Source organism: Scyliorhinus torazame, chromosome 10 (genome assembly GCF_047496885.1).
Source record: "Scyliorhinus torazame isolate Kashiwa2021f chromosome 10, sScyTor2.1, whole genome shotgun sequence".
Classification (NCBI taxonomy): Eukaryota; Metazoa; Chordata; class Chondrichthyes; order Carcharhiniformes; family Scyliorhinidae; genus Scyliorhinus; species Scyliorhinus torazame.
Genome location: NC_092716.1, coordinates 39,508,373 through 39,652,551, shown reverse-complemented (window position 1 = coordinate 39,652,551; position 144,179 = coordinate 39,508,373). Strand labels below are relative to the sequence as shown.

At 47.4% G+C, this 144,179-nt stretch overlaps 1 protein-coding gene across 1 annotated transcript; it reads right to left on the bottom strand.

Moving 5' to 3' along the window:
* Positions 1–56,566: 56,566 nt before the first annotated feature.
* On the bottom strand, positions 56,567–133,175 carry cyb5b (cytochrome b5 type B). The gene is made up of 5 exons (XM_072517957.1): positions 132,932–133,175; positions 73,095–73,223; positions 70,436–70,462; positions 59,238–59,272; positions 56,567–57,267 (listed from the first exon to the last, which is right to left on the bottom strand). Exons 1-5 carry the CDS (start codon positions 133,073–133,075, stop codon positions 57,174–57,176), a joined length of 429 nt encoding a protein of 142 aa, XP_072374058.1. The 5' UTR covers positions 133,076–133,175; the 3' UTR covers positions 56,567–57,173.
* Positions 133,176–144,179: the final 11,004 nt, after the last annotated feature.

Below are 144,179 nucleotides of genomic sequence, written 5' to 3'. Positions count from 1 at the left end.
TTCACTTCTATCTCTTTCACAAAATCCATAAATAGAATGTGAACTTACCTTTCAACCCGTTCTTCCCTCCCCCCTGCACAGTGGTTAGCACTGCTGCCTCAGCGCCAGGGGCCCAGGTTCAATTCCGGCCTTGGGTGACTGGAGTTTGCACGTTCTCGCCATACCTGCTGGGGTTTCTTCAGGGTGATCAGGCTTCCTCCCACAGTCCAAAATATGCAGGTTAGGTAGATTGGCCATGCCAAAAATTGCCCCTTAGTGTCCAACGATGGTCAGGTTGGGTGGGGATGAGGGGATTGGATGGGATGAGTGGGTCTAGGTAGAGTGCTCTTTCAGATGGTTGGTGCAAACTCGATGGGCCAAAAGGCCTTTCTTCTGCACTGTCGGGAATAGAATAGAATAGGCGCCAGTGTACTAATTTCTTCTGACCATGACTCATTTTTTTCTCCCCTTGTTCAGTCTCTCCCTATCGACATCTGGGACTCTTCTGATTCCTTCTATCACTTAAATGTTTGCAATTTCCTGATCTTAACCATCTTTTTTGCACAGATGTTCAATTTATCTACACCTTTATCCCCCACCAGTTCTTCCTTAAAAAGATCCTAAGCAGATCCTGACCAGCATCCTCCTCTGCCTAGCTGAACACGTTTTCTCCAAATGAACAATTTCTCCTTTAACTCATCTCACTTCCTCCAAATCAGAGGTTTTGCTAAGGGCACTTGCATGGACCTAAGCTATGTCTGCCTTTTCATAGGATAAGTTAAATATTTCTCGTTCCAGCCATTATTGCCACCTCCAGCGTGATGACACTGCCAAACGCATGTTCCCCTCACCTCTTCCAACATTCCAAAAGGACTGTCCATGTGGTACTCGGGTCCATTCCTCAGTGACTTCCAACATCCCATCCCTTTCCCATGGCATAGCTCCATGCAAAAACAGATGCTGTAAACCTACACTTTTATCTCCTCCCTCCTTGCCATCCAAGCCACCAGACATTCCATACATTATGAGTGCACGGTAACACAGTGGTTAGCACTGTTGCTTCACAGCACCAGGGTCCCAAGTTCGATCCCTAGCTTGGGTCACTGCGGAGTCTGCACGCTCTCCCCGTGACTGCGTAGGTTTCTTCCGGTTTCCTCCCACAAGTCCCGAAAGACGTGCTGTTAGGTGAATTGGACATTCTGAATTCTCCCTCTGTGTATCCGAACCGGCACCGGAATGTGGCGACTAGGGGCTTTTCACACTGGTAATGTAAGCCTACTTGTGACAATAACGATTATTTTACATGTAAAGCAGTGTTCTTTCAATCTTTCATTCATGGCTAAAAATGTGGTCTCTACATTGCGGAGACCAAACCGGATTTCACCTCCATTCATTGCGCACGCATAACTCAGAACTTTCAGTGACCTGTCATTTTAATTCTCCACCTCAAGTTGAGATTTCTATCCTCAGCCTACTGCACTGTTCCAGTAAAGCTCAGCGCAGTCCTGAGGAACAGTGCCTCTCATCTTTCAATGAGGCACGTAGCCTTCTGGATTCAAAATTTGAGTTCAACAATTTCAGACCATAATCACTGCTGCAATTTGTTTCTGCCTATCTGCTTGTTCCAGTTTTTTTCTTTCAATCAACAGCACATTTGTTTTAACACATCTTGTGTTTCTTCTCTAGCTGCATCACCACTCCCTTTGACCCTGGAAAACTATCACTTCTCTCATTTAATCTCCTGACTTTCACCTTATCAAAGATTTTCCTTTTGCCCTTACCCCACCCACCCTTTGCTCAAAATCTATTACATCTCTAACTTTTCCCAGTTCTGATGAAAGGCCATGAAACTAATACATTAACTCTGCTTCTCTTTACACATTCTGTCATAACCTGAGAATTTTCAGCATTTTCTGTTTTCGGGATTTGGCTATTCCCTATGGCTCCGAGCCTGTCTTCTTTCTTTGTTAACTCAATTTCTAACCCCTGCATTTTTACCCTACCCTTTCCACTTCCTTTTCTGAAGGTGGTGACTCAGCCTTAAAATAGCTTCCCTTAATTGACCTTTTTTATGTCTAATGAGTGTCAAAAGGCACCAAGGTCAATCTGTCTTAACTCAATGTCGACAAATAATTTTTCGTCAGTTCTCAATGGACAATCATCAAGAATCACAGCTGATTTTACCTCTGATGCCTCAGAACTTCTGGACCAGATTAAATCAGTTCACTCAAAGAGCAGAAATTCAAAAATAGATTCCAAATAATCCCCATAGTTGAACTAAACAAAGATCGGGAAATAATATTTTATTAGACACACAAAATATTTGCAGTAAAATTAGTATCTTTATTGCAACAGTGCTTTAAATCCCTACCGTATGCCTTTCCAATCTTCCTATGCCATCCTTCTCATGCCATACTCATTCCTTTGAACCCCAGCCAACCCCTTTACACTATCCCATCCCAGCTCAACCCAATCCCGACCTCCCATTACACTGTTCCTCCTTCCCTCCCTCTCATGCCTTCACCCTCACCCCCCACCCTCATATGCCATTATCCCTGTTCCTGCACACTGCTCTGTGATTCCCCTATCACCCCGCTTTTGGATGCCATTTCCCCTCAGCTTCCCACGCCATATCTCCTCCTTCCCATGCTGTTCCCCAGCCCCATCCTCCCATGACGCCCCAGATCCTCGCATGCCATCCCCTTCCCCACACGTTCCATCCCTGCATCTTAACCCTTCCTCCCATTATATCCTGCCTTTCCATGTCATGCCCCTCTCATGCCAATCCCCTCCCTCCCATGCCATATCCCCCCCCCCCCCCCCCCCCACACACACACTCATTGTCATCAAGATCTATCAATGGGAGACTGGAACCCAGTGGCTGAGGCCGGGGAACAGCAAGAGCCAATGACAGAAGGTGGGAAACAGCGTGAACAGGAGCCCAGAAACAAAGACTGAGGAGCAGTGACACCCAGAGCTTGGGAAGCAAATCCATGGAGGCAAGGAATTAAGGCTGCAGGAAATAAGGGGGGGCGGCAGAACCCAGGGACTGAAAATGATCACGCTTAGAATCTCTAGCATCAGTGTCCCCTCCTAATCCTGCATCATTAACTCCCCAAGGACTTATCTTGACACGCCTACCAGTCGTTATCCAAATGTTTCCCCTTGGCAACATAACACATAGATGTATAGTCAACTTCCACGTGCATGCTAATGGAACACAGCCTCATTTTCCAACACTTCTCTCAATTTTCCACTGCCTTTGAGTTATTGGTCTGTTCATCAGACATCTAATTTCCTCTCGTTAAATAAGGAATCAACCAAAGTCATCATTCTCAGCCCCACGCCAAACTACTCTTTTGACCAATTTCATACACCTCCCTAACCATTGTCTCAGATTGAAGCAAACTAAAACTTTAGTGACTTATCGACTACAAACGAACTTCCTAATTCAGGAAAACCCAAGAAATTGTAAATTTTTTGTTGGTAATGTTTTTGTAATTTTTTAAAAAACTGTTAGGAATGTGTGAATGTTAATTGAAGCAGAGACAGATTGACAATGACAATCTAAACTGTGGGTTTGATATGGTAATGAGCCTAGCAGTTCTTCAAACAGATGTTTACATCAGGTAATTTACTATGGATGTTTACAAAACAGGACTAGATTTGAATTGGTTCTTGTAGTTCAAAGGAGAAGATAAAATGTGTCAAAGAAAGGTGTCATAGGTAAATAAAATTATAAGTTAAAGTAAAGAAATTAAGTTAATTTCTGGGAGCAAACATTTTTTAAAGTATATTTACTGAGGTTTTATATTTTAGAGAATAATGCAACAAAATTACAAAATAATACATCACCATAAACAAGGATTTAGAAACGGCTCAGCATACGAGTCCAGAGAGAGGCAGAACAATATCACAAGTGGCTCGATAAAATCAGGCCCATCAGCACCCATAGATTCTTCATAACCACTCTTAGTGAAGCAAATATGTGAAAACACCAGTTCTAAGAGGAATTGTACAAATACCACACAGCACAACTTAATCCCCAACTAAGGTCCAGTGTAGAACCAACATCATTCCATACGATTATGCAGAGAGAATGGGCAACATGTTCAGATTATGATCAAGCTTCCGTAAGGCAGGGACTCACTTTAGATACCTGGGGGTGCAGGTTGCTCGAGATGGGTTGGGGGGGGGGGGGGGGCCGTAGGTACAACATTTCTAATTTGGTGTGGAGGGTAAAAGCTGATCTGGCAAGGTGGGATGGTCTCACTCTGTCACTGGCGGGTCGGGTACTGGCGGTTAAAATGAATGTGCTGCCGTGATTCCTGTTTATTTTTCAATGCCTGCTGATTTTCCTGTCAAAGGCATTTTTTCGATAGATTGAAGGGATGATTACCTCATTCATATGGGGAGGGGAGGTGGCCAGAATTGAAAAGATGCTACTACAGAGAGGAAGGCAGGCGGGGGTTTGGGTCTTTCAAACCTGATGTATTTTTACTGGGCGGCGAATGTGGAGAAGGTACGGAGCTGGGTCAGAAGGGTTGACTCCCAATGGGTCAGAATGGAAGAGAGTTTGGGTAGGGGGTCGGGATTGAAGGCATTAGCAACAGCGCCGCTCCCGACAGCCCTGGGAAGATACTCAGGGAGTCTGGTAGTAATAGCTTCGTTGAGAATTTGGAGGCAGTTTCGACAGCACTTCGGGTTGGGGGCAGTGTCAAGGGAAATGTTCGGGGGAACCATAGATTTGAGCCAGGGAATGGAATGGAAATTTTCAGAGATGGGAGGAGAAAGGAATTAGGACACCATAAGATGTGTTACTTGGGGGTCCTTTTGCGGGATTGGAGGAGCTGGAGGCGAAGTATGGGCTGGAGCAGGGGGAAATATTTCGATACATGCAGGTTCGAGACTTTGCCAGAAAGGAGATACAGAACTTCCCAGTAGAGCCGGCTTCCACATTGCTGGAAGAGGTGCTGACGACAGGGGTACTGAAGAAGGGGGTAGTATCGGTGGTCTACGGGGCTATTTTGGAGGAGGAAAAGGCACCGCTAGAAGGGCTCAAGGCAAAGTGTGAGGAAGAGTTGGGAGAGGGGATGGAGGAAGGGTTCTGGTGTGAGGTGCTCCGGAGGGTGAACACCTCCACCTCATGTGCGAGGTTGGGGCTAATGCAGCAGAAGGTGGTGTATAGAGCGCACCTTACAAGGGCGAGAATGAGCCGGCTCTTTGAGGGAGTAGAAGTTGTGTGTGAACATTGCGGGGTGTTCCCGCAAACCACGTTCATATGTTTTGGTCCGGTCCAAAGCTGGAGGATTACTGGAAGGAGGTGTTTAGGGTAATCTCTAAAGTGGTGCACGTGAAACTGGACCCGGGACCTCGGGAGGCCATATTCGGGGTGTCGGATCAGCCGGGGTTGGAAACGGGCATGGAGGCCTCGTTGATCGCCCAAAGGCGGATCCTGTTAGGGTGGAGATCAACCTCTCCACCCTGTGCCCTGGCGTGGCCGGGGGTCCTGCTGGAATTCTTGACGCTTGAGAAGGTCAAATTTGAACTGAGGGGAAGGTTCTACAATTCATGGGCATTATTCATTATGCACTTTCGAGAATTGGATCACATCGAACATTTGCGGGGTGGGGGGGGGGGGGGGGGGGGGTGGGGGGGGGGGGGGGGGTTGGTGGAGGCTGGGAGGGTTGAGGGGAGAGGGACTGTATGTGTTAATGGTGACGATGGGTGATTCCTGATTCCTTTTTGTCATTTGTTTGTTAACATACAGGCTAATGTCTGGGATTTGGTGGGAGGATGGGACCTTTGTTATAGATATGGGGATTGACATTACATTCATTACTGTTTATTGTTTATTGTTGGGTGTAAATTTGGGAGAAAATGTGAAAAAGGAGGAGAATAAAAAATATTTTTTAAAAATAAGCTTCCAGAACCTCCCAAGGAAAAGGAAAGAAAATCTAAAACTACCAGAACTAACCCACAGGATGACAAGGAATCAGGATCCAACCCAGGCTCCGTATTTCCCTGGCGCACACAGCACCCGCTAATGAAGGAGAGAAGAGAACAAGTCGCTCATTGAACCAAAAAAAGGTGTCCCACCACCCAGGGGGAACAACAGAATATCCACCAAGCATACAACCGGGCTCATCCCCAGCTTCCTGTGCGCTGAAGAAGCAAAACTTAACCTCCAGGATGCTTCTAACAAGCATCCTCGAAAAGAGATATCCCAAGCCCCCAGGCACAACAGGATGCTAGCTATGGCCCTGGACCTTGCCTAGCCCAGCACATCCTGACACACAGGAAACTGTATCCCCAAGATCTCCAACACAACCCAAAACGTGCACTGCACTTGCAGTATACCTCTCCCACCCCATCCGGGGGAGAACGCTGTCCATACGAATACTGAAAAGAAAAGAAGAATCACTCCAGCCCTAGCCGGGTGGGACCCGATTCCCAGGAAGGACAATCATCCAATACCCCTGACAATTGGGCACCCTGGGATGGAGCATCGATTCCCTCCTCCCCGATACAACCGTGGGGTCCTCCCCCAAACCACCAGACCAGACCAGGATTTGAAACAACACTTTGCTCACACGGATGTAGAGAAAGAAAAAGAAACCCTAAGGAGAGCAATCACTGTCCTCAACAACCCAACCACAATTAGCCAATCTCACCTCAGCATGCACCATTATTAAATCTTCTTGTTCTAATAGCCCAAAAGAGGACTGGAGAGAGTGACCCAAACAAAAGACAGCTCATCCTCATGAGTCTGAAAGAACCCAGTCCTCCCCAGGTCTTCAAAGAATAATGGCACAGATTCTTAAATTCCAGTACCCTAAAATTAAAAAATATTAATCCCAAAAAAATCCCAAATCAGATTGTTGCGTTTTCTTCTTTTACTCTTTTACTCTGTCCTTTCTGTGGCTCTGTTTCAATTATGGCAATCAGTGAGTTTGCCCTTCTTTCTATGTTATCGATATTATATTGCTCAGAGTCAGCAGGTATCAAATGATACCACCACAAGGTTCAACCGGCTATCGATCAAAGAGCCAAACACCAGTTAGTTAGTTCAAGGTCAAGGGTACGTTATTTACACACAATTAGTCATGCAACCTAAACACTACTAGTTAACTACACCTATCGATTAAGCCAACCTGTACTAAACTTCGGGCACACGGCTTAGGTCAGAGAAACTGGCCGCTGTTCGATTCTGGATCTATCGAGTCCGAAGGAGTAACTGCTGCTCAGCTAGGCTCATCCGTCTGGTAGTGGGCGTTGAACTTGGACTTGCTTCTGGTGTTGCTGTAATTGGAGATGGCAGTGACCGGGGTACCAGGTCCAAGAGAGAACAAACATTTGGGTGGTCCTAAAATTTGGGCCCCACTAATTGGGTGATCCCTGATCACGCTGTTCGATTCCTAACCAATAAGTGGGTAGGGATCTGGATGGCTGGTGTCCCCCAAGCGGTCACTGACCCCGTTGTTTACACTTCCCTTGAACAGGGAGTGGCGCTGAAATGTCTGGGACTGTACCGGTCGCTTGAGTACCAGTCCTTTGTTTTGGTGAAGATGGTCCATCAAATTATAATCGGCCCCATTAAAATGCTAATTGGTCGGAGTTTCAATACCGTCTGGACTTCTTGCTTGCAAATATGCATTTCAGGCTCTGAGCCTGCCTGAGTCTTGGCTTGTCCATTTTACCCGCTAGGCTTTGCGAGTTTCTCTGTACCTAGTTGTAAGTGGCCGTCCCAGATGGCTACACTCCGTCCTCTTGATCCTCAACACGAAGCGTGAAGGATCACAATACTGGGTCTTCTTTGTTCTCTGAAATGCCGGGTACCCTCAACCAAGGACAGATTCCACCCTACTCTGTCCTATGGGTCAAAAACATTTACCTAAATTTCCCTAACACAACACATATCTACAAATTCCTAAGGGGCCATTTAATATTCAATAAAAGGGGAACCTCAAAATGTCTCTAACTAGACTACACTCATGCTGCTATTTAACAATCAAAGAACTTATCTTACAATACAAAAAGTTTAGGACACGCCCAGAACATGTGTACATGGTTCGCTGGTCCTCCGGCACATCTAGCACATTTGTCCTCCGGCCCAAAGAATTTGCTCATCCGGCCCACCGTCATGTGGGCCCGATGTACGACCTTGAAATGGATCAGACTGAGCCTGGCGCATGTTGCGGTCGTGTTTACTCTACTCAAAGCGTCTGCCCATATACCGTCCTCTATCTCCCCCCCGATCTCCTCCTCCCACTTAAGCTTCAGTTCTTCGGTCTGTGCCTCCTCTGCTCCCATTAGTTCGTTATAAATGTCAGAGACTATCCCCTCTCCCACCTCTCCTCTGGAAACTACCCTGCCCTGGATCCCCCTTGGTGGGAGGCATGGAAGGATGGTACCAATCTGCGTACAAAATCCCGCACCTGCAAGTACCTGAAATCATTCCCTCTCGTCAGCCCGAATTTCTCCTTCAACACCTTCATGCTCGGGAAGCTCCCTTCCAGGAACAGATCACCCATCCTCGCAATCCCCGCTCTCCGCCATAATTGGAACCCACCGTCCATATTCCCCGGGGCAAATCGGTGGTTACCGCAGATTGGGGAACAAACCGATGCTCTCACCTCCCCTATATGCCTCCTCTACTGGCCCCAGATCCGTAGAGCCATCACCACTATAGGGCTGGTGGAGTATCATGCCGGCGGGAGCGGCAGAGGCGCCGTAACCAAGGCTGCCAAACTGGTGCCCCTGCACGAAGCAGCCTCCTTCCGCTCCCACACCAACCCCGTGCTCACCATCCATTTCCTTACCATGGCTATTTTAGCTGCCCAGTAGTAGTTGCTAAAGTTCGGCAACGCCAGCCCCCCATCCCCTCGGTTCCTCTCGAGCATCGCCTTCCTCAATTTCTTCCTCTTGTTGATTCCCACACCACCTGCTGTAATCCCAGTCTAGTAGCTATGTTCTTTAGGACCTGGCAAGTCCCACCAGACTGTATACCACTGTCCCACCACCTCTGACGTTGGGACAGGACATTCCAACGAATGGTGACAGTGGCAGTGGCAGCTGCCACGGCAATGTGGGCGGCAGAACCTGCGGGGCTGGGACGTCCTGGGCCAGATTCGGTGCCACAGGGGCACAGCTGCTGAGGTGATCCACGTGCGGTTGGATTCCCAGTCCCGTCCGCGTACCGTAAAAGAAACTGGCGCAGACTGTTTTAACACGACGCCCAGGATCCATGTGGCTTCTCTGAACGTACACCAAATCGCCTGGATCAAAACAACGTAATGACACGCGTCAGCGAGCAGCAGCCTCAAACCGATCCTGCCTGTGGCGGACCTTTCCGGCAAGGTCTGGGATGACCAAACTCAGCCGGGTGCGGAGGCGGTGACCCATCAACAGTTCGGCCGGCGTATCCCCATCATTGCATGCGGTTTGATCCACTAACTGAACAAGAACCGTGACAAGAAGTCTCCCACATCCCGGAAGTCTGTTTCCTCATCCCTTGCTTAAATGTCTGGAGCACCCGCTTGGCCACACCATTGGAAGCCGGGTGGTAAGGGGCGGTGTGCACGTGGAGGATTCCTCTTTGCGGCCACGAAAGAGCCAAAATCAGCGCTTGGAAATGCCATCCCGTTATCCGAAATCACTTCCGGAATGCTATGTGTACTAAAAGTATTGCACAACGGTCGATGGTGGCCCTCGGGGTGGTCACCTGCATCCTATGGACCTCGAGCCATTTGGGGTGAGCATCACAATGATAAGGAACATCGCCCACCCCCTCCCAGAAAGGGCCTGCAAAGTCTATGTAAGTTGAGGCCAAGGGCAACCTGGCAACTCCCATGGGTGGAATGACCCCACAGGGGGCAACCTTTGGTGCTCCTGGCACGAAACCAGTGGCGGACCTACATTTTTGGAGCCCTGAAGCTTTAACTGTTATGGGGGCCCCTTCGCAACCAGCAACGAGGTCCGGGTAGCCATTGTTATCTTCTTCAATGGGGTTGTTCCATGACAGATCACTTTATAACAGCTACAACTCTTTTCAGTACTTCAAAATAGTACTGTATGGTTTTTCTCATCTGTTCTTCAAGTTGCTGATCCATAGTACTTTTATTTGACTTTCTTGTTATCCAACACAACATCGCCCTCTTATGTTCCATGCTGTCTTCATGATTCTACAGAGTTCTGAGTACATTCATCCAGTCAGAAAACCCACCTGATGTAAGTGATGTTTGGCATTTAGAAAAGAGTTTGCAAACAAAACAGTATACACTATTTCAGTGTTCTTCAAACCTTTTTTTCCGGGGACCCATTTTTACCAACCAAGCAACCTTCGGGACCTAACCCGGCTGACCTTCGTGACCCACGCTGGCCGACCTTCGCGACCCACGCCGGCAAAGCTGCGCGACCCACCATTTTCTCTTACCTTGTTTGCTGCTGACAAAAATGGAGGAAATGGTTTTGGATCCCTTTGGCCCTCGTACACGCTGCTCCAATGGAACCTGTTGGATGAACAAAGAACAAAGAAATGTACAGCACAGGAACAGGCCCTTCGGCCCTCCAAGCCCGTGCCGACCATGCTGCCCGACTAAACTACAATCTTCTACACTTCCTGGGTCCGTATCCCTCTATTCCCATCCTATTCATGTATTTGTCAAGATGCCCCTTAAATGTCACTATCGTCCCTGCTTCCACCACCTCCTCCGGTAGCGAGTTCCAGACACCCACTACCCTCTGTGTAAAAAACTACTCTAAACCTTGCCCCTCTCACCTTAAACCTATGCCCCCTAGTAATTGACCCCTCTACCCTGGGAAAAAGCCTCTGACTATCCACTCTGTCTACGCCCCTCATAATTTTGTAGACCTCTATCAGGTCGCCCCTCAACCTCCTTCGTTCCAGTGAGAACAAACCGAGTTTATTCAACCGCTCCTCATAGCTAATGCCCTCCATACCAGGCAACATTCTGGTAAATCTCTTCTGCACCGTCTCTAAAGCCTCCACATCCTTCTGGTAGTGTGGCGACCAGAATTGAACACTATACTCCAAGTGTGGCCTAACTAAGGTTCTATACAGCTGCAACATGACTTGCCAATTCTTATACTCAATGCCCCGGCCAATGAAGGCAAGCATGCCGTATGCCTTCTTGATGAAGGTGAAGCCTTCCGGTGTCGGAAAGTATGGAGTCTCCCTGTCCAAAGTTCTGAATGTTTTTCCTGTAAAAGTTGATCAAATAAACCCCCCCCCCCCCGGCCGAACTTGTAAAAAAAAATAGAACTAGTAAAATAAATGGAAAAAATTAATAAAACCCCCCCCGAACTTGTAAAAAAAATAAAATGAAGAAAATAAATGAATAAAAACCACTACAGAACTTGTAAAACAAAAAGCTGCAACTGTTTAAAAAAATAGCGGCCGCACCTACGCCAGCGTGCCCGATTATCGGTGCGCATGCGCATTCACGCATGTCACCTGAACATCGTACGCCCATGCGCATGCGGCTGAATTTTTGTTTTAACATGTTCGCGGCCGCTTGCAGCCGGCATTATGAAAAGCCGGCTGCTGCGCGGGGATTTGCGCGATTGGGAGCGCCGCGGACAACGGCTCCACGACCCTCCCGACACACGCCCGCAACCCACCCGGGGGTCGCGCCCCGATTTTGAAGAACACTGCACTATTTCACCTTTATTACTTACCTTACTTTTCTAAATATAACATTTATTTTGGATTAGGGGTAATTAAAATATTGTATCCTTATGAACACTTTATTGAAAAAAATTCTTGTCTAGATCACTATCACGAGTGCTATCATGTTGAAAATTCACGTTAGCATTGTGATTGCCTTTTCAACGGCTCCCCTTTTTTGTTACGGCACGTCATCTACTGTTTGTATTTCTGTCATAAATGTTAAGTGTTTTAAATTATTTATAATTATTTTATATTAAATAATTTAGAATGAAACATCCTTAATTTGAAAGTTTTTTTGTTTACGGCTAGCCTACATGAAACTTTAATAACCTTTTAATTTTTATTTTAACTATTATTTTGTGTTAAAAACCCCTTCTCATACAGTAGACCCAACATTTTTAAGCAATGTGGACTAAAGTCGCTTCTGGGGACCCTCCGGGATTAGGGGCCCTGAAGCTTAAGCTTCATTAGTTTCATAGTAGATTCGCCCCTGTGCAGAACACAACATTTGGCCAACCGTTCAATGTCATCGTCGATCCAGGCCACCAGTTGTAGCTGTGGGTCCTGGGTCACTGTCCGTGTGAAGTTTGCACATTCTCCCCGTGTCTGCGTGGGTCTCACCCCCACAATCCAAAAAGATGTGCAGGGTAGGTGGATTGGCCACGCTAAATTGCCATTAATTGGGGGGGAAAAAAAATTGGTAATCTAAATTTTTTTCTGGGTCCACAGAGCATTGCCCTGAGACTTTGATTTACAATACACTGCGCCACCACCTCCTCATGCATGGGGTTTAACTCTGCTGGAAGGTCTTTTATGTTGTCCTTTATCTTATCAAATGCCTTTTGGGATGTCCATATCCACTGCACCAACCATAAAATCATCCAGAAGCTCTGTTATGTTAGTAAAACACAATTTGTCTTGAACAAATCTATTCTGGCTTTCCTGAATTAATCCACATTCATCCAGGTGACTATTAATTTTATCCCCAATTATTACTGTTTTGCCCACCACTGAGGTTAAACTGACTTGACCGTCATTACTGGGCTTATCCTTACACTTTTTTTGAACAAGGGTGTAACATTTGCAATTCCTCAGTCCTAGTATGTAATTAGTTTAGGTACATACAGCCTTTCCAATACCTCTTTTATCAATTTTTAGCCTGCTCTGTATCTTAACTACCTCCTCTTTCACGATGACCGTGGCATCTTCTTCCTTGGTAAAGATAGACGCAAGTACACATTTTGCACCTCAAACCTTGCCCTCCACATTTGTGCACAAATCCCTTTTTGGTCCCAAATCAACCCCACTCCTCATTTTTACTACCCTTTTATTGTTCATAAGACTTTTTGATTCCCTTTTATGTTAGCTGCGAGTCACTTCTTTTTTTTTTTTGTAAACATTTTATTGAGGTGATTTTGGGTTTACAACAACAACAAAATAACCAATGTATATGAAACTATAAATACAGTGCAAAAGCCACCTCCCTCCCTTACAGGTCCCATCTTTATTGACCCCCTACTCTAAGCTAAACTAACCCCTCCCCCCTTTGCTGACAATTAATTTTCTGCAAAGAAGTCGACGAACGGCTGCCACCTCCGGATGAACCCTAACATTGACCCTCTCATGGCGAACTTAATTTTCTCCAAACAGAGAAAGCTAGCCATGTCAGATCACCAGGTCTCCGACTTTGGGGGCTTTGTGTCCCTCCAAGCTAGTAGTATACGTCTCCAGGCTACCAGGGAAGCAAAGGCCAGAACGTCTGCCTCTTTCTCCTCCAGGGGTAAGCCATGGGGTACAGGTCTCTGGCACAGAGTCTGACCCTGTTGCTCAGAAGAGAAGGGGGAGAGGAGTAGAGCATTAGTCATTGGAGACTCCATAGTTAGGGGGATAGATAGGAAATTCTGTGGGAACGAGAGAGACTCACGGTTGGTGTGTTGCCTCCCAGGTGCCAGGGTCCGTGATGTCTCGGATCGTGTTTTCGGGATCCTTAAGGGGGAGGGGGAGCAGCCCCAAGTCGTGGTCCACATAGGTACCAACGACATAGGTAGTAAAAGGGATAGGGATGTAAGGCAGGAATTCAGGGAGCTAGGGTGTAAACTTAGATTTAGGACAAACAGAGTTATTATCTCTGGGTTGTTACCCGTGCCACGTGCTAGCGAGACGAGGAATAGGGAGAGAGAGGAGTTGAACACGTGGCTACAGGGATGGTTTCAGGAGGGAGGGTTTCAGATTTCTGGATAATTGGGGCTCATTCTGGGTCGGTGGGACCTCTACAAACTGGATGGTCTACATCTGGACCAGAGGGGTACCAATACCCTGGGGGGGGGAAATTTGCTAATGCTCTTCGGGAGGGTTTAAACTAGTTCAGCAGGGAATTCGGAACCTGAATTGTAGCTCCAGTATACAGGAGGTTGAGAGTAGTGAGGTCATGAGTAAGGTTTCAAAGTAGGAGTGTACCGGCATGCAGGAAGGTGGTTTAAAGTGTGTCTTCTTCAATGCCAGGAGCATCCAGAATAAGCTGGGTGACCTTGCGGCATGGGTTGGTACCTGGGACTTCGATGTTGTGGCCATTTCGGAGACATGGATAGAGCAGGGACAGGAATGGTTGTTGCAGGTGCTGGGGTTTAGATATTTCAGTAAGCTCAGGGAAGGTGGTAAAAGAGGGGAGGGGTGGCATTGTTAGTCAAGGACAGTATTACGGTGGCGGAAAGGACGTTTGATGAGGACTCGTCTACTGAAGTAGTATGGGCTGAGGTTAGAAACAGGAAAGGAGAGGTCACCCTGTTAAGAGTTTTCTATAGGGCTCCGAAAAGTTCCAGAGATGTAGAGGAAAGGATTGCAAAGATGATTCTGGATAGGAGCGAAAGCAACAGGGTAGTTGTTATGGGGGACTTTCACTTTCCAAATATTGACTGGAAACGCTATCGTTTAAGTACGTTTTTGGGTCCGTTTTTGTCCAATGTGTGCAGGAGGGTTTCCTGACAGTATGTAGATAGGCCAACGAGAGGCGAGGCCAGATTGGATTTGGTACTGTGTAATGAACCAGGACAGGTGTTAGATTTAGAGGTAGGTGAGCACTTTGGTGATAGTGACCACAATTCGTTTACGTTTACTTTAGTGATGGAAAGGGATAAGTATATATCGCAGGGCAAGAGCTATATCTGGGGGAAAGGCAATTATGATGCGATGATGCAAAATTTAGGATGCATCGGATGGAGAGGAAAACTGCAGGGGATGGGCACAATAGAAATGTGGAGCTTGTTCAAGGAACAGCTACTGCGTGTCTTTGATAAGTATGTACCTGTCAGGCAGGGAGGAAGTGGTCGAGCGAGGGAACCGTGGTTTACTAAAGCAGTCAAAACACTTGTCAAGAGGAAGCAGGAGGCTTATGTAAAGATGAGACATGAAGGTTCAGTTAGGGCACTCGAGAGTTACAAGTTAGCTGGGAAGGACCTAAAGAGAGAGCTAAGAAGAGCCAGGAGGGGACATGATAAGTCTTTGGCAGGTCGGATCAAGGATAACCCTAAAGCTTTCTATAGATATGTCAGGAATAAAAGAATGACTAGGGTAAGAGTAGGGCCAGTCAAGGACAGTAGTGGGAAGTTGTGCTTGGAGTCCGAGGAGATAGGAGAGGTGCTAAATGAATATTTTTCGTCAGTATTCACACAGGAAAAAGACAATGTTGTCAAGGAGAATACTGAGATTCAGGCTACTAGACTAGAAGGGCTTGAGGTTCATAAGGAGGAGGTGTTAGCAATTCTGGAAAGTGTGAAAATAGATAAGTTCCCCTCGCCAATCCAAACTTCTCCTCCAGTGCCCTCAAACTTGGAAAGCTCCCCTCTATAAACATATCCCCCATCCTCTGAATCCCTACTCTCCGCCATCTTCGGAACCCCCAATCCATACTTCCCGGGACAAACCGGTGATTATTAAAGATTGGAAACAAAACCGATGCTCCATCTGCTCCCACATGCCTCCTCCATTGCCCCCAGATTCTCAGGGCCGCCACCACCATGGGGCTGGTGGAGTACCATGCCGGCGGTGCCCTTGCATGAAACTGCCTCCATACGCTCCCACACCGACCCTCCCCCAACCAGCCACTTCCTGATCATGGCTGTTTAGCACACTGGGCTAAGTCGCTGGCTTTTAAAGCAGACCAAGGCAGGCCAGCAGCACGGTTCAATTCCCGTAACAGCCTCCCCGAACAGGCGCCGGAATGTGGCGACTAGGGGCTTTTCATAGTAACTTCATTGGAGCCTACTTGTGACAATAAGCAATTTTCGTTTCATTTCATTTTCATTTGCCGCCCAGTAATAGTTACTAAAATTTGGCAGCGCCAGCCCGCCCTCTCCCCGACTCCGCTCAAGCATTACCTTCCTTACTCGCGGGTTCTTGCCCACCCAAAGCCAGTGATCACTTTGTTGACCCATTTAAAAAAGGACCACAGAATAAAGATGAAGAGACACTGAAATACAAACCGGAATCTCAGGAGGACCGTCATCTTCACCGTTTGCACCCTTCCAGCCAATGACAACGGAAGCGCGTCCCATCAACAAAAATCATCCTTCATTTGGTCTACTAGTCGGGCCAGATTTAATTTATGCAGCCTGTCCCATTCCCGCGCCACTTGGATGGCTAGAAACCTAAAACTTCCCCCTACTAATCTAAACAACAACTCCCCTAACAGCCTCTCCTGTCCCCTCGCGTGGACCGCAAACATCTCACTTTTTCTCTGCGTCCATTGCGACCACTTCCTCCACCTGCCTACCTTCCGGGGCATCATGATCATGTTTAATAGCCTTCTTATATTGGCCACCAACTGCCTACCCTTAACAAACCAAATCTGGTCCTCCCCAATAAGGTCCGGAACACAATCCTCAATCCTGGAGGACAAAACTTTGGGCAGCAGTTTGGCGTCCACATTCAACAAGGATATTGGCCTCTGGGACTCACACAACTCCGGGTTCTTGTCCCGCTTCAGGATCAGCGGAATCATAGCCTGTGACATCATCAGGGGCAGCACCCCTCTCTCCCTTGCCTCATTGAACGTCCTCATCAACAACGGTCCCAATATCCCAGAGAACTTTTTATAGAACTCCACTGGGTACACGTCTGGCCCCGGGGCTTTACCCAACTGCATGGCCTTCAGACCCTCCACTATCCCTTCCAACCTGATCGGGGCCCCCAGCCCTTCGACCAGCTCCCCGTCCACCTTTGGGAAATTCAGGTCCCCGAAGAAGTGCCTCATCCCCTCTGGCCCAATTGGGGGTTCTGACCCATACAGCCTACTGTAAAAATCCTTAAACGCCTTTTTGCGCAGTGCGTCCTCAGGTGACTCAAAATAAAAGTGCTGTTCCTCGTACGTGACCAGAGACGGGCTCGGATACAACAGTCCGAATTTCACCTTTTTCTTAAAAAGGGTCGACCTGATCTGGTTAAAGCCCGCTCTTCTCCTGGCCACCTCCGCACTCAGGTCTTGGTAGATCCGCAGGATACTATTCCATTTGCAGCTCTGTGTCTGCTTGGCCCACTGCAGAATGCGCTTCTTATCCAAGTACCTATGGAATCTCAGCACCATTTCCCTCGAGGGGTGTCCCATTCACGGCTTCCTCGCGAGTGCTCTGTGAGTTCTGTCCACCTCCAAGGGTCGGGAGAATGCCCCATCCCCCAGCAGCTTCTCAAATATGTCCGCAATTTATGTCCCAGCGTCCACTCCTTCGGGCCCCTCCGGGTGCTCAACGATTCTCAAGTTTTGCCGGCAGGACCTATTCTCTAGGTCATCCACGTTCCCCAGGAGCATTTTCTGCTGGTCTCTCAACATCCCCATCTCCAACTCCACCGCAGTTTGATGTTCCTCCTGCTCAGCCAGTGCCTTCTCTACTTTCCGGATCGCCCGATCTTGGGCATCCAACCTAAGCTCCATCCGCTCAATTGACTCTTATATCGGGTCCAAGCAGTCCTGTTTCTGCTTAGCAAAGCCTTCCTGAATAACTTGCATCAGCTGCTCCGTTGACCGCCGGGTCGACAAACCAGAGGTCCGGTCCTCCGCCATGCTGTCTCCTGCTGCAGCTTCAGCCCAAGCCTTCTCTGGCTTTCTGTTTCTGCCTTTGCAAGCACTTCTAGTCCCTCTCTCGATGCACCGATGTGGGAATTCAGTACACAATTGCCTCTGTCATCAATTTTTCAATTCAAGTCCGGTAGAAAATTGGGGTTAAATGTCCAAAAGTCCGACCCGAGCGGGAGCCACCAAATGTGCGACTTACTCAGTCATAACCGCCACCGGAAGCCAGCTGTGAGTCTCTTCAACTCTCTTTTCTGCTCTTACTTATTTTTATGCTTCCCCTCTGATTTCTAAATTGGACCTAGTCCTCACTTGTATTTTCAATTTGACATTGTCATAATAATAATAATGATAATAATAATAATCGCTTCTTGTCACAAGTAAGCTTCAATGAAGTTACTATGAAAAGCCCCTCGTCGCCACATTCCGCCGCCTGTTCGGGGAGGCCGGTACTGGAATTGAACCCGCGCTGTTAGCCTTGTTCTGCATTACAAGCCAGCTGTTTAGCCCACTGTGCTAAACCAGCCCCAAATGCACCCTTTTCCTGCTTCAACTTACTCTCCAGCTCTTTTGTCATCCAGGCACACTATCTTTATTTGTCCTACCTTTCCTCCTCATGGGAATATAACTAATGTGGACAGAAGCCATCTCCTCTTTAAATTCAGTCCAGCAATACCTCATCTACATGTAATGCCTCATTCATATAGATGCACTAAAACTAACTTTAGAACTTACTTAATTTCCTTACTCTGACCCAGCCTTACTATAGGGCTATAGACCTCAGACTACTGTCTCCCTCGGATAGTCCTGCCTCTACCTGATGAGCATCAGCAACTGTGTGGTGCTCAGCAGATTGTGCCCCAGAAGGATATCCACTAATGTCGCCCACTGAGATGTGTGTCTCTGTGCTGGTGGAAGGTGAGGGTGATAGCTGTGACACCTCGCCAGTGGTCTCCTCGGAGCTCTCCTCCGAGGTATTCACTTGGGTGGCGGAGCGGAGTATGACTACAGATGGCCTGGCTTCATCAGACGGAGATACTGCGAGACAATGGAAATGTGTTCAGTGAGCGGGATGGATCATTTTGTCCGACATGAACAACGCATTTCAGACAGGTCATCTGAGTGAAGGGCAGTGGATCATCAGCTCGAAGGAGGGTGAAAGAGAGTGAAACGAGACGAAGGAGTGTGAAAGAGTGTGAAACGACCACCCACCTGCAACGACGACCCTGACTCCGTTCCGACAGAATTAGATACAACTTTCTGGCACCGAGATAACGCATACAGACTCGTCCGGAATGACGAGAGGGATCCCAAAATCACACCATGCAGCCCTATCCGCCCTGATACACTAGAGAGTTTGGCATCCGGGAGAAGATGACGACTTTGAGTCTGACTCCCAAAAGGAGAACCCCATTGCGACCCTGTTCGCAACCGATAACTGAGGTGTCCAGATGATGTTTTAAAAAGGAACCGCTTGGGAGAAAACGGTGTCCTTCCTGATGGAACCTGCAGCATGTTTTATGTTGTTTGTCGTGGTATTGTTAAATGTGGTTTGTCAGATCGGGAAAAAAAAAAAAATTTCCACGGCCTCGCGCCTTATTTGTCTGCCGAAACCTCAAGAGCTTGCCAGACCCCCGTTCGTAACTGCCCTTCTGGTTCGAAGGTAGACCAATATGGCAACCCTCCACGAAGACTACATTTCTTGCCCGTTCTTGTCGGTTGCTCAGGCAGTGGAGAAACGGCATTGGGACCCGCCCTGCCTGGGAACCCCCCCTCTGGTCAGCTGCGCTCGGGTAGAGCACACACGGCATTGGTCGCCGTCCTACCCGGGGATTTGATCCAAATCTTACCCGTCGCGGCCCATACGCACCTCATTCCGGCAATTGTCGTTCAAAAAGTTTTGTTTTGTTTCAGGTGACCCTTAGGTTGCCATCCCTCTGCTATTTACATCCTCAAACATGTGGATGGTAAATCGCACAGCCTGCGAGACGGCTCGCACTGGTTCAATATTTGTTACGTGTGTCTTGTCCAGAAATTCGGTTTTTGGAAGAAAAAAAAATGAGGGAGTCACACATGGTGACACATTGCAAAGGGAGAATTGGCACTGAAGGACAGACATATGAACAGACGAGATATTAAACCAAGATAGTAACAGACACTATGCTTGATCCCACAGAACTCCAGAAGCTCCAGCGAAGAGAAAAGAGAAAAAGAACCATGAGGACTTCCTTCGTGTTGCTCATCACCCTAATGAACATCTGGTTGCGCGCAAACGCGAACCCCCTACCCCCCCTCCCCCCCCAGCCATTAATGATTCACTTCCCCATAGTATCCAGAGCCCAGTCACAAGCGACACCACACCATCTTGGTGTGACAGGTTTATAACCTGGTACTCCGTTCTACTTAATAGAACCCCTACTAGTATTGCGATACTCTGCTGCATCATGCAGACTATTCGCCTGAGGAAATGGAGGAGAGCCTACCGCGCTCGCACCCGGTATATAGGATAAGAACCCCTATTGTCGGTTATGACCAGACCCCGACCCCCGCGATCTATAATAAAGAACATTCGTTTGCGTTCTTTTTGTGAATAAAGAAATGTGCTTCATGAGAGATTGTACAATCCTGAGCTTGACTGCCAAGCCAGGAAAAATGTGAATACTGCTGCTATGATTTTTGGTTGTATCATTAAGGAAGTTAGTATGATTGAATGTTTGAGTGAGCGTAGTTTATTAAGGACAGTTAGAGGTACCGTTTTTCTTATTTTGTAATGCATGTCCCTGTTTTGACATAGCGCCACTTAGAATGTCAGTTAAAATTTTCTTGCATTGCAGACAACGACTGTGACACAGACAATAGCCACAGCACGCCTCCCTACTATCCTCATGCAACAGGACCCACACCCAGCGAATCTGACCACGATTCGAGTGATCCCTTTCCTGATCACATTCCTCAACAAACCCCACCAAAGACCACCGCCCTACGATTACGACCCCGACTCTGTCCCCACAGAATTAGACACAACTTTTTGGCACCGCGACCATTCATACAGGCTCGTCCGGAACGACGAGATGGACCCCAAATCGCACCATGCAGCCCCATCAGCCCTTATACATTCGAGAGTATGGCATCCGGGAGAAGAGGACGACTTTGAGTCTGACTCCCAAAATGAGAACCCCTTTGCGACCCTGTTCGCAACTGATAACTGAGGTGTCCAGATGATGTTTTAAAAGGAACCGCTTGGAAAGAAAACGGTATCCTTTCTGATGGAACCTGCAGCATGTTGTTCAATGTTTGTTTGTTACTGTTATTGTTATGTGTTGTAAGTAAGATCAGAAATTTTGTTTTTCCACGGCCCCACGCATTATTTGTCGGCAGAAACCTATGAAAACTTGCCAGCATGCTCATCGGCAGAAACCGCTGAGAGCTTGCCAGCCCCCGTTCATAACTGCTCTTCTGGTTCCAAGGTGGAACCTTTACGGCAACCCCCTGTAGCCACCTGAGTTGGCCACTTCCCGACTTAAAATGGAGAACAGCAAAGGCTGAAGGGAAATTCAGCCAACACAGGCAAAAACTAGCAGGTGCAAGTTGACTGTGTATTAGACTCTGCAAAAACCCAGACAGCATCGATACAAGCAGCCACCTGCATAGTAATGTAGCAGCCATCTACATAGTAATGAGCGATCCCCGGGAACAATCGAAACATTTGAGGTAAACAAGGCCAAGCCAGACTCCTCGGCGCCAGCAGGAGCCAAGACACAAGAGGTTAACGGGCACTTAAAGACCGCCCAACGATCAGGGAACAGCTCCAGTATTGGAGAAATCGAACCAAGCGATTGGAACAAAGTCCAATCACTTGAAACCAGGTACGGGGTCCGCCCCGAAAGGAGGGAAGCCCCTGGGGACTATAAAGTTAAGCCCTCAAGTTCAAATCGTCCTTCTTGACAGGGTCACTCAGCAACGCAAAGCAACCCCTGAGAGTGACCTGAAATGAAATGAAAATTGCTTATTGTCACAAGTAGGCTTCAAATGAAGTTACTGTGAAAAGCCCCTAGTCGCCACATTCCTGTCCAGCTGCCGCTCCAAGATCATAAGTCTCAAGTCAACGCTCGCTACGAGATAGGCGCTCCTAGCTACCAGTCCATACTAGATTTGAATCCCGCAGTTTCAGAACCTGAATGAAAGGCCATTTGTTCCCCTGACGTGGTGGGCCAGTCCGAAGCTAAGTATAGGCCTGTTAGTTGTAGAAATAGCCTAGAAAGTAGAGTTTATGCATGAGTAGCTATTTACTATGTATAATAAATGTGTATTGATTTGAATCTTACTAATTGGTGTGTTGAGTTATTGATCATTACTTGAACTTGAACCTCATGGCGGTATCATAAAGATACCTGGCGACTCTAGAGCAAAGGTTATAAAACAGAGCCAATTGAACCAACCAAAAGTTAGCAACACCCCCCACGATGACTACATTTTTGCCCGTTCTTGCCGGTTGCTCAAGCAGTGGAGACACGGCATTGGTCTCTGCCCTGCCTGAGGACCCCCCTCTGATCAGCTACGCTCGGGTAGAGCACACACGGCATTGGTCACCGTCCTACCTGTGGATTCCATCCAATTCTTACCCGTCACGGCCCATACGCACCTCATTTTGGCACTCTTGGTTCAAAAAGTTTTGTTGTGTTTTCCGGCAACCCTTATGTTGCCATCCCCATGCTATTTACATCCTCAAACATTTGGAAAGTAAATCACACAGCCTGCGAGACGGCTCGCACTGTTTCAGTATTTGTTAAGAGTGTCTTGTCCGTAATATTCATTTTTTTTAAAAATGAAGGAGTCACACATGGTGACAAATTGTAACAGGGAATTGGCACTAAAGGACAGACATACTAACATACGAGATATTAACCATGATAGTAACAGAAACTATGCTTGAACCCACAGAACTCCAGAAGCCTCAAGGAAAGAAAAGAACAGAAGAGAAAGAAGAAGAACAATGAGGACATCCTCCATGTTGATCACCACCATTATAATGTGTATTCGGTTTTGCGCTAATGCGAAACCCCTGACCCCAACCCCCCCGGCCGTTAATGATTCACTTCCCCATAGCACCCAGAGCCCAGTAACAGGCAACACCACACCATCATGGTGTGATAAGCTCATAACATGGTACTCCCTTTCCTATGTAGTCGAATCCCTATTAACATTGGCGATACTCTGCAGCATCATGCAGACTACCCGCATGAGGAAATGGCGAAGGAGAGCCTACCGCGCTCGCACCCCGGTATACAGGATAAGATCCCCTACGTTCGGTTATCACCAGGACCCCGAACCCCTCGATCTATAATAAAGGACATTAGTTTGCGTTCTTTTGTAAAAAAAAAAAAAAAATGTGTTTCGTTTACAACGGAAATATTGTACACCTCTGTGCTTGACTGCCAAGCCAGAGGAAAAATGTAAATGCTGCTTTTATTTTTGTATTGTTAGGAAGATTAGTATGATTGAATGTTTGAGTGAGTGTAGTTTAGGTACCGTTTTTTCTAATGTTGTAATGTATGTCCCTGTTTTGACATAGCGCCACTTAGAATGTTAGTTAAAAAATTTTATTGCATAGTTACGGTCAGTGTAGAGGCCACGGAAGAGTGCTTGCTGGGTCAGGAAGAGAAGACAATGCAGTTATGTGATCCTTCACGCTTCGCGTTAGGGATCACAAGGAGGGCGTGCAACCACCTGGGTTGGCCACTTCCCGACTTAAAATGGAGATCCACAAAGGCTGTAGAGAAATTCAGCCACAACAGGCAAAAACCAGCAAGTGCAGAAATCCTGTGTATTAGAACTTGCAAAAGCCCAGACAGCACCGAAACCAGCAGCCATCTGCATATTAATGAGCGATCCCCGGGCACAATTTAAACACTTCAGGTGAATAAGGCCAAGCCAAACTCCTCGGCGCTGACAGGAGCCAAGGCAAAGAAAGGCCAACGGACATTCAGGGACCGCCCAGCGATCAGGGAACAACTCCAATATTGGAGAAATCGATCCAAGTGATCGGAACGCAGTCCAATCACTTGGAACCAGATATGGGGTCCGCCCCGAACGACATGAAACCCCTGGGGACTATAAAGTAAAGCCCCCAAGTTCAAATCGGTCTTCTTGGCAGTCACTCAGCAGCGAATCAACCCTCGAGAGTGAACTGCCCAAGCTGCCGCACCAACCAAGTAAGTCTCCAGTCACCGCTCGCTACGAGATAGGCTCTCCTAGGTATCAGTCCATACCAGCTTTTGAATCCTGCAGTTTCAGAACCCGAACAAAAGGCCATTTGTTCCCCATACCTGGTGGGCTAGTCCAAAGCTACGTATAGGCCTGTTAGTGATAGAGATGGTTTATTAAGTAGAATTTATGCATGAGTAGCGATTGACTATGTATAATAAATGTGTTTTGATTTGAATCTTACTAACTGGTGTGTGGAGTTATTGATCAGTACTTGAACTTGAACCTCGTGGCGGTATCATAAAGATACCTGGCGACTCTAGAGCAAACGTTATAAAACAGAGCAAATTGAACCAACCAAAAGTTAGCAACACTTCTTGTATACTTTGTCCTACATCGCAATTACTACTCACTTTGGAAGGAGCAGTTCTGATGCACACTGTGCTGAGTAAATGATCTCTGCTGGGACAATATTTGGGGCACTAGGGTTGGCCACACATGAAGGGGAAATTACCCACAATGCCACTCCATCCACTGTTTCTGTTCACAATGCATACATGTTGCAATGGGCTGAGGGCATAATTGAGCAAAGCCATAATAATATGGTGGTTGGTAATTGCCAGCATTCATTACAAATCTTGGTTGAGAGACTAGAGGATGTCTAGCTTGGGAGCATAATAGGAGAAAGAAGACAGCTTGTCCTGAAGCGATTGTCTCTGTGCAGATGGTAACTGTTCAGCTTAATCCGAGAATATTGTTTTGCTGAGCGAGAGTGAGAGAGGATTGTTAGGTCGGATGGAACAGGTGGGGATGGGGCGGGGGGGGGGGGGGGGGGGGGGGGAGAGATTTGTTACTCTGAAGTTTTATTTTCTCTAACCCTTTCAGAGTGACTATCGGGGTAAAACTGGCAGGACCATTCGAAGCAATAATCGCTTCTGTTGTATGGTTCCCAGCCCAGTGCAATTTACAGAGAAAGTTAGCACTTCTGGACAATTGCCGGGTAAATCGTTATATGGCAACTTCCTGGACGGATTCCCCAGGGCAATAATGTGAGGTCCTCCCTAAATACAACACTGGGGAACCAGGAAGTTATGGACTGTGGTCTTTAATTGTAGAATATTTTAGCCTTACACATTGAATTAGGGCTCCCTCAGCTGTCTATATAGTTACACTACAGATGCCAAGCCTTCAGCCAATTTGATTCACTCCACATGATATTAAGAAACAGCTGAAAGCATTGAATACAACATGTATACTCTCCTTAGATTATACACATTGTTACATACCCTTTTTTTTTTTTCAGACGTTTGTACAGTACAAACAGGAAAATATAAGTAACGATATTACATGATACATTGATATGTATGCCAAAAGTTAACAAATGAGTCACAATTTGTTAAAAAGGTTGTCTGTTTTTCTTTACAAATTCAGTCTTTCAGGTTTCTTTCTGATTCCGGGTGATCTCCCTAATCCAGTCAATTGAGTTGTAGATTTGTCCAACGGCTTCTAGATGTCATTGTGTTGCTTATCAGATCCTGTTGCAGTATGTAATAAATTATCAAACTGAAGACATGGAAGTAAAGTATGAGACATAGAACATAGAACACAGAAAATACAGCACAGAACAGGCCCTTCGGCCCACGATGTTGTGCCGAACCTTTGTCCTAGATTAATCATAGATTATCATTGAATTTACAGTGCAGAAGGAGGCCATTCGGCCCCCTGAGTTTGCACCGGCTCTTGGAAAGAGCACCCTACCCAAACTCAACACCTCCACCCAACACCAAGGGCAATTTTGGACACTAAGGGCAATTTATCATGGCCAATCCACCTACCCTGCACATCTTTGGACTGTGGGAGGAAACCGGAGCACCCGGAGGAAACCCACGCAGACGCGGGGAGGACGTGCAGACTCCGCACAGACAGTGACCCAAGCTGGAATCGAACCTGGGACTCTGGAGCTGTGAAGCAATTGTGCTAGCCACAATGCTACCGTGCTGCCCTTAAGAACAAATAAATCTACACTATATCATTTTACCGTAATCCATGTACCGATCCAATAGCTGCTTGAAGGTCCCTAATGTGCTTCCGGGTGCGGCGATGACCAGCTAAGTCGCACGTTTCTGCAGCTCCCGGTGGAACGGACTTTTGGGCTCTTGATAGGAGCCCCAACGGCAATTTTAACGGCCAGAAGCACTGTGCGGTAAACCAGAAGGGAATCCCCCTGGAAACGGATGGAAAAAGGAGAGGGAAGTGGCCAGATTGCAGTGGATCCTTTGGAGCAGCGGCAAGGAAGGCAAGCAAGAACCAAGATGGCGACGGAAGGTGGCAGTTTAACATGGGGCCCTGAACAACAAGAGTTTTTGAAATGTTGCGTGGAAGAACTTAAAATGGAAATGAAGAAGGAGCTGTTGGCCCCGATATTACAGGCGATCGAAGGGCTAAAGGATGAGCAAAAGACCCAGGAGCGGGAGCTTCGGGTCGTGAAGGCAAAGGCTGCTGAGAATGAGGACGACATACAGGGCCTGGTGGTGAAGACGGAAATGCATGAGGCACACCATAAACGATGTGTGGAAAGACTGGAGGTGCTGGAGAATAACGCGAGGAGGAATAATTTAAGGATTCTTGGTCTTCCTGAAGGTGCAGAAGGAGCGGACGTCGGGGCATATGTGAGCACGATGCTGCACTCGTTAATGGGAGCGGAGGCCCCGGCGGGTCCGCTGGAGGTGGAGGGAGCATACCGTGTGATGGCGCGAGGACCGAGAGCAGGAGAAATTCCTCGAGCCATAGTGGTGAGATTCCTCCATTTTAAGGACAGAGAGATGGTCCTTAGATGGGCAAAGAAAACTCGGAGCAGTAGGTGGGAGAACGCGGTGATCCGCGTATATCAAGACTGGAGTGCGGAGGTGGCGAGAAGGAAGGCGAGCTTTAATCGGGCCAAAGCGGTGCTTCACAAAAAGAAGATAAAATTTGGAATGCTGCAACCGGCAAGACTGTGGGTCACATATCAAGGGAGGCACCACTACTTTGAGACGGCGGATGAGGCGTGGACTTTTATTGTGGAAGAAAAACTGGAATAAGAAAAACTGAAAAGAACGTTTGAAACAAAGTGGTGGGGCGAGTATGGGGGGGAAAAAGGGGGGGGAAAGATGAGTTTTATGTTATTAATCCTGCGATGCGGTAACTTTTCTCTCTTCCACAGGTGGTGGTGGAGGGAGGAAGGGAGGTGGAGGAGATGGGGCGTTGGCCATGGGGGGGCGGGGCCAAAAGGGAAGCGCGGGCCTTGTTCCCGCGCTATGATAATCATGGCGGGAATAGGGAAGCAGGAAGGAGGGGGCGTCGCATGGTGCGAGCCGAGGTCACGGGGGGAAGCCGAGGTCGGCCAGAGTTTGCTGACTTCCGGGAGCAACATGGGGGGTGTAACTACGCTAGTGGGGGATCTAGTGGGGGGGGGGGGGGGGGGGGGGGGGAGTTACTGGGTTGCTGCTGCTGGGGAGAGGGGGGAGCCGGAATGGGGTGGGGTGGGCGGGGGGGGGGCACCGCCTGGGGGGGACACAGCTGCGTGGGAACCGGGTGAGGAGCTGGAAAAAGAGGATGGCTAATCGACAAAGGGGGGGGGGGGGGTAAAAAGCCCCCCAACACGGTTGATCACGTGGAATGTGAGAGGGCTGAACGGGCCGATAAAGAGGGCACGAGTACTCGCACACCTTAAGAAACTTAAGGCAGACGTGGTTATGTTACAAGAGACGCACTTGAAACTTATAGACCAGGTTAGACTACGCAAAGGATGGGTGGGGCAGGTGTTTCATTCGGGGCTAGATGCGAAAAACAGGAGGGTGGCTATACTAGTGGGGAAGCGGGTTATGTTGAGGCAAAGACCATAGTGGCGGATAGTGGGGGCAGATACGTGATGGTGAGTGGCAAATTACAGGGGGAGGCGGTGGTCTTGGTAAACGTATATGCCCCGAACTGGGATGATGCCAATTTTATGAGGCGCATGCTAGGACGCATCCCGGACCTAGAGGTGGGAAAGTTGGTAATGGGGGGAGATTTCAATACGGTGTTGGAACCAGGGCTGGACAGGTCGAGGTCCAGGACTGGAAGGAGGCCGGCAGCAGCCAAGGTGCTTAAAGATTTTATGGAGCAGATGGGAGGAGTAGACCCGTGGAGATTTAGTAGACCTAGGAGCAAGGAGTTTTCGTTTTTCTCCTATGTCCACAAAGTTTATTCGCGAATAGACTTTTTTGTTTTGGGAAGGGCGTTGATCCCGAAGGTGAGGGGGACGGAGTATATGGCTATAGCCATTTCGGATCACGCTCCACATTGGGTAGACTTGGAGATAGGGGAGGAAACAGAAGGGCGTCCACCCTGGAGAATGGACATGGGACTAATGGCAGATGAAGGAGTGTGCCTAATGGTGAGGGGGTGCATTGAAAAATACTTGGAACTCAATGATAACGGGGAGGTCCAGGTGGGAGTGGTCTGGGAGGCGCTGAAGGCAGTGGTTAGAGGGGAGCTGATATCAATAAGGGCACATAAAGGAAAGCAGGAGAGTAGGGAATGGGAGCGGTTGCTGCAAGAACTTCTGAGGGTGGACAGGCAATATGCGGAGGCACTGGAGGAGGGACTGTACAGGGAAAGGCAAAGGTTACACGTAGAATTTGATTTGCTGACAACGGGTACTGCAGAAGCACAGTGGAGGAAGGCACAGGGTGTACAGTATGAGTATGGGGAGAAGGCGAGCAGGTTGCTGGCCCATCAATTGAGGAAAAGGGGAGCAGCGAGGGAAATAGGGGGAGTGAGGGGTGAGGAAGGAGAGATAGAGCGGGGAGCGGAGAGAGTGAATGGAGTGTTCAAGGCATTCTATAAAAGATTATACGAAGCTCAGCCCCTGGATGGGAAGGAGAGAATGATGTGCTTCCTGGACCGGCTGGAATTTCCTAAGGTGGAGGAGCAGGAGAGGGTGGGACTGGGAGCACAGATCGAGATAGAGGAAGTAGTGAAAGGAATTAGGAGTATGCAGGCGGTGAAGGCTCCGGGCCCGGATGGATTTCCAGTCGAATTTTAAAGGAAATATGTGGACTTGCTTGCCCCGCTACTGATGAGAACCTTTAATGAGGCGAAGGAAAGGGGACAGCTGCCCCCAACTATGTCAGAGGCAACGATATCGCTTCTCCTAAAGAAGGAAAAAGACCCGCTGCAATGCGGGTCCTATCGACCTATTTCCCTCCTAAATGTAGACGCTAAGATTTTGGCCAAGGTAATGACAATGAGGATCGAGGATTGTGTCCCGGGGGTAGTCCATGAGGACCAAACTGGGTTTGTGAAGGGGAGACAGCTGAATACGAATATACGGAGGCTGCTAGGGGTAATGATGATGCCCCCACCAGAGGGGGAAGCGGAGATAGTGGTGGCGATGGATGCCGAGAAAGCATTTGATAGAGTGGAGTGGGATTATTTGTGGGAGGTGTTGAGGAGATTTGGCTTTGGAGAGGAGTATATTAGATGGGTACAGCTGCTGTATAGGGCCCCGATGGCGAGCGTGGTCACGAATGGACGGGGGTCTGCGTATTTTCGGCTCCATAGAGGGACGAGGCAGGGATGTCCTCTGTCCCCATTATTGTTTGCACTGGCGATTGAGCCCCTGGCAATAGCATTGAGGGGTTCCAAGAAGTGGAGGGGAGTACTCAGGGGAGGAGAGGAACACCGGGTATCTCTTTACGCGGACAATTTATTGGTGTACGTGGCGGACCCGGCGGAGGGGATGCCAGAGATAATGCGGATACTTGGGGAGTTTGGAGAATTTTCAGGATATAAACTGAACATGGGGAAAAGTGAGTTGTTTGTGGTGCATCCAGGGGAGCAGAGCAGAGAAATAGAGGACTTACCGCTGAGGAAGGTAACAAGGGACTTTTGCTACTTGGGGATCCAGATAGCCAAGAATTGGGGTACATTGCATAGGTTAAACTTAACGTGGTTGGTGGAACAGATGGAGGAGGACTTCAAGAGATGGGACATGGTATCCCTGTCACTGGCAGGGAGGGTACAAGCGGTTAAAATGGTGGTCCTCCCGAGATTCCTCTTTATGTTTCAGTGCCTCCCGGTGGTGATCACGAAGGCTTTTTTCAAAAGGATTGAGAAGAGTATCATGAGTTTTGTGTGGGCCGGGAAGACCCCGAGAGTAAGGAAGGGATTTTTGCAGTGTAGTAGGGATAGGGGGGGGGGCTGGCGCTACCGAGCCTGAGTGAATACTACTGGGCCGCCAACATCTCAATGGTATGTAAGTGGATGGGGGAAGAGGAGGGAGCGGCATGGAAGAGATTGGAGAAGGCGTCCTGTAGGGGGACTTGCCTACAAGCCATGGTGACGGCGCCGTTGCCGTTCTCACCGAAGAAATACACCACAAGCCCGGTGGTGGTGGCTACTCTGAAAATTTGGGGGCAATGGAGATGGCATAGGGGAAAGGCGGGCGCCTCGGTGTGGTCCCCGATAAGAAATAATCATAGGTTTGCTCCGGGGAGAATGGATGGGGGATTTGGAACATGGCAAAGAGCAGGAGTAACACAATTGAGAGATCGGTTTCTAGATGGGACGTTTGCAAGTCTGGGAGTGCTGACCGAAAAATATGGGTTGCCCCAAGGGAATGCATTCCGGTATATGCAACTGAGGGCTTTTACGAGGCAACAGGTGAGGGAATTCCCGCAGCTCCCGACGCAGGAGGTGCAGGACAGAGTGATCTCAAAGACATGGGTGGGGGACGGTAAGGTGTCAGACATATATAGGGAGATGAGAGACGAGGGGGAGATTATGGTAGATGAGCTGAAAGGGAAATGGGAAGAAGAGCTGGGGGAGGAGATAGAGGAGGGGCTGTGGGCTGATGCCCTAAGTAGGGTAAACTCATCGTCCTCGTGTGCCAGGCTAAGCCTGATACAATTTAAGGTGTTACACAGGGCGCATATGACTGGAACACGGCTTAGCAAATTTTTTGGAGTAGAGGATAGGTGTGCGAGATGCTCGAAAAGCCCTGCGAATCACACCCACATGTTCTGGTCATGTCCGGCACTACAGGGGTTTTGGGTGGGGGTGACAAAGGTGCTTTCGAAGGTAGTGGGGGTCCAGGTCAAACCAAGCTGGGGGTTGGCTATATTTGGGGTTGCAGAAGAGCCGGGAGTGCAGGAGGCGAGAGAGGCTGATGTCTTGGCCTTTGCGTCCCTAGTAGCCCGGCGCAGGATATTGTTAATGTGGAAGGAAGCCAAGCCCCCGGGTGTGGAGACCTGGATAAATTACATGGCAGGGTTTATAAAGCTGGAACGGATTAAGTTCGTCCTAAGGGGATCGGCTCAAGGGTTCACCAGGCAGTGGCAACCGTTCGTCGAATACCTCACAGAAAGATAGAGGGAATGGAAAAGAAGACGACAGCAGCAGCAGCCCGGGGGGGGGGGGGGGGGGGGGGGGGGGGGGGGGGGGGGGGGGGGGGGAACCAGAGGGATTCTCAGGGATGTTAATATATAAGTATATAAGTATAATATGTATAGGTTGTTGTTATAGATAATTGTATATTGGACTGTTAAAACATATTTTTGGAGAATATTTATCTGGGACAAGGCAGTTGCCATTTAGTTTTGCTTTTGTTTTTGTTTATATATTATTTATTTCTTGTTTATAAAACTGGCCATTGTTCTTTATATTGTTATATTACTGTGTAAAGGATACACAATGTACTGTGATGGTTGGCCAAAAATTTGCAATAAAATATTTTTTTTTTTTTTTAAAAGAAGGTCCCTAATGTTTCCGACTCAACTACTTCCACAGGCAGTGCATTCCATGCCCCCACTACTCTCTGGGTAAAGAACCTACCTCTGATATCCCTCCTATATCTTCCACCTTTCACCTTAAATTTATGTCCCCTTGGAATGGTTTGTTCCACCCGGGGAAAAAGTCTCTGACTGTCTACTCTATCTATTCCCCTGATCATCTTATAAACCTCTATCAAGTCGCCCCTCATCCTTCTCCGTTCTAATGAGAAAAGGCCTAGCACCCTCAACCTTTCCTCGTAAGACCTACTCTCCATTCCAGGCAACATCCTGGTAAATCTTCTTTGCACCTTTTCCAAAGCTTCCACATCCTTCCTAAAATGAGGCGACCAGAACTGTACACAGTACTCCAAATGTGGCCTTACCAAAGTTTTGTACAGCTGCATCATCACCTCACGGCTCTTAAATTCAATCCCTCTGTTAATGAACGCGAGCACACCATAGGCCTTCTTCACAGCTCTATCCACTTGAGTGGCAACTTTCAAAGATGTATGAACATAGACCCCAAGATCTCTCTGCTCCTCCACATTGCCAAGAACTCTTAACCCTGTATTCCACATTCATATTTGTCCTTCCAAAATGGACAACTTCACACTTTTCAGGGTTAAACTCCATCTGCCACTTCTCAGCCCAGCTCTGCATCCTATCTATGTCTCTTTGCAGCCGACAACAGCCCTCCTTACGATCCACAACTCCACCAATCTTCGTATCGTCTGCAAATTTACTGACCCACCCTTCAACTCCCTCATCCAAGTCATTAATGAAAATCACAAACAGCAGAGGACCCAGAACTTATCCCTGCGGTACGCCACTGGTAACTGTGATCCAGGCTGAATATTTGCCATCCACCACCACTCTCTGACTTCTATCGGTTAGCCAGTTCGTTATCCAACTGGCCAAATTTCCCACTATCCCATGCCTCCTTACTTTCTGCATAAGCCTACCATGGGGAACCTTATCAAATGCCTTACTAAAATCCATGTACACTACATCCACTGCTTTACCTTCATCCACATGCTTGGTCACCTCCTCAAAGAATTCAATAAGACTTGTAAGGCAAGACCTACTCCTCAAAATCCGTGCTGACTATCCCTAATCAAGCAGTGTCTTTCCAGATGCTCAGAAATCCTATCCTTCAGTACCCTTTCCATTACTTTGCCTACCACCGAAGTAAGACTAACTGGCCTGTAATTCCCAGGGTTATCCCTATTCCCTTTTTTGAACAGGGGCATGACATTCACCACTCTCCAATCCCCTGGTACCACCCCTGTTGACAGTGAGGACGAAAAGATCATTGCCAACGGCTCTGCAATTTCATCTCTTGCTTCCCATAGAATCCTTGGATATATCCAGTCAGGCCCGGGGGACTTGTCTATCCTCAAGTTTTTCAAAATGCCCAACACATCTTCCTTCCTAACAAGTATTTCCTCGAGCTTACCAGTCTGTTTCACACTGTCCTCTCCAACAATATCGCCCCTCTCATTTGTAAATACAGAAGAAAAGTACTCGTTCAAGACCTCTCCTATCTCTTCAGACTCAATACACAATCTCCCGCTACTGTCCTTGATCGGACCTACCCTCGCTCTAGTCTCTCATATTTCTCACATGTGTAAAAGGCCTTGGGGTTTTCCTTGACCCTACCCGCCAAGGATTTTTCATGCCCTCTCTCAGCTCTCCTAATCCCTTTCTTCAGTTCCCTCCTGGCTATCTTGTATCCCTCCAATACCGTCTGAACCTTGTTTCCTCAGCCTTACACAAGTCTCCTTTTTCCTCTCAACAAGACATTCAACCTCTCTTGTCAACCATGGTTCCCTTACTCGACCATCTCTTCCCTGCCTGACAGGGACATACATATCAAGGACACGTAGTACCTGTTCCTTGAACAAGTTCCACATTTCACTTGTGTCCTTCCCTGACAGCCTATGTTCCCAACTTATGCACTTCAATTCTTGTCTGACAACATCGTATTTACCCTTCCCCCAATTGTAAACCTTGCCCTGTTGCATGCACCTATCCCTCTCTATTACTAAAGTGAAAGTCACAGAATTGTGGTCACTATCTCCAAAATGCTCCCCCACTAACAAATCTATCACTTGCCCTGGTTCATTACCAACTACTAATTCCAATATTGCCCCTCCTCTGGTCGGACAATCTACATACTGTGTTAGAAAAGCTTCTTGGACACACTGCACAAACACCACCCCATCCAAACTATTTGATCGAAAGAGTTTCCACTCAATATTTGGGAAGTTAAAGTCACCCATGACTACTCCCGTGACTTCTGCACCTTTCCAAAATCTGTTTCCCAATCTGTTCCTCCACATCTCGGCTACTATTGGGGGGCCTATAGAAAACTCCTAACAAGGTGACTGCTCCTTTCCTATTTCTGACTTCAACCCATACTACCTCATTAGAGTGATACTCCTTGAACTGCCTTTCTGCAGCTGTTATACTATCTCTAATTAATAATGCCACCCCCCCCCACCTCTTTTACCACCCTCCCTAATCTTATTGAAACATCTATAACCAGGGACCTCCAACAACCATTTCTGCCCCTCTTCTATCCAAGTTTCCGTGGTGGCCACCACATCGTAGTCCCAAGTACCGATCCATGCCTTAAGTTCACCCACCTTATTCCTGATGCTTCTTGCGTTGAAGTATACACACTTCAACCCATCTCCGTGCCTGCCAGTACTCTCCTTTGTCAGTGTTCCCTTCCCCACTGCCTCATTACACGCTTTGGCGTCCTGAATATCGGCTACCTTAGTTGCTGGACTACAAATCCGGTTCCCGTTCCCCTGCCAAATTAGTTTAAACCCTCCCGAAGAGTACTAGAAAACCTCCCTCCCAGGATATTGGTGCCCCTCTGGTTCAGATGCAACCCGTCCTGCTTGTACAGGTCCCACCTTCCCCAGAATGCATTCCAATTATCCAAATACCTGAAGCCTTCCCTCCTACACCATTCCTGCAGCCACGTGTTCAACTGCACTCTCTCCCTATTCCTAGCCTCGCTATCGCGTGGCACCGGCAACAAACCAGAGATGACAACTCTGTCTGTCCTGGCTTTTAACTTCCAGCCTAACTCCCTAAACTTGTTTATTACCTCCACACCCCTTTTCCTAACTATGTCGTTGGTACCAATGTGCACCACGACTTCTGGCTGCTCCCCCTCCCCCTTAAGGATCCTGAAGACACGATCCGAGACATCCCTGACCCTGGCACCCGGGAGGCAACATACCTTCCGGGAGTCTCGCTCGCGGCCACAGAATCTCCTATCTATTCCCCTAACCATTGAATCTCCTACAACTATTGCTTTTCCATTCTCCCCCCTTCCCTTCTGAGCCCCAGAGCCAGACTCAGTGCCAGAGACCTGGCTGCTAGGGCCTTCCCCCAGTAGGTCATCCCCCCCAACAGCATCCAAAACGGTATACTTGTTTTGAAGGGGAACGGCCACGAGGGTTCCCTGCACTGTCTGCCTGTTTGTTTTTTCCCCCCTGACTGTAACCCAGCTATTCTTGTCCTGTACCTTGGGTGTGGTTACCTCCCTGTAACTCTTCTCAATCACCCCCTCTGCCTCCCGGATGATCCGAAGTTCATCCATCTTCAGCTCCAATTCCCTAACATGGTCTTTGAGGAGCTGAAGTTGGGTGCACTTCCCGCAGGTATAGTCAGCGGGGACACCGGTGGTATCCCTCACCACCCACATCCTACAGGAGGAGCATGCAACTGGCCTAGCCTCCATCCCCTCTTACCTGACAGAATATAGCTGCCCTGTGGACTAACTAGATCTCCGCCCTCCGACTCTGCTCCCAGTCAGCTACACTTTCTGTAAATTCCTGGCTCTCTTCTCACTCTTTGCGGAAATGTCGGAAACAAAATGAAAGGAGCACCTTACTCCCTCCTCACCGAACTCCCTCGGTCATCAAACTCTCACTATAGCACTCAAAATGCACCAAATTCAGCACTCCCTCGGTCACCAAACTCTCACTATAGCACTCAAAATGCACCAAATTCAGCACTCAGTGCAAACAAAGTCTGCACTGTAGGGGATCACTTTTATACTGTGAATCTAGCCTCTGAAAACTGGCCTAATCCAATTAACTAATTAACAAGCTCCAGCTGCAAGTGCCTACAAGTAGAAGCCTGTTTAAAGCGGATTGAAAATTCACCTTCTTCTAAACAAAACAGCAACTTTTAAGTTAATTAGCTAAATAAAAGAAAGACTAAACTTTAGATAAAAATGAAGCCTTATACTCCCTCGGTCACCAAACTCTCACTATAGCACTCAAAATGCACCAAATTCAGCACTCAGTGCAAAACTGAGACGATTTGACTTTCAGAAGAGCACGTTGATTTCTTCTAAGAACAGAACCATCAGTCGCTTTAACAATATATGAGAGAGGTGCTGCTTGGCCTGTGACCTTAGCTAAGTCAGACCATCCTCCAGTGGGAATCTGAATTCTCACTAGATCATCTGGATCAAGTGGTTCCATCAATTTTGCATGTTCATTGTAGTATTTCTCCTGAAGATGCTTTTGATGCTGCATTTTTTCTATGACTTGCTGAAGATCAGAATCAGCTAGTTGTAAACATGGAAGAGTTGTACGCAACGATCTGTTCATTAACAACTGAGCAGGAGAGAAAGTGCTTTCTTGAAAAGTTGTTTCACAATGTGAACGCCTTTTTCAACTTTGCCATTAGATTGCGGATAAAGAGGACTAGACGGGATAGGAGTGAAATTATAGTTAAGAGCAAATTCTGTCCAATCATTACTATCAAAGCAAGGTCCATTGTCTGTCATTACTCTGTATGGTATCCCATGACGAGCAAATATTTCTTTAGTTGCTTTGATCACGGATTACGAAGCAGAATCAGACAATTTGATTACTTCCGGATAGTTTGAAAAATAGTCAATGATCAATACAAAATGACGACCATGAAAATGAAAAAGATCAATACCAATTTTCGATCACGGAGTCTTCTCGGGATTGTGAGTTGTGAGTTTCTGTTTTCTCTATATCAACTGATTTCGCCGGCATGTCTCTCAGTCTAGCACAAAATTGGCTATGTCAGTATTTATTCCAGGCCAATATACTGCTCGTCTCGCTCGGCATTTACACTTTTCTATACCTAAATGACCTTCATGAACCTTCTGGAGGATAATGTGCCTTAGTGTTGTAGGAATGACACGACGATCGAGTCGAAGTAGAAATCCATCAACAGTGAGGTCAGATTTAATATTTCTGAAGGTTAAACAGTTTCCTTTCGGCCAACCATTTTTCATATGGCTGATTACTCGTAACATTGCATCTTTTTCAGTTTCTGCTCTGATGAGCTTGAGTTTTTCATCAGAGACAGGAAATGTTTCAGCTATAAGTTCCGCTTGAGCTTCTACAAGTTGAATTATCTCAGGTTGCTGTTCATCTGTTTCTGTAGCACGAGATAACGCGTCGGCAATGATAAGATCTTTTCCTGGAGCGTAGACCAGCTGAAACTCATACCTTCTTAGTTTCATGATTATTCATTGCAGTCTTGGAGTCATATCATTCAAATCTTTCTTTATGATATGAACTAATGGTCGGTGATCTGTTTCAACCGTGAACATCGGAAGTCCATACACGTAGTCATGAATTTCTGTATTCCCGTAAGCAAGCCTAAACACTCCTTCTCGATCTGAGCGTAACGTTGCTCTGTGGTGGTCATAGACCCGGATGCATATGCAATGGGTCTCCAAAAAGCATCATCATTCTTTTGAAGGGGGACTGCCCCAATAACATTTTGACTCGCATTTGTGGAAATCTTTGTTTCTCGCCCAGGGTCAAAGAAGGAAAGGACAGGTGCAGTGGTCAGTGCTGACTTGAGATCTGACCATTCCTTTGTGTGCTCTGCAGTCCATGAGAAGAATGTGTTCTTCTTAATGAGGTAATGCAAGGCAGTTGTTCGTGAAGCAAGGTAGGGGATGAATTTTCCTAAGAAATTCACTACAACAAGGAATCTCAGAACTGCTTTTTTATCTTCTGGGATGGGCATCTTCTGGATGGCTGCAATCTTCTCATTATCTGGTTGCACACCATGTTCCGATATTTGGTCACCCAGAAATTTTAACGTTTAGATAACAAAGTTGCACTTAGCCCGATTGAGCTTCAATCTGTATTTGTGTATTCTCTGTAACACTTGCATCGTGTTTTTCACGAGTAGATGACCATATTAGAATGCCATCAACATACACAAGAACTCCATCTATGCCTTCTGTCATCTGTTCCATGGCACAATGCAATATCTCAGATGCTGAGATTATGCCAAATGGCATTCTTTTAAAGCAGTAATGGCCAAACGGTGTGTTGAATGTACACAATTATTTGCTTGTGTCATCCAGTTGCATTTGCCAAAAACCTCTGGAAGCATCTAGTTTAGAGAATATCTTGGCATTGGCCATTTCACTAGTTATTTCCTTGCGTTTCAGTATTGGATAGTGTTCACGTCTGATATTCATATTCATATCCTTTGGATCAATACAAATCCTTAGGTCACCATTGGGTTTTTTAACGCACACCATCGAGCTTACCCAATCTGTAGGTTCTGTGATCCAAGGTGCTGCATGCGTTCCAGTTCTTGCTTGAGACGGTCACGTAATGGAGCAGGAACCCTTCTTGGAGGGTGTGCCACTGGTTTAGCATTCGCTTTTAGTTGAATTTTGTATTTGAAAGGAAGAGTACCCAGACTTTCAAATACCTGAGGAAACTTAGTCAGGATGCTTTCAATATCTTTCTGCACAGGTGGAAGAGTTTTTTCTGTGCTGTAGATTCATTTCACGGGGTGTAAGTCTTGACAGGCGTGTGCACCTGATAGTGAAGAACATCTAGCTTCAACAATCTTGAACCGCAAGGATATCACAGTGTTGTTGTTTGTCACTAAGAGTTAGCATGACCCTCGAGAAGTAATCACGTTACCATTGTAGTCACGTAACTGGCAGTCAGTTTTTTGAATCTTAGGACGATGACATAGTTGTAATAAATCAAGAGTATTGATTAAATTTGCAGATGCTCCAGTGTCCAGTTTGAACACAATCTCAGAACCATTGACTTGTAACCATTGAGTGTTCCATTCAGCTTCCATGTTAATCTATTGTGTGGGATACAGTATCTGTCGATAGGAAGTGTTCTTTACAGTCGTCTGGTACTTCTCAACAATACCCACAAAGAAAGAATCTTCAAGATAATAAGCATCTGTACTAACATTAGAGTTATCCATCTTTGAGGTTTTTGCACTTGTATGAACACTCTGAACATTCATTTGCTTCTTCATTAAATTTGATGTTTTAAAGCATGTCCCTTTTAATGTAGTATTGCATTGGACAGCAAAGTGATTCAGTTTGCCACATTTGGAGCAAATGTTTCCATGTGCTGGGCATTTTTTGTGTGGGTGGGCGTGTCCACAATGTCCACACATCATGATGTTGCTTTTGTCATGCGCAAATTGGTTGCATGTGTGAAAGTGTACAAACTCAGCAATAGCATGATGGGAAAAATAGCCAACTTATGTAACCAAGTGTAAGACAGCTGTGTCAGCTAAGTGCCAAGATCAGACCTTGACAAACTAGACAAAGCTAAGAATCCACATAATTGTATCATACAAGGCCAGAAGAGGGAAAATAGTGCCTCACCTTAGTAAAACCTGATAACAAAGCCACGATCTAGGATTGTCCTAATAACACAACCTCCTCATGACCTAGGTCCATCTGCGTCAAGGCATCATGAGGGCAGAGGTGAAAAACAAAATAGGACCAATAAGGTCAAATTTTTCAATATGTACATAAAATTTCTTTTTAAAATCGGAACTTCCGGTGACGGCGGGCAGGAGGCAGCCACACATCGGAGGGCTCCCGCTCGGGAACAGCATTTTCGGGATCTAACGCCCGGTCCCAGGGGTAACAGAGGCGGTAAAAGCAGGGAGAAGGCACAATGAAGGAAGATGTCGAGAACAAGTAAAAAAACGGCCGTGAAAAAAACAGCTGAAAGTCCGTCGGGGAGTGGAAAGGTCACCGCGGGGACGGCAAGAAAAGTGGAGGCTGGGGCACCAGGGGAGGCCGCATTGCCCACGGCTGAAGAAATGACTACGGTGATGGCCGCGGAACTCGAAAGGCAGTTCACAAAGCACATGGAGGCGATGAGGAATGAGATGGGGGCGGTATTGAAAGTGCTGGCGGAGGAGGCGATTGCCCCGGTGAGGGCGGCGGTATGGGAGCAAGGTGAGGCACTGAAGGAAGTGGAAGAGACATTGTTACAGCACAGCAATCAACTTACCTCGATGGGCAAGGAGATGCGGAAGGTGATAGAGATCAACAAGGGTGTGTGAGCCAAAATGGACGACTTGGAAAACAGATCCAGGCGACAGAATCGGAGGATTGTGGGTCTTCCCGAAGGAGTGGAAGGCCCGAGGCCAACTGAGTATTTTGCCACGATGTTGGCAAAGCTATTGGGGGAGGGTGATGATCCCTCCCGATATGAACTGGATTGGGCTTATCGGTCGTGGAGGCTTGTACCAAAGGAGAGTGAGCCACCAAGAGTAGTGACTCTGTTTTCGTAGGTACAGTGTGAAGGAGACGGTCCTGTGCTGGGCAAAGCAGAAGCGGGTGGTGCAGTGGGCTGGAGCTGCTATACGCATATATCAGGACTTTACAGTGGAGCTGGCGAGGAGGCAGGCTGCCTTCAGCCGGGTGCAGAAGGCGCTGTACATCAGTAAGGTGCGGTGCGGCATAGTATACCCAGCTAAGTTGAGGGTGACCTACAAATCCAAGGACTTTTATATCGGGACGGCGGAAGCAGCAGAGGAGTTTGTGAAGGAAGAAGGACTGTGGCTGAATTGAGAAGTGGCCATGTACTGATGTAGCCTCATGTCACTGTATTTTTTCACTGCGGCGGGTGTACGTGCTAAATGGGCCAACGTTGTATATACTTGGACAAGGGAAGAGAGGGGAATTTCACTTGCAATGATGGTTCTTTGGAGTTTGGGTGTGTATGCGGGGTTTGTGTGCTGAAGGGGATTTATTGGTTTTCCTGGGGCCGGGCAAGGGGGAAAGAGACCCGGGCGGGGGCCTCCACGCTGGCCGGTTTATGCCGGCCAGTGAACAGGAGTGAGGTGGGGGGAGGGGCTGCGGCCATCGGAGCTTGTCAGAATAGGTCCCGATGAGTCTAGCCGGGGTGGAAAGAACGGAGGTTGGGGGGAGGATTTTTGTAAGAGGAAGTGGAGGAGAGAAGCCGGAGAGGATGGGGGGGGGGGGGGGGGGGCTTGCAATGCATGGGTGTCATCGATGGTACTCTTTCGGGGATTGGATGGGAATGAGTGTTAGAGGGGGGGTTGGGAGGGACTCTATAGGTTAATGGTGACCATAGGCGATTCCTAATTCCTTTCTCTTTTATTTCTCCTTTCTTTGTCCCACCATGGGAGGGTTAGTTCTATTTGATGTTTATATTGTCAGGTGGGTCGTTGCTTGGGGTGGTGGGAGGATGGGATTGTTGTTGTTGATAAGGAAATTGACTTTGTATTTGTTACCATTTACTGCTTGTGGGTGGTGCGTAAATTCTGGAGAAAATGTGAAAATGGAGAATTAAAAATATTTTACAAAAAAAAAAATTATTTTTATCATCTTCCGTGGAGAATTGGAAGGAGTTATGTAGATCAATAGCCTATGTTCCAGCCATTGTTAGAAATAACACGGTTTTTCTGTTATCACTAGCTATATCTAAAGCTGAAGCATCTGTACAGTTGAAATTGCTGCTTAAAAAATTTCCAATTTACGTCAATTTTACCAGAAAGCTGGAACTGTTTCAGTCTGCAATTTCTCCATGAGGTCTCGACTTGTCTGTGTGAATTCATGTAACAGGTCTGGAAGCAGTCTTGCCAACAAAGTCTGAGCGCGTACTGATTTTCTTTCTTCTTAGATTCTATCTAATTTTAGCCAAATTACTTCAGTAATTACCTGGTACCATGTAATGTTCCTTGTATTGTTTTCCAAGAGAGCCAAAAGTCGTAGTGTTTACTAAGAACATTAAACTATGTATTTAAATAAAGCTAGTTTATTTTACACTAATTTAAATGGTTTGCACACTCTACTGAGTAATAGCTATCAAAATAATAGTATTGAATCTGTGTTACAGTAATCTATTATGTCTCTAATACAACCAACACTAACTCAACCTCACATTATTCTTTTCCATCAGCTTCTCCCAGGATGCTTAGAGACACAGCCTTTTATAAGACTACTCTAGTGATGCCATCTAGTGTTGATATACATGATCATCATCTTGTTAACCCTTTACTCTCCTTAGATTAAACATACCATGACACAACAAAGCTATGGGCCCTGACAACATGCCATTGTAGGACTGAAGATGTGCTTCAGAACTAGCTACACCTCTAGCCAAGCTGTTCCAGTATAACAAAAACATTGGTGTCTACCTGAATGTGCAAATTGCAGATATTTCTGGTCCACAAAAAAAACAACCCAAAACCAATCCAATCATTTATTGGCCCATCAATGTACTCATAATCATAGGCAAAGTGATGGAAGGTGTTGTTGGCAGTACTATCTAGCAGCACTTGCTAAGCAGTAATCGGCTTCCTAATGCTTAGTCACCAAGGCTACTCGGTTCCAGACCCTCATGGTAGCCTTGGTTCAAACATGATCTAGAAGTTTAATTCCAGAGGTGAGGTGAGAGTAACTGCCCTTAACATCAAGGCAACATTTGACCAAGTGCAGTACCGAAGAACCCGAGTAAAATTGAAGTAAATGGGAATTGGGGGAAACCTCCCCATTGGGTGAAATAATGCCAAGCACATGGTTGTTGTGGTTGCTGGAGGCAAATCTTCTCAGTTCCATGGGACCTTCGGGAATGTCCCAGCCCAACTATACTCAGCTGTTTCATCATGACCTTCCTTCCATCACAAGGTCAGATATGGCGATGGTCAGTGATTGCACAATGTCCAATACTATTCATAACTCCACAGATACTGAAGCAGTCCATGCTTGTTTTCAGGTTTGGACTAAGTGCCACACAATCGCTAGGTCATGACCATCTCCAACAAAAATCTAACCATTTCCCCTCGACATTCAACGGCATTACCATTGCTAAATTTCCTATCGTCAACATGCTGGGGAGGGGATCATGACCACCATTGACCAGAAACCGAACTGGTTCAGCCAAATAAATACTGTGACTGCAAGGGCGGCCAGAGGTAGGAAAATCTGCAGCAAGTAACTAATCTCCTGACTTCCCAAAGCTTGTCCATCATCTACAGGGCACAAGTCAGGAGCGTGATGGAAAATGGAGGCATGGTGACGCAGTGGTTAGCACTGATGCCTCACAGCGCTGACAACGCTGGTTCAATCCCGCCCTGGGTCACAGTCCGTGCGGAATTTCCACATTCTCCTCGTGTTTGCGAAGGTCTCATCCTCACAACCCAAAGATGTGCAGGATACATGGATTGGCCACATTAAATTTCCAAGACCACGAACACACCCGCCCAGAATCTTCCCAACTTTTCGCAACCCCAAACCATGTGCATGTGATTTGCTAGCCCCCGCCCACATCTCTCACACTCATCTGCTACCCCCTGAAAGAACCACTCAGTCTTGCCTGAGTCATATGCACCCTGTGCATCACCTTAAACGGGATCAGGCTCATCCTTGCACAGGAGGAGGTCCCGTTTACCCTACACAGTGCCTCACTCTTAAGACCTTAAAACACATCACAGCAGTAAAAGAGAATATGCTCAGCATCAGTGAAAGAACAGAACCCTGTTTGACCTCACTGCAGATCTCAAAGGGCTCCGATGTTACCCCCTCATGGCTGATGTCATTCATCATGATGTCAGTGATCACATGGAGTTGCTTCAGCAGGCAGTTTAAAATAGACCGCCTCTGCTCACATGGTAAAATGCCTTGGTGAGGTCAGTGAGGACTTGCCTCGTGCAATTTCTGAAATTACACTGGTATTTAGGGTAGATGCGTGCAGCTAATACCTGTAGTCTGATAAGGGCAACACAGTCTTGCTGTGACAGACAGCTTTCTTTGATGTCTGGAGCTTCCTTGGTGACTGTTCGTCCTAGTACTCAAGGTAGTGTTCCACCCATCTCTGACTGATTATTGCAATGGTAATAACTTACCCTGCCTGTTTTCAACGGAGCCACGTTATGAATCTTTTGCCTTTTGATCCCTTCAGACATGTTCTTGGCATGCGCTCTGTTGATGGACATTTAGATATTCTGACAAAGTTGTAACAAGTGGTCATGAGCACATTATCTCGCAGGACCACTGGATTTTACTTCAAGAGACTCTTAGTGCATTTGGAATCTTCTTGCGTGGATCTTCCTTGCAATTAATGAGTGGACCATTTATATGACAGGATCCATCAGAATGATGTTAGCCTTATACCAGACAGCATTTTTGCACTCATGCTTCAAGACATCATGCACAATAGTACACCCTCGACATGTGGAAAGTGTAGCCATCTGGGATGGCCACATCCCGATTACAAAATGGACACTGCAAAGAATGCAGGGAAAATTGGACAATACTAAGAAACGAGCAGGTGCAAGGTCTGTCTGTTGATTAGAACCTTAAGCTCTCAGACAGGACAGAAACTGCTAAGCGATTTACATACTAATGAGCCATCTCCGGGGACAAAAGGGAAACATTTAGATATACAATGTTAAGGCAGACACCCTGGCGCCAGAAGAGACTAAAACAAAGCAGACTGACAGTCACCTAGGACACGCCCCACAATCAGGGAACCACACCTCTATTGGAGGAAGATCGATATGAATGATTGGGGAAAGACACAATTAATTGAGGCCAAGTTCAAGGCCCGCCCAAAAGCGCACAAAGCCCTTTTTTAGTATAAAAGGTATTACCCAAGGGAGAATCTTCTTCCTTTGGCTTTGGCTCTCAGCGAAGAGAGAGACCAGCCTAGCAGCTGCATCAGACCAAGCAAGTTCCAAGTCAACGCATGCTACAAGATAGATGCTCCTAGATGCTACCCTGTAAACAGCTCAACCCAGCAGCCTCAGAACCGAGCAACGGCCATTGTTCCTCGGACTGAGTGGGCACCTGAAGCTAAGTATAGGCTTTAGTAATAGTGGTAGTTTAGCTTGTAGAGTTTCTGCATGAGTAGATTTGACTGTGTAAATAAATGAGCATTGCTTTTGAACTTACTAACTGGTGTATCGAGTCATTGATCAGTATTCGGTTCTGAATCTTGTAGCGGTATCGAAAGATACCTGGCGACTCTGGAGCAAACTTAATTAAACAGAGCTAAATTAAGAAACACAGCCATGTTCCATTTCACTTTTGAACTCTATGGAAATGCCAGAGCACCTGTTCAATTGAGTCAAGTAACTGTTTGTTCTGATCTGGATAGGCAGTATGGTTGATGTTGATAAGAGGATGATGCTGTGAATGAAGAAGGGCTGCATCCTAACCCTGGTGCTTATCAGGGAGTGATCTATTTTGCAATGAGAGTTGTGGTAGCTGCCTACGTTGAGAGAGCTGATCAGAGAATCACGTTTGGTGATGATAAGATCCAGCTGACACCAATGCCCGGCTCTTGTGGTCTCCAGGACAACTTGTGGTATGTTTTGTCCTTAAAAGATGTTCGTTATACAAAGACTATGACAGCAGCAATGCTCAAGTAGTCTCTGTGCATTCTCATTTACCTTTCTCAGGCTGTGATGTGAAGCAAAAGGGCTATTGCTTCATGGTCTCTGCGTGCTCGTGTTGAAATCCCCCAGTAGATAAAGATGCTGGTTTACAAGATGCACTGCAGTAACTCACCAAGGTTCCTTAGGCAGCACCTTCCAAACCCAAAACCACTACATCTAGAAGGACAAGAGCAGCAGATACCTGGAAACTACACCACTGGAGCTTCCCCTCCAAGTCACTCACCACCCTGACTTGGAAATATGTCGTCGTTCCTTCGCTGTCGTTGGGACAAAATCCTGGAACTCCCTGCCCACCAGCACAGTGGGTGTATCTACACCCGAAGGACTGCAAATGAATAAAAGAAAATTCTGCTGATAAGTCTCCAGTTCCTCATAGAACTGGGTGGAATCTCCGCTCCTTGATGCCAAAATCGCATTCGGCAACAGGGCAGAGAAGCCATTTTGGCGCCAAAATCGCCGGTTTTTCAATTCTCCGCCCCCTGAAAATCGGCGTACTCCTCCCGAGTAGCCACCACCTCAGGCCCGCCCCGCGATGCTCCGTTGCTGACCGCCCAACGTCATGGGTTACGTGTGCTCACATCGTCCGGGATCCTCGGTTGGCAGCTGCAGACTCAGTCCGAGGTCGCCACAGTCAGGGGGGGCAATCGGTGGGCAGGGTGGGGAGGAGGAGGCAATCGGTGGGCAGGGTGGGGCTTCATTCGGGGCTGGGGGCAATGTGTGCAGGCGGTCCAGGGCACATGAACACCAATGCGGGGCACTACTTTGGCGGCCGCTGCAGGAAGTGAACCGGAAGTGTGGGGGGTCGTATCGGCAGCTCGAGCTCAGAGCTCTACGACGACTTCCTGCTAGCCCCCAGAAAAACGGGTAATCGGTGGGCTTTTGATGCCAGTTTTACAGTTTTCACGACGGCGTCAGCACTTAAGTCTCAAAATCAGAGAATGCAGACCCTGGTCTTTTGCCTCTGCAGTGAAGCACAGCATTGAGCATATATACTCATGAGGTTAACTGGCACTGTTTAAATTGAGAGGGGGTTGGAAATAAGATGTTCTGAACCAACTGTGGGAGATTCTATCAAGAATAGTGAGCTTCTTACAGCAAAGTCTATACCTTACTCAAGTATTTCCTCTGAAATCTTCCCCTGCCAGATTAACATGTAATACGATCTGCTCTTGGCAAAGCTCCTGTAAGGAAGTTTGTGTCAATGCTCAACCCATCAAGTTCCATGTTCATCACAACTGTCGTGTACACTTTATCAAACTGTTCACATGGTGATGTTCCAGTTTGCCAAATAATTGTCACTTTCTTTTTGTTTGTTTGCCTGGTGTGATGGACTCCATGTACTTATTTAGCAAAGACTCAAGTTCCAAACACCTACAGAAGCACATGGACCATCGTGGGTCAGCACCTTAATAGGCAGGGGCTTCCCAGTGTGAGGTGGACGGTGGGTGACCAATAGGACATGATGGTCCTTTACACTGGCAACAGGACATAGCACCCATTCTCTACACCAATCGAGTTGGGCTCATTACTTGCAACTGTTGTCTCCCATATTGGGTTAAATCTCTGCAGTATAATTGGAGTGTCCTCTCCAAGGCACAAAGCCTGGAGACATTTGGTCTCCACTCCCTTTAACTCCCTAGGAGTTTGGTTCATGTGTGCCAGGGTGTGTCTACATGCTAGTGGGCCTGCATATTGCTTGTGTGGGTGCCAGAGCTTCTCTGCAGCTTTAGCCTGAAGCTGCGAGGGACCCAGTTTCCAGAAGTCACCATGAGGAGGTATATTAAAGGACTTTTCAATGGTGCTGTGTAGTGTCAGGGAGATATCAACATTTGGTTCTCTTTTTCAAATTGCTGCTTGCTAGTGACCAAGTCTGAACATTCAAAACAAACTAGCACACAAAAGTGGAAAGCATACCAACTCTCATCACCACACTGGACCTGTAGGCGACCTGTGGCCCGGGGTCACATGCAGTCTGTGAGGGTTAAGTGCAGCCCACAAGACAGTTTATTGACCGTTGCCCAAGTGCAGGGTTGCCACATTCTACTGGTTTCCATCCGCGTAGCTATTTTCCTACTGGTATGATCCAAGTGATTCACAGGTAATGCAAGGGTGTGTCAAGTGAGGTGCGTGCGGATTGCACACAATGACTGAGAACCATGTGCTCCCTCTGCATCCAAACGTAAATGGATGAGTACCCAATTCATTTTTTCCAATTAAGGGACAATTTAGCGTGGCCAATTCACCTACCCTGTACATCTTTGGGTTGTGGAGACAAAATCCACGCAAACACGGAGAGAATGTACAAACTCCACACGGACAGTGACCTAGAGCCGGGATCGAATCTGGGACCTCGGCGCTGTGAGGCAACAGTGCTAATCACTGTGCCATCGTGCTGCCCCTTGTTTTTACCACTTGAAGTTGATGCCAGTTCTATCAATATGATTAAGCATTTTCTATAACTTAGGAAAAATTTGATGCATTAAATGTATTCAATCTTATTCAAAGGTCATAGTTAGTGAATATACCAGATCTCAATCTTGCGGCTCACTTGAGATACTGGAGGACAACTTGTGAAGCCCGTGCTCCAGACTAGGCTGTCCACCACTGCACTAGACTCATCACATCAACCTGTCAGCCACAATGGATCTGGTGATCCTGTAAAAATGTTGCAATTTGCGTGTATTTTTAGATACTTCTGCCTCATGCTAACCGTAGACTGTTTCTGTATGCAAGTCCATGTCCCCCAAGAGCTAACAATGTGGTGCTCGGTTCTCCGCACCCTGACGCCAAAATCGCATTTGGCGACAGGGCAGAGAAACCGTTTTCGCGCCTGGAATCGGGAGCGGCGCCGGTTTCACAATTCTCCGCCCCTGAAAATTGCCGTACTCGTGGATTACGCCGAGCCGAGCACCCACTGCCTCAGGCCATTGCCCACCCCGCGATTCTACGTCTCTGACCAGCCGAATTCCCGACGGCGTAGTTCTAACATGGTCCCACTGTCCGTGGTACTCGCAAGGCAGCTGCGGACTCAGTCCAGGGCCTCCAGTCGGGGGAGGGCTGATCGGAGGGCAGGGTGGCTTCATTCGGGACTGGGGGCTGTGTGCGCGGCAGTCCGGGGCAGGCGAGCGGCCGCTGCGGGACACTATTTCAGCAGTCTAGGTCCACGGGCTGAGTCTGCCATGGAGCACGTCGTAGTCGCTGGAGGCCACCGCCGTGCGCATGCGTGGCCTCTGATCCGGAAGTGCGGGGGGCCGTATCGGCAGCTAAACCTGCGAGCTCCACGACAGCTGCCTGCTAGCCCCCTGCAAGACGGTGAATCTGTGGCCTTTTGACGCCAGTTTTCCTGGCGTAAAAGCTGTTTTCACGACGGCGTGGGACTTAGTCGCAAAAATGGAGAATTCAGCCCGTGGTCATGTACACAAAACTCTGGGTGACTAATGATTCTAGATAATAAATAGGGATTCCACCACGTCTCATCACTTTAGTTGTAAAATAATATCACCTATGTCAAACACTTGCCAAGAATAATATTAAATCAATTGGTATATGTAGCAGTCTGGACCTAGTTCACAACAGACTAAATAGATGGGATTTTTATAAATTTCTTTGCAGATCTTGGAATACAACCGCACTATTCACAGGAAGGTGACAATTTGACCCATTAGTAAAAGAACAGCTTTTGCTGGGGACTGCTTGAGCTGCAAACGTGAGGCCACATTGCATCCCCACACTTATAGGTGGTGAAACAAAACTACCCAGAACGTGATAAACAAAATTAAACTGCTGATACCGAAAACAGAACAGACAATGCCTGAAGAATTTGGCCCATCAGACAGATTCTGTGGAGAGAATGGAGAGAATAATGGCATTTTGTGCAAACCCTTTTGGAAGTCAAGCCAGGGGCACACCCGAGGTTAACTTGCCACTTTTCTCCACAGATGCATCCTGATCCAAATATTTTCCATTTTTATCTAGTACATGAATTGTGCTTGTGTTTTATTTACAAAGAGCACTTTGAAGACGAGGACCGAGTTAGCTGAGAGACAACGGAGATATAAAACCAAATTCAACACTTTAACATATTTAACATATTAAGGACACAATATTTCTGCAGACATGAAAGCACATCCCTCAAATACATTTTAAATAATTCATAGTGTAGCATTTTAAAAAGCTATTTGCACAAAGAAAAAAATAAGGAACCATGGACATTTAAAATGGAATATGCCCATTGACAGGTGATTAAGAGGTGTTTACAAATTAATCGGTGTTAAATTTTTGTGTCATTGATTACATACACACTTTTGACTCCATTGGTCTTGGTCTCGGCTAGAACTTGTGTGGCACTGAGAGACAACTGTATTATCAGAAGTGTTGCCTTTCAGCAGAGGCACTAAATCAGCCAAACTTATGAAAAAGATCCCGATTTACATTTTGAAGAAATAGCATTCTCCCTGGGCCCCTAGCCAATATTGAACCCTCAATCATAACTAAAAGCCACTATTTATAAGTGCCTCATCCCCCAAACTTAAGTTGGGCATCAACCAATATGTTGGGTTAGCTGAAGCCCCCCATCAATGGTACCTTCCTCTTCTTGCTCATTCCCCTAATATTGATCTGGACACTTGAGAAGTTGTAGTTCGAAAGGGGGTTGGTTCAAATTGAGATAGTGGAATATTCCTGGTTTCTGTAGGAATTCATTTCATTTCATTCATTCATTTCAATTGGCTGGTTAAAGGTACCTGAACATATCCTGGTCAGTGACATAAATTTTTAGTATCAATTTTTGAGAGGACAGCATTCAGCCTCAATTTTAGTCAGTAATGACTGATACTTCTCCTTGCTGGCTAAAGAAAAAGCTGCCCATAAAATATTAATAGATTCCAGAGTACTTACTACCTCTATTCCAGGAGTTCTTAACTGGGGCTGCAAGGTACTTTCAAAGTGTATCCCAAAACTAACCAAAGAATGTATAGGAGAGAAAACATGATAATACAGGAACAGAACTAGAGGAGTCGAGTAACTGACAAATGAGATGCCTCGTCAATCAATGGATGCCATCCAATGCGAACCAGGATCTTTGTTCTGTATTATATAACCGATGACTCGTGGCTTTCTCGATCCATTATTTTCCACTTAAGATCACAAGAGCTAAGAATTATGCACATTTTGACTATTGTGGGCAATTGTGCAGTTTCTAAGGATTGCTGTAACTTCTTTTCACAAAAGCACTAGAAGAAAACAGCACAAGATGGGGAAGCGCTTTGGAGAACACCCTCACATAAAGCTGGTGTAGGTCCTTTTGAGCAATGTTTGCCCAAGTTTCATAATGTACCCTTCAAGAATTATCTCTTTTTCTTTTTTTTTTGTATAAATTTATAGTACCCAATTCATTTTTTCCAATTAAGGGGCAATTTAGCAAGGCCAATCCACCTACCTTGCACATCTTTGGGTTGTGGGGGCGAAACCCACGCAAGCACGGGGAGAATGTGCAGACTCCACACAGTGACCCATAGCCGGGATCGAACCTGGGACCTCGGCGCCATTAGGCAGCTGCGCTAACTACTGCGCCACCATGCTGCTTTCCCTTCAAGGATTATTGAATGATGTAACATATGAGGCAGCCAGAGGTTGAGGTGAGGTGAGAGTAACTGCCCTTGACATCAAGGCAACATTTGACTGAGTATGGCACCAAGGAGCCCTCGCAAACTGCAGTCAATGGGAATCAGGGGGGAAACTCTCCACTGGTTGTAGTCCTACCTGGCACAAAGGAAGATGTTTGTGGTGGTTGGAGGTCAATCATCTCAGCTCCAGGACATCACTGCAGAAGTTCCTCAGGGTAGTCTCCTAGGCCCAACCATCTTCAGCTGTGTCATCAATGACCTCCCTTCCATGGTAAGGTCAGAAGTGGTGATGCACATTGAAGCAGTACATCTCCAAATGCATCAGGATCTGGACAACATCCAGGTTGGGCTGACAAGTGGCAAGTTACATTTGTGCCACACAAGTGCCAGGCATTTCCTGTCTCCCACAAGCGAGGATCTAACCATCGCCCCATTTCATTCAATGGCATTACCATCGCTGAATCCCCCACAATCAACATCCTAAGGGTTACCACTGATCAGAAACTGAACTAGATTATCTATATTAATACTGTGGCTACCAGAGCAGGTCAAAGGCTAGGAATCCTACAGCAAGTAACTCACCTCCTAACCCCCCAAAGCCTATCCACCATCTACAAGGCACAAGGCAGGAGTGTAATAGGATACTCTCCACTTGCCTAGATGAGTGCAGCTCCAACAAGAAGCTCGACACCATCCAGGACAAAGCAGCTTGATTGATATCCCTTCCACAAACATTCAAACCCTCCACCACTGAAACAGTGGCAGCCTTTGTAACAGCTACAAAATGCACTGGAGTAACTCACCATGGTTCCAAACCCATGACCACTACCATCTAGAAGGCCAGGAGCGGTGACACCACCACCTTCTGAAGGGCAACTGGGGATGGCAATAAATGCTGACCTAACCAGCGAGGCCCACATCCGATAAATGAATAATTTAAAAAAACAAGAGCAACAGATACCTGGGAACCCCACCACCTGGAGGGCCTCTTCAAAGTCACTCACCACCCCGACTTGGAAATATATCTCAGTTCCTTCACTATAGCTGGGTCAAGATCCTGGAACTCTCTCCCTAACAGCACTGTAAGTGTACCTGCACCTCAGGGGTTGCAGTGGTTCAAGAAGGCAACTCACAACCTCTGAAGGGCAATGAATACTAGCCTAACCAGTGACATTCACATCCCATAAATAAATTTTGAAAAAACCATTTGGCCCATTTTGTCTGTGCAAGCTTTGTCTAAGCCATCCCACTTACAGCTACACCCCTGCTCTTTCCACATTGCTCTGCAAATCATCCTACTACAAAAGTGTTTATAAAAATCTTTTTTTTAAAAAATGTTTTTAAATTAAGGGGCAAATTAGCATGGTCAATCGACCTAACCCTTTGGGTTGTGCGGGTGAGACTCACACGGACATGGGAGAATGTGCAAACTCCACACAGACAGTGACCAGGGCCGGAATTGAAATGGGTCCTCTGGTTCTTTTGCCAATTACCATAAATTAATGTCCTCTTTTCAATGGCAGGAAGGTCAGCAACAACAGTTCTCTTTGCTTACTATATCAAAACCATTCATGATTCTGAACAATGGTAAGTTATGGATACGAGAGCTGAGTCTGTGGCCTCAAATTACTGCGTGACTGTTCGCCTATTGACTATCACTAGACCCCCTTTTTTTATTATAAATACAGAAGACAAATGCAACAAGGAATAAATGTGGCATTTAAAATATAGCAATTTACTAATTGATTTTTCTTTTGAGCTAAAAATAATTTCCTTCAAATTGTCTTGGTAGGGCTCATGGTGGAATATAAAGTGGTAGAGGAGAATTAAAACTGTTTCTTCCCATTTATTATAAAGTTAAGAGAATGGCAGTACAGGAAGGTAAGCATCAAAAGTAGAGAATATATAAATATATAGTACATACATTTCAACTGAGATCAAATACGACTTCTTTAAATGAAGAAATTTGAACGTAAAGGCTAAATATACAGAACACCGATGTGATCGTTATAGATAATTAGCACTCATGATTCCTTCTCCAATTTAAACAGATCCAGCAGGGGAAAAACATTCACATTTTCCATCTATAATAATACAAGCACTTAACAAAAGCACATCAACTCTTGCTTGTATTGCTCAAAATAATATATATTTTTTTAAATGTTGATAATCTATTATGAAATTTGCAAAAGTGATCATCCATAGAACATCAGTTTTCAATTATAGGGGTGATAGATCAATAAAATGAACTGTCACGGTGCTTATTTTTTCCGAATCGAGACAAATTTAGCTTCATCACAAATAGCCCATGAAATCTACACCAACAATTCAGAAGCAGTCGATGTATATGTCAAAGAAAATTCCAGTTGCAAGGAATAGGAAAACAGGATTTTAAAAAACAAAAGTCTCTCTAACGTTAACAGGCACCCAGGTCAATATCAACTTAATTCAACCACTCAATTTTGTGGCATGTTATGTGCCAGACCACAAAAACAAGATCGCTTATCTAGCAGCATTACTAATATTTGAACTATCAGAACTGATAAGAATTTTACATGTGGATTAATGTTGGATGCAATTTAATGTTTATAATAGCAGACAGTAAGAATCTTACTTGGTGAACTATTGTTCTAACAATTAGAAATAAATGGACTCCCTTGAAGGCATAAGTTTATCGAGTATCTGAACCAAACAGATGACAAACTACACTGCCAGATTTAATTCCCAGACTGTGGTAAGTTAATTGACCTCAAACACAGCAGTACATTTGAAAAGACACAACTGGCCTCAAAGACCCTAAAAACAAATATTGGCTCAGTTTTCACTTATGAATACCATCTAATGATGCATGTTAAAAGTCTGCCTATGAAAAGATAAGTGAGGACAGGCTTGGGGTTGGCAGTAACTCCTCAAATGGCTCAGAAATCAAATCAACCTACAAACTCATTAAGCTAAAAAATTAATAATCATCATTCAGGCAAAGTCATGGAGATATATTTATTTGCATTCTTAGGAATGGCTCAACCATACCATAGAATCATTCAGATGTTCATTTACTCCAAAATCACCACATGCCATTGGGCAACAGGAGGCAATGATCAAAGCAGTTGTGTATTTCAAATTTTCCCAGCTTTATCAATATGGGCTACATAAAGAATGAAGCCTGAAAACTCAAGAAGAAAAGATCTCCAACAAAATGTTTGAGCTGTTGGTTTTTGGTACCCAAATTCTTTTTTTTTTTTTTAAATTTAGAGTACCCAATTCTTTTTTTTTTTCAATTGAGGGGCAATTTAGCGTGGCCAATCCACCTAACCCGCACATCTTTGGGTTGTGGGGGTGAAACCCACACAAACACAGGAAGAATGTGCAAACTCCACCTGTCAATAACCCAGAGCCGGGATTTGAACACGGGTCCTCAGCGCCGTAGTCCCAGTGCTAACCACTGCGTCACATGCCACCCTTTAGCACCCAAATTCTTAACTGCCCAAGCCTCTAGCCAGTCCTCCTACATTTGCCTATTGTTTAGTTTGATAATAATCTTTATTATTGTCACAAGTAGGCTTACATTAACACTGTAATGAAGTTACTGTGAAAAGCCCCGAGTCGCCACACTACAGCGCCTGTTCAGGTACACTGAGTGAGAATACAGAATGTCCAATTCACCTAATAAGCACATCTTTTGAGACTTCTGGGAGGAAACCGGAGCACCCGGAGGAAACCCACGGAGACATGGGGAGAACGTGCAAACTCCGCACAGACAGTGACCCAAGCGGGAATCAATCCTGGGACCAAAAGCAAATTGGCAGTGCTCCTGTAAATTTGGAAATCTATTATCCAAAAAATTCTGATTGGAACTTCAATTATTTTTAATTTACATTTTTAGCTTCTGAAGTGAAAGTTGCAAAGTCCACTGTGTAGATCACAACAGGTGAAACAAAAATCAGATCACCAACCCCAGGCTTAATTTTAGTAATTATTTCTTCAGGAAAGAGGAAGAAAATGTGTAAATAAACCCAAGTTTTGAGTCACATTAATGGCTGGATCGTTTTTACAACTGTTTAGAAGACATATATAGACTTTAATAGTTACTCATTAGTGCAAGCATTACACAATACAGTAAATAGATATTAGCATGCAAGTCAATATTGTAAGTATGTGAACTAAAAATCAGTGCAACAATAAAATTATGACGACAAAAACTGTGTGGTCAAATTAGCAATTATTTTATGCAGTGACCCCAAAAAGTACTACATGCAAGATATAGATTATGATGCACAATGTAATTGCATATAGCAGTGCCTGAAAATATTTATAGCTGGATATTTTTGCATTAAGTACGATAAGATTTGCATCTGTACACCAGCTGTTATAATAAATTAATGTACATCGATTGCGTAGACAAACAGGTGAATTACCAAATTTTCAAAGAATCATATTGAACCTGAAATAGTTACTTTATTTCTCTCTCCACAGATGCTACCAGACCAGTTAGGATTTTCCACTATTATCTGTGTTTATTGTGAATTACCCTTCTAGAGTAACTTAGCAAAGTATTTTATTTTTTAGTTCATTAACTGATAGATAGACTACCATGAAGAATTTCACACAAAAAGCGCTGCACTGAATGCAATAAATATCCAACATCTTGTGTGTGAAAAGTCCATTTTGAGACTCTACTGAAAATTCACAGCTGCAAAATATACATAGATCTGACAGGTATATATAATTCAGAATTTTACACAGATGGATACAGAATCTTACATTGTTGGATCCAAAATGTATGCATTACAATGAAATTCCATAAATGGAAACATTAAGAATAAAAATCTGCAACAATGCATGCAAAAATAACCACCTACATTAAATAGCGCTGGCAGAATTCATACAGGTTAGGTATAAGATCGGTCAGTGCTGTCTTAGATGAGGGAAAGAGGAGAAAACCACCCTCAATATTTACAGGATGCAATTTATGGACTGTTGAACCTTCTCCTCAAGGCTAAGTATTTATGTAAGGGGTTGGGGGAAAGCTTTTTCACGTGTGGAAAGTGCACTAAACCACACTACTTTAAGACAACTATAATTACATTATCCTTATGGCTCAATGGGCATCTTTCATCTGTTCAAAGTTGCCCAGTCTGAAACTAGCAACAGTGGCAGTCACTTCAATATCTGTTTTATTAAGCTAAGGTGAGAAACCAAAGAAATATGGACTGAATCCCAACCCAGCCAACACTCCACTATTTAGTGCCTCATACTGGAAGTGAGTACAAACCCTGTGACTGAGCAAGATTAAGATCAGCTGTGACTGTCCCAAAGATCAAACAACCTGCCCAGATAAACACCATCCACGGAACTAACTATATTCACCGTGAGTTGTTACTTCAAAAAGTGAAAGGGGTAAATAGCAAATAACAGCTTACACATATTTTTGGCTGTCTATTTTGCTTTATGTTATGTGTCTTAAAAGCCTCACAGCCAACTGTTTCATGGAGTAAACTTCAAATATCTGAATTAATATCCACAAGTGTTACAAGCCATTGCTGTTCTTTTACAATGGATACGTACATAAGAGCAGTAATCAACTGCTTAGGCAGTTCAGTGAAAAATATTTTAGGAAAGACAAAAGGAAGGGTAGGAGGGAAAATAAATGGGACATATTGAAATGGTGCAATATTGAAATACTTCAACTGTGTACACAATGCTCATGTTTGTCAAAGGCTCAACGTGGATGGGCATGTGCAGGACAGTGCAACTAAATTCTTCAAAACTCAAATGTGCTCTTCATTTAAAAGTCATCTTAAACATTTCACCTTGCAATAAGACAGAAATAGGAAAATAGAACTCTAATAAAAGAAATTTTCATTGTTGAATTGGTTGTATACTCCTTGTGAATCTGTTATAATCCACTTCACTAATTAGTGCATAGAATGGAAAAAAATATTAATTTCAATGCTAAATCTGCAAGAAGCTAAATACATAATTGTATAATATCCAATTATCATCAATAAAACATTGGAGACATGGGGGTGTCAGTGAACACCTTGTCCACCCAACCCACCAAAGAAAATGAATGAAATGCCTCAGGATGAAGTTTTGGTCTCTGTTAGGTAGAAGCGATACATGAGTCCAACAACACCAGCTGCAAATGCAGGAATTAGCCAGTTTGTCCACCAACTAGAAAAGAAAACATTTTTTTTTAAACTAATACATGTAAAATATTCACATATGGTTTAAAACAAAAACTAAAGCTTTATTTTTGTTGATAGGAATTAAACTAGTGCATGCATGTACAGAAAATACAGAAATGTAACTAAGCAATTTTAGCAGATTTTGTTTCTTTTTGGGAGGGTGAAAGCTTTAATTCTAATTCAACAAATTCTAGACACAAACTTAAATACTTGCACAGGAAAACAGTAATAATTACAAAAACACAACCCAGTGACACTCAACATTCAACTGCCACTGTCCAAATGCCAGGGATTAGCAACAGTTGTGGGGAACCGCAGACAACTTTGTAAGCAAAATGAATGTAAAGCAAGCGTTCCAAAGATGACCACTACTGATCGGGAGACAATTTAATAGAAATTGAGTTTTTTGTCCTCCTTGCGGCATTTTTCCAATGTTTGGTGCTGCACTTCATGAATTCAAGATATACAAGCATTCACTCATGGTAGCCGAACATCTATTTTAGTAAGGGGTGTTAAGAAAACACAGAAAATGTAAGGACAAGACAAGTCTTTTTAGTCTTTTGAACCTCATCCTTTTAGAACTGCAACTCTCGGAGCATTGTGTCCAGCGTCATCTTAAACTCCCCTAATGTTAAAGTCAATTATTCCAAAATTTTAATCAAGCTGTCTATGGTTTAGAATAATTATAAAACTGGAGGTGGTGGAGAAACAAAAAGATACAATCCCACTGAATTTCATGGGTAAAACCATCTGCATAAATCTGCCTGAAGTCTCTACAATTCTACTGTTGCCCATAATTGCTTATGAAAATAGCTGTCTAGAGCTACCTGAAGGTCTAATGTTGTCCAAAATCAGCAGAACTTAAGTACATTATCGAATAACTAGCCCACAAAATTTTGAAATCAACACCATGCTAATGACAAATGATTAGAACTATTTGCACAATGCAGACAGTGTAAATGATGGGGCCCATACAATTGTGGCTTGCTTTGCTACTATCAAATTTCTCCACTACCCAAGAAATCTTTCACTGTTATAATCTGGGCTTCATTTATTTGAGGTCCCGGACATTTGACTGGGCAGTTGTTTGTCTAGTTCATTTAACTCAAGTACCTCTTTCTATGGAGGTTCCAAAGTCCTGTTAATATAGTCACTGAACTCAAAGATTGTGCTCCTTCAGGACCACAATGGACTGCCAGTTAAGATTATGCATTCAAATGCTAGGTATGGTACAGCAAGTAATTAAGAAAACTAATAGAATGCTATTTGAGAGGAGAATTGAATACAAAAGTAGGAGGTTATGCTTCAGTTATACAGAGCACAGTGAGACCTAGTGAAACCACATTAGGGCTGGTTTAGCTCAGCAGGCTAGACAGCTGGTTTGTAATGCAGAACAAGGCCTAGCAACGCGAGTTCAATCCCGTACCAGCTGAGAATTCTGAATTCTCCCTGTGCACCCGAACAGGCGCCAGAGTGTGGCGACTAGGGGTTTTCACAGTAACTTCATTGCAGTGTTAATGTAGCCTACTTGTGACAATAAAATATTATTATTATTTGGAGTACTGTGTACAGTATTAGTCTTTATATAAGGACGCACGTAATGTATTGGAAGCAGTTCAGAGAAGATTTACTAGACTAATACCTGGAGTGGGTGGGTTGGATGGACAGGCTGGACTTTGTGTATGTTTCAATCAAGTTGCCTCTTATTCTTCTAAACTCCAATGGACACAAGGTCCTGGCTTGGGGATCTGGAGCAGTACCCAGCTGTTAACCTAACTGACTGCTTTTTAGCTCGGACAAAAAGTTTCAAGCTTTTGCCTCACAGTGAGATGTCATTGCAACCTGCTTAAAACCCAATCCATCCAGGAAACCCACTTCCCTTTCATCATCTCATCTCACTCCCAAAGACTATATTTCTAATTGCATGGGAACCAGTGCTATTTAAGTCTACTATACCTGGAATGGCTTGATGATGTTGTAATTAAAACATCCTGTGTGGAAAAGGAGAAAAATATTTAGCACATTCATCGAGAGTTCTTCAAAGATATGCAAGTTATTGAAAAAGACAAGATGTGTGACACAGAGGCAAAAGACTAATTAAAACCAACCTTCGTGTGACTTGGTAAAGATCCAAAACAAAAACAAAAAGCAATTTACAAAAACAATATGGACAAAGTGCCACCAAAGTTTCCATAATTCATAAAATATCCTGTACGAGTCTGTGACTGACAACATAATTAAATACAAAGTCCTGCATTTATAGCATTTTCACTTCAGGATGCCCCGAACTGCTTTACAGCAAATAAGTTAATTTTGAAGTGTAGTTAGCGCTGTTCCGTAGCAAACGGGCCAAATATTGTGTGCACTGCAAGATCGCACACAACCAGTGCAAGATTGACCAAATAATCTGTACAAGTAAGTGGTGTTGGCATTGGTCAGAACTCCCTGCTCTTTTTCAAAATAGAGTCATAAGATCTTTAATAATAATAATAATATTTTATTGTCACAAATAGGCTTACATTAACACTGCAGTGTAGGCCGTAGTCGCCACATTCCGGCGCCTGTTTGGGTACTCAGAGAAAATTCAGAATATCCAATTCACCTTACAGCACATCTTTCGGGACTTGTGGGAGGAAACCGGAGCACCCGGAGGAAACCCACGCAGACACGGGGAGAACTTGCAGACTCCACACAGACAGTGACCCAAACGGGAATTGAACCCTAGACCCTGGAGCTGTGAAGCAACAGTGCTACCGTGCTGCCCATAATATCCACTCGAGTGGGCAGACTGAGCCTCTGTTGCACTTCTCATCTGAAAGGCAAGCAAATCCAACAGTCCAGCACTCCCACAGTGGTGCACTGGTCTGTTAGCCTAGAGTTTGTGCTGAAAGGTCCCTTGGGTGGCACGCAAGTCAGTGGAACCGACTCAGGAATGTATACTACCACTGAACCATAAACTGACTGGACCTTATGCAGATCCAAAACCAAGCAGAAACAGGGATTGTGATGGGTGAAGAATGAGATCATTTAAATGTATCTGCTTAATAGAATTTTAATTATAGGTTCATGGTCATTTAGAGGTGCATAAAATATTTTACCATAGGTGGATACCCAATGGCTGGAATTATCCCTAGGACTGGTGATTGAAATCATTCACTCATTTAAGAAAGTTAGACACGGGGAGAATGTGCAAACTCCACACGGACAGTAACCCAGAGCCAGGATTCGAACCCGGGTCCTCAGCACCGTAGGCAGCAATTGTGGCTAACCACAATTATGTGGCTAACCATTGTGTCACCGTGCTGCCGCAAGGACCATAGATATATATGTGTTTATTGATAGTTTAGCTATATGTATGTGCCTTTTGACATTCGGATATTGAAATTAGGCAAGTGTAGAGTTGCTGTAATTGGTTAAATACCACGGTGGGAAACAAGTGAAGTAATCAGGACTATTGGTTATGATTGGATATTGACTGCCTTTGAATAAGTCTACAATTTCGATTGGTATATGTAAATTAATTGCAGTTGAGCTTAAAGGTATAAGTACCATTGTATTCCTTTGTTCAGGCACATGGTGGGTTAGGTGTTAGTAAAGAAGTTCCCCTGCTATAGCTTGAATAAAGATCTTAAACGAGAACTCGGTTTCGAGAGGAATGAAATATCCAGCAGCTGGATAGCTGATTCCGCTCCCTAACAAATGGCAACAAGGGTGGGATCCACTTGGTCCAGCTGTGAACACAGGGCTACAGTTCCAACTCAGCACTGTGCTGATCAGGAGCCTCTAAAGAGTGGGTCCAAACCAAGAATAGACCAGACAGGGGAAGTCAGAAAACTGAGAAAGCCGCTCTGCTTATCTTGAGCTTCTACTTACAGCAGGCCCCTTATCAAACTGTAGTGAAAGCACAGCACTACAGACCCAGATAATGAACATCGTAACAGTGCCTTTTAGTACCGCAGAGACACAGATGTTATTATGGGCATTAGCCATTCCCAAGAAAAATAGCGGAAAAGTTGGCAGAAATTAGAATAGCAGAGAAAGTAGAGTTTAATATGCTGTTTAGAACTTGTTTTTTACCTTTTTAAAAATATTTTTATTCACCATATTTTCACCATGCAAACAGAAAAAAAAAGTGAAACACCAAAACCCCACCAATATACAACCTAAAACATCAACTCGCAAGTTAAAACAAATGTTCAACGGCAACCAACTCCAAAAGTGCATGATAAACAAACCATGAATTGTTGAACCCCTCCTTCGCCCCCGTAACTCAAACTTCACCTTCACCAGAGTCAAAAATTCCAGCAGGTCCCCCTCGCCACGCTGAAGCAAAGGGAGGAGAAGCTGACCTTCCCTCCAACAGAAATCGCGCCTACAAGTAATCAGTGAGGCATAGGCTAAAACATTGGCCCCGCACCTGCCTGCAACTCGGGCTGGCCCGGCACCCCATAAATGGCCTCTAGTGGACCCAGCTCCAAATCCATATGTAGCACCCCGGAGATTATATTAAATACCTCCCTCCAATACCTTTCCAGTTTCGGGCAGGACCAAAACATATGCACCTGGTTTGCGGGGCTCCTCCCACACCACTCACAGACATCCTCCGCCCTCTCAAGGAGCCGGCTGATCCTTGTTTTTGTGAGGTGCGCCCTATACACGGCCTTCAATTGTATCAGCCCCAACCTCACACACAAGTTACTTGGATCCATGCAGCTGAGTAACTTCATGAATGTTTAGTTGTGCCCTTAAGTTTCTCCCGAACGGCTAACCCATTCAGCAGACTGTTGATTGTTTTTTAAAATCACTGCACAGGTTGTGTATTATTTGATATAACTTTTTACAAATTAAGTTGCAGTAAGTTTTTAATAGTTATAATTGTCGGTGGTAATGTGTTTGGGTGAAAATGCATTTGAGATTTTGAATCACCAAAGAATAGGTGATACTTCCAAGATCAGACAATGGAAATTGGCTTAAATTAAAAATAATAAGAACGGAGGATCTAGTTTTTTATTTTCATTATGCGAGTTTGTAGTGATCTGTCTCTAAGGAATCATACCTACAAGAAAATGCTGAGAATCGACAGTGAAATTTACAAGCTGAGAGAATCTGTGTTTCATTTGTTTTAAGTGGAGGTTCGTAGATTTGTTTTATCATTGTTATCATTTGTCAAGGTTTATCTTTCTGGGGAATTACCCGTATCATCTTGAGTTTTTAAATTTAATTTAATAATTAATTTTGCTTATTTGTTTTGTTTTAATTCCTTTATCAGAGTTACAAAACCATAGCTCAAGAGTGTGGACAGAAGCAAAGCCCTAATCCAGCTCCTTGCCTACTCCAAAATCCAATTCAAATTGAATCCAATTCATGGTCCCCACAAGAGAGACATACCAGATCCAGGCATCACACCTGACCTCAAGCTCATTTTAACCAAAAGGCCGAGAAACAATTTGGTTATTGTTTTTAACAGCGTAGTGTAGCCACTTAAAATGGCTAACTCCCGATTTGAAATGGCAAACGGCAAAGGCTGATGGGAAAGTCAGCCAACAGGACACAAACGAGCAGCTGCAGGTTGACTGTGTATTTACCTCTGGAAAGGCCAGACAAGATCGATACCAGCAACCATCAGCATAACAAAACACCAGCCATCTGCATACTAATGAGCAATCCCGGGAACAATGAGCAACATTTAGACACATAAAGCCAAACCAGACTCTTTGGCGCCAGCAGAAGCCTACACAAAAGGAGGTGAACGACCACCTCAGGACCGCCCATCGATCAGGGAACCGCTCCAGCATTGGAGGAAATCGAACCAAGTGATTGGGATAAAGTCCAATCACTTGGAACCAGGTACAGGGTCCGCCCCGAAAGGCGGGAAGCCCCTGGAGACTAAGAATTAAGCCCAAGTTCAAATTGTTCTTCTTGACCGGGTCACTCAGCAACGCGAACCAACCCTTGACAGTGACCGGTTCAGCCACCGCCTATATCCAGTAAGTCTCACTTCAACGCTCGCGACGAGATAGGCGCTCCTAGCTACCAATCTGTACCAACTTCGAATCCCGCAGGCTCAGAACCCGAACGAAAGGCCATTTGTTTCCCTGACCTGGTGGGCCAGTTCCAAGTTAAGTATTGGCCTGTTAGCTTTAGGAAGTAGGTTAGACGTAGAATTTATGCCTGAGTATTGATTACTGTATATAATAAATGTGCGTTGATTTAACTCTTACTAAGCGGTGTATTGGATTATTGATCAGTACTCGGACTTGAACCACGTGGCGATATCAGAAAGATACCTGCCGACTCAAGAGCAAAGGTGATAAAACAGAGCAATTAAACTAAGGCAAAAGTTAGCAACAGTAGGCAATGTTTCTCTGCTTGATGATGTTTGTGCTTTGTATGCTTCAAGCTTTAATGTTTTCTGTCTGATATTGTGCTAACAATTTAAGTGATTCAAGTCAAACAGCTAACAAAAGGGAAGAGTTATTAATAAACTTATGAACTGGAGTCATGTTTACTGGCCAGAATCATGATTCCAGGATAATTTGATAAACATGTGGGAATTTTAATCCGGATACAACAGAACTTATTTGAATTTGGGACAATTCTGGAAGGTGTAACTGCAATGTAATCGAGCAAATTATTTTTTTAAATGTCATCTAAGATAAAGAACAAGCAATCAAAATAAGGAATCAAAAAGTTTGATTTTGGTTTTAAAGATATCAGAATATTTTTTGGACTGCAAGATTTCTCCAGAGTTCACGATTGGAATAGGGTCATAACTAGTGGGATGCATCAAACTGGACAGGTTCAAGTAATTGAGGGTGGACGATGGAGGCAGGAAATAACAGCAAATGGGCATTGGGTGCAATGCAATGAAATATTTCAATCTGGCATTGATGTAGATTCTAGCGAAAGGAGAGTATAGATGGCAGCATGGTGGCGCAGTGGTTAGCATTGCTGCCTCACGGCAACGTGGTCCCAGGTTCGATCCCGGATCTGGGACACTGTGCATATGGAGTTTGCACATTCTCCCAGTGTTTTTCTACCCCCCCACCCCCCCAAATGTGCAGGGTAGATGGATTGCCCACGCTAAATTGCCCCTTAATAGGAAAAAAATGAATTGGGTACTCTAAATTTATAAAGAAAAAAAGGAGAGTATAGATGAGGCTATTAGGTTGATAACTTTCTCTTAGTGATATTTGTGTCTTGTCTATGACTTTTTTAAAGTTTAAGAGAACACAATTTGATACTCTGGCCACCATCCGAAGCATATGAACCAGGCATGGAAGAATAAGCAATAGCTTTCAGATCTTTTGATAAGATCACAAGGAATTCAAGAATGTGTGGCATGACACTGAAGGCACTGCTAAGTGTGCCTCAAGTGTGAAGTAACTAATATGCAGGAAACCAGTTTCAAATGGGCCAATTCAAGGGTTTAAAAGTACTTGGAATAATGCATTGAAGAACAGGTCTCAGGCATGCACACTACTTAACAAACAACATGGCATGAAATAATTAATGGGGTTAGTACAGTGAACCAACATCATTAAGTGATCACTCCACACAGAAACTGATTTTAAAACAATCGGGATAGAATAGGGACGGCACAGTGGTTGGCACTGCTGTCTCAGGGTTTGATTCCGACCTCGGGTGACTGTGTGGAGTTTGCACATTCTCCGTGTCAGCCTGGGTTTCCTGTGGGTGCTCCGGTTTCCTCCCACAGTCCAAAGATGTGCAGTTAGGTGAATTGGCCACGGTAAATTCCCCTTCGGGCATGATTCTATGAATTAGACATTCCTGTCAAAATGAACAAAATTAAAGTAGGAAGGGAAATGACTTGGATTGGAACAATTAAGGGCCTGGTAGCACATAAACCTGGTGAGAAGAATCCACAAGATGGACACAGACAAATGAGAGCTGGAGAATATTTTAAGTTCATGTATGATGCTATTTTGAATGATATTGAGAGAGGTGATCAGCAGGTGGGGAGTGTCGAGAGAAAGGGGATTCAATCTAATTATTCAGGTATTATATTAAAGGTAAAATAGCTTATGGAATATAATGGAATTTAGCACAAATTATGCAAAGTGGAAACTTATTTTTAAAAAGTGGATTTTCTTGTTGTCCAGATCACCCCACACAAAGGGCTTGAGAAAAGAAAGAAAGTGATCAAGAATAATAATGAGACAAAAGGGTGACGGAGTAATATCCCATCCTGCGAAAACTGGAACGTTTTTATACGTGACTCAAGTTAAAATTATATTTAATCCACAGAGGAATCGATGAATGAAATTAATAACATTGTAAGTGATCAAATTTCATCCTTTACAAATGATAACAGGATTAGTAGACGATTTGAGTTATAATGATGCTGGTGAAGCCAGAAAACACAGGCTATCGTACTTGGTGAAGTTGGGTCATATTGTTGCTAACTTTTTGTTGGCTCTTAAATGTTGCCCGTTGTATCTTTACTGAATTTGCTCTGTTTCTATAACCTTTGCTCTAGAGTCACCAGGTATCTTTATGATACCGCCACGAGGTTCAAGTTCAAGTACTGATCAATAACTTGACACACCAATTAGTAAGATTCAAATCAAAACACATTTATTATACACAGTAAATCACTACTCATGCATAAACTCTACTTTCCAGACTATTCTCTATCACGAAAAGGCCTATACTTAGCTTCAGAATTGGCCCACCAGGTCAGGGGAACAAATGGCCTTTCGTTCGATCCGAGTCTGCAGGATTCAAAAGCTGGTATGGACTGGTAGCTAGGAGCACCTATCTCGGAGCGTGCGTTGACTGGAGACTTACTTGGTTGATGCTGCAGCTTGGGCAGATCACTCTCAAGGGTTGATTCGCTGCTGAGTGGCCCTGCCAAGAAAAATGATTTGAACTTGGGGACTCAATGTTATAGTCCCCAGGGGCTTCCCGCCCCTATGAGCAGACCCCGTACCTGGTTCCAAGTGATTGGACTGCGTTCCGATCACTTGGATCGATTTCTCCAATACTGGAGCCGTTCCCTTGGCGGTCCCTAGGTGTCCGTTGGCCTTCCTTTGTCTTGGCTCCTGCTGGCGCCGAGGAGTCTGGCTTGGCCTTATTCACCTTAAATGTTTTGATTATTCCCAGGAATCGCTCTTTAGTATGCAGATGGCTGTGAGTTTCAGTGCTGTCTGGGCTTTTGCAAGTTCTAATACACAGGATTTTTGCACTTGCTAGTTTTTTGCCTGTGTTGGCTGAATTTCCCTTTAGTCTTTGCAGTTCTCCATTTTAAGTCAGGAAGTGGCCAACCCAGGTGGCTACAATATACACAGGAGTCTAGTCTCACACTTACAGGAGAAACGCAATGCAAGATATTTGACACACAGCAGTAGAGTTATTATATGGGGAAATCAAATGCCCAGGAAATCTCAGTCTCAAGGTAGGGAAGCCAATAAATTATTAATTTTGGTCCAGTTAACACAATCTATGTCAATCCAATATGGTTTTATATTGAATTCTGGGACACAACCTCACGACATGACTTGGTCTCAGCGTAATACTCAAAATGGGCAATGGAGACATCAAGACATTCTTTTAATGATTACACACCTTTCAGCTAATTAAGAATTAGTCTGGCCTCATTTGGCCATTAAGAATGCAACATCATTGATCACACCATGGGTTGTGGCTTGCAATTAGCTAATCAGCAGCAACGTCCACTGACCAAGGTGCACATGGAGTGGGGAACTGAAGTTCAGAAGAAAGATGTTTGCGTAGAAGAACTTTCAACTGCCAATTTAGACTGTTTGGATAAAGCCAAGAGCCAAAAGAGGGGACTGAAGGGATTGAAAATCATTATCTGCAGTAAAGTCCCTGGGAAACTGCTAGGGCTGCAAGGTACAGCTGTAAAAACAATGGATTAGGGGGGCTTTGATGGACCACAAGAGGACAAGTACACAAATTATTGTTTTCCAGATAACAGCCGAGAATTGCAAATGTGTTGTGATAAAAGCCATGAGTTGGGGGTGCCAGACAGTCAAGAACTCCTCCAGAGAACCCCAGCATCACAGATGCCAGTCTTCAGTCAATTCGATTCACCCCATATGCTATCAAGAAACAGTTGAAGGCACTGGATACTGAAAAGGCTATGGGCCCTGGGTGGCATGGTGATAGTGGTTAGCACTGTTGCCTCACAGCTCCTGGGACCCAGGTTCAATTCCAGCCGTGCAGATTCTCAGTGTCTGCTTGGGTTTCCTCTGGGTGCTCCAGTTTCCTCCCACAGTCCAAAGATGTGCAGGTTAGGTGGATTGGCCATGCTGAATTGGCCCTTACTGTCCAGGGATGTGTAGGTTAGGTGGGGCTATGGGGATAGGGCCTAGGTAGAGTGCTCTTTCAGAGAATAGGTGCAGAATGGTCTCCTTCTGCACTGTAGGAATCTCTATTCTATATTCCGGCAATAGTACTGAAGATTTGTGCTCCAGAACTTACCACACCCCTAGCCAAGCTGTTCCAGTACAGCTGCAACACTGGCATCTACCCAGCAATGTGCAAAATCGCCCAGGTATGTGCTGTACTCAAAAAGCAGGACAAATCCAACCCGGTCAATTACCATCAGTCTACTCTCAATCATTAGTAAATTGATGTCTGTGTGTGTGTGTGTGGGGGGGGGGGGGGGGGCATCAACAGCGCTATCAAGCAGCACTTAATAGTAATAGACTGCTCACTGACACTGTTTGGGATCTGCCAGGGCTAGTTAGCTCGTGACTTCATTACACCAGTGGTTCAAACATGGAAAAAAAGTGCTGATCTCCAGAGGTAAGGCAAGTGACTGCCCTCGACATCAAGGTAGCATTTGATCATGTAAGGCATCATAGAATTTACAGTGCAGAAGCATGCCATTCGGCCGATCGTGTCTGTACCCGCTCTTGGAAAGAGCGCCCTACTTAAGCCCACGCTGTTACCCTATCCCCGTAACCCAACCTAACCTTTTGTTCACTGAGGCTCAATTTAGCAAAGCCAATCCACCTACCCTGCACATTTTTGGACTGTGGGAAGAAACCGGAGGACCTGGAGGAAACCCATGCAGATTTCAGGAGAATGGGAACTGGTGGAAAACTCTCCACTGGTTGGAGCCATACCTGCCACAAAGGAAGATAGTTGGAGGTCAATCATCTGAGTACCAGGACATCTGTACAGGAGTTCCTCAGGGTAGTACTTGAGGCCCAAACATCCTCAGCTGCAAATTCAGCAAGACCTAGACAATATCCAGGCTTGGGTTGACAAGTGGCAAGTAACATTCGCTCCAAACAAATGTCAGGCATCGACCATCGCCAATAAGAGAGAATCAAACAATCACCCCTTGAATTCAGTGCTGATACTGCCATTGAATGTCCCCACTACCAACATCCTGGGGGCTACCATTAACCACAAACTGAACTGGACTAGCAATATACATACTGTGGCTACAAGAGCAGGTCAAAGGCTAGGAATCCTGCGGCAAGTAACTCGTCTCCTGACCTCCCAAAGCCTGTCCACCACCTACAAGGCCCAAGTCAGGAGTGTATTGGAATACTCCCCATTTGCCTGGTTGAGTGCAGCTCCAACAACACTCAAGAAGCTCAATGCCATCCAGGACAAAGCTTGATTGGCACCCCTTCCACAAGCATTCACTCCCTCTACCACCAACACACAGCAGCAGCAAGCTGCACTGCAGGAACTCACTAAGGCTCCTTAGGCAGCACCTTCCAAATCCACGACCACTATCATCGAGAAGGACAAGGGCAGCAGATACATGGCAACACCACCACCTGGAGGTTTCCCTCCAAGTCCCTCACCATCCTGACTTGGAAATGTCTTGCCGTACCTTCACTGTGGTTGGGTAAAAATCCTGGAACTTCCTCCCTAATAGCACAGTAGGAGCTCCTACAACACATGGACTGCAGTGGTTCAAGAAGGCAGCTCAACACCAGCTTCTCAAGGGCAATTAGGAATTTGCAATAAATGGTGGCCTAGCCAGCAAACCCCATATCCTGAAAAAAAATGAATTTTTAAAAAAGGTCCATAGCTGTACTATCAATAAACGCATGTCTCTATGCACGTGATGTGTTGACAATTGACTATTTTAATTAGGCAAGCATAGAGTTGCTGTAATTAGTTAACTATTACTAAGGGAAACAAATGAAGTAATCAAGGTTATTGGCAATGGTGGATTATTGATTACCTTCAAATAAGTATACAATTTTGATTGGTTTTATGTAAATTACATATGGTTGAACCTAAAGGTACAAGTACTGTTGTATTCCTTTGTTCGGTGAGCTTGTGGGTCACGAGTTGGTAAACAAGTTCCCCAGCTATAGCTTGAAGAATGATAAGGAGAACTCTGTCATCTGGTCACTCAAAGGGTACAAAATACATAGCTGCTGGATAGCTGACTCTCAGCTCCCTAATTCATGTAATTCAGTGCAGCACACGTGTTATCTAATGTTATTAGCTGTACCCAAAATTACAGAACACAACAAACAAAAGCCACAGTAAAAAGACAACAATGCAGGTCTTAGATGTACGAATCACATGTAAACAGTTTTGTGACAAAACAGAACTGCCACAGCCAAGAGAGAACGAACAGGAAGGGCTCATTAAGCCATATGACTAACTCACAGCTCGAGTCGGAAATAGCAATTTTTGTAGTGGTGGAAAGGAATTCAAATTATAAAAATGGTTCTTGTATCAAGCATGGATTTGTGACAGATACCGTTAGAAGGAGGATGACCAAATGTAATCCAGGAAATAGGTGATGGAATATAGTAAAATTAAGGCAGGCACCAAGCAATATGCAAAAAGGACATTTATATAAAATAAGGCAAATATTTTGTGTGCTGTTCAGACAACCTACTGAAAATAGCTTTTGTATGAACACAATGCTCCTTTTTAAATGGGCAATGTAATCAATGGTTTGAACTTTATCAATGATAAACACATGAAGGGAACGATGTTTTAATAATATTTGAATTAAATATTTTGAATATAAATTGATAAATTGGAAGTGACAATGAAAGCCCTTAACCATATTACCAGCAGTAATTCTCACCAAATGTTCTCAATTAGAGATTGAATGGTTCAAACACACACACGCAAGATATTTATTCACAATCAACATGAACAACAAAAATCTTTACCTTCGAATTTTCCTTTCTTCGATCAGCCTATACATGTATAAAAAAGAGAAATTAATCTTTAAAGACAACATAAACGGACAATAAAGATAGATTAATTGAAAAATTCTAAATGTTTCCTGAAGGTACATACTGCTCTATACAAAAGTAATCAAATGTTGTTTTTTTAATACAAGCTTTCACCCTTAAGCAGCTTAATTTACCATGGTTAGCATCAAGTTTGTGGCAGAGATCTCATTTAATCAAGAAAGAAACTCAGATTTTTTCTGGGGGGGGGGGGGGGGGGGGAGAAGAGAGAGAGAGAGAGAGAGAGAGAGAGAGAGAGAGAGAGAGAGAGAGAGAGAGAGAGAGAGAGAGAGAGAGAGAGAGGAAACGAGAGAAAAATGTTAAATATTAGACAATACCTTAACCCTTGCTTGCCCCAGATTGATTTCATTTGACTTGAGTGTCGTTGGCAAGGGTCATCCCTAATTCCCCTTGAGTTACAAGATCCAAACATACCTTCTCTACAAGCGGGGGCTGGGAACTCCATCCCAACAGACTTCCATGCATTTGCGCAATGGGAGCAGGCAGAGTACGCACAATCAGGCATTTTGCAGTTCTTCAGGCCAACTGTGGGCCCAATGTGACTGCATGAAAAGAAATGGCATGAAAATTGGATCATGTGACCCAAGAGTGGAATGCCACGATCAAAGAATCTCAGGCAGGGAACAGGGAGACATCCCACTCCAAACAGGGTGGAACAGAGAAAAAGGCTCCAAGCAGAAAAAGAGCTGCAGTTGGCAGGAATGAGGACTTGGGAGAATATCAAAGAAGGCAGAAGGTTGGTGATTTTGTACTTTGGCCGTGGCAGCAAAGGGGGCCCTTCGAAAATGTTCTGCTCAGCAAGGCCAAAGATCTGAAGTTGTATTTGAGAGTTGGTACTGGAGTCCAGACTTGGGAATCTAGTCTAGCGAGTGGTCTTGGAAAGCAAGATTGAAACCCTGCGAGGTGTGCCATCATTAAGGCAGTGCAAGTGGGAGTAACTTATGGAGAGAGTACCAAGGCTTAAACTTTGAAAATGAAGACTGCAATCTCTCATGAGAAAGATGAATGCCAATGAGATTGAACAACTGTGTTTACTGATGGCTAGGTGAGTTGCTGAGAAATCAGAGGGATGTGCCTTGGTTGCATCTGCCATTGATCGTGCAGTATGGCAGTAATTCACATGCATCTCATGGGGAGATGATTAGGGGCAGCATGGTGGTTAGCACTGCTGCCTCACGGCTCCAGGGTTCCGGGTTCAATTCCACCCTCGGGAGACTGTGTGGAGTTTGCACTTTCTCCCCGTGTTTTTGTGCGTTTCCTCCAGGTGCTCCAGTTTCCTTCCACAGTCCAAAGATGTGCAGGTTATGAGGATTGGCCACACTAAATTGCCCCTTAGTATCCAAAAGGTTAGGTTGGGTTCCGGGGATACGGTGGAGGGAAGGGACAATTAGGGTGCCTTTCCAAGGGCCTGTGCAGACTCAATGGGCCGAATGGCCTCCTTCGGCACTGTAAATTCTGTGATCATGGAGTGGTAATGCCACTGCATGAGAAATCCAGAGACCCAGGCAAATCTTCTGGGGGCAGGAGTTCAAATATCACCATGGCAGCAGGTGTAATATTAATCCCATTGATAAATTTAGAACATAATAAACCTAGTCCTAATAATGGCGGCGGCCGTAAAACTAACAGTTGTTGTAAAATCCCATATGGTTCGCTGTCCTTCAGGGAAGGAAATCTGCCACCCTTACCTGGACTGACCTACGTAGGGTACCAGAACCACAGCATCTATGAAATCTATGAAATGTAGTTGACTCTAACTGTTCTCTGCAATTGCCTAGCAAGTAACTCAGTCAAGGACAATTCGGGATGAACCACAAATGCTAATTAGGGATGGACCACAAATGCTAGTCTTGCCAGCAACTCCCAGTCAATCAAAAAACAAATTCATGTCAATCCTGAATGTTGGAGTGTAAGATAGATATTATACATGTAACTGTGGAATACTGTGGCTTTATTTTCTTGGTTGTGTCTTGGATCTAAAATTTTGTCTCATTTAAATGAAAGGTTGGAGGCCCCTAACTCGATTGCACCAAAAGCTTTGGGGTCTGGTCCAAGATCATAACCCTTAAGAGTAGGGGTATAGCCACCTTCTTGAACTGCTGCAGTCCCCATGTGGCAAGGATGGGAATTCCAAGTTTTTGACCGAGTATTCAGATCACCAAGATTATAAGCTTGGAAGCAAATAACCCAAGCATGCTGTGATACAAGTAACAGACAGGGAAAATAATACAAGTATCTGGTTTCAAAGTTACAGTAGAACGCAGGATACCAATGGGGATGGCAAAAGTAATTTTTGCAATGCTATAATCATATTTATGCACGACTCAAGTGTAAGAAAATAAAAATCTACAAAAATAATTCATATGGGCAGCAAGGTGGCGCCAAGGACCCGGGTTCAAACCCAGCTCCTGTCCGTGTGGATTTTGCACATTCTCCCAGTGTCTGCGCGGGTCTCACCCCACACAACCCAAAGATATGCAGGGTAGGGGGATTGGCCACGCTAAATTGCCCCTTAATCGAAAAAAATGAGAAAAAAAGATTAAACCAGAAGCCTCAGATAAATGATATTTTGTACCAAATCGAGTTCTCCAATGAAATACTGCTTCAGCATCTCTCTGGCATCAGATGAATGGCCCACATCTTCAAAGCTTTCTGTGGCATCACCTCCGGCTTGTTCAAAGAGCACCTCTTCCCCACCAGGATGCTACAAAAAGGAAAAAAATAATTAAAATGTAGAAGTGGTTGCAATTCAAAAAATATTTTAATTTTTTAAATAAATATTTTAATTCAATTTTAGCAAATTTTCAACAAAACCACCCCCCCTTCCCGAAAAAAGAAAAGCATAAAACACAGATCAACATCGTACACTTATATCGCGAATTCCCCCAATGTACAAACACCCCCATGAAAAAACAAACACCTACCCGGAAACACCCCCCCCACCCCCACTCCTCCCCTGGGCTGCTGCTGCCCACCTCCTAACGTTCCGCTAGAAAGTCTAGGAACGGTTGCCACTGCCTAAAGAACCCTTGCACAGACCCTCGCAAGGCAAACTTTACCCTCTCCAATTTAATGAACACTGCCATATCGCTGATCCAGGCTTCTACACGTGGGGGCTTCGCATCCTTCCACTGTAGCAGAATCCTCCGCCGGGCTACCAGGGACGCAAAGGCCAGAGTACCGGCCTCTTTCACCTCCTGCACTCCCGGCTTGTCCGATACCCCAAATAATGCTAACCCCCAGCTCGGCTTGACCCGGGTGTTCACCACCTTAGACACAGTCCTCGCAAAACCCTCCAAAACCCATCCAGCTCCGGAGACGCCCAGAGCATATGGGCATGGTTTGCTGGGCTCCCCGAGCACCTCACACACCTGTCCCCCAAGCCCAAAAAACCTACGCAACCTCGCCCCTGTCATATGCGCTCTGTGAAGAACCTTAAATTGTATCAGGCTAAGCCTGGCGCAAGAGGAAGAATTAACCCTACCCAGGGCATCAGCCCACAGACCCTCATCTATCTCCTCCCCAAGCTCCTCCCCCATTTACCCTTTAGCTCCTCTACCGAGGTCTCCTCCTCTTCCTGCATCTCCTGATAGACCGCCGAGACCTTGCTTTCTCCAACCCACATCCCGGAGAGCACCCCATCTTAAATCTTATGTGCTGGAAGCAGCGCAAATTCCCTCACCTGCATGTACCTGAAGGTGTTTCCAGGGGGCAGCCCAAATTTCTCTTCCAGCACACCAAGGCTCGCAAACGACCCATCTATAAACAGGTCCCCCATTCTTTTAATTCCTGCCCGATGCCAGCTCAGAAACACCCCATCCATTTTCCCCGGGACGAACCGATGATTCTCTCAGATCGGGTACCAAACCAAGGCCTCTACCTCACCCCTGTGGCGCCTCCACTGCCCCCAAATTTTCAGAGTCGCCGCCACCACCGGACTCGTGGTGTACCTTGTCGGCGGGAGCGGTAGCTGTGCCGTCACCAGCACTCTCAGACTCGTGCCCACACAGGACGCCATCTCCAGCCTCTTCCACGCCGCCCCCTCCCCCTCCATTATCCACTTACGGATCATCGCCACATTGGCAGCCCAGTAGTACCCACATAGATTGGGCAACACTAGCCCTCCTCTGTCCCTGCTACACCCCAGAAACACCCTTTTTAGTTGAAATTCAAAAATGTCCACACCAGGACTTTCATGGGGACATAAATAATCACAACATCTATGTTTGTACCTATCAAGATTTCAATATTTTTCATACTACAGTGCTACACAATAAGAGGATGTCCCCACTGTGGAGATAAAACTTTGTGCTGTGATCTCCTGTGTGAGTTACATGGAAAACAAGGTCAAATTGGTTACTTCCTAGTGTTATTACAATCCCAGATCAGACCCAAACATTTGCTAGGAAACCAGAAAGGAACACCAATATTTTGTTTTTGATTTAAGGATACTTTGCTCCAAAGTTGATTCCACGCTGGGTGGCACAGTGGTTAGCACTGCTGCCTCATGGCACCCAGGATCAATTCTGGCCCCGGGTCACTGTCCGTGTAGTGTTTGCACATTCACCCTGAGTCTCATCCCCACAACTCAAAGACGTGTAGGGTAGGTGAATCGGCCATGCTAAAAATTGCCCCTTAATTGGATTTATTTCTTAAAAGCAATTCCACGTAAAAATAGGGATACCTGGTGTATTAAAACCAATTAATGGATAAAGAGGTCTTTTTAGAAACTTGGAGACTGAAAGGAAGATCCTGTCAGATTAATGTTCAATCTCTTGACAGCCTTCTGCAGATGCTCCTGTCCAACTCGCAGCCAAAACTAAATAAAATTATGCCTGATTCAGCCCTGGCTTCTCCCATTAATTACATCATCCCCATTTAGTCAAATCCCATGACCTACTCGCTTAAGTTTAAACACAAGGGGCGGGATTCTCCCGGACCCGGCAGGGCGGGATTTTCCCATACCCGGCGGGGCAGGGGGTCCCGGTGGGACGGAGTGGCGTGAACCACTCCGGCGGTGGGCCTCCCCAAAGGTGCAGAATCCTCCACACCTTTAGGGGCTAGGCCCGCCCCGGAGTGGTTGCCGCTCCACCGGCCGGCAGGATAAGGGCTTGACGCCAGGCCAACCGGCGCCGAAGGGCCTCCGCGCGCCGGTGCGAGTCGGCGCATGCGCGGGAGCGCCAGCGTGTGCTGGCATCATCCCCGCGCATGCGCAGAGGGAATCGCTTCCGCACCGGGAATGGCGGAGGACCACGATCTCCGGTGTGGAACAATAGAGTGCCCCCACGGCACAGACCCGCCCGCGGATCGGTGGGCCCCGACCGCGGGCCAGGCCACCATGGGGGCACATCCCGGGGCCGATAAGGGACCTACTCTAATTTACGCCGGCGGGACCAGCAACAGATGGGTGGGACTTCGGCCCATCACGGTCCGGAGAATTTGGGCGGCCCTGGCACCCATTGATTCGCCATTCTCCGAGGCGGGCAGCGCGACTCACGCCGGGCCGGGTTTGGGGGGGGGGGGGGGGCGGTAGAATTGGGAGGATGGCAGGGGCGGGATTCACGCCGATCCCCGGCGATTCTCCCACCCGGCGGGGGGGTCGGAGAATCCCGCCCAAGGTCTCTAATCATCTATTCCCCAGGGAATCCCCAGAAATCACAACAAAAACTCATTAGGCCGCTCTTCATAAACAAATACAGGCTGTAAAGAATGATGACCTCACATTTACAGCATTTTAATTGCACCTTGCGCAGCCACAAAGTTTAGCTGTCTTTCAAACCAGGATTTTAAAAGTGTATATTACTGCACCAAATTTCTCACATTCGCCAGTGTTAGTACACCCATCATCAAAACGGTCCCACCTGGAAGTTACGTCTTTGAGGATTGCAGATCAAACAAGCTCAAATTAATTCTGGCACAATAGAGTGCTTCCCGGAGAGTTTCTACTAAGCTTTTCATGAAGGAGTACGGATTAATCAATGGATAGTGGGCAATAGATGGAGCGCGAAAGGATACCTTGACTTTATTTGACATGACGTCATGAGGCTTTCAGAGTCAACTCTACCCAGCTGCCTTCCACCATGCACCATCTTCTTGGTGGTCTGCCCCGATAGAACATAAACTTTTTTAAAAAATTAATTCATGGGATCTGGTCATCGTTGACTTGGCCAGCATTAATTGACACGGTCATCAAGTGATGTTGAACTGCATTCTTTGAACTGTTGTTGTGCCTGTGGTGTAGGTACACCCACAGTGCTGTGAGGAAGTGGGTTTCAGGATGTTGACCCAGGACAGTGAAGGAATGGCAATATATTTACAAGTCAGTACGTCATGTAGTTTGGAGGAGAACTCTCAGGTGGTAGTGTCCTGCCCTTATCCTTCCAGATGTCATTGGGTTTGGAAGCGGCTGCCTAAGGAGCCCTGGTGAGTCCCTGCAGTGCATCTTGTAGATGATGCCACAATGCTGCCACTTGTGTGTTGGTGGTGGAGGTTGTGAATGTTTGGGAATAGTGACAATCAAGTGGGTTGCTTGGTATAGGATGGTGTCTTCTAAAAGCTGCACTCATCCAGGCAAACGTACATACACTCCTGATTTGTGCCTCGTTAAGCATGGAAATGCATTTAGAAACATTTCAAAGACAGTTTTTTGATACTAGAAATGTATGGGCTTTCCTACCAGGAAAGATTGGAAAAGTTAGGTTTGTATCCACTAGATTGAAACCTTTCCTCAGAAAATATCGACAGGATGGATGTGGAGGGCGTGTATTCTTCCATCAGACAATCTAGAACTAGGGGCCACTTTTTTTAAAAATAAGGCGTCGCTCATGTTTTCACTCAAAGGATTGAGACACTCTGGAACCCACAACCTCAAAAGGCAGTGGTCTTTTGGAGTATTTTTAAGGCAGAACTAGATAGATTCCTGATTATCTGAGGTAGGCAACCGTGGGGTTGAAGTTACAAGCAGGTCAGCTTCGATCTCCTTGAATCGCAGAGCAGACTCGGGAGGGGCCAAGTGGCCTAGTCCTGCTAATCTGTTAATATATATTGACTTGCATTGCGTAAATGGTGAACAGGCTTTGGAGAGCCTGGAAGGGAGTTACTTGCTGCAGGATTCCTAGCATAGGACCTGCCCGCTGTGTTTATATTGCTAATTTAGTTCCGTTTCTGGTCAATGGTAATCCCAGGATGTTGATAGTGGAGGTTTCAGCGATGGTAATACCATGTTGAATGTAATGGGGTGATGGCTGGATTCTCTTTTGTTGATGGTCATTTTACTGGCACTTGTGCAGCACAAATGTTACTTGACACTAGTCAGCCCCGGCCTGCATATTGTCCAGGCCTTGCTGCATTTGAACATGGACTGCTTCAATAACTGAGGAGTCGCGAATGGTGAACATTATGCAGTTATCCACGAACGAACATGCCCACTTCTGACCTTATGGAAAGAAGGTTAATTATGAAGCAGTAGAAGATGGTTGAGCGCAAGACACTACCCTAAGGGACTCCTGCAGTGATGTCCTCAAGCCGGATGATTGACAATAGCCATCTTCCTTTGCGCTAGGTACGACTCCAACCAGCAGAGGGTTCTCCTCAGATTCCCATTGATTCTAGTTTTACCAGGGGTCCTTGATACCACATTAGATCAAATGCGGTCTTGATGTCACAGGCAGTCACTCTTACCTCGCCTCCTGAGTCCAGCTCTTTTGTCCATGTTTGAACCAGGCTGTAATGAGGTCAGAAGCTGAGTGACCCGTGCATAACCCAACCTGAGCAACCATGAGTAGGTTATTGCTGAGCAAGTGCCACTTGATGGCACTGTTGATGACCCCTTTCATCATTTTGATGATGATTCAGAGTCGACTGATGGAGTGGTAATTGGCCAGGTTAGATTTGTCCTTTGTGTACAGGACATACTTGGGCAATTTTCCACATTACCAGATAGATGCCAGTGTTGTAGCTGTCAAGGGACAGTTTAGCTCGGGGCACAGGTCTTTGGTACATTGCCGGATTGTCACGGTCCATAGCATTTGTCATATCTGGAGCTTTCAGCCATTTCTAGATGTCATGTGGATTGATTCAAATTGGCTGAACATTGGCATCTGTGACACTGGGGACTTCCGGAGGAGGCAGAGATGGATCATGCACTTGGCACTTCTGGCTGAAGATTGTTGCAAATGCCTCAGCCTCATCTTTTGCACTGATGTGGTGGATTCTTCCATCATGGAGGATGGGGATATTTGTGGAGTCGCCTCCTCCAGTGAATTGCTTCAATTGCCCACCACCAGTCACAACTGGATGCAGCAGGCTTACGTAGCACTCACAGTGATAGTCTTGGTGGAATGATATGATTCAATAATATTGGCTGTTGCTTAATGCATCTGCAGGGCAGTTCATCTAATTTTGGCATTAGCTCCTGGTCTAGGTGAATGGAGTGCAGAAAGATGTACTTGGCATACTTTGAAATGAAGTTCAAACCTAGTTAAATATACTACAAGAGGCTATCTGTATACAGAACAGAGCAAAGGGCTAAGTGGTCCCAACCAATCCAAGCAAACCCCTGTAGCTCAACATGTTCAGTCAAGAAAGATGGTGGACAACTAGGCAATTAACAACAAATGACAACCGTTTTTGGATTTGCATCCTCAATCATGATGGAATCCAGCTGCTGGATGCCAGAAACAAGGCTGATTGTTTGCAGGCATCCTCTATATTATACTCATTGCCATCCTGAATTATACTCAGCCTCCTCAACGTGCTCACCATTGTGAATGCCATGGTCCAGCCAATTCTGTTCACTCCTCATGATGTCAAGGAGTATGTGCTAGACACTGCAGTGGCTATGTACTCTGATGATATCCTTGCTGTAGTGCTCAAGACTAGTGCACCAATGTTAGCTGCTCCCCTACCCAAGTCATTCCAGTACAGCTATGGTGCTAGCATTTATCCAACAACATATAAATGTTGCCCAGGTACGTTCCACGGGGTAAATTTAAGTTACCTCATCATATTAGCTTCCTCCCAATCATCAATAAATTTATGAAAGGAGGCATTAATAACATTTCCTTACACCTGTTCACTGATATTCAGTTCCACATGAAAAATGCAACATTTGAATGCTGGAGGAGATGCACAACTAGCTGTTTGCAGCATTTGACTGATTATGACACCAAGGAACAACCGCAAAACTGAGTTTAGTGGAGGTCAAAGTTGAGCCGTACCCAGCATACAATAAGATGGTTGTGGTTGACGGTCAATTGTTGCAGCCCCAGGATGTTTCTACAATGGTTCTTCGGGAAAGCATCGGTGATAATAATAATAATATTCTTTATTATTGTCACAAGTAGGCTTACATTAACACTGCAATGAAGTTACTGTGAAAATCCCCTTGTTGCCACTCTGGCGCCTGTTCGGGTACACAGAGGGAGAATTCAGAATGTCCACCTAACAAGCATGCCTTTCGGGTCTTGTGGGAGGAAACCGGAGCACCCGGAGGAAACCCACGCAGACACAGATGCAGACTCCACAAAGAGAGTGGCACAAGTGGGAATCGAACCTGGAACCAAAAGCAAAATGGCAGTGCTCCTGTAAATCTATTGACATCAAAATAATTCTGATTGGAACTTCAATTGTTTTTAATTTACGTTTTTTGCTTCTAAAAGTTGTAAAGTCCAACGTGTAGACCACAACAGGTGAAACAAAAATCAGATCACCAACCCCATGCCTAATTTTAGTAATTATTTCTTCAGTAAAGAGGAAGAAAATGCTTAAATAAACCCAAGTTGAGTTACATTAATGGCTGGATCATTTTTACAATTGTTTAGAGAAGAAACATATGTAGACTTTAATAGTTACTCATTAATGCAAGCATTACACAATACAGTAAATAGATATTGGCACGCAAGTCAATGTTGTCAGTATGTGAACTAAAAATCAGTGCATCAATAAAATTATGGTAACAAAGATTGTGGTCAAGTTAGCAATTATTTAATTATTTCATGCAGTGACCCCAAAAAGTACTACATGCAAGGTAAAGATTATGACGCACAATGTAATTGCATATAGCAGTGCCTGAAAATATTTACAGCTGGATATTTTTGCATTAAGTAAGATAAGATTTGCATCTGTACACCAGCTGTTATAATAAATTAATGTACATCGATTGCATAGACAAACAGATGAATTACCAAATTTTCAAAGAATCATATTGAACCTGAAATGGTTACTTTATTTCTCTCTCCACAGATGCTACCAGACCAGTTAAGATTTTCCACTATTATCTGTTTTTATAGTGATAGCCCCAATCATCTTCAGATGCTTTATCAATGATCTTAAGTGAGGCTATTTGCCCGACGATTGCAGTATTGGTTTCATCAACTACTCTTCCGAGAATGAAATCCATGCCAGACTACAGAAGGACCTGGATAATATTCACGCTCGAGTTTAAAATTGGTTGGTAACATCTGAACTACATAATTGCTGCATAATGACCATCACGAACAAGGAATGCCCAGTCATCGCTCCTTGACCTTAAACAGCACCATCCATGCAAAATCCTATATTAATATCTTGGGATCACCATAAACTGAGCTGAATCAGCCATATACATCTACAGTGACTACAAAATAGGGGAAATGGAGTATTTAGTGATAAATGCAGCTCACGTTGTGATCACTCAAATTCTCCGTAATGGCATAAGTCAAGAGCGTGCTTGAACGGTCACTGCTTGTTTAACAGGTTGTAAGCGTAAAAGCACACCAATATTCAAGATAGTTATTTTCTCATTGACCCATGTCACAGATTCAATAGTCACCAAGTGCCCATTGCTGTAGTATGTATAACCTACAAGGTAACTGCAGCAACTCAATCTGGTTATTTTGGCAGCCCCCGCCTTCCATGCAACCTGGGCCACAGAAAAGGATTTGAGCAGCAATGTTGTGGGAACACCATCACCTCAGTTTCCCTCAGCAAACAGTCAGCACGGTGTTGCAGTGGTTAGCACTGCTGCCTCACTGCTCCGAGGACACAGGTTCAAGCCCGTCCCCAGGTCAGTGTCTGTGTGGAGTTAGCACATTTTCCCTGTGTCTACGTGGGTCTCGCCCTACAACCCAAAAAGATGTGCAGGCTATGTGACTTGGCCATGCTAAATTGGCCCCTCAATTGGAAAAAAAAGCAATTGGGTACTCTATACATTTATTTTTAAAAAGTAAACAATGACTAACTTATATTTGCATAGCACATTTAAGGTAATGAAACAGCAAGATCCCTCACAGGAACATTGAACAAAATAGGACATAAGCATCACATAATGACTCATTAGGTCAGGTGACCAAAGTGGTGCGTTTTAATAAGCACCTTAAAGGAGGAAAGCAAGGTAAAGAGGCAGAGAGAAAACTCCAGAATTTAGGGCTAGACAGCTGAAGGCACAATGCCCTAGATCCCAGCTTAATTTCACACTTGTGTCTTCAAGGACTGGAAGCAAACTGTTCTAGCTTCTATCTTCTAACAGACGAGAGTGCTTCAGCTGAGATATGGTCGGCATTTATTTAAACGTCCAATTGAGAATTTCAACAATAAAGGTCATGGAGAGCTTTAATACATATGCTCTCATGGCTTTCGATGTCACCATTTGTTCACTCTCAATCTTCATGTGAAAGTGTACAAACTCAGCAATAGCATGATGGGAAAAATAGCCAACTTATGTAACCAAGTGTAAGACAGCTGTGTCAGCTAAGTGCCAAGATCAGACCCTGACAAACTAGACAAAGCTAAGAATCCACATAATTGTATCATACAAGGCCAGAAGAGGGAAAATAGTGCCTGACCTTAGTAAAACTTGATAACAAAGCCACGATCTAGGAATGTCCTAATAACACAACCTCCTCATGACCTAGGTCCATCTGCGTCAAGGCATCATGAGGGCAGAGGTGAAAAACAAAATAGGACCACGTCTTAAATCCTCTAAAGACAAAATACTGCAAATAAGCCGAGTCAGGGTCTTTCCATGACAACATGTTTGATCAGAAGTTATGACTGTATTGACATTTTTGAACAAGGTCTGTTTTTGTAAAATGATACAGCTTTTGTATAAATATTGAACGTTTTCTCCATGTCTTTGCGAGCTTGAGAAAGAATGAGCAGGTTTACCTTAACAGCTCTCTCTCTCTCTAACCTGTAGCCATCTGCATGCAGACTTTGGTCAATAAAGACAAAGTTATTTATTTCGAAACAGAGTTGTAAAGTTGTTTTCTTCACAGTCTTGGAGTAGGAAAAATTTTAAAAGACAACATTCACAACACCAGTTCAGGTTAAATTTATATCAGAGTGGAGAGGTCATGTGATGCGAGTGCAGGAGCTGTTGCGTTTTTGCAAGCTCTGGCTCTGCCCAGCTTTTAATTCACCTTTTCATCCTTGTGCACATTTTTCATTTCTTGGTTTATACTATGTCCTGAGAATTGTTTGTCAGTGTTTCTGCCTGATGGAGCTGAGAATTTGTAAATCCACACTTGTTTGTGGCAGTTGGATGGAGTTGGGATGGGGCCCTGCCTTCAGTGGCGTAGATGCTGCTGAGCAGGTTTCCGCCCCGACGGTGCAGTGTGCATTAATGGATGACGGCAGTCTACGATGGTGGTGCTGGCTGAAGATCCCAGCTCTGAGGTGCAGGTCGCCAGGGCCCAATTCCAAGAGTTGCAGGTGTTTTTATGGAAGCAATGGAGGCTCACGGTGGGGTTCTTGCATTAGAGAGATTTGATGGAGCATATCTAACCCTGGGTTGGTGTGGATGATGGGGGGGGGGGGGGTTCTCTTACACACTTCCTCCTCCTCCCCCCCCCCCCCCCCGCTTAGAAGGAACATGAGCAGAGCTGAGTCGGGGCATGGTGGGGTGTGGGCTGGAGTTGGTGGGGTTCGTCGGTCCTCACTGAGATGGTGGAAGGTTCCTCCCCAGTTAGCGCTAACCAGTATTGGGAGTTTTCTATAGACCCCCCAATAGCAGCAGAGAGATGGAGGAACAGATTGGATGGCAGATCTTGGAAAGGTGCAGAAATAAAAGAGTTGTTGTCATGGATGATTTCAACTTCCCCAATATTGACTGGAACCTCTTTAGTGCAAATGGTTTGGATGGAGCAAATTTTGTCAGGTGTGTCCAGGAAGGATTCCTGACTCAACATGTAGATAGGCCGACTAGGGGAGAGGCCATATTGGATTTGGTGCTTGGCAATGAACCAGGCCGGGTGTCAAGATGTCTCGGTGGGAGAGCATTTTGGTGACAGTGACCACAACCCCTTAACCTTTACCATAGTAGTGGAGAGGGATAGGAGGGGAAATTATTAGACAGGAGCTGAGGAGCATAAATTGGGAACAGATATTCTCAGGGAAATGCACAACAGTAATATGGGGGTAGCTTAAGGCGCACTTGCTGAGAGTGCTGGATAGTTTTGTCCCACTGATAAATGGAAGGAATGGTAAGGTGAGGGAGCCTTGGATGACAAGATAAGTGGAGCTTCTAGTCAAGAGGGAGAAGGAAGCTTACGTAAGGTTGAGGAAGCAAGGATCTGGCACGGCTGTAGAGGGTTACAAGGTAGCCAGGAAGGAACTCAAAAATGGACTTAGGAGAGCTAGAAGGGGGCATGAAAAAACCCTGGTGGGAAGGATTAGGGAAAACCCCACGGTGTTCTACACTTGTGAGAAATAAGAGGATGATCAGAGTGAGATCAGGGATAGTGCAGGGATTGTACTTGAGGAGGTAGGGGTGGCCCTAAACGAATATTTTTGCCTCAGAGAGAGGGATCTTGTTGCTCATGAGAATAGCGTGAACCAGGTTAATAGGCTCGAACAGTTTGATATTAAGAAGGATGATGTGCTGGAAGTTTTGAAAAGTATCAAGATAGACAAGTCCCCTGGGCCAGATGGGATATACCCAAGGTTACTACAGGAAGCGAGGGAGGAGATTGCTGCGCCGTTGACAATTATCTTTGTGTCTTCACTCTCAACTGGAGTCGTACCGGATGATTGGAGGCAGGCAAATGTTGTTACCCTGTTCAAGAAAGGGAATAGGGAAATCCCTGGGAATTACAGGCCAGTCAGTCTTACATCTGTGGTGAGCAAAATACCGGAAAGGATTCTGAGATAGGATTTATGATTATTTAGAAAAACATAGTTTGATTAAAGATAGTCAGCATAGCTTTGTGAGGGGCAGGTCATGCCTCACAAGCCTCATTGAATTATTTGAGGATGTGACGAGACACACTGATGAAGGTCGGGCAGTGGATGTAGCGTATATGGGTTTCAGAAAGGCATTAGATAAGGTTCCCCATGGTAGGCTTATTCAGACAGTTAGAGGACATGGGATACAGGGAAATTTGGCTGTCTGGATACAGAATTGGCTGGCCAAAAGAAGACAGCGAGTGGTAGTGAATGAAAAGTATTCTGCCTGAAGGTCGGTGACCAGTGGTGTTCCGCAGGGATTTGTTCCGGGATCTCTGCTCTTGTGGTTTTAATAAAATGACTTGGACGAGGAAGTAGAAGGATGGGTAGTAAGTTTGCCAATGTCACAAAGGTTGGTGGAGTTGTAGATAGTGCCGAGGAGTGTTGCAGGTTTTACTGCAACTTTACAAAACCCTGGTTAGCCCACACTTGGAATAGTGTGCCCAGTTCTGGTCGCCTCATTATAGGAAGGTTGTGGATGTTTTGGAGAGGGTGCAGAGGAGATTTTACCAGGATGCTGGCTGGACTGGAGGGCATGTCTTATGAAGAAAGGTTGAGGGAGCTAAAGCTTTTCTCACTGGAGCAAAGGAGGAAGAAAGGTGACTTGATAGAGATGTACAAGATCATCAGAGGCATGGATAGTGGATAGCCAGAGACTTATCCCCAGAGCAGAAATGGCTGTCACGAGGGGACATAATTTTAAGGTGATTGGAGGAAGATATAGGAGAGATGCAAGAGGAAGGTTCTTTACGCAGAGCGGTGGGTACATGAAACGCACTGCCAGCAGAGGTGGTGGAGTCAGTCATTAGGGACATTTAAGCGACTATTGGACAGGCACATGGACAATAGTAAATTGAAGAGGCATAGGTTAGGTTGATCTTAGATTAGGATAAATGGTCAGCACAACATCATGGGCCAAAGAGCCTGTACGGTGCTGTACTGTTCTATGTTTCTAAGTGCGGGGCCAGTGCCATTGCAAATGTTTTGTAGATGTTCATCGGGAGCCCGTTGGGTCCCTGGCACCTTCCCCACCTGATTGGAGCCGATGCTCTCAGTGATTTCCCCCAGCCCAACGGTGCTTACAGCCCCCTCCTCTGATCACCCAATGACTGGCCTGTCTAGTCCGGCGAGGATCTGTTTCATCAGAGTCCCCGTCGGGGGGCTCGGAGGTGTACAGTCCCCATAGAAGGCTCGAACACTTCATTGACCTTTTTTTTGGCTCGGTTACCCATGTGCATCTGCTATCCTGCGCTATTTCCCTCATGGCTGTGTGCTTTCACAGTTGGTGAGCCAGCAGGTAGCTAGCCTTGTTCGTAGAAGGCCCCCCCCCCCCCCCCCCACAACCCCCGTGGCTGGTGGAGTTGGTGCACTGCCTTCCTGGCAGATAGCAGGTTAAAATCCATTTGTAGCTTTTTCTTCTCTGCCAGAAGCTCTACGGTCAGGGCCTTGGGGTATCTTCTGCTGACCTCCAGAATGGAGTCGATCAGTTGCTGCCTAGCTGCCCTCTCGTCCCCATCTCTGCGTAGAAGAATTATAGGTATAATTTCTCCTTTAATCACAGCCTTCAGCGCCTCCAAGAACGTGGAAGGCAAGCCCTCCCCGTTCCAGTTACCAGTAATATACACGCCTGTGATGTTTTCTGGCAGAAGACGTTGGGACAAAAGGTCCGTGTCCAACCTCCCATTCATGTAGTGTGGAGCGTGGTCGGAGATTATAATCAGAGTATTTTGCCCTTACTATCTCTGGAAGCACTGATTGCCCCACTACAAAGATGTCAATATGGGTGTAGACCTCGTGTACTTGCAAGAAAAAAGATGGGTGCCTGAACCGCCTTATGTCCAAAGCCCCATCTGTTCCATAAATGTTTCGCCATGCCAACCCCCAATGATCAGTCAGTGCACATCTATGTTGGGGAATTCCACCATGGTCTTCTTTACAAATTCCGTTTCATCCCAATTAGGAGGGGACACATTCGCCAGGACCACATGTGCTCGGTTTAGGATACCGCTGACCATGTTGTACCGTCCCCCTTGATCCGTAACCCTCTTTGTTGCCGTGAACATCGCCCTCTTACTTATCAGTATGGCTACCCCCGCTAGCTCTTATCCTGGAGCAAGAGCGATACGTCTTCCCACCCATCCCTTTCTTACCCGCAGTTGGTCCTTCTCCCTCAGGTGTGTCTCTTGGAGGAAGACTATGTCGGCTTTCATACTTTTCAGGTGGGCAAAGACTCTGGATCTTTTCAATGGCTGTTAAATCCCCTGACATTCCAGGTGACTATTCTGATGGGGGGCTTTTGTCCAATGATTCTTCTCTGCCTCTTTTGGACAAACTCGTCCGCTTCTGCAGGGGCAGTAATGTTCCTGGCCCTGGTATGTTACTCAGAGCCTGGCTGGGTACAGCATCCCAAATTAAATTTTGTTTCTGTACAGGGCCAATTTTGCCTTATTAAGTTCTGCTCTGTGCTTTGCAAGGTCTGCCTCAATGTCCTGATCTGATTTTGTGTCCCTCCTAGTTGCAAACCTTTGTCTCTCTGGCCCAGCGAAGGATCCTTTCCCGGCCCTGGTATTTGTGCAGCTTGGCTATAACCACTCTCGATTGCCCCCCTGCCTTGGGTTTTGGCCAGAGGAACCCGTGAGCCTCGTCGATCTCCGGTGGCTTGGGGAAGCTGTCTCTCCCCACTAGATTATCCAGCATTTCGGCCACGTAGTTGGTCACATCCCTGCTCGCTATTCCCTCTGGCAGGTCCACTATTCTAATGTTCTGCTGCCTTGATCGATTTTCTTTCCCCTTCAGGTTCCCCTGGGTTGCCAAGAATCTCTTAATTTGGACCTCCAGAGCGACCGTTCAGTCTTTCTGGTCAATCAAGGCTTTCTCTATCTCCTTCAGCGAGCACCTCTGGGCCTCTCTCTCTTCCCCATACTGTCGAGGGCCACTTGCATGATGGCCAGCACCTCTGTCACTGCCACCTTTTTTTGGGCCTTAACATAGTCCTTCATCTGCTTTAGTTCCCTGGTTAGGAGTGTCTTCCATCCATCACCTCTCAGGAGGGAATGGGGGGTGGCTGCTCGCTGGTCTCCCTCTCTCAGGAGTGGTCTGGGGCGCCTCCCTTTTGTGGGTCTGCTGATCCACTTGTCTATTTTGTGACTTAACATGGACGCCAAGATATTGGCCAAGGTAGTGCTGAGGTTGGAACCATGACTTTCTCAAGTTGATTGGGGAAGATCAGACGGGATTTGTCAAAGGACGGCAATTGTCCTCCAATGTGCAGTGATTGCTAAGTGTAGCGCTTTTCCTGCCTGAGGGGCCCAATCTAGAGGTAATCGTCTCGTTGGATGCTGAAAAGGCATTTGCGGTTTTGCAGAGGTTCACGTTGGGGTCCAAGTTTGTGTCTTGGATACGCCTGTTGTACAAAGCTCCCTTGGCTAGTGTCCCCACCAATACCAGAAGCTCGGGTAACTTTCAACCAACTAAGGAAACCAGACTGGGTGGCCCTATGTCCCCCGTCCTGTTTGCATTGGCGATACAGCCTTTGGACATTGCTGTGAGGGTTTTGGATAAATGGAGAGGGATAATTAGTGGAGGGGTGGAGCATAGGGTGTCCCTATATGCTGATGACCTTTTACTTTACGTGACAGAGCTGGTCCCCACCATCAGTGATATAATGGAACCACTGAGGAACTTTGGCTCCTTTTCAGGAAAGAAGCTAAACTTTTCCAGTGAACCCCCCTGAGGAGGGGAGCCAATATAGGGGTTCTACCATTTCGCATGGCTGGTTCCAGTTTATCTGGGGATCCAAATGGCTCGGGATTGGGCCCGACTACGTAGATCATATAGTGGTTCTGGTATGGGGGCATTAGTGCGGCCTCGCTCCTGTTCTCATCAACAAAATATTGGTCAAATCCAGTGGTTGTTTCCACTTTGAATTAGAAGACAATTTCGACAACATTTTAAATTTGGGTCAGTGTCGAAGCTGACGAGATTAGATGCCACGTTGGGAGGGTGGCAAGGGAAGGAGCTGGAGAATGTAGGTGATTTGTTCTTCAGGGGCAGTTTGTCAGTCTAGAGGAAATTACAGAAAGGTTTGGGCTCTTGGGTTCAGATTCAGTTAGATATCTTCAAGTAGCAACTTTGCAAAACGGATTTTCCCTGACATTCCCCATGGCGCCACCAATATCTCTAATGGAGAGAATTCTTTCACAGGGTCGGGGGAAGGGAGCACTTCCAGTATTTATGGACGGATGTCATAAAATTTGGTGTCAGTGGAGGGGGTTAAGGCTAGGTGGGAGGAGGAGTTGGGACTAATTCTAGATGACGAGAGAGGCCCTCCGCAGGGTGAATGCCACATCCTCGTGCGCAAGGCTTGGTTTGATCAGTAGTATTTAAGAGTGCATCTGACCAAGTCCAGAATGAGTTATTCCCTTGCAGGGGTGGAGGACAGGTGCGAGTGCTGTTCAACTGGTCCGGCTAACCACACATGTTCTGATCTTGTCCCAAGCTTGGGGATTTTTGAGTCTCCCTCTTTGGCACAATGCCGGCCATTCTGAAGGAGCCCTGCGCTTTAGTGGCCATATTTGGTGTTTCAGATTCACCGGAGCTGCAGACAGGTACGGGGGCGCCGATATCCTGGCCTTCGCTTCGCTGATTGCTTGGAGGCGAATATTATTGGGCTCAGTGTGGCTGGGAGTTCTGGTGGAGTTCCTGTATGTCGAGGAAGTCAAGTACACCGTGAGGGGAGCAATCAAGGATTCTTTCAGAGATGGCAGCCTTTTATTGGTTATGTCAAGGAACTGGCCCCAGTTAGGAGAGAACGGAAGGTTGGGTGAGGGGTTATTTTATGTTTTTTATATATATAAGTTTATACAGTACAAAATAACAGTGAAAAATGTCAAAAAAAAAATCAAAGACACCTCAGTATACTGCCGATCAACCCCCACCCATAGCAAAGTTTAATACAGAACAGTAGAGGAAAATAAACACCCAAGCCCACCCCACAAACTCCAACAGTACAATATACAAACCCCAACTTCACCCCTCCTCCACAGTACAAAAATCCCACAATAAATACCGATAAACCTAACATTGACTAAATATCTAGCTTTTTAGTCCTCGAGAACTTCTGTTCACTTCTCGTCCATGCTTCTTGCCGAACCCGTTTGCATCCTTCGGCGCATCAAAGTAGTAAACGATCTCCTTGAAAGTTACCCAAAGACGGGCCAGGTACATCACACCAAACTTTACATTACTCTTGCACAGCGTGGCCGTAGCCATATTGAACGCCACACACGTTTTCGCCAGCTCTGCCCCAACATCCTGATATATTCTGATGGTGTTGCCCTCCCATTTACAGTCTCAATAGTCTTTCACCATCTTAGGAGCTGTTCCTTGCCTTGGTACCTGTGGAACCTGACGATGATCACCCGTGATGGCTCATCGGATTTAGGCATCTGCCTCAGCGACCGATGGGCCCGGTCCAATACGGGAGGGGACAGCAAGCCCTCAACCCCCCACCAAATTTTCAAACATCCTAGACATATAATCCGAAGCGTTTAAGACCTCCAAACCCTCTGGCAACCCAATGATTTTTAATTTTTGCCATATGGACGGTTCTCCAGATCGTCCACCTTGGCCTCCCAATGCTTTCTGCTCTTCAGCCAACAGCACCATTTTTGCCACCAGGAGACAGTCTGGTCACTATGGTCAGAGAGCGTCACCTCCACCTTCTGTATCGCTATATCTTGCTCCTCTATCCGGCGGTCCACCTTCTCCAGAGATACTGAAATAGGAGCCAAAGACCCCTCCTCTGCCTTCTCCAGGTCCTCGGCAACTGTCTGCTGCTGTTTCCATTGACAAGCTTGCCAATGTTTCAGTCGACCACAGAAAGGCCAACAACACCGACGCCTCCGCCATATTCTCCCCACCCGAGGCTCGAGGGGCTTCTGATGATGATCCCTTGCCCAACTTCGGCCTTGCATTGTACTTACTGGGCATTAGGACCATAGAACCACAGAATTACTACAGTGCAGGAGGAGGCCATTTGGCCCATCGAGTCTACACCGACCCTCTGAAAGAGCACCCTAAAACACTCCACTACCCCGTCCTATCCCTATAACCTCACCTAACCGATACATCCTTGGATACTAAGGGGCAATTTAACATGGTAAATACACCTAACCTGCACATCTTTAGACTGTGGGAGGAAAAGAGCAGCTGTCGCAATCGACTGGACGATTTGTCGACGTCCCGCTACAAACTGTACGGTGTCAAAATATTTATTAGAGTTGCTTTTACTTTCGGCTTGGAATGTCGATATTTTTCCCGACCTCACTGCCGATGGTGCAAGGTGTATGGGCGTGGATCCCTGATGATTCCTTCTTAAGGCTCACAAAACAGTCGTCTGAAGTTGTTTTACTCCTGTATTGTTTACGGCCCAGATCTCGTCACCAGTTTCTCTTTCGTTATATTCTTTGTTGTACCACAAAGAGAAAGAATCAGAGGTGTCACACATTGGGTTTGCATAACACAGTGCAAGGAGCTTATTTAGAAGATGGTGCTTAAACAAGGTACAATAGTGAACTCCACAATAGTCATTGAAACGCCCCAATTACGCCATTGCATAACACGTGGCATTACACCCGCCAGTGGTGTTACTCTGATACATAACACACTTGGAAGGCTGAACATGTGACTTCTTCAGCTGCCAGTTGTCCAGGAACTTATCTAACAGTCACAGAATCACAGAATCCCTACAGTGCAAAAGGAGGCCATTTGGCCCATCAAGTCTGCACGGACCCTCTGAAAGAGCACCCTATCTTGGCCCATGCCCTGCAACCCCCCCTTAACCTTTTTGGACACGAAGGGATAATTTATCATGACCAATCCACCTAACCGGTACATCTTTGAACTGTAGGACGAAACCGGAGCACTCAGAGGAAACCAGTGCAGACACAGGAAGAATGTACAAACTCCACACAGTTACCCAAGGCAGACATTGAACCTGGGTCTCTGGCGCTGAGAGGCAGCAGTGCTGACCACTGTGCCACATTAACCAAGGACAACATTTCAAACTGGGTTCCTTATTTCATTATTACAAAGCAACTATTCCTTCAATCAAGGAACTAGTTAGGTTTTATTTCAACAAATGGATGCTCCTTACAATTCGAACAACACCTCAACCGGTTTACATAAAGCAAATTCCAAGTGCAGAGCAACAGAAAACGAACAGGAACAGAGGAGGGGGAAATAATTTTGAAGAGAGTGATGAGATAGAGGGTCGGTGAAACAGAGTTCCAGAAAACAATGGTTTGATAGAATGGATACCAACAAGGGAATGGTAGGAGTAGGGTATAAGAAGATCAGTGTCGGAAAATCAAAGGGTGCCCGCAAGTGCATGCAGTTGGAGAGATTCCAGATGCAGACAGAGTGAAAGCAAAGCCATGGGGGGATTTCAGCACATCTACAAATATGTCACCATGGCAGTCAGAATTTACTGCTTGGTTAAAACTAAACAACAGTAAATTCAAGGGAGTTTCCAAATCAATAATGAGGACAGCAGTTGGAAAACAGCCAATGAAAAATCAACAAGTGTTTATTTCCCTTATTTTAGAAAACAGTAAAGTAAAATAGTTGACTCCCTCAAAACACTGAAGAGAATTCCGAAATTTAATAATTTAATATTCAACACAAATGTTTCAACAAATAAAATTAAAAATCACACATTTCACTAGATCCATTACCTAATGAACTGTGTGTAAATAGTTAAGACTTATTTTTAAATTGAAAGCCACCATCCAATTTCTTATCCTATTGTGGACCCCCAGAATGCAAAGTACCTGAATTTAAACAGGTAATACTGGAAATAGTCAGCAGATCAGGTATCACTTGATGGCTGTGCTGGAAGGCCATCGATCTGAAAGGTTTAGCCATTTATTTTTTGTCACTGAACTTGGAAACGCTGCTCAAAGCTAGAATGAAGGGTAAGAGAGAGTAAAGACATATCCTTAATCAGTCATCCTCTCTCCCCTTTCTCAGCCATATGGCGTCTTCCATATTCCAAGTGTTGAAACCGCTGAGATTATGTTAGCTGGCTGAGTTGTGCGATTGAATACATCAGCCTTCACAGACATGTGAAATCAGCACAATATCCAGGCTTGGGCCAACAAGTGATCACAAGACATAGGAACAGAATTAGGCCACTCGGCCCATCGAGTCGACTCTGCCATTCAATCATGGCTGATATTTTTCTCATCCCCATTCTCCTGCCTTCTCCCCAAAACCCCTGATCGCCTTATTAATCAAGAACCTATCTATCTCTGTCTTAGAAACAGCCTTCTGCGGCAAAGAGTTCCACAGATTCACCACCTTCTGGCTGAAGAAATTCCTCCTCATCTCTGTTTTAAAGGATCGTCCTTTTAGTCTGAGATGGTGTCCTCTGCTTCTAGCTTTTCCTACAAGTGGAAACATCCCCTCCACGATCACTCTATCCAGGCCTCAGTATCCTGTAAGTTTCAATAAGATCCCCCCTCATCCTTGTAAACTCCAACGAGTACAGACACTGAGTCTTCAACCATTCCTCATACGACAAGCTCTTCATTCCAGGGATCATTCTTGTGAACCTCCTCTGGACCCTTTCCAAGGCCAGCACATCCTTCATTAGATACAGGGCCCAAAACTGCTCACCATGTGGCAAGTTACATTCGCGGCACACAAGTGCCAGGCAATGACCATCTCCTACAAGAGGGGATCTAACTATTGCCCCTTGACATTACCATTGATGAATCCCCCACAATCAACATCCTGAGGGGTTACCATTGATCAGAAACTGAACTGGACTAGCCACATTAATACTGTGGCTATCAGGGCAGGTCAAAGGCTAGGAATCCTACATTGAATAACTCACCTCCTGACCTCGCAAAGCATGTCCACCATCTCTACAAGGCGCAAATCAGGAGTGTAATGGAATACTCTCCACCTGCCTGGATGAGTGCAGCTCCACTATCATTCAAGAAGCTCGACACCATCCAGGACAAAGCAGCTTGATTGCTACCCCATCCACAAGCATTCAATCCCTCCGCCACTGATGAAAAGTGCCACCAGTGTGCACCATCTACAAGATTCACTGCAGGAATTCACCAAGATTCCTTAGGCAGCAACTTCTAAACCCACGACTATTACTATTTAGAAGGACATGAGCATTAGATACCATGGAACACCACACCTGGAGGTTCCCCTCCAAGTCACTCACCATGCTGACTTTAAAATATATCACCGTTCCTTCACTGTTGCTGGGTCAAAATCCTGGAATTCCCACCATAACAGCACAGTGGTGTACCTACATCTCAGGGACTTAGACCATAAGACATAGGAGCAGAATTAGGCCACTCGGCTCATCGAGTCTGCTCCGCCATTCAATCATGGCTGATATTTTTCTCATCCCCATTCTCCTGACTTCTCCCCATAACGCCTGATCCCCTTATTCAGTGGTTCAAGACGGCCACTCACTACCACCTCTGAAGGGCAGCTAGGGATGGGCAATAAATATTAGCCAGTGATGACCACATCCCGTAAATGATGTTTTGGTTTTTTTAAAAATAAAAATCTCCCTGGAAGTTGAAGAAAATTGTCAACTAATTCTGTGCAATTCGTAAAATGCAAGAATACCATCAAGTGTGTTCTGATCCCTGCCATTAGGTTTCCTGGAATTGTTACAAGAGTCTCAGTTCAAGTTAGCATTTAAGAGTTCCTTCACTCCAAATGTTGTTCTTTGCCACGGATTCCAATCTTCTCCCTGGCCGAAGTCTGTGAGGTGATTAAGACAGTCTGTTCATAACCTTGGTTTCACTTTTGACTCAGAGAAAAGCTCAAAATCGTCCAATTTCACCCCATTTCAACTCACTTATTGCTGAAATCATGCCTTGGTGATATTGGGAGTTGATGAATCCGATGCACTCCTGACTGATCTCTCACATTTGACCTCCATCAACTTTAATTCATCCAAAACTCTGCTGCCCATGTGTAGGGCAGTGGTCCTCCTTGTTAGCCTGCTACTTGTCAGGGTCCAGAAAGCACGTAGTTGAGGAGATCAACTGACCTGATTGTCTACTCCTCTTCTGTGGCTATGTTTGCACAAGGGGGTTCTTGGAGAGGGAGCATGCCGTGTCCACCGGTAAGCCCGAGGCCTTCCTTGACCGGTAGGCACTGCGGACACCGTCGGCGCCAAGAACATGATTCCAATTTGATCTGATTATGCACAGTGCTTCTTTAATTAATTGGCTTGTTCGTTTTGCTCATGAGTGTAAGAGACACTGAGGAACAGGACCATTCAGCCTGTTGAGGCTGCTCTGCTATTCAATATGGTCATGGCTGATCGGCCTATTACCCACACTATCCCCATAACCCTTTACATTACTGGCAATCAGAAATCTATCAATCTCTGACCTTCAACAGCCTTTTGGGATAGAGAATTCTAAAAATTCACAACCCTGTGTGTAAAGAAATTTCTCTTCATCTTGGTCCGAAGTGGCTTCCCCCCTATTTTGAAATTGTGCCCCTGGTTCTTGACTTCCAAACCATCTTACCTGCATCTATCTTCTCTATTCTTTGAAGTATTTTGTAGGTTTCAATGAGATCACCGCTCATTCCTCGAAACTCGAGAAAATACAGGTCAGGTTTAGACCATAAGGTACAGGAGCAGAATTAGGCCACTCGGCCCATCGAGTCTGCTCCGCCATTCAATCATGGGTGGTATTTTTCTCATCCCCATTCTCCTGCCTTCTCCCCATAACCACTGATCCCCTTATTAATCAAGACCCTATCTATTTCTGTCTTAAAGACACACAGTGATTTGGTTTCCACAGCCTTTGCGGCAAAGAGTTCCACAGATTCACCACCCTCTGGCTGAAGAAATTCCTCCTCATCGTCCCTTTAGTCTGAGACGGTGACTTCCGGTTGCGGCTATACAGAGCTAAGTCGCATGTTCGGCAGCTCCCGGTTGGAACGGACTTTTGGGCTCTTTTCAGGGCCCCCAACAGCATTTTAATCGACATTTCCCGGTGTGGGAAGAAGACTGCAACATTCCCCCGACAGTGTATGGCTTGGACCAGGAACGGGACGACTAAAAAAGTGGTGGTGAATCCAAAGAAAGTGCGAGGGAAAAAGAGCAAGATGGCGGCGGGCGGGGACCAGGTAGCGTAGATGCAGTGGGTGCAGGAGGTTATCCAGCACTGCTTCAGGGAGCTCAAAGCAGACCTGCTGGAGCCGATGAAAGCTTCTATTGATAAGCTTCTGGAGACCCAGATGGCCCAGGGGGTGGCGATCCGCGAGGTCCGACAAAAGATCTCTGAAAACGAGGACAAGATCTTGGGCCTAGCGGTAAAGGTGGAGGCGCACGAGGCGCTCCACAAGAAATGGCAGGAACGGTTCGAGGAGATGGAGAACCGGTCGAGGCGGAAGAATCTGCGGATCCTGGGCCTGCCGGAGGGACTGGAGGGGCCGGACGTGGGGGCCTATGTGGTCACCATGTTGAACTCGCTGATGGGAGCGGGGTCCTTCCAGGGGCCCCTGGAGCTGGAAGGGGCCCATAGAGTGCTGGCGAGGCAGCCCAAGGCTAATGGGCTGCCGCGGGCGGTGCTGGTGCGGTTTCATCGGTTCGCTGATCGGGAGTGTGTACTCAGGTGGGCCAAGAAAGAGAGGAGCAGCAGGTGGGAGAACGCGGAGTTTCGGATATATCAGGACTGGAGCGCGGAGGTGGCGAAGAAGAGGGCCGGGTACAACCGGGCGAAGGCGGTGCTGCACAGGAAGGGGGTGAAGTTTGGCATGCTGCAGCCAGCGCGACTGTGGGCCACCAACAAGGACCGGCACCATTATTTTGAGTCCCCGGAGGAGGCGTGGGCCTTTGTTCAGGCCGTGAAGCTGGACACAAACGGAGGGTCAGGATGGGGGTGTCGGGCTTGGGGATGGTTGGGGATTGTGGTTGCGGTGTTATATTTTGAGGGGGGGTTCTTTGTTCTTGTTTCTTTATGATTCGGTGTGGGTGGTTAGGGTGGGTTGGGCACTGTTTTGGTTGGGTCTGTTGGGTGGGCTCTTGGAAGGGGGCAAGTAAACTGAGTAGGGGGTGGATGGTCGGTAGGGGGGGGGAATGGGGCCCCACAGGGGAGGGGGAGGCCCGAGTCGGGGGTGGGGGGACTGGGCCTGTAAAAGGAGCTGCACCAGAGGAGGCGGGTCCGGGCAGCTGGAAAGCGCGGGCTTTTCCCCGCGCTGAAGGCTGGAGGGGGCGGGGAAGCACGGTTTCTTTTCCTGTGCTTGGGATGGAAGGGGGAGGCAGAGAGCCTGCTGGTGAGTGATGGAGGGGGAGGGGAAGTCCCACAATGGGAGGAGTCGCAAGAGAGGCGGGAGTGGCCAGGAGTGCAATGGGGGGTGCAAAGTAGCTAGGAGGGGTCCTAGCTGGAGGGGGGTGGTGAGGGGGAATTGGGTTGCTGCTGGTATGGTCAAGGGGGAGCTGGAGCGAGTAGAGGGGGTTGGGACGGGGGTCTGCCGCCGTGTGGAACGGGCCGGGCGTGGGGTGCGGATGCATGGCTGGCCGAGGAGAGGTTATGGCTAGTCGGCGGGGGATGGGGGCGGGTAGCCACCTGATCTGGCTGTTAACCTTAGAACGTAAGGGGACTGAACGGGCCGGTTAAGCTGGCCCGGGTGTTCGCACACTTGAAGGGGCTGAAGGCGGATGTGGTCATGCTCCAGGAGACACACCTGAAGGTGGCAGACCAGGTAAGATTGAGGAAGGGGTGGGTAGGTCAGGGGTTTAATTCGGGACTGGATGCCAAAAATTGGGGGGGGGGGGGGGGGGAAGAGAGATCTTGGTGGGAAAGAGAGTGTCGTTCGAGGCGTCAAGCATTGTGACAGGCAATGGTGGCAGGTACATAAGGGGAGAGGGTGGTGCTGGTCAACGTCTATGCCCCGAACTGGGACGATGCGGGTTTTATGCGGTGCATGTTGGGTCGGATCCCGGACTTGGAAGTGGGGGGCCTGATAATTGGGAGGGGGGGCTTTAACACGGTGTTGGATCCGGCACTGGACCGCTCCAGGTCTAGGACAGGTAGGAGGCCGGCGGCAGCTAAAGTGCTGAGGGGTTTTATGGACCAGATGGGAGGGGTGGACCAGTGGAGATTTGCAAGGCCGGGGGCTAGGGAATTTTCATTCTTCTCGCACGTTCATAAGGCCTATTCCCGGATCGACTTTTTTATTTTGAGCAGGGTGCTGATAGCGAGAGTAGAGGATACTGAGTACTCGGCGATCGCCATTTCGGATCACACCCCGCTTTGGGTAGACCTAGAGCTGGGGGAGGAGAGGGACCAGCGCCCGTTGTGGCGTTTGGATGCGGGGCTGTTGGCGGACGAGGTGAGCAAGCAGGTCCGAGGAGAGAGATACCTGGAGGCCAACGATAACGGGGAGGTCAGAGTGTGGATGGCCTGGGAGGCGCTGAAGGCGGTGGTTAGGGGAGAGCTGATCTCCATTAGGGCCCACAAGGAGAGGAGAGAGCAGAGGGAGAGGGAAAGGCTGGTGGGGGAGATGGTGAGGGTAGACAGGAGGCACGCGGAGGTGCCGGAGAGACTGTTGAGGGAGAGGCATAGCCTCCAGGCCGAATTCGACCTGTTGACCACCAGGAAAGCAGAGGCACAGTGGAGAAAGGCCCAGGGGGCGGTTTATGAATATGGGGACAAGGCAAGCCGGATGCTGGCGCATCAGCTTCGGAAGCGGGACGCAGCTAGGGAGATCGGGGGAGTTAAGGATAGGGGAGGGAGTGTGGTGCGGAGTGGGGTTGGCATCAATGGGATCTTCAGGGACTTTTATGAGGAACTGTATCGGTCCGAGCCCCCACCGGAGGAGGGAGGGATGGGCCGCTTTCTGGACCAATTGAGGTTCCCGAAGGTGGAGGAGGGACTGGTTGCAGGATTAGGGGCCCCGATTGGGCTGGAGGAGCTGGCCAAAGGGATAGGAAGCATGCAGGCGGGGAAGGCACCAGGGCCGGACGGTTTCCCGGTCAAGTTCTATAAAAAATATATGGACCTGTTGGGCCCGCTGTTAGTTAGGGGGGGGGGGGGCTTTACCAGACGGGATTTGTGAAGGGGAGGCAGTTTAACGCGAATGTGCAGAGGCTCCTGAACGTTATTATGATGCCAGCGAGAGGGGGGGAGGCGGAGATAGTGGTGGTGATGGACGCTGAGAAGGCCTTCGATAGGGTAGAGTGGGGGTACTTGTGGGAGGTGGTGAAGAGGTTCGGGTTTGGGGAGGGGTTCGTCAGGTGGATTAGGCTGTTGTACGAGGTCCCGATGGCAAGTGTGGCCATGAACAAGAGGAGGTCTGAGTACTTTTGGTTGCATCGAGGGACGAGGCAGGGGTGTCCCCTGTCCCCCCTGCTCTTCGCACTGGCGATTGAACCCCTGGCTATGGCACTGAGGGAGTCGAGGAACTGGAGGGGGTTGGTGTGGGGTGGGGAGGAGCATAGGGTGTCGCTCTATGCGGACGACTTGCTGCTATATGTGGCGGACTCGGTGAGGGGAATGCCGGAGGTAATGAGGACAGGACAGGGTGCTCTCGGGAGGGTGGGTTGGACAGGGGAAGATCTCGGCAACATATCAGGTGATGCAGGAGGAGGAGGAGGAGGCCTCGGTGGAGGAGCTGAAGGTAAGTGGGAGGAGGAGATAGAGGCGGGGACTTGGGCAGATGCCCTTGGGAGGGTGAACTCTTTCTCTTCGTGCGCGAGGCTCAGCCTCATACAGTTTAAGGTGCTGCACAGGGCACACATGACCAGGACAAGGATGAGCTGGTTTTTTGGGAGTGAGGACAGGTGTGTCAGGTGCTCAGGGAGTCCAGCAAACCACACCCATATGTTCTGGGGATGCCTAGCGCTGGAGGAATTTTGGAAGGGCGTAGCGAGGGTGGTAGGATCCAGGGTCAAACTGGGCTGGGGGCTCGCAATATTTGGGGTTGCAGGGGAGCCGGGAGTGCAGGAGGCGAAAGAGGCCAGTATTCTGGCATTTGCGTCCCTGGTAGCCCAGCAAAGGATTCTTCTTCAGTGGAAGGATGCGCGGCCCCCAAGCGTGGAATTCTGGATCAACGATATGGCGGGGTTTATTAAATTGGAGAGGGTGAAATGTGCCGTAAGGGGATCGGTGCAAGGGTTTTTCAGGCGGTGGCAACCGTTCTTTGTCTACCTTTCTGGCAGGAAGTCCATGGTCAGCGGCAGCAACCCGGGGGGGGGGTTCTATTTTATTTTTGTTTGTCGATACTGGGGGATCTGAGGGGGTGTATATATTTGCTATGTTTGGTATGTGTTAATTAGGGGTGTTAATTCATTATTTATATATAGGGGGGGGGGGGGGGGGGGTTGGGGTTGCTTTGTTTTGTACTTAATTCTACTGGGTTTCTTTAACATTTTGTTGTTGATATTTTGTGAAAACTTTAATAAAAATTATTTTCCCCCCAAAAATAGTCTGAGATGGTGTCCTCTGCTTCTAGTTTTCCCTAGTGGAAATATCCTCTCCGCGTCCACTCTATCCAGGCCTCGCAGTATCTTATCTTCTAAGCTTCAATAAGACCCCACCTCATCCTTCTAAACTCCAATGAGTACAGACACAGAGTCCTCAACCGTTCCTCATACGACAAGCTCTTCATCCCAGGGATCATTCTTGTGAACTTCCTCTGGACCCTTTCCAAGGCCAGCACATCCTTCCTTAGATACGGGCCCCAAAACTGCTCACAGTACGCCTAATGGGGTCTGACCAGAGCCTTATATAGCCTCAGAAGTACATCTCTGCTCTTGTATTCTAGTCCTCTCAACATGAATGCTAACATTGCATTTTCCTTCCTAACTGCCGACTAAACCTGCACGTTAACCTTAAGAGAATCATGAACAAGGAGTGCCAATTTTGATTTCCTAAGCATCTCCCCATTTAGAAAATAGTCTATGCCTCTATTTCTCCTTCCAAAGTGCATAACCTCACACTTTTCCACATTTTATTCGATCTGCCACTTATTTGCCCACTCTCCTGGCCTGTTCAAGTCGTTCTGCAGCCCTCCTGCTTCTTCAATACTACCTGCCCCGGTACAGATCTTTGTATCATCTGCAAAGTTAGCAACAGTGCCTTCAGTTCCTTCTTCTAGATCATTAATGTATATTGTGAAAAGTTGTGGCCCCAGAACAGGCCCGAGGGTTTGCCCATTCTCACTTCACAAGACAGCCCCCCTTCCCTAGAACAAGTCTGGTGAACCTTCGCTGCATTCGGACAGGCAAAACTGAACTCCAGGTGCAGTCTAACAATTGAAGCAAAACTATTCTTGCATTAAAAACTAACATTCCATTAGCCTTCCTAATACTTTGCTGCACCCTCTTGAGGTTCCGCTTTTTCCATTTCTTTTTTAAAATAATTTTTATGAAAGGTTTTCATAAAATATCAACAACAAAATGAAAGAAAAAAGAACCCAACAGAGTTAAGTACAAAACACAATCTAAAAAAGCAACCCCCCAAACCCTCCCCCCCCCGTACATAAATAAATTAACATTAACACCCCGACTTAACACAACAGGTATATACACCCCCTCAGACCCTCCAGTGTAAATAACGAACAAAAATAAAGTAAACCCCCCCCCCCCCCCAAAAATGCTGCTGCCATTGACCAAAGTCTATCGTTCTGCCAGAAAGTCTAAGAACGGTTGCGACCGCCTAAAGAACCCTTGTACCGACCCTCTCAAGGCAAATTTCACCCTCTCCAATTTAATGAACCCTGCCATATCGCTGATCCAGGATTCCACGCTTGGGGGCCTCGCATCTTTCCACTGAAGGAGAATCCTTCGCCGGGCTACCAGGGACGCAAAGGCCAGAATTCCGGCCTCTTTCACCTCCTGCACTCCCGGCTCCTCTGCCACCCCAAATATTGCGAGCCCCCAGCCCGGTCTGACCCTGGATCCTACCACCCTCGACACCGTCCTCACTACGCCCTTCCAGAATTCCTCCAGCGCTGGGCATGCCCAGAACATATGGGTGTGATTTGCTGGGCTCCCTGAGCACCTAACACACCTGTCCTCACCCCCAAAGGACCGGCTCATCCTTGTCCCGGTCATGTGTGCCCTGTGCAGCACCTTAAACTGTATGAGGCTGAGCCTCGCACACGAAGAGGAAGAATTCACCCTCCCTAGGGCATCTGCCCACGTCCCCTCTTCAATCTCCTCTCACAACTCCTCCTCCCACTTACCTTTCAACTCCACCACCGAGGCCTCCTCCTCCTCCTGCATCACCTGGTAAGTTTCCGAGATCTTCCCCACTCCCACCCACCCCCCCCGAGAGCACCCTGTCCTGTACTGTGTGTGGCAGTAGCCGCGGGAATTCCACCATCTGCCGTCTGGCAAACGCCCTTACCTGTAAGTACCTGAAGGTGTTCCCCGGGGGCAGCCCGTGCTTTTCCTCCAGCTCACCCAAACTCGCGAACTTCCCGTCCACAAACGGGTCCCCCAACTTTCGTATCCCTGCCCTGTCCCTCCCCCTCCATCACCCACTTGCGCACCATCGTCGCATTGGCGGCCCAGTACCCACAGAGGTTGGGCAGCACCAGCCCCGCCCCATATCTCTACTCCGCTGCAGGAACACCCTTCTCACCTTCGGTGTCCCTCGCGCCCACACAAACCCCACTATACTCCTGTTAACCCGCCTGAAAAAAGCCTTCGGGATAAACACGGGGAGACACTGGAACAGGAACAAAAACCTTGGGAGCACTGTCATTTGATTGACTGTACCCTACCCGCCAAGGACAGCGGCAACGCGTCCCACCTCTTGAACTCCTCCTCCATTTGCTCCACCAGCATTGTAAAGTTACGCCTATGCAGGGCCCCCCCAGCTCCTGGCCACCTGGACCCCCAAATATCTGAAGCTTCTCTCCGCCCTTTTTAGTGGGAGCTCGCCAATCCCCCTCTCCTGGTCCCCTAGCTGAACTACGAACAGCTCGCTCTTCCCCATATTGAGTTTGCACCCCGAAAAGTCCCCGCATTCCCTAAGGATCCTCATTAACTCTGGCATTCCTCCCACCGGGTCCTCCACATACAGCAGCAGGTCGTCCGCATAAAGCGACACCCTATGCTCCTCCCCACCCCAACCCTCTCCAGTTCCTCGACTCTCTCAGTGCCATAGCCAGGGGTTCAATTGCCAGTGCGAAGAGCAGGGGGGACAGGGGGGACCCCTGTCTCGTCCCTCGGTGCAACCGAAAGTACTCGGACCTCCTCCTATTTGTGGCCACACTCGCCATCGAGACCTCATACAACAGCCTAACCCACCTGACAAACACCTCCCCAAACCCGAACCTCTTCAGCGCCTCCCACAGGTACCCCCACTCTACCCTATCGAAGGCTTTCTCAGCGTCCATCGCCACCACTATCTCCGCCTCCCCCTCCAACGCCGGCATCATGATAACGTTCAAAAGCCTCCGCACATTCGCGTTAAACTGCCTCCCCTTCACAAATCCCGTCTGGTCTTCATGGATGATCTGCGGCACACAATCCTCAATCCTTGTGGCTAAGACCTTCACCAGCACCTTGGCATCTACATTTAGCAAGGAAATCGGTCTGTAAGATCCACATTGCAGGGGATCCTTGCCCCGCTTCAGGATCAAGGAGATCAGTGCCCGGGACATCGTCGGGGGTAAACCCCCCCCCTCCCTTGCCTCATTAAAGGTCCGAACTAACAGCAGGCCCAACAGGTCCATATATTTTTTTATAGAACTCAACCGGGAAACCGTCCGGCCCCGGTGCCTTCCCCACCTGCATGCTTCCTATCACTTTGATCAGCTCCTCCAGCTCAAATGGGGCCCCCAGTCCCGCTTCCACCTTTGGAAACCTCAATTGGTCCAGGAAACGGCCCATCCCTCCCTCCTCCCATGGGGGCTCGGATCGGTGCAGTTCCTCGTACAAGTCCCTGAAGATCCCATTGATGCTAACCCCACTCCGTACCACGCTCCCTCCCCCATCCTTAACTCCCCCGATCTCCCGAGCTGCGTCCCGCTTCCGAAGCTGATGCGCCAGCATCCGGCTTGCCTTTTCCCCATACTCTTAGACCGCCCCCTGGGCCTTCCTCCACTGCACCTCCGCCTTCCTGGTGGACACCAGGTTGAATTCGGCCTGGAGGCTGCGCCTCTTCCTCAACAATCCTTCCTCAGGCTCTTCCGCATACCTCCTGTCTACCCTCACCATCTCCCCCACCAGCCTCTCGCGCTCCCCCCCCCCCCCCCCCCCCGCTCCTTGTGGGCCCTAATGAAGATCAGCTCTCCCCTCACCACCGCCTTCAGTGCCTCCCATACCATCCCCACTCGGACCTCCCCATTGTCATTGGTCTCCAAGTACCTCTCTATACTTCCTCGGACCCGCTCGCTCACCTCCTCGTCCGCCAAAAGCCCCACCTCCAAACGCCACAGCGGGCGCTGGTCCATCTCCTCCCCCATCTCCAAGTCCACCCAATGCGGGGCGTGGTCCGAAATGGCTATTGCCGAATACTCGGTATCCTCTACTCTCGCTATCAGCGCCCTACTCAAAATGAAAAAGTCGATTCGAGAATAAGCCTTATGGACATGTGAGAAGAATGAAAATTCCCTAGCCCCCGGCCTTGCAAATCTCCAAGAGTCCACCCCTCCCATTTGGTCCATAAATCCCCTCAACACTCTAGCCGCCGCCGGCTTCCTACCCGTCCTAGACCTGGAGCGATCCAGTGCCGGATCCAACACCGTGTTAAAGTCTCCCCCCATTATCATGCCCCCCACTTCCAAGTCTGGGATCCGACCCAACATACGCCGCATAAAACCCGCATCGTCCCAGTTCGGAGCATACACATTGACCAGTACCACCCTCTCTCCCTGCAACTTACCACTTACCATTATGTACCTACCGCCATTATCTGCCACAATGCTCGACGCCTCGAATGACACCTTCTTTCCCACCAAGATCTCCACCCCTCGATTTTTGGCATCTAGCCCCGAATGAAACACCTGACCTACCCACCCTTTCCTCAGTCTTACCTGGTCTGCCACCTTCAGGTGTGTCTCCTGGAGCATAACCACATCCGCCTTGAGCCCCTTCAGGTGCGCGAACACGCGGGCCTGCTTAACCGGCCCATTCAGTCCCCTCACATTCCAGGTTATCAGCCGGATCAGGGGAAATGTTTAAAAAGTGCCCTTGGGGGCCCTGAAAAGAGCCCAAAAGTCCGTTTTTGCAGGATGTAACCGGAATGTACGACTTAGCTCTGCATAGCCGCAACTGGAAGTCTCGAGAGGGATTCCTTTTGGCAGTGTTCGCTTCACCAATCTGCCCCAAAACGTCTGTGGAAACCCCTGAAAAAGGTCTGAGAGTCCGTTCCAGACAGGAGCTGCCGAATGCGCGACCTACTCCTCCATGGCCGCCACCGGAAGCCTCGTCCCCGCTTCTTCAGTGGCCTTGGTAGATGTTTTCACAGTTGTTCCCTCTGCTACTAGAATTCACCTTTAATAAAAGGCCCTCAAGTCAGCTTGCAGCTTTAAGCTTGCCCTTCCCCCGCCTGCATGCTGGAAGAGGCTCTGTTTATCCTGCAGTTACAGCCAAATCTTTTACTGTTTCTGCTGGGTCTGGTAACCAAGAGACATAACATTCCTGGGGGACACTGTCGGGGGAATGTTGCAGTCTTCTTCCCACACCGGGAAATGTCAAACAAATGCCGTGGGGGCCCTGTAAAGAGCCCAAAAGTCCGTTCCAAGCGGGAGCTACCGAACATGCAACCTAGCTCTGCATAGCCGCACCCGGAAGTCCTTTTTCCATTTCCTGAACTCCCTGAAATATGTTTTCAGGATCTCGCCCTTCCTCCTATCTGTGACATTGGTTCCAATGTGGACCACAACTTCTGGCTGATCTTCTTTTGAATGATGTCCTGTAGTATCTCCATGATATCCTTGACGCTGGTACCAGGGAGTCACATTTACTGCCACAGAAACGCCTGTATGATCACCAGCTATGGAATCTTTCATCACTATTGCCCTTCCATTCTTCCTCATCCCCAGTACAGCTGAGCAACACAGAGTGCCATAGGCTTGGCTCTGGCTGCACTCCCCTAACGGCAAACTGATGTGCAAGTAGGAGAGAGTCTTTGCACTCCTGTGCTGCCTGTCTGATTGTCTTAGACTGCCTGGCGGTCACCCATTCCCTCTCTGGCTACGGTGCGACCACCTGAATGAAAGTGCTAGCCACACGTCCCTGCATTTCACGGGTGCACAAGTGACTCTAACCGTCATCGCTCAAGCTCCAAAACCCAGAGCTCAAGCTTGTGCAGCTGGTGACACGTACTGCAGATGTGTTTGGTTCAACAATTGGTTTATTTGATTTTACTCAAAAATAGCATGAAGGAGGTTGTGTCTGGGGTGAGCATCAGGTTACCTAATATTGGCAAGATTTTGAAGAAAAAATATGAGATCAACTGAATGTTTTTGTAATGAACAAAAGACAAGTCGAGCACTCTCCTGATAAGTACTCTATATAACGATTAGCAGCTTTCAACTCACAAAATTGTTGCTCAGATCAGGTCTTGCCATTACAGAGACCTGGTTGAGGGAAGGGCAGGATTGGCAGCTAAACGTTCCAGGATTTAGATGTTTCAGGCGGGATAGAGGGGGATGTAAAAGGGGAGGTGGAGTTGCGCTACTTGTTCGGGAGAATATCACAGCTATACTGCGAGAGGACACCTCAGAGGGCAGTGAGGCTGTATGGGTAGAGATCAGGAATAAGAAGGGTGCAGTCACAATGTTGGGGGTATACTACAGGCCTCCCAACAGCCAGCGGGAGATAGAGGAGCAGATAGGTAGACAGATTTTGGAAAAGAGTAAAAACAACAGGGTTGTGGTGATGGGAGACTTCAACTTCCCCAATATTGACTGGGACTCACTTAGTGCCAGGGGCTTAGACGGGGCGGAGTTTGTAAGGAGCATCCAGGAGGGCTTCTTAAAACAATATGTAAACAGTCCAACTAGGGAAGGGGCGGTACTGGACCTGGTATTGGGGAATGAGCCCGGCCAGGTGGTAGATGTTTCAGTAGGGGAGCATTTCGGTAACAGTGACCACAATTCAGTAGGTTTTAAAGTACTGGTGGACAAGGATAAGAGTGGTCCGAGGATGAATGTGCTAAATTGGGGGAAGGCTAATTATAACAATATTAGGCGGGAACTGAAGAACATAGATTGGGGGCGGATGTTTGAGGGCAAATCAACATCTGACATGTGGGAGGCTTTCAAGTGTCAGTTGAAAGGAATACAGGACCGGCATGTTCCTGTGAGGAAGAAAGATAAATACGGCAATTTTCGGGAACCTTGGATGACGAGTGATATTGTAGGCCTCGTCAAAAAGAAAAAGGAGGCATTTGTCAGGGCTAAAAGGTTGGGAACAGACGAAGCCTGTGTGGCATATAAGGAAAGTAGGAAGGAACTTAAGCAAGGAGTCAGGAGGGCTAGAAGGGGTCACGAAAAGTCATTAGCAAATAGGGTTAAGGAAAATCCCAAGGCTTTTTACACGTACATAAAAAGCAAGAGGGTAGCCAGGGAAAGGGTTGGCCCACTGAAGGATAGGCAAGGGAATCTATGTGTGGAGCCAGAGGAAATGGGCGAGGTACTAAATGAATACTTTGCATCAGTATTCACCAAAGAGAAGGAATTGGTAGATGTTGAGTCTGGAGAAGGGGGTGTAGATAGCCTGGGTCACATTGTGATCCAAAAAGACGAGGTGTTGGGTGTCTTAAAAAATATTAAGGTAGATAAGTCCCCAGGGCCTGATGGGATCTACCCCAGAATACTGAAGGAGGCTGGAGAGGAAATTGCTGAGGCCTTGACAGAAATCTTTGGATCCTCGCTGTCTTCAGGGGATGTCCCGGAGGACTGGAGAATAGCCAATGTTGTTCCTCTGTTTAAGAAGGGTAGCAAGGATAATCCCGGGAACTACAGGCCGGTGAGCCTTACGTCAGTGGTAGGGAAATTACTGGAGAGAATTCTTAGAGACAGGATCTACTCCCATTTGGAAGCAAATGGACGTATTAGTGAGAGGCAGCACGGTTTTGTGAAGGGGAGGTCGTGTCTCACTAACTTGATAAGAGTTTTTCGAGGAGGTCACTAAGATGATTGATGCAGGTAGGGCAGTAGATGTTGTCTATATGGACTTCAGTAAGGCCTTTGACAAGGTCCCTCATGGTAGACTAGTACAAAAGGTGAAGTCACACGGGATCAGGGGTGAACTGACAAGGTGGATACAGAACTGGCTAGGCCATAGAAGGCAGAGGGTAGCAATGGAGGGATGCTTTTCTAATTGGAGGGCTGTGACCAGTGGTGTTCCACAGGGATCAGTGCTGGGACCTTTGCTCTTTGTAGTATATATAAATGATTTGGAGGAAAATGTAACTGGTCTGATTAGTAAGTTTGCAGACGACACAAAGGTTGGTGGAATTGCGGATAGCGATGAGGACTGTCTGAGGATACAGCAGGATTTAGATTGTCTGGAGACTTGGGCGGAGAGATGGCAGATGGAGTTTAATCCGGACAAATGTGAGGTAATGCATTTTGGAAGGTCTAATGCAGGTAGGGAATATACAGTGAATGGTAGAACCCTCAAGAGTATTGGAAGTCAAAGAGATCTAGGAGTACAGGTCCACAGGTCATTGAAAGGGGCAACACAGGTGGAGAAGGTAGTCAAGAAGGCATACGGCATGCTTGCCTTCGTTGGCCGGAGCATTGAGTATAAGAATTGGCAAGTCATGTTGCAGCTGTATAGAATCTTAGTTAGGCCACACTTGGAGTATAGTGTTCAATTCTGGTCGCCACACTACCAGAAGGATGTGGAGGCTTTAGAGAGGGTGCAGAAGAGATTTACCAGAATGTTGCCTGGTATGGAGGGCATAAGCTATGAGGAGCGGTTGAATAAACTCGGTTTGTTCTCACTGGAACGAAGGAGGTTGAGGGGCGACCTGATAGAGGTATACGAAATTATGAGGGGCATAGACAGAGTGGATAGTCAGAGGCTTTTCCCCAGGGTAGAGGGGTCAATTACTAGGGGGCATAGGTTTAAGGTGAGAGGGGCAAAGTTTAGAGTAGATGTACGAGGCAAGTTTTTTACGCAGAGGGTAGTGGGTACCTGGAACTCGCTACCGGAGGAGGTAGTGGAAGCAGGGACGATAGGGACATTTAAGGGGCATCTTGACAAATATATGAATAGGATGGGAATAGAAGGATACGGACCCAGGAAGGGTAGAAGATTGTAGTTTAGTCGGGCAGTATGGTCGGCACGGGCTTGGAGGGCCGAAGGGCCTCTTCCTGTGCTGTACATTTCTTTGTTCTTTGGGTGAAGAGATCCAAGGTTTAGGGAGGTAATTGGAGACCTTGAAGGCGTGGACACCAAGTCAAAGTTGCCAATGGTGAGGTCAAGGGAATGGGCCAAAGTATGCGGAAAACAAAGTTATCAGAAAGTTGTATGCCTGGAGGATGGGTGAGGCCCAGAAGGCTTTACACAGGATGATCATTTGAAGGATTGGGGACCAAGAGCCAATGTTGGTCAGGATTGACGGGTCATTTTGTAGGTTATGTATTATGAAGGCTCAAAGGACAGATAGTTTAGAGCCATTGGAAGTGACTTGGGCAAAAAGCTTTTTACATTTTAATCCTCATCGTTGGACGAATGCTATTTGAGCAAATGTACTAAATAAACACAAATATATATTTCATAATAATAATCTTTATTGTCACAAGTAGGCTTACATTAACACTGCAATGAAGTTACTGTGAAAAGCCCTCGTCACCACATTCCGGCACCTGTTCGGGTACACAGATGGAGAATTCAGAATGTCCAAATTACCTCCAGAGAGAAGACAGCCAGGAGTGAGACAGCAAAGAGTGAGTTTGGGAATTTGAATCGAGGTGGGAATTGAATTGAATCAGTAAGGCAGCTCCTTTTAAATTTCAGGAGTTTAAATTAATTTAAATTGAGCTAGTATTTTTTTTTTAATAAATATTTTATTGAGAATTTTTGGTCAACCAACACAGTACATTGTGCATCCTTTACACAACATTATAACAATACAGATAACAATGACCTATTTTATATAAACAAAAAACAAAAAATAAATAAATATTAAATAACAAAAATAAAAACTAGCCCTAATTGGCAACTGCCTTGTCACAAGCTACACCCCCCCTGCCTGCCCACCCACCCCCCATCCCTCCCCCCCCCCAAATCCTGGGCTGCTGCTGCGGCCTTCTTTTTTCCCCCATCTATCTGTCCGCAAGATATTCGACGAACGGTTGCCACCGCCTGGTGAACCCTTGAGCCGACCCCCTTAGGACGAACTTAATCCGCTCTAGCTTTATGAACCCCGCCATGTCATTTATCCAGGTCTCCACCCCCGGGGGCTTGGCTTCTTTCCACATTAACAATATCCTGCGCCGGGCTACTAGGGACGCAAAGGCCAAAACATCGGCCTCTCTCGCCTCCTGCACTCCCGGCTCTTGTGCAACCCCAAATATAGCCAACCCCCAGCTTGGTTCGACCCGGACTCCTACTACTTTTGAAAGCACCTTTGTCACCCCCATCCAAAACCCCTGTAGTGCCGGGCATGACCAAATCATATGGGTATGATTCGCTGGGCTTCTCGAGCACCTCGCACACCTATCCTCCACCCCAAAAAATTTACTGAGCCGTGTTCCAGTCATATGCGCCCTGTGTATTACCTTAAACTGAATCAGGCTTAGCCTGGCACACGAGGACGACGAGTTTACCCTGCTTAGGGCATCTGCCCACAGTCCCTCCTCGATCTCCTCCCCTAGCTCTTCTTCCCATTTCCCTTTTAGTTCATCCACCATAGTCTCCCCTTCGTCCCTCATTTCCCTATATATATCTGACACCTTACCATCCCCCACCCATTTCTTCGAGATCACTCTGTCCTGCACCTCTTGTGTCGGGAGCTGCGGAAATTCCCTCACCTGTTGCCTCGCAAAAGCCCTCAATTGCATATACCTGCATGCATTCCCTTGGGGCAACCCATATTTCTCGGTCAGCGCTCCCAGACTTGCGAACTTCCCATCCACAAATAGATCTTTCAGTTGCGTTATTCCCGCTCTTTGCCACATTCCATATCCCCCATCCATTCCCCCCGGGGCAAACCTATGGTTGTTTCTTATCGGGGACACCCCCAATGCTCCAGTCTTTCCCCTATGTCGTCTCCACTGTCCCCAAATCTTCAGTGTAGCTACCACCACCGGGCTTGTGGTGTAGTTCCTCGGTGAGAACGGCAATGGGGCTGTCACCATAGCCTGCAGGCTAGTCCCCCTACAAGACGCCCTCTCTAATCTCTTCCACGCCGCTCCCTCCTCCTCTCCCATCCACTTACTCACCATTGAAATATTAGCGGCCCAATAGTACTCACTTAGGCTCGGTAGTGCCAGCCCCCCCCTATCCCTACTACGCTGTAAGAATCCCTTCCTCACTCTCGGAGTCTTCCCGGCCCAAACAAAACCCATGATGCTCTTTTCTATCCTTTTAAAAAAAGCCTTCGTGACCACCACCGGGAGGCACTGAAACACAAAGAGGAATCTCGGGAGGACCACCATCTTAACCGCCTGCACCCTCCCTGCCATTGACAGGGCTACCATATCCCATCTCTTGAAATCTTCCTCCATCTGTTCCACCAACCGTGTTAAATTTAGCCTGTGCAATGTGCCCCAGTTCTTAGCTATCTGGATCCCCAGGTAACAAAAGTCTCTTGTTACCTTCCTCAACGGTAGGTCCTCTATTTCTCTACTCTGCTCCCCTGGATGCACCACAAACAACTCACTTTTCCCCATGTTCAATTTATACCCTGAAAAATCCCCAAACTCCCCAAGTATCCGCATTATTTCTGGCATCCCCTCCGCGGGATTCGCCACATATAGTAGCAAATCATCCGCATACAAAGATACCCGGTGTTCTTCTCCTCCCCTAAGTACTCCCCTCCATCTCTTGGAACCCCTCAGCGCTATCGCCAGTGGCTCAATCGCCAGTGCAAACAGTAATGAGGACAGAGGACATCCCTGCCTTGTCCCTCTATGGAGCCGAAAATATGCCGATCCCCGTCCATTCGTGACCACACTCGCCACTGGGGCCCTATACAATAGCTGCACCCATCTAACATACCCCTCTCCAAAACCAAATCTCCTCAACACCTCCCACAAATAATCCCATTCCACTCTATCAAATGCTTTCTCGGCGTCCATCGCCACTACTATTTCCGTTTCACCCTCTGGTGGGGCCATCATCATTACCCCTAACAGCCTCCGTATATTCGTGTTCAGCTGTCTCCCCTTCACAAACCCAGTTTGGTCCTCGTGAACCACCCCCGGGACACATTCCTCTATTCTCATTGCCATTACCTTGGCCAGGACCTTGGCATCCACATTTAGGAGGGAAATTGGTCTGTAGGACCCGCATTGTAGCGGGTCCTTTTCCTTCTTGAAGAGAAGCGATATCGTTGCTTCAGACATAGTCGGGGGCAGTTGTCCCCTTTCCTTTGCCTCGTTAAAGGTCCTCGTCAGTACCGGGGCGAGCAAGTCCAAATATTTTCTGTAGAATTCAACTGGGAATCCATCCGGTCCCGGGGCCTTTCCCGTCTGCATGTTCCTAATTCCTTTCACCACTTCTTCTACCTCGATCTGTGCTCCCAGTCCCACCCTTTCCTGCTCTTTCACCTTGGGAATTTCCAGCCGATCCAAAAAGTCCATCATTCTCTCCCTCCCATCGGTTGAGCTTCATATAGTTTTTTATAAAATGTCCTGAACACTTCATTCACTCTCTCCGCTCCCCGCTCCATCTCTCCATCCTCGTCCCACACTCCCCCTATTTCCCTCGCTGCTCCCCTTTTCCTCAATTGGTGTGCCAGCAATCTGCTCGCCTTCTCCCCATATTCATACTGTACACCCTGCGCCTTCCTCCATTGTGCCTCTGCAGTGCCTGTAGTCAGCAAGTCAAATTCCACATGCAGCCTTTGCCTTTCCCTGTACAATCCCTCCTCCGGTGCTTCCGCATATTGTCTGTCCACCCTCAAAAGTTCTTGCAGCAACCGCTCCCGTTCCTTACTCTCCTGCTTCCCTTTATGTGCCCTTATTGATATCAGCTCCCCCCTAACCACCGCCTTCAACGCCTCCCAGACCACTCCCACCTGGACCTCCCCATTGTCATTGAGTTCCAAGTACTTTTCAATACATCCCCTCACCCTTAGACACACCCCCTCATCCGCCATTAGTCCCATGTCCATTCTCCAGGGTGGGCGCCCTCCTGTTTCCTCCCCTATCTCCAAGTCCACCCAATGTGGGGCATGATCCGAAATGGCTATAGCCGTATATTCCGTTCCCCTCACCTTCGGGATCAATGCCCTACCCAGCACAAAAAAGTCTATGCGCGAATAGACTTTATGGACATAGGAGAAAAACGAGAACTCCTTACTCCTAGGTCTACTGAATCTCCACGGGTCCACACCTCCCATCTGCTCCATAAAATCTTTAAGCACCTTGGCTGCTGCCGGCCTCCTACCAGTCCTGGACTTCGACCTATCCAGCCCTGTTCCAACACCGTGTTAAAGTCTCCCCCCATTATCAGCTTTCCCGTCTCTAGGTCCGGAATGCGTCCTAGCATTCGCCTCAAAATTGGCATCATCCCAGTTCGGGGCATACACGTTTACCAAAACCACCATCTCTCCCTGTAGTTTGCCACTCACCATCACGTATCTGCCCCCGTTATCCGCCACTATAGTCTTTGCCTCGAACATTACCCGCTTCCCCACTAATATAGCCACCCCCCTGTTTTTCGCATCCAGCCCCGAATGGAACACCTGCCCCACCCATCCTTTGCGCAGCCTAACCTGGTCTATCAGTTTCAGGTGCGTTTCCTGTAACATAACCACATCTGCTTTAAGTTTCTTAAGGTGTGCGAGTACCCGTGCCCTCTTTATCGGCCCGTTAAGCCCCCTCACGTTCCATGTGATCAGCCGAGTTGGGGGGCTTCCCACCACCCCCCCCCTTGCCGATTAGCCATCATCTTTTTCCAGCTTCTCACCCAGTTCCCACGCAGCTGTATCTCCCCCGGGCAGTGCCCCCCCGCCCATCCTCTCCCGTACCCACTCCCCCCTTTCCCCAGCAGCAGCAACCCAGTAATTCCCCCCTCCCACCCCCCCGCTAGACCCCCCGCTAGCGTAATTACTCCCCCCATGTTGCTCCCAGAAGTCAGCAAACTCTGGCTGACCTCGGCTTCCCCCCGTGACCACGGCTCGCACCGTGCGACGCCCCCTCCTTCCTGCTTCTCTATTCCCGCCATAATTATCATAGCGCGGGAACCAAGCCCGCGCTTCTCCCTTGGCCCCGCCCCCCCATGGCCAACGCCCCATCTCCTCTCCCTCCCCACCTCCCCCCATCACCACCTGTGGGAGAGAGAAAAGTTACCATACCGCAGGATTAGAACATAAAACCCCTCTTCGCCCCCCACATGCGCCCCACCACTTTGTCCAAACGTTCTTTTTAATAGTCCATTCATTCCAGTTTTTCTTCTACAATAAAAGTCCACGCTTCATCCGCCGTCTCAAAGTAGTGGTGCCTCCCTTGATATGTGACCCACAGTCTTGCCGGTTGCAGCATTCCAAATTTTATCTTCCTTTTATGAAGCACCGCCTTGGCCCGATTAAAGCTCGCCCTCCTTCTCGCCACCTCCGCACTCCAGTCTTGATAAACGCGGATCACCGCGTTCTCCCATTTACTGCACCGAGTTCTCTTCGCCCATCTAAGGACCATTTCTCTATCCTTAAAACGGAGGAATCTCACCACTATGGCTCTGGGAGTTTCTCCTGCTCTCGATCCTCGCACCATAACTCGGTACGCTCCCTCCACCTCCAACGGACCCGTCGGGGCCTCCGCTCCCATTAACGAGTGCAGCATCGTGCTCACATATGCCCCGACGTCCGCCCCCTCCACACCTTCAGGAAGACCAAGAATCCTCAGGTTGTTCCTCCTTGCGTTGTTTTCCAGTGCCTCCAACCTCTCCACACATCGTTTCTGATGTGCCTCCTGTATCTCCGTCTTCACCACCAGGCCCTGTATATCGTCCTCATTCTCGGCTGCCTTCGCCTTCACGACCCGAAGCTCCTGCTCCTGGGTCTTTTGTTCCTCCTTCAGCCCTTCGATCGCCTGTAGTATCGGGGCCAACAGCTCTTTCTTCATTTCCTTTTTTATCTCCTCCACGCAGCGTTTCAAGAACTCTTGTTGTTCAGGGCCCCATATGAAACTGCCACCTTCCGACGCCATCTTGGTTTTTGCTTGCCTTCCTTGCCACTGTTCCAAAGGATCCGCTGCAATCCGGCCACTTTCCTCTCCTTTTTCCATCCGTGTCCAGGGGGAATTCCCTTCTGGTTTACCGCACGGTGTTTTTAGCCGTTAAAATTGCCGTTGGGGCTCCTATCAAGAGCCCAAAAGTCCGTTCCACCGGGAGCTGCCGAAACGTGCGACTTAGCTGGTCATCGCCGCACCCGGAAGTCCAATTGAGCTAGTATTGTGCAGTGTAGGTTAACAAGGGCTGCCCCACCCACTCACATAACTGGTTGGCAGTTAAGTGTCAGTCACTTTAATCTACTTTGATCTGAAAGCAGGTGGGGAGGGGAGTCAATTCAGGACAGTTTAAAAAGAACCACTTGTAAACTCACTCCCAGTGAGCCAGAGAGAAGACAGCCAGGACTGAGACAGCAAAGAGTGAGTTTGGGAATTTGAATCGAGGTGGGAATTCCAAGCTGGGTGGGGAGGAAGTGCTTTTTGTGACTGGTAAGTAGTGTTTCTGTTTTTCTGTTTCCTTTCATTGGTAGATTTATTCATTTTTTTTCTTCGTTGTATATTTATTTATTTAAACGTTTTGGGGGGAAATTGTAATTGTTGAAGTTAACCGAAGGTTTAAGACATGGCAGGAGATCTCAGACCCGTGTCATGCTCCTCGTGTGCGATGTGGGAGCTCAGGGACACGTCCACTGTCCCTGGCTCCTTCACGTGCAGCAAGTGTGTCCAGTTGCAGCTCCTGTTAGACCGCTTGACGGCTCTGAAGCTGCGGATGGACTAACTTTTGGAGCGTCCACGATGCTGAGGACGTCGTGGATAGCATGTTTAGCGAGTTGGTCACACCGCAGGTGAAAGGTACTGAGGGAGATAGTAAATGGGTGACCAAAAGACCGAGCAAGAGTAGGAAGGCAGTGCAGGTGTCCTCTGTGGTCATCTGCCTGCAAAACAGATATACCTCTTTGGATACTGTTGAGGGAGATGGCTCACCAGGGGAAGGCAGCAGCAGCCAGGTTCATGGCACCGTAGCTGGCTCTGCTGCGCAGCTGGGCAGGAAGCAGAATGGCAGGGCTATAGTGATAGGGGACTCAATTGTAAGGGGAATAGACCAGCGGTTCTGCGGACGCAATCAAGACTCCAGGATGGTATGTTGCGTCCCTGGTGCAAGGGTCAAGGATGTCTCGGAGCGGCTGCAGGACATTCTGGGGGGGGGGGGGGGTGAACAGCCAGCTGTCGTGGTGCACATAGGCACCATCGATATAGGTAAAAAACGGGACTAGGTCCTACAAGCTGAATTTAGGGAGCTAGGAGTTCAACTGAAAAGGAGGACCTCAAAGGTAGTGATCTCAGGATTGCTACCAGTGCCACGAGCTAGTCAGAGTAGGAATGTCAGGATAGAGAGGATGAATACATGGCTCGAGAGATGGTGCAAGAGGGAGGGATTCAAATTCCTGGGACATTGGAACCGGTTCTGGGGGAGGTGGGACCAGTACAAACCGGACAGTCTGCACCTGGGCAGGACTGGAACCGATGTCCATGGGGGGGTGTTTGCTAGAGCTGTTGGGGAGTTTAAACTAATATGGCAGGGGGATGGGAACCGATGCAGGAAGTTGGAAGGTAGTGAAACAGGGACAGAAATAAAAGGCAGTAAGGGGGAACGTGTAAGGCAGAGAAGCCACAGTCAAAAATCAAAAAGGGCGACAGTACAAGGTACAGTGACTGAGGGGAGCTCAGTGAATAGGACCAGGAATACTAAAAGAAATAAAACAGGAAGTGAAAACATTAATGGTAAGCGACGCGGCAGGTTGTTACAGGGAGATATGGGTTCGACGACAAGGAAAATTAGGAGAAAGGTTAAGAGGAAATATAACTTAGGAGAGGTTACTGATCGAGGTGTTGAGATTCAGAACAGAGGTAAAAAAGCCAACATAAGTGTACTTTACCTGAATGCTCGTAGTATTCGGACTAAGGTAAATGAGTTGATGGCGCAAATCATCGTGAATGGCTATGATTTAGTGGCCATTACTGAAACATGGTTAAAGGATGGTCACGACTGGGAGTTAAATATCCGAGGATATCAAACCTTTCGGAAGGACAGAGTGGATGGTAAGGGAGGTGGTGTAGCTCTGTTATTTAACGATGACATCTGGGCAATAGTAAGGGATGACATTGGTGCTATGGAGGATAAGGTTGAATCCATTTGGATGGAAATCAGGAATAGTAAGGCGAAAAAGTCACTGAAAGGAGTAGTCTATAGGCCACCAAATAGTAACATTATGGTGGGGCAGGCAATAAACAAAGAAATAACAGATGCATGTAGAAATGGTACAGCAGTTATCATGGGGGATTTTAATCTACATGTTGATTGGTTTAACCAGGTCGGTCAAGGCAGCCTTGAGGAGGTGGTTATAGAAGGTATCCGTGATAGTTTCCTCGAACAGTATGTAATGGAACCTACGAGGGAACAAGCGGTCCTAGATCTGATCCTGTGTAATGAGACAGGATTGATTAATGATCTCATAGTTAGGGATCCTCTCGGAAGGAGCGATCACAATACGGTGGGATTTAAAATACAGATGGAGGGCGAGAAGGTAAAATCAAGCACTAGTGTTTTGTGCTTAAACAAAGGAGATTACAATGGGATGAGAGAAGAACTAGCTAAGGTAGACTGGGAGCAAAGACTTTATAGTGAAACAGTGGAGAACGTTCCAAGTGATTTTTTCACAGTGCTCAGCAAAGGTTTATATCAACAAAAAGGAAGGGCGGTAAAAAGAGGGAAAATCGACCGTGGATATCTAAGGAAATAAGGGAGAGTATCAAACTGAAGGAAAAAACATACAAAGTAGTAAAGATCAGTGGGAGACTAGAGGACTGGGAAATCTTTAGGGGGCAACAGAAAGCTACTAAAAAAGCTATAAAGAAGAGCAAGATAGATTATGAGAGTAAACTTGCTCAGAATATAAAAACAGATAGTAAACGAGGCTATGACAGGTGAGGACCTTGAGAGGATTGTTATCCATGCTACTACTTTCCCCTTAATGCTATGCATCTTTATCTTATGCAACAACCTTTTGTGTGGCACCTTGTCAAAGGCTTTCTGGAAATCCAGATATACCACATCCATTGGCTCCCCGTTATCTACCGCACTGTTAATGTCCTCAAAAAAATCCACTAAATTAGTTAGGCACGACCTGCCCTTTATGAACCCATGCTGCGTCTGTCCAATGGGACAGCTAATGGGGCTAAAGGTAGACAAGTCTCCTGGACCTGATGGCATGCATTCCAGAGTGCTAAAAGAGATGGCTAGGGAAATTGCAAATGCACTAGTGATAATTTACCAAAAGACACCAGACTCTGGGGTGGTCCCGGCGGATTGGAAATTAGCAAACGTGACACCACTGTTTAAAAAAGGAGGTAGGCAGAATAATTATAAGCCAGTGAGCTTAACCTCAGTAGTAGGGAAGATGCTGGAATCTATCATCAAGGAAGAAATAGCGAGGCATCTAGATGGAAATTGTCCCATTGGACAGACGCAGCATGGGTTCATAAAGGGCAGGTGGTCAGAAGGTCAAACTCCGTCTGGAGTTAGTGACTAACTAATTTAGTGGAATTTATTGAGGACATTACCAGTGCAGTAGATAACGGGGAGCCAATGGATGTGGTATATCTGGATTTCCAGAAAGCCTTTGACAAAGTGCCACACAAAAGGTTGTTGCATAAGATAAAGATGCATGGCATTAAGGGGAAAGTAGTAGCATGGATAGAGGATTGGTTAATTAATAGAAAGCAAAGAGTGGGGGTTAATGGGTGTTTCTCTGGTTGGCCATCAGTAGCTAGTGGTGTCCCTCAGGGATCAGTGTTGGGACCACAACTGTTCACAATTTACTTAGATGATTTGGAGTTGGGGACCAAGGGCAATGTGTCCAAGTTTGCAGACGACACTAAGATAAGTGGTAAAGCAAAAAGTGCAGAGGATACTGGAAGTCTGCAGAGGGATTTGGATAGACTAAGTGAATGGGCTAGAGTCTGGCAGATGGAATACAATGTTGACCAATGTGAGGTTATCCATTTTGGTAGGAATAACAGCAAAAGGGATTATTATTTAAATGATAAAATATTAAAATATGCTGCTGTGCTAGTGCATGAGTCGCAAAAAGTTGGTTTACAGGTGATTAAGAAGGCAAATGGAGAGAGACTTCCGGGTGCGGCTATGCAGAGCTAGGTCGCATATTCGGTAGCTCCTGCTTGGAACGGACCTTTGGGCTTGTTACAGGGCCCCCACGGCATTTGTTTGCCATTTCCCGGTGTGGGAAGAAGACTGCAGCATTCCCCCGACAGTGTCCCCCAGGAAGGGTATGTCTCTTGGTTCCCAGACACGGCAGAAACAGTAAAAGATTTGGCTGCAACTGCAGGATAAACAGGGCCTCTTCCAGCATGCAGGCGGGGGAAGGACAAGCTTAAAGCTGCAAGCTGACCTGAGGGCCTGTATCAAAGGTGAATTCTAGCAGCAGAGGGAACAACTGTGAAAAGATCTCATCAAGGCCACTGAAGGGACATCCGGTTGCGGTGATGCCTAGCTAGCCGCACGCTTCGGCAGCTCCAGCTCAGACGGACCTTCGGGCTCTTTTAAAAGCCCCAACGGGGAATTTTTCGACGACGCAACCCGGTGTGGGGTGTGTGAGAAGGGAGTCCCCCCCAAACGAAGGAGGAAAAAACCGGCGGCGGCGGCTGCAGCGCGAGGAATCGTCGACCAAAGGGTCAGAAAGAGAGAAGTACAAGATGGCGGCGGAGAAAGCGCAGGCGACATGGGGGCCTGAGCAGGATGAAATCGTGAGACGGTGCGTGGAGCTGCTGAAGAGAGAGGTGCTGACTCCGATGCTACAGGCAATTGAGGGGCTCAAGGAGACATTAAAGACCCAGGAGACAGCTCCGCGTGGTGGAGCAGAAGGTGACAGATATTGAGGACAAGATCCTGGGCCTGGCAGTTAAGACACAGACGCACGAGGCACTTCATAAAAAGTGTACTGAAAGGATCGAGGCCCTAGAAAACGGAGCGCGAAGGAAGAACCTTCGGATACTGGGTCTCCCTGAGGGTGTGGAAGGAGTGGACTGTGGAGAGTACGCAAGTAAGATGCTGAGCTCACTGATGGGTGCTGAGGCCCCTGCGGGCCCCATGGAGGTGGAGTGGGCAAATCGGATTCCGGCGAGAAGACCAAAAGCGGGAGAACCACAGAGGGCGATAATAGTGCGATTTTACCGCCTTAAGGTCAGAGAAGAGGTCCTGAGATGGGCTAAAAAGGTGCGGAGTAGCAGATGGGAGAATGCTGTGGTACGGATATACCAGGATTGGAGTGCGGAGGTGGCGAGAAGGAGGGCGAGCTTCAACCGAGCCAAAGAGGTGTTGCATAAAAGGAAGGTGAAGTTTGGGATGCTGCAGCCGGCAAGACTATGGGTCAAGTATCAGGAGAGACACTATTATTTCGAGACAGCGGAGGAAGCATGGTCCTTCATCAAAGAAGAGAAATTGGACTGGAACTGAGGGACTGATGCTGCAGGAAATGTTATTGTTTTTGTTAATGTTAAGGTGGTAGTTAATTGAGAAGTAAACAGGGAAGGGGGGAGACATTGGGGAAATGTGGGCGCCGGTGAGGGGGGAAAGACGGGACATAGTTGGAGAATGGGGAAGGGGAGGGGGAGGGGAAAGGGAGCTGCGCCATAAGAGGCGGGTCAGGTAAAGGGATGTTCCCGCGCCAGAAAGAATAAGGCGGGAAGACTGGCGCAAGGCGGATGGGAGTTCCCCCACACAGGGGGGGGGGGGGGGGGGGGGGGGTCGAGGAGTGAGCAGGAGTAGCCGGGGTCAGTTGAAGTCAGCTAACTTACGGAAGTGATATGGGGGGAGCAATCATGCTAGATAGGGATCTAGCTTGGGGGGGGGGGGGGGGGGGGACAACTGGGTTGCTGCTGCGGAAATCCAAAAGGAAATGGCTAAAGAGTGGGTGGGCGGGGATGGTGTGCGACGCTGGGGGAGCGAGCGGGAGCGCGGAGGCGGGATATGGGACTGGCCTAGAGAAGGTAATGGCTAGTCGACACGGGAGGGGGGCAGGTATCCCCCTAGTGAGGCTGATCACATGGAACGTGAGGGGCCTGAATGGGCCGATAAAAAGGGCCCCGAGTGCTCGCGCATTTGAAAGGACTAAGGGCAGACGTGGTTATGCTCCAAGAGACGCACCTAAAGGTGGCGGACCAAGTTAGGCTAAGGAAAGGATGGGTGGGACAGGTGTTCCACTCAGGACTGGACGCAAAGAACAGAGGGGTGGCCATTTTGGTGGGGAAACGGGTAGCATTTGAAGCAAAGAACATCGTAGCAGATAGCGGAGGTAGATATGTAATGGTGAGTGGCAGGCTGGAGGGAATGGAGGTAGTGTTGGTTAATGTGTATGCCCCAAATTGGGACGATGCGGGATTCATGAGACGGATGCTGGGGCGTATACCGGACCTGGAGGCAGGAAACTTGATTTTAGGAGGGGACTTTAATACGGTGCTGGACCCGGGGCTAGATAGAACTAGCTCAAGGACCGGAAGAAGGCCGGCAGCGGCCAAGGTACTTAAGGGGTTTATGGACCAAATGGGGGAAGTGGATCCATGGCAATTTCTTAGACCTAGGGCTAGGGAGTTTTCCTTCTTCTCCCATGTCCATAAAGCGTACTCCCGGATAGATTTTTTTGTGTTGGGAAGGTCGTTGATCTCTAGGGTGGAAGAAGCTGAGTACTCAACCATAGCGGTCTCGGATCATGCCCCACATTGGGTGGACCTGAAAGTAGGAGAGGACAGGGAGCAGAGAACACTCTGGCGATTAGATGTGGGACTGATGGCGGATGAGGGAGTGTGTGCAAGAGTGCGGGGGTGTATTGAGAAATAACTGGAGGTCAATGACGACGGCGAGGTCCCTGTGGGAGTGGTCTGGGAAGCACTAAAAGCGGTGGTCAGAGGAGAGCTGATCTCTATTGGGGCCCACAAAAGGAAAACAGAGGCCAAGGAAAGGGAAAGATTACTGGGGGAGATTTTAAGGGTGGACAGGGAATTTGCAGAGACCCCGGAGGAGGAATTGTACAGGGACAGGAGACGACTCCAGACGGAGTTTGACCTTCTGACCACCAGAAAGGCGGAGGTACTGTGGAGGAAGGCACAGGGGAGGAGGTATGAATATGGGGAAAAGGCTAGTCGCCTGTTGGCGCATCAATTGCGAAAGAGGGCAGCAGCGAGGGAGATAGGAGGAATTAGAGATGAAAGGGGAGACACGGTGCGAAGGGCAGGAAAGATAAATGAGGTGTTCAAGACCTTCTATGAGGAACTGTATAGGTCTCAACCCCCAGAGGGAGAGGAGGGGATGCGGCAGTTCCTGGACCAATTGAGGTTCCCGAAAGTGGAGGAGTAGGAGGTGGCAGGCCTGGGGGCGCCGATTGAGGTGGACGAGGTTATTAAGGGACTGGGAAGCATGCAAGCAGGGAAGGCCCCGGGGCCAGACGGGTTCCCGGTGGAATATTACAGAAAATATGTGGACTTGTTGGCCCCGTTGATGGCAAGGACGTTCAATGAGGCCAGGGAAGGGGGGGACTCTACCCCCGACGATGTCGGAGGCGACGATATCGCTAATTTTGAAGAGGGACAAAGATCCGTTGCAGTGCGAGTCCTATAGACCTATTTCACTATTGAACGTGGACGCCAAATTGCTGGCATCGAGGATAGAGGACTGTGTCCCGGGAGTGGTGCACGAAGACCAGACAGGGTTCGTAAAAGGGAGACAACTGAATGTTAACGTGCGACGACTATTAGGGGTGATAATGATGCCCCCAGTGGAGGGGGAGGCAGAGATAGTGGCGGCAATGGACGCAGAGAAGGCATTTGGTAGGGTGGAGTGGGAGTATTTATGGGAAGTGTTAAGGAGGTTTGGGTTTGGGAACGGGTTTATTAGCTGGGTTAGACTTCTTTTATGGGGCTCCAACGGCAAGCGTAGTTACAGGTCGACATAGATCGGAGTATTTCCGATTATATAGGGGAACAAGACAGGGATGCCCGCTGTCTCCATTGTTGTTCGCGTTGGCAATTGAACCTCTGGCCATGGCGTTGAGAGACACCAGGAAATGGAGAGGGGTGATTAGAGGGGGAGAAGAACACCGAGTCTCGTTATACGCAGATGACCTATTGTTATACGTGTCGGACCCAGCGGGGGGGGGGATGATAGAAGTTATGCGAATTGAGGGGGTTCGGGGAATTCTCGGGGTATAGGCTAAACATGGGGAAGAGTGAATTATTTGTGATACATCCAGGGGACCAGAGTAGAGAGATAGAAGGCTTACCGTTAAGGAAAGTGGAAAGAAACTTCCGATACCTGGGGATTCAGATCACTAGGAGCTGGGGAACCTTGCACAGACTTAATCTGACACGGCTGGTAGAACAAATGGAGGAGGACTTTAAGAGGTGGGACATGCAGCCTCTATCGCTGGCGGGCAGGGTGCAAGCAATTAAGATGATGGTCCTCCCGAGGTTCTTATTTGTATTTCAATGTCTCCCTATACTAATTACCAAGACCTTTTTTTAATAAAATAGATAGGAGCATCACGAGCTTCGTGTGGGCAGGGAAAGTTCAGAGAGTAAGGAGGGGGTTCCTTCAGCGTCGTAGGGACAGAGGAGGACTGGCACTACCGAACTTGGGTGATTACTATTGAGCCGCCAATGTGGCAATGATACGTAGATGGATGATGGAGGGTGAGGGAGCGGCGTGGAAAAGACTGGAGAGAAAGTCCTGTAAAGGGACGAGTTTAGAGGCGCTGGTGACGGCGCCGCTACCGTTCTCACCTAAAAGGTTTACCACTCACCCGGTGGTGGCGGCAACACTGAATATCTGGGGTCAGTGGAGGCGACAGAGAGGGGTGTGGGGAGCCCTGGTGGGGTCCCCAATCAGGAACAATCATAGGTTCGCCCCAGGAAGAATGGATGGAGGATTTCAGAGCTGGTACCAGTTGGGAATTAGGAAGGTGGGAGATTTATTTATAGATGGGACTTTTGCGAGCTTGGGAGCATTGGAGGAAAAGTATAAGTTGCCCCGGGGAAATTTCATGCGATATATGCAGGTGAGGGCGTTTACTAGACAACAGGTGAGGGAATTTCTGTTGCTCCCGGCACGGGATACAGGACAGGGTGCTTTCAGGGGTGTGGGTCGGAGAGGGCAAGGTGTCAGAGGTATACCGAGAGATGAGGGAAGAGGGGGAGGAGTCGGTGGGCGAACTAAAAGGAAAGTGGGAAGAAGAATTAGGGGAGGAGATAGAGGAGGGTATGTGGGCTGATGCCCTAAGCAGGGTAAATTCCTCTTCCTCATGCGCCAGGCTTAGCCTGATTCAATTTAAGGTGCTACATAGAGCACACATAACGGGGGCAAGATTGAGCAGGTTCTTTGGAGTGGAGGACAAATGTGGGAGGTGTGGCGGGAGCCCGGCAAACCACGCACATATGTTTTGGGCGTGCCCGGCACTGGAAGGGAGTGACGGGAGTGATTTCGCAGGTGGTGAAGGCCCGGGTCAAACCAGGCTGGGGGTTAGCCCTATTTGGAGTTGCGGATGAGCCGGGAGTGCAGGAGGCGAAAGAGGCCGACGTTGTGGCCTTTGCGTCCCTAGTAGCCCGGCGCAGGATCCTACTCATGTGGAAGAAGGCGAAACCCCCCGGACTGGAGGCCTGGGTAAATGATATGGCGGGGTTCATTAAACTGGAGCAGATAAAGTTTGCCCTGAGAGGATCGGCTCAAGGGTTCACCAGGCGGAGGCAGCCATTTCTCGACTACCTAGGGGAACGTTAGAGGGAAGGCAGATGACCAGCAGCAGCAACCCAGGGGGATGGGGGGGGGGTGTTAGTTTAGGTCAATAGACAATGGGGTTTTGTTACCTGTGTATTGTTAAACATTTCTGTTTTGTTATTGTTTCGTTTGCTTTGTAAGAGGGAAAAATTGTTGTTTGGAAAAAAAATTTCAATAAAATATATATTTTTTAAAAAGGCAAATGGAATTTTGTCCTTCATTGCTAGAGGGATGGAGTTTAAGACTAGGGAGGTTATGCTGCAATTGTATAAGGTGTTAGTGAGGCCACACCTGGAGTATTGTGTTCAGTTTTGGTCTCCTTACTTGAGAAAAGACGTACTGGCACTGGAGGGAGTGCAGAGGAGATTCACTAGGTTAATCCCAGAGCTGAAGGGGTTGGATTACGAGGAGAGGTTGAGTAGACTGGGACTGTACTCGGAATTTAGAAGGATGAGGGGGGATCTTATAGAAACATAAAAAATTATAAAGGGAATAGATAGGATAGATGCGGACAGGTTGTTTCCACTGGCGGGTGAAAGCAGAACTAGGGGGCATAGCCTCAAAATAAGGGGAAGTAGATTTAGGACCGAGTTTAGGAGGAACTTCTTCACCCAAAGGGTTGTGAATCTATGGAATTCCTTGCCCAGTGAAGCAGTAGAGGCTCATTCATTAAATGTTTAAGATAAAGATAGATAGTTTTTTGAAGAATAAAGGGATTAAGGGTTATGGTGTTCGGGCTGGAAAGTGGAGCTGAGTCCACAAAAGATCAGCCATGATCTCATTGAATGGTGGAGCAGGCTCAAGGGGCCAGATGGCCTACTCCTGCTCCGAGTTCTTATGTTCTTACAGCACGTCTTATGGGGCTTGTGGGAGGAAACTGGAGCACCCGGAGGAAACCCATCTATTGTAACGTATTCACAGCTTCTTTTAAGTGTATGACCAGATATTGCTCACTGACAGTTCTACCATCTATCTAGCAGTGCACTATGCATAATTATTTGCATATCTGAACTACCATGTCAATCAACATCAAAAGTTCTCAACATTGCTGCAGTAATTTGTACAAAATTCTGAGTTAACTTTCCTAACTAGTGTACTACGATTATGTACATCATACTGAACACAGTGCTGTGAATTGAGTCCATCTTTCAATACATCAATGCGACATAAAAATTACAATTCAAGCGACAAATTTCCCAAACATAAATTTTCAAAGTAAAATACCCCACCATATTCACCTAGGAGCAGACCAAAGAAAAAAATCAGCAGCTCCATGGGAGTTTCCGATTGTGTTATTTTGGATGTCACATGGGCTTGGATAGGAGCACAGCAACAACAAAAAAGCAGCACGATGGAACAGTGATTGAATTTTAGTCTCACATGGAATGAACTTCTAGGTAAGGTAGTGTTGACAAAATGTGTCAAGTAATTCAAGGAATAGTTGGCTGCCCAGACGATGGATATTTTCAGGACAGGCAAGATGAATGACATTCCTAATTTCTATCACATTTCTGGGCAAATAAGGTAATTAATCTTAAACATTCCCCACTGCTAATCAGGCACAAGTATGGAGTGTGATGGAATACACTCCACTTGCCTGGACATGTGCAGCTCCAACAACACTCAAGAAGCTCAACACCATCCAGGACAAAGCAGCCCGCTTGATTGCCCTCTCTACCACAAACATTCAAGCTCTCCACCAACGATGAACAGTAGCAGCCATGTGCCATCTACAAGATGCACTGCAGTAACTCACCAAAGTTCCTTACACAGCACGACCACTACCATTTAGAAGGACAAGAGCAGCAGATACCTGGGAACCCCACCACCTATAGGTTCCCCTCCAAGTCATTCACCACCCTGACTGGAAAGTACATGGCTGTTCCTTCACTGTCGCTGGGACAACAGCCTAGAACTCCCTCCCTAACAGCACAGTGGATGTACCTACACCTCAAGGACTGCAGTGGTTCAAGAAGGCAGCTCACCACCATCTTCTGAAGGGCAGCTAGGGATGGGCAATAAATGCTGGCCTAACCAGTGATGTTCACATCCTGTAAAATGAATTAATGTTTTTGTTTATTTGCCTGCTGACGCCATCCGTGGCATGGCTTGCCACTTGATCAGCAACCCATCCACCATCTTATATTTCCACTCCCTCCAACATGGGCATTGTGTAATATCTGAAATGAAAAGAAGCACCTCACAGACTTGCAGCCTCCAGGCAGCTCACCACTATCAAGATGAGCAAGGGATGGGTTGGCCTTCCCAGGAATACCCATATCCTAAGAATGAAATTGCGAAAGTCCGGTAACAAATTTGGAAATATGTATGCAGACATGAGAAGGAATTTGGAAACTGATTCATTGTAACCATACTTCAAAAATGGGTGAAATTATAAATTACTTAAATCCCAATTAAAGCTAGTTGAATTGTTGGTGAAATAAACTAGCAGATTGAGCAATCAGTGTGAATTTCCAATGAGACATGATAAATACGTAAATTTCATATCCAATTAATCACTAGAACAAACATCCAACGCTACAGAATTTGAGGTAATGAGCAAACCATATATATCTTTCATATAAGATGATGCACTATCAATTACCACAAAGACGAGAGTAGTGGAATAATCAAGGCTTTATTGAGCAAAGATGTTGTGCCTCCTGTAGCTGCCACCAGAATGGCTGCAGCACCGGCGAGCACATTTATACGCCGCCTACTGGGCGGAGCCAGCAGGCAGCGATTTACCCATGTACCTCTAATTTACGTGTCATACTGTAATACATATATTACTGTTGTTGGTGACTACCACATTCACCCCCTGTTTTAAAAAAAAAAAGAATCCGTGGGGGTGTTGGAAAGAATTAGAAGTTCAATCTGTCGGGGGCCTTGACCCTCCTCTGCGATCGCCTCAGTCCTGGTGATGTGGGCGCCAACTTGGTCACCTGTGACTCCGGGATCGTGTTGTCCTCGTCACCCCGGAGTGGAACCAATGGGAGGACGGATCCTCCTGGGGCAGGGGCTGCGGTGAGGTTCGCTGGGGGGAGGGCGAGTGGCACAGGGGTGAATGAGGCAACCGGAGGGGAGCGGTGTCAGGTCGGGGGCCGTGGGTGGGGATCCAGTGGGTGCCAGGTCCCGGGGGGAAGACTGTATCTTGGCGCCCGTTGGGGTGTGCCACGTAGGCGTACTGCAGGTTGGCATGTGGGTTGACCAAATGGTCCGATTTATGGGTCTGCACATGCTTGCGAATGAGGACGGGTCCAGGAACTGTCAGCCATGTTGGGAGCTAGACCCCGGAGGTGGACTTCCTGGGGAAGGTAAAGAGACGTTCATGAGGGGTCTTGTTAGTCGTGGTGCAGAGGAGCGATCAGATGGAGTGGAGCGCGTCGGGAGGACCTCCTGCCAGCGGACGACCGGGAGATTTTTAAACCGCAGGGTCAGCAGGACGGCCTTCCAGACCGTCCTGTTCTTCCTCTCCACCTGTCCGTTTCCCCGGGGGTTGTAGCTGGTCGTCCTGCTCGAGGCGATGCCCTTGCTGAGCAGGAACTGACGCAGCTCATCATTCATAAAAGAGGATCCCCGATCGCTGTGGATTTAGGTGGGGAAACCGAACAGCGTGAAGATGCTGTGGAGGGCTTTAATGACCGTGGCAGAAGTCATATCGCTGGTTTAGCTCACTGGGCTAAATCGCTGGCTTTTAAAGCAGACCAAGGCAGGCCAGCAGCACGGTTCAATTCCCGTACCAGCCTCCCCGAACAGGCGCCGGAATGTGGCGACTAGTGGCTTTTCACAGTAACTTCATTGAAGCCTACTCGTGACAACAGGCGATTTTCATTTCATATCGGGGCATGGGATGGCGCAAGGGAACCGGGAGTACTCATCGACCACTTTCAGAAAGTACGTGTTGCGGTTGGTGGAGGAGCCCTTTGAAATCCATGCTAAGGCGCTCAAAGGGGAGGGAGGCCTTTGCCAGGTGCGCTCGATCTGGCCGGTAGAAGTGTGGCTTGCATTCCGCGCAGACCTGGTAGTCTCTGGTGACAGTCCTGACCTCCTCAATGGAGTAGGGCAGGTTGCGGGCCTTGATGAAAAAGAAGAACCGGGTGGCAGAGGTCATAGCGGAGAGCCCGGAGTCGGTCCATGTGGGCGCTGGCACATGTACCGTGGGATAGGGCCTCAGGGGGCTCGTTGAGCTTCCCCGGGTTCTACAAAATCTCCTAATTATAGGTGGAGAGCTCAATCCTCCACCTCAAGATCTTGTTGTTTTTGATCTTGCCCCGCTGTGTGTTATTGAACATGAAGGCAACCAACCAATGGTCAGTGAGGAGAGTGAATCTCCTGCCGGCCAGGTAATGCCTCCAATGTCGCACAACTTCCACAATGGCTTGGGCCTCCTTTTCGACAGAGGAGTGCCGAATTTCGAAGGCATGGAGGGTGTGGGAAAAGGCAGCCACGGGCCTGCCCGCCTGATTGAGGGTGGCGGCCAGAGCCGTCCGATGCATCGCTCTCGACCTGAAAGGGGAGGGACTCGTCGACCACGTGCATCGTGGCCTTGGCAATGTCTGCCTTGATGCAGTTGAATGCCTGACGGGCCTCAGCCGTCAGGGGAAAAACTACGGACTGAATGAGTGGGCGGGCCTTATCCCCATAATTAGGGACCCACTGGGAGTAGAAGAAAAACCCCAGTCATCGTTTCAGGGCCTGGGGGGGGGGTCCATGAGGGGGCGCATGCGGTCGGGGTCGGGCCCTCGAACTCCATTTTCCACGACATAGCCAAGGATGGCTAAGCGGTTGGTGCAGAACATGCATTTCTCCTTATTGTACGTGAGGTTAAGGGGTTTGGCGGTCTGGAGGAATTTTTGGAGGTTAGCGTCGTGGTCCTGCTGATCGTGGCTTTATCTAGGTACGGGAAGGTGGCCCGCAGTCCGTACTGGTCAACCATTCGGTCCATCTCACGTTGGAAGACCGAGACACCATTAGTGACGCCGAAGGGAACCCTAAGGAAGTGATAGAGGCGGCCATCTGCTTCGAACGCAGTGTATTGGCGGTCCTCCGGGCGGATGGGGAGCTGGTGGTAGGCGTACTTCAGGGCCACTGTGGAAAAGACCCGATACTGCACAATCTGATTGACCATGTCAGATATGCGTGGGAGCGGGTACGCGTCGAGCTGCATGTACCGATTGATGGTCTGACTGTAGTCAATGACCATCCTGTGCTTCTCCCCAGTCTTTACTACTACCACTTGAGCTCTCCAGGGGCTGTTGCTGGCCTCAATGACCCCTTCCCGCAGAAGCCGTTGGACCTCCGACCTGATGAAGGTCCTGGGCACTGTACCGTCTGCTTCTGGTGGCGACGTGTTTGCAATCAGGGGTGAGGTTCGCAAACAAGGAAGGTGGATCGACCTTAAGGGTCATGAGGCCGCATACGGTGAGGGGGTGTAGGGGTCCGCCGAATTATAAGGTTAAGGTTTGGAGCTGGCACTGGAAGTCCAGGCCAAGTAACAGGGCAGCGCAGAGGTGGGGGAGGACATCGAGCCGGAAGTTGCTAAACTCTACGCCTTGGACCGTGAGGGTCGCGATGCAGTACCCTCGGATTTCCACGGAATGGGATCCAGAGGCCAGGGAGATTTTCTGGGTAACGGGGTGTAGCGCGAGGGAGCAGCGCCTTACCGTCGTGGGGTGGATGAAGCTCGCTGTGATCCCGGAGTCAAAAAGGCAGGTCATCTCGTGCCCATCGATTTTCACCATCACTGTTGCGGTCTCGAGGTTACGGGGCCGGGACTGATCCAAGGTGATCGAGGCGAGCTGCGGCAGATGCGGAGAGGTCTCGGGCAGGTCAGGTCCTGGGCTGGTCAGCGGTGGTGGAGGTAGCAACAGGCGACGAACAGCCAGGCGAGCAGGGGTCAGTGCCGTCCAAAATGGCACCATAGATGGCGGCGCCCACAGGCCGCACGTGGCTTGGGAAGAGCAAAATGGCGGCGCCCCTGGGTCGCACGTGGGGGGTGCAGGAACGCCGGGCCCGGAAACAGAGACGACCAACTGGGCCTGGCAAACAAAAACAAAGTGTCCCTTCTTTCCACATCCGTTGCAGGTCGCGCTCCACGTCGGGCAGCGCTGCCGGGGGTGCTTGTTCTGCCCGCAAAAATAGCACTTGCCCCCCCCCCCCCCCCCCCAGGGTTGGCTGGTTGCCGCGCAGCGCAGGCTTGCAGTGATCTGGAGTCAGCAGCTGGTGAGACCCATGATGCCCACGAGGGTGCCGCGCAGTCGGGGGTGTACGACTTGACGTTACGGGAGGCCACTTCTAACGCGTTCGTGCGCTGCCTAGTTCCTGCAAGATCAAGCGTACCCCCTTCCAGTAGGCGCTGGCAGATGTACGCAGACCTCATGCCCGTAACGAAAGCGTCTCGGGTTAAAAGTTGTGTGTTCTGGACTGCCGAAACTGCCTGGCAGTCACAGTTCCTCCCCAGGATGTGCAGCGCACGCCAGAAATCGTCCAGAGACTCGCCAGGGAGTTGCTGTCTCGTGGACAGGTGGTGCCTGGCGTATAGTTGGTTGACTGGCCGAACGTAATGTCCCTTCAGGAGCTCCATCGCTTCCGGGTAAGTGGGCGCATCCCTGATGAGGAAAAATGTTGTTATAAATTTAACGTACCCAATTATTTTTTTCCAATTATGGGGTAATTTAGTGTGGCCAATCCACCTATCCTGCACATCTTTTGGGTTGTGGGGGCGAAATCCACGCAGACACGGAGAGAATGTGCAAACTCCACACGGGCAGTGACCCAGGGCCAGGACTCGAACCCGGGTCCTCAGTGCCGTAGGCAACAATGCTAACCACTGTGCCACGGTGCTGCCCTGGGACTTGGAGCTTCTGCGCGTCCGAGGGTTCCTCAGAGGATGTTCGGAGGTAGCTTCCGAAGCAGGCTAGTCAGTGGTCAAAAGCGGACGTAGCATTGGCTGCTTGAGGGCTCAGCTGCAGGCGATCAGGCTTGATGCGAAGATCCAGTTTCAAAAATCTTTTGCTCAATAAATTGATGCCCTATCAATTACCACAAAGACGAGAGTAGTGGAATAATCGAGGCTTTATTGAGCAAAGATGTTGTGCCTCCTGTAGCTGCCACCAGAATGGCTGCAGCACCGGCGAGCGCACACATTTATACACCGCCTACTGGGCGGAGCCAGCAGGCAGGGATTTACCCATGTACCTCTATTATACGTGTCTTACCGTAATACATATGTGGTAGTCACTAGCAGTATTATAAGAGCATTACTATCAAAAAGGCAGTGATACTATATATTGTACTGTATTAGAAATAACACTCCCCTTTCTGTACCTTTAATTGCTTGAAGTACATCATAGAATCATAGAATTTACAGTGCAGAAGGAGGCCATTCGGCCCAGCGAGTCTGCACCGGCTCTTCGAAAGAGCACCCTACCCAAGCCCACACTCCCACCCTATCCCCAGAACCCATTAACCCCACCCAACACCAAGGGAAACATTTTGGACACCAAGGGCAATTTAGCATGGCCAATCCACCTAACCTGCACGTCTTTGGACTGTGGGAGGAAACCGGAGCACCCGGCGGAAACCCACGCACACACGGGGAGAACAAGCAGACTCCGCTCAGACAGTGACCCAGCCGAGAATCGAACCTGGGAACCCGTGCTGCACATGGAGCGAATAAAGTAAAAGTGGCGTCACAAAATCTGTTCACACCGATGAAGTTGATAATTTTTATTGCAGCACCACGTTAAAATCAAAATTCCAGGATTAGAAAAATCCAACTCCAAAAACAGATTTTTCCTTTCTAAAATAGTTTACCTAGCCAAGAGATTATTACTCTTTTTCTAATCCGCCTGACAGAGGTAGATGAAATAAACAGCTTTTCCTTCCACATGTAGTTTTTTTTTTAATAAAAGGTATCACATTTTCCTGCAGACCATCACTGTAACACTGAACACCAGGCCTAGCCCTGCAAAATAAACAGCCAACAGGGGACTCACCTCCTCCAGAAATTTAGTGACATCGTACACTTTGTCGTGTATCACCAGCCATGTGCACTTGCTGCTGCTGTTCGTTTTCACCTCTTCCATGGTTATGTAATTCACCGTCGGCTCATGGTCGGTCTTATTATTCTGTTCGCCCATTGTGTGCCTTCCTCAGCCGCGCTCGCTCTCTCCCTCCTCCACCTCCTACCCACACAGATAATTAGCACCCGATTCAGCGACGGCAGCGCGATCTGACCCCGCCCCGCCGGCCAACGTCACTCTTTCACGTGACCCTTCCCCTCACGCGCGCCGGTCGCCGCTGGTAACAGCCAATCGCGTGGCGGGCCCGCCGCTAACGCCCGCCAGAGCTCGAGACGTCCCCGTCGCACACGTCGGGTAACGGCGATCACGTCAGCGGGCCCGCTCCTTTGGGATTGTGGCCCTTGTGAGGAGGAGTCGACTGGAATCTCCTTCTGACCAGAACGGAAGGCAACAGGGTGTTTTTCTTTCGTGCCAGCCTCCGCTATTAGAGCATGAGTGTTAAGAGTTTTTACTGCAACTGTATGGATCATTGGTGAGACCACGCCTGGAATAGTGTGCACAGTCCAAAGGGACGCCATTGTCCCAGAGGGAGTGCAATGAAGGTTCGCCAGACTTTGGACAACCTTCTGCCTTTACGGAGTAGATTTGGAAATTTAAAAAAATCTAAGCAGCTCCCTAACACGGTACTCTGTGGTCTATGGGTTGTTCCTAGGGCCCTAATGTGAGGATAAATAGCAACTGCTGGTGGTGTGGCTGGTTTTAGGTCAGTTGGCACGACATCTGGATCGAGTCACCGACTCGCCGTCCGCTAGGCACAATCTGGATCTCGCCCTCGCTGAGCCTTAAATGGCTTATTTAATTACCTGGATGCTGGGACTCAATGTCCACACCTGCAAGAACTCGCCAGGGCACCGTTTAGTACTGGTCCACACAGATGAAATGAAATGAAAATCGCTTATTGTCACAAGTAGGCTTCAAATGAAGTTACTGTGAAAAGCCCCTAGTCGCCACATTCCGGCGCCTGTTCGGGGAGGCTGGTAAGGGAATTGAACTGTGCTGCTGGCTGCCTTGTTCTGCTTTAAAAGCCAGCGATTTAGCCCTGTGCAAACCAGCCCCAGATGTAGACCAGGCATAACAGCAACTAAGGGGGGGGGGGGGTTCTTAATAATAATTGCTTATTGTCACAAGTAGGCTTCAATGAAGTTACTGTGAAAAGCACCTAGTTGCCACATTTCGGTGCCTGTTCGGGGAGGCTGGTAAGGGAATTGAACCCGTGCTGCCGGCATTTCTGCATTACAAGCCAGCTACTTAGCCCACTGCAGGCAATTCGAGACCCCTGGGTGGTTGGGGACAGAGCACCCTGGCACTCCCCCAGGCACCTTTGTGCAACCAGACTGGCACACTGGGTGTGACACCCTGGCAGTGTGACCCTGGCACTGCGAGGGTGCCTGAGTGGTGTTGGCAGGAACACTGGCAGTGTCCCAGGTTGGCACTACCAGGGGGCCTTGCCCATAGGAGGGGAGTTCCTAGGTGACTCAGGTAGGGGAGGGGGGGGGGGGGGTAGTGATTGAGGCTGCCAGACAAAATGGTGCCCTGATCCGAGAGCAACTGCCAGCAGGAAATCTCATTTAAGTGTGGCCTCGGTGGGGTGAAACTCCCTGAGACCAAAAAAAATGGCAAAATGCCGTTGAATAGTGGGGTGTTTCTCGACAGTGCAGCCGCCAGGAAACACCCCGTTAAACACGCCCGACAGTGGGCTGAATCACACCCCTGGTTTCAATTCCTGTTCAGTTTGGGTTCAATTTGTATACTGGCTGAGGTTATTCATGAAGGCCCGTTTTCTCAAACTTGGCAGAAGTGTGGTGTGATGATCCTCAGTAAATCACCACCACTCAGCACTCTTTCCCCCCCCCCCCCCTCCTCCTGCCAAAAAAGGGGAAAACAGCCGATGGTCATCTGGGACTATGGCGTCTTTACTTTACCCATCAACTTGATGAGAGACGCTCTTTGGACTGCAAGAATTGTTGGTAGTTGTGCATCATGCGTTGAATCAACAACTGCAACAGGGACTTTCAACAAATGGGAAATTTGTTAACGTAACAACTACCCTGCCCGATGTCTCAAGTAATTCTGCCAAGCTCCACCCCCGTGATGCATCACGTGGTCATGTAATGACCTGGACTGCATCCTCATTTAGATTGCCCCCCCCCCCCGGCAGTTTGTGATGTAACAGTGTTTGCACATATAAGTATGTGCAAATGGCGGCACAGTGGTTAGCATCGCGGCCTCACAGCTCCAGGGACCCGGATTCAATTCCGGCCTCGGGTGACTGTGGAGTTTGCACTTTCCCACCATGTCAGAGTGGGTTTCCTCTGGGTGCTCTGGTTTCCTCCCACAGTCCAAAGATGAGCAGGTTAGGTGGAGTGGCCATGCTAAATTGCCCTTATTGTCCAAAAAAAAGGATAGATGGGGCAACGGGGATAGGGTGGGTTAAGTAGGGTGCTCTTTCCAAGGGCTGGTGCAGACTCGATGGGCCTTGCCACGCTGGTCTCCAACAGGAGTACGGCTTGAGGGAGGTGTGTGCGGTCTGAGCTCCAGGAAAAGTGGTCAATCTGAGTAATCAGCTGCTGAAGGTGGTTTAGCCATTGGCAACAAGTGGCGGCAATTGCTTAAATATTGGCCACCATTGGAGCCCACCACATAGCTGTTGAGCTGCAGGGCATTGTCGTTGACCGCTGTTAATTGGTCTTAGCTTCATGGGGTCTGCATGCGGACTGGCTCGGTGTGAGAGGACATAGAACATGAACGTGTTTGTCATAGTGCACCTTGTTATTTATCTGCGGTGTAGCAGTGTTTTATGTGCATTGGGTACAAGTTCTGGCTGCAGCATAGCCTTGGTGGTCGGGATCATCGTCCTGGCAAGTCTAGAGAAGAGCCGGGGAACATTACACAGGCTTAGAGTTGCAGCAGAGAAATGAGTGTTGTCCCACACACACCTTTCCAAAAGTTGTTTGGTGGAGTGTCCAACTTTCTCAGCAAAGCCATTGGATTGTGGAAATAGAGGGCTGCTCAGGATTAGACCATTTTGAATGGTTCCTCTCTAACACCGGATCACGATGTCATCAATTGTGATTTCACATGGTTTATCTGCAAAGAGCTGTTCCATAAAATGCTGAAAAACCTCACCACTAGTAGAGATACCGTATGGCATTTTGAGAAAAAGGTACCTGCCTACCAGAGCCATGAATGTGGTCAATCCTGACTATGCCAGTTCCAATGGGATTTATCAAAACCGCATTTTGTATCTAACACACTAAATATTCTTGCTTGCGACTTGTCTGAGATGACGTGTTTTATTGTCTACATGGAGTGATGTGGCATGAGTAGAATTTTGTTTAAATGTGCAGGGTCCATGTGACGACTAAAGACTTTAAGAATATTGGGTTCTTAGTATTGGGACATTTCAGGATTAAAAGCCTGGGGTTAGCACGTGTTTGACTGCAATAATTTTTTTTAAGTAATTCTGTTTTGAACGGCCTGAGGGCTTTAGCAGCCAGAAGGTGAAATTAACAAAGGAATGTGTTTATCACTCTGGGCTAATGGACTGTGGTTTGTCTGGCAAGGTCCCTGGGGAGTTCATGTGCTTTGCAGCCTGCAGAGATCATTTGTTTTTCAGCTTGGGGAGATTAGGTCATTGCTGGGGGAACCAAGGAATGCAGATAGACATTTTTAAAAGCTTTAGGGAAGCAGAGTTTTTTTGGAGAAAGCCTTGGAGAGAAGAATTGCATTCTGATCAGCCTGATGCTGAGTCCACACTTGTGTCCACTTGAGTCCACTCCCCGAACAGGCACCGGAATGTGGCGACTAGGGGCTTTTCACAGTAACTTAATTTGAAGCCTACTTGTGACAATAAGCGATTTTCATTAATTTCACTTCTACGGTAAGATAAATTGAGATCTGTATGTTTCTTTTCTTATTGTGTAATGGGAAATTGAGTAGTAGCATTTAAAGTGTAATTGTAAGCTGTTCTTTTTGGGTGTGAAGTTAAAACGTTTAATATCGTAGTCAAAATAAAGTTTTGTTTAAAAAAAAAAAAAAAATACCAAAGCCTTATTTCTTTATGCAACCCTGAGGCAAATCATTCTTTTCACACAATCTTACAAATAAACTAAAATATTGGGATTTCGGTCCAGTATCCTAGCCACTGTTGGGGTCTGGTCTGGGATCGTAATAGTCTGATATATATCCTGACCGTAACATCCTTTTACACCGCAACTACCATTGCTGAAACTCATTTTGTGGCCTCTTCCACTGGGGTAATATTTAGTGTTATTTCTGGTTATTTTTGCAGCTTGTTGATGACTTTTTTGCTTCATTGCAATCAGTACCCTTCTTGGCGCGCACATTGTTGGTCTGACCGAGTCATCTGATCTCATATGGTATATAACCACAGGGCAGCACGGTAGCATGATGGTTAGCACAATTGCTTCACAGCTCCAGGGTCCCAGGTTCGATTCCCGGCTTGGTTCACTGTCTGTGCGGAGTCTGCACATTCTCCCCGTGTGTGCGTGGGTTTCCTCCCGAGTGCTCTGGTTTTCTCCCACAATCCAAAGATGTGGGGTTAGGTGGATTGGTCATGCTAAATTGCCCTTAGTGTCCAAAATTGCCCCTTCGTGTTGGGTCGGGTTACTGGGTTATGGGGATAGGGTGGAGGTGTGGGCTTGGGTAGGGTGCTCTTTCAAAAAAAAAAGAGCCGGTGCAGACTCGATGGGCTGAATGGCCTCCTTCTGCACTGTAAATTCTATGATTCTATAACCGGTAGCTTGCTGATTGTCTGATAGTCAAAAACGTCATTGTATCTTGTCACCTCTGGGCTTGATGTCGCACAGCATGGACTTCTTGGCCATGTTGAATGGCCCCTAATGAAATGCTGTCTCTGAGTCCGGGTAGTGGCTTAAGGTTTTGGGCAAAGTGTGGCCACGCCCTCAGTGGTGATTGACCACTGAAGTTGGACTGCTGGTTGGAATCCATTGTAGCCTCTAGGTCTGTTTCTTCCAGTTTGTTTCTGAATAGAACTTTGCACTCTGCCCTATTAGGCACCAAAGGTAACACTGCAATAAAACTAGAAAACAAGTCTTGACTTCTGCAAATTTATTGTGTCTCACATTCGCTTCTCCATCAAGACACCACAGTGCCACCTATATCCTCTTTATGTTTATGTACAGCCTAACAAATAATAAGTGTATATTTTTATTAAAAATTTTCATTTTATACAACACAAAATAAACATCCATACAAATGAAATACCATTTACAAACCTCTACTCTTGGGGGGAAAAAACATTAACCCCCCCCCTTGCCATCCCCCTTCCCCTTGGTCCACTGAGTGTTACCAATTCCTAAAGATAAAAGACAAAGGTTGCCACCTCCGGCAAGCCCAGGCCCAGGACCCACCCAAGATAGCAACTAGCCCCACCCCAAAGACAAGACAAAAATCCTTAGTCCCTCCCTCTCCACCCATAAACCTGAAAAAGGTTTTCCAAAATGACAACACCATCCTCTCTTTCCCCCCCACCAAATAAATAAGCTAGGCCCATCAAACCTTGCCCAACAAGCCGCAGGCCCTCCCCCACCTCATTCCCATTCACTAGCTGAAACTTTACAGCGAGAAACGGTAAAATCCCATCAGCGTGTATGTTCAAAGAAAAAACAACACTCCCCAACCCGTTACAGCTACAGAAGAGTTAGCAAAGCCCAACACTCTTACAATACTTAAAAGTCCTCCCAGGGGCCATATGTTCCCCATACTGTTACCCTAACCACTACTACCTGACAACCATAGCCCAATCAATCCAAAACATACACCAAATATAAACTACAAATGATCTCCAACCAAGTGTTCCAGCGTGCTATGGGTGGTTACACCGAAGGCCGGACCCGCTGCCTTCCCTTCTGGACTTCGCAAGCTTACTGGTTCCGTCAAAGGATTTACCCTCTGTAATCTTCTTTGCAGCAACCTTCTTCATAGAGTTTGACATTTTTTATTTTGACAAATTCATTATCCCACACGATGAGCCGGTTCCACCAGGTTTAAAAATTCCCAAAAAACAAAGACCATGGCAGGAGCCACCTTATGTGCGACGTTCTACCAGTCGCCACCGAAAGTCAAGTATGGTCTATTAATCAATTAAAACTCCAATTCTAACTTAAGCACCGAGTAACATTAACTCTTTCCTTACAGATTTCCCCCGCTGAAATAAAATAAATATTTGACATAAATTGCTATGACACAAATGTATATATTTTCTTTTCTACAATAAATGCATCTTATTCCCCCTTCAGAAAAATCCACCCTCGCATTCTTTTCCTTGTAGGAAAAGAAGCCCCTCTTCCATCTTCTTCCATCGGGCAGTAGATACAAAAGTCTGAGAACACGCATGAACAAATTCAAAAACAGCTTCTACCCCAGATCCTAAATGATCCTCTTATGGACTGACCTGATTAATACTACACTCCTGTATGCTTCACCCGATGCCGTTGTCTATGTATTTACATTGTGGACCTTGTGTTGCCCTATTATGTATTTTCTTTTTCTTTTCTTTTCATGTACTAGATGATCGGTTTGAGCTGCTTGCAGAAAAATAATTTTCACTGTACCTCGGTACACGTGACAATAAACAAATCCAATCCAATCTTAACAATTCTAATAACTTCTTTGAACTAGCCTCTTTTTTTTTGTTGGATAGATAATTGATAACTGCTGTCAACCCACTTGTTTTCGTCAATCTCTGTTTTCTAGCATCTGTTTGAAGCTCGCTATGTCAATCTGTAGTCTTTTCATTGGCACTTTTCTTAGAATGGACATTCTCCCAAGGGGACTTATTGTCTATGTGACATTTTGTAGGTGCTGTCCCCAATGGCCGCCCTGTTCCATCCAAAATTTCAGTCAGGATTTTGGATATAAAAATGCTATATCTACTACCTCCACTAGGGCAAGTGTATCCGCTGTCAATGTATCAATTTGACACTATAAACCGTTTCAGTTGTCCAATATCACATAAGACTTGGAATTTCAAAACACAATTCTTCAATTTAAGTTTTGCCAATGTTTGCTCAAACAATTTCTTCAACTTTGGGCTTGTTCATTTTAGTGCTTAATTCTAAAACATCAAAACTGGCATCCGGTCTTGTTTGTCTGCTAATCAATTAAACTTTGGAGTTCCTCTTTTTCCATTTCAGAAGCCGCTGTATTCTTTTGTGAGGCCCTACCATGAGTAATTGCGACGAGGTTAATATTCTTCAAGTAAGGCTGCTGACGTAGAGTGGCATGTGAATCACTGCCCGATTTATAACCCAATGTATTTGAATGCACCAGAGACCTGACTTCCAATCTTGAACTCCATTCTAAGCCCGTTACTAACAGTATTTTCAAATTAACATCTAGCACGCTACAAAATCATCTCCATGCATCATGAAGATACCCGAAAGTTTCCCTCCATGGTGTTAACAAAACATTGCAGGGCCTGTTTTCAACTGAAGACAGCCCAACTTTAACAAAACTGACCTCACTAGGAAATACTAAACTGGAGGAGTCATTCAAGCCATATACACATTCATTTAACTTCCAGAGTTCCCTTTCTGTGTTTGGTGCCTCTGTTAGAGGACAAAGAAAAAATTCTCTTTGAAGCTGATCCCCTTGTAAGAAAGCAGCTTCAATATCTATAGACCTGCTCTCCCAACATAAGTGGCTAACAGCCAAGAAGATCCTCAAAATAATCTTTCCTGCTATAGGTGAATTTACCCTTACATCTTGGTTACCCAAAACCTCACGCTAATTTCCTGGCTTTGGCCTGGGGATATAACAAAACATGTAAAATTCTTAAGAGGCTTGACAAGGTAGGTGCTGAAAAAATGTTTCCCTCAAATGGGGGAAAATATTGTGTAACGCGGCGGAGATGAGTGGCGTTAGCTGACTCATCGGCAGAATCCACAGGAAGTTTTCTATTCCTTTTTGAATTCTCTCATCCCAGGAACCAGTCTAGTGAACCTTTTTTATTTCCAAAAGTATATTTTATTCATCAAATTTATAAAAGTACATTACACGACTGCTCAACGTTGAGGTTGCATAAAGTGCAAAACAGATCACTTTGTATTGATATATGGGGTGAAAAGCTGAAGCCCCAAGTTGCCATAAGTCACTGCATCCCCTTTATGCCTATTCTTGTCTCCTGTCAACCAATTACCAATCCCATGTCACAAGGGACCTCAAAACCATCAGATTTTTGAATGCTTTTGTGTTTGTTAACTTACTGCTCTCTCTTGGTTATTCTGCATAACTTAACACTGGCATAACATCACTGCCAGCCACTGAACCATCTGCTTGCATGATCAACCTTGGTATGTTCCAGATTAATTAATTTAACCAGTTTATCTGTAAATAATTAATGTAAACAGAGAACATCTATAATTTGAATATAGCTTCTAAACTACATGTAGTATCTGTCTATTTGCCAATTACACGGACACTTAGAGCAAGGTCAATAGAACATATGTTACAAATATGTAGGACTGTACTTGGAAGGATGCTAGCTTGAAAGCATTTAAGACTGAGATGAGGAGATTTTTTTTTCTCTCAGAGGTGCCTTAGTCTGTGAAATTCTCTTTCCAGAGACCAGTGGAGATTGGGTCATTGAATATATTCAAGACTGAGTTAGATTTTTGATAAACAAGGGAGTCAAAGATAATGGGGAACAAACAGGAAGAGCAGTTAAGGCCACATTCAGAATAGCCATGATTTTATTGGCTCGAGGTGCTACTTCTGCGGCCAGGCTAATCACCCCAGACAACGCTGCCCGGCACGGAACGCAACTTGTAACTGCTGTGGGAAGAAGGGCCACTTCGCAAAAGCCTGCCATGCCCGATTTTTTTCCCCCCCTAAATCTTCTAGGCCCAGCAGCGCTGCCTGCTGCGTGTCGGGGCCACCCCCCAACTGCCGCGCCACCCGCCATGTGCGACCTGTGGGTGCCGCCATCTTTAATTTTGGCCGACACGTGCGACCCACGGAGGCCGCCAACTTGAACGCAATCGCCACTGACACCCACCACGCGTGACCCCCATGGGGGGCCACCATCTTGGACGCCATCGCAGATGCCACCCGCCACGCGCGACTCATGGGGGCCGCCACCTTGGGACCGCTACGCTGGCCGCCGCTACCTCCGACCATCCTACCGACCGCCTTCCGACACTCGCCTCCGTCACACTCGACCAGTCCCGGCCGCACCACCTCGCGATGTCCACGATGACCGGATCAACGGGCACGAAACGGCCTGCCTTTTCGACTCCGGGAGCACAGACCGCTTCACACACCCAGATACGGTAAGGCGCTCCTCTCTCCCCATCCTACCCGCGACCCAGAAAATCTCCCTGGCTTCCGGATCCCACGCAGTAGAAATCCGGGGGTACTGTGTCGTGACCCTTACTGTACAAGGCGTAGAGTACATTAACTTTAGGCTCTACGTCCTCCCCCATCTCTGCGCTGCCCTATTACAGGGGCTCGACACAAAGTGCCATCTCCAGGGCCTTACCTTAAAGTTCAACGGACCCCTGCCCCCCCCCCCCACCGTCTGTAGCCTCGCAACCCTTAAGGTCGTCCCACCCTCCCTCTTCGCAAATCTCACCCTGGACTGTAAGCCCGTCGCTACCAGAAGCAGATGCTACAGTGCCCAGGACAGGGCCTTTATCAGGTCGGAGGTCCAGCGACTCATGCGAGAGGGATCATTAAGGCTAGCAACAGCCCCTGGAGAGCCCAAGTGGTAGTCATCAAGACTGGGGAGAAGCACTGGATGGTCATCGATTACAGCCAGACCATTAACCGGTACACGCAGCTCGATGCGTACCCCCTCCCCCGCATATCTGACATGGTCAATCAGATTGCGCAGTATCGAGCCTCCTCTACGGTTGACTTGAGGTCCGCGTACCACCAGCTCCCTATCCGCCCGGAGGACCGCCCATACACTGCCTTCGAGGCAGATGGCCGTCTCTACCACTTCCTCAGGGTCGCCTTCGGCGTCACCAATGGGGTCTCGGTCTTCCAAAGGGAAATGGACCGAATGGTTGACCAGTACGGGCTGCGGGCCACGTTCCCGAACTTAGACAATGTCACCATCTGCGGCCATGACCAGCAGGACCATGACGAGAACCTCCGCCGCTTCCTCCACACCGCTAAACTCTTGAACCTAACATATAATAGAGAGAAATGCGTCTTCCGCATAACCCGCCTAGCCATCCTCGGCTACGTCATGGAACACGGAGTCCTAGGGCCCGACCCCGACCGCATGCGCCCCCTCCTGGAACTCCCCCTTCCCCACTGCCCCAAAGCCCTGAAGAGATGCCTGGGGTTCTTCTCGTACTATGCCCAGTGGGTCCCCAACAATGCGGACAAGGCCCGTCCACTGATCAAATCCACCATTTTTCCCCTGACGGCTGAGGCCCGACTGGCCTTCAATCGCATCAAGGCAGATATTGCCAAAGTTGCGATACACACTGAACGAGGCCATCCCATTCCAAGTGGAGGGCAATGCGTCGGACTTTGCTCTGGCCGCTGCACTCAACCAGGCAGGCAGGCCCATGGCTTTCTTCTCCCGTACCCTCCATGCCTCCGAAATTCGACACTCCTCTGTCAAAAAAGAAGCCCAAGCCATCGTAGAAGCTGTGAGACATTGGGGGCATTACCTGGCTGGCAGACGATTCACTCTCCTCACTGACCAACGGTCGGTTGCCTTCAATAACACAGTGGGGCAAGATCAAGAATGACAAGATTCTGAGGTGGAGAATTGAGCTCTCCACCTATAGCTATGATATCATGTATCGACCCGGGAAGCTCGATGAGCCGCCAGATGCCCTCTCCCGCGGTACATGTGCTAGCGCACAGGTAGACCGACTCCCAGCTCTCCACAACGACCTCTGTCACCTGGGGGGTCACCCATTTTTTCCACTTCATCAAGGCTCGGAACCTGCCTTACTCCATCGAGGAGGTCAGGTCCGTGACCAGGGACTGCCAGGTCTGCGCGGATTGGAACCCGCACTTCTATCGGCCAGACAGAGCACATCTGGTCACGGCCTCCCACCCCTTTGAGCGCCTCAGCATGGACTTCAAAGGGCCCCTCCCCTCCACTGACCGTAACATGTACTTCCTCAACATCGTTGATGAGTACTCAAGATTC

Coding starts and splice junctions, on each gene's coding strand:
- cyb5b (XM_072517957.1), bottom strand. CDS start 133,075: ATGGGCGAACAGAATAATAAGACCGACCATGAGCCGACGGTGAATTAC. Junction 73,224..132,931: donor TCACTAAATTTCTGGAGGAG/GTGAGTCCCCTG, acceptor TCCTTTTTGTAG/CATCCTGGTGGGGAAGAGGT. Junction 57,268..59,237: donor ACATCATCAAGCCATTCCAG/GTATAGTAGACT, acceptor TTTCTTTTCTAG/TTGGTGGACAAACTGGCTAA.